Below are 144,179 nucleotides of genomic sequence, written 5' to 3'. Positions count from 1 at the left end.
TGGCAGAAATAAAGCTGTGAGGATGGGGTGTGAGTCGTGCTTGGGTAGCTCAGTTGGTAGAGAACTTGCCTGCGAAAGGCAAAGGTCCCGAGTTCGAGTCTCGGTCCGGCACACAGTTTTAATCAGCCAGGAAGTTTCATATCAGCGCACACTCCGCTGTAGAGTGAAAATTTCATTCTAGAAACATGTTGATTATTGAACTATGATCCAAAAACAAAAATATGGCAGAGCCATGTTTTAAAGGAATTTTTGTAATCCTGGTCTTGAACGGAAGACAGACTAAACCCACGGTAGGACTAATGAAAGGCCATGGGAGCTTTAAGAAATAAGTACACACAGTGGGTATAGAGAAAGATGATCTGTAGGTGTAGTTCGCGTGGTGAGGGTGATAAAACTGCACCACATCTAATCTTCCAGTACAAAGCATTGGAGATCAAAAGACAGAATATTCAAGTCATGAAGGAATTATGTCTAATAAAGAACTAGTGAATGGCCTCCTAATATTGCTGAGGGTACTGATTAGCTTTACTAGAATCATAGGCACTGAAACTGCACAATAAACTCTGTTTCATTGTGGTCAGTAGTGGGCTGGGGCAACTGTTGTTTTTATCTCCCTGTTCAAATGAAATTAATTGTGTCAAGTATATGGCTTTCTAGCTTGTTGATCAGTGCCAATAGCAGAGTTTTGTATATAACCTAGCGATGAAACTTGGGTATATGGTTTTCTTGTGCCGCTGAGTTTTGTAAGCCCTTATATCATAATGTCATTTATGATATTGTGCACCTCCAGGCATTTGCTCCCTACTAATTTATGAGTGAATGATGATGAAATTTAGATTGTTCTATTCCAGAAGTAATGATGAATCAAACTGCCTCTGTCACAAAATTGCACCTCTCCAGTTCACAGTTCACATGGGGAAAAATTTGTCTGCTCTTCATGAGAATTGCCGTGGCGATGTCTACCACATGCAGCATTGTATGTACGAAGTTGTCTGAGGTGGCACCATAGTCTCTCTAAATTAACCTGCTCCAAAAGGATTTTGTAGGTTAGGCCCATATCCATTGTCTTACTAAAAGTTTTGTTTAACCTCTTACTAGGCATGCACTTTGTCTTCGTAGTGCTCGTACATACTTCCTTTTTGTGGGCCTTCACATTAAACATATCAGTTGCTGTACTGTGGAAATCCTTTAGGTGTGCGCAATGTCACAATATCAATAGCTTCTAGAACTACTAGAGACCATTTTAATGACCTAGTAAAAAACAGTTCCTGGAGATGACTGATATCATTGATGGCTTGATGGAAAAGTGGCTTAGATTAGATTAGATTAGATTAATACTAGTTCCATGGATCATGAATACGATATTTCGTAATGATGTGGAACGAGTCAAATTTTGCAATACATGACATAATTAAGTTAATTTAACAACATACTTAAGTTAATATAATAACTTTTTTATTTTTTTGTGTTTTTTTTAATTTTATTTTTTTGTTTTTTTTTCTTAATTTATATCTAAAAATTCCTCTATGGAGTAGAAGGAGTTGTCATTCAGAAATTCTTTTAATTTCTTCTTAAATACTTGTTGGTTATCTGCCAGACTTTTGATACTATTTGGTAAGTGACCAAAGACTTTAGTGGCAGTATAATTCACCCCTTTCTGTGCCAAAGTTAGATTTAATCTTGAATAGTGAAGATCATCCTTTCTCCTAGTATTGTAGTTATGCACACTGCTATTACTTTTGAATTGGGTTTGGTTGTTAATAACAAATTTCATAAGAGAGTATATATACTGAGAAGCTACTGTGAATATCCCTAGATCCTTAAATAAATGTCTGCAGGATGATCTTGGGTGGACTCCAGCTATTATTCTGATTACACGCTTTTGTGCAATAAATACTTTATTCCTCGGCGATGAATTACCCCAAAATATGATACCATATGAAAGCAATGAATGAAAATAGGCGTAGTAAGCTAATTTATTAAGATGTTTATCACCAAAATTTGCAATGACCCTTATTGCATAAGTAGCTGAACTCAAACGTTTCAGCAGATCATCAATGTGTTTCTTCCAATTTAATCTCTCATCAATGGACACACCTAAAAATTTGGAATATTCTACCTTAGCTATATGCTTCTGATTAAGGTCTACATTTATTAATGGTGTCATACCATTTACTGTACAGAACTGTATGTACTGTGTCTTATCAAAATTCAGTGAGAGTCCATTTACAAGGAACCACTTAGTAATTTTCTGAAAGACATTATTGACAATTTCATCAGTTGATTCTTGTTTGTCAGGTGTGATTACTATACTTGTATCATCAGCAAAGAGAACTAACTTTGCCTCTTCATGAATATAGAATGGGAAGCCATTAATATATATTAAGAACAACAAAGGACTCAAGACTGACCCTTGTCGAACCCCATTCCTGATAGTTCCCCAGTTTGAGGAATGTGCTGATCTTTGCATATTATGAGAACTGCTTATTTCAACTTTCTGCACTCGTCCAGTTAGGTACGAATTGAACCATTTGTGCACTGTCCCACTCATGCCACAATATTTGAGCTTGTCTAGCAGAATTTCATGATTTACACAATCAAAAGCCTTTGAGAGATTACAAAAAATCCCAATGGGTGGTGTTCGGTTATTCAGATCATTCAAAATTTGATTGGTGAAAGCATATATGGCATTTTCTGTTGAAAAACCTTTCTGGAAACCAAACTGACATTTTGTTAGTACTTCATTTTTACAGATATTTGAAGCTACTCTTGAATACATTAATTTCTCAAAAATTTTGGATAAAGCTGTTAGAAGGGAGATTGGACGGTAATTGTTGACATCAGATCTATCCCCCTTTTTATGCAAAGGTATAACAATAGCATATTTCAGTCTATCAGGGAAAATGCCCTGTTCCAGAGAGCTATTACACAGGTGGCTGAGAATCTTACTTATCTGTTGAGAACAAGCTTTTAGTATTTTGCTGGAAATGCCATCAATTCCATGTGAGTTTTTGCTTTTAAGCAAGTTTATTATTTTCCTAATTTCAGAGGAAGAAGTGGGTGAGATTTCAATTGTATCAAATTGCATAGGTATGGCCTCTTCCATTAACAGCCTAGCATCTTCTAATGAACACCTGGATCCTACTATATCCACAACATTTAAAAAATGATTATTAAAAATATTTTCAACTTCTGACTTTTTGTTCGTAAAGTTTTCATTCAATTTGATGGTAATACTGTCTTCCTGTGCTCTTGGTTGACCTGTTTCTCTTTTAATAATATTCCAAACTGTTTTAATTTTATTATCAGAGTTGCTGATTTCAGACATGATACACATACTTCTGGATTTTTTAATAACTTTTCTTAGTATAACACAGTAGTTTTTATAATGTTTGATAGTTTCTGGGTCACTACTCTTTCTTGCTGTCAGATACATTTCCCTTTTCCGGTTACAAGATATTTTTATACCCTTAGTAAGCCATGGTTTGTTACAAGGTTTCTTACGAGTATATTTAACTATTTTCTTGGGGAAGCAGTTTTCAAATGCATTTACAAAAATGTCATGAAATAAATTATATTTTAAATTGGCATCAGGTTCATGGTACACCTCATCCCAGTCTAACTGCTGTAGTCTTTCCCTGAAATTTGCAATTGTTAAATCGTTGACTGAACGTACTACTTCGGAGGACTGTTTAGTATTGCTGAATGGAGTTATGTCATATATTGTAACTAGCTGTGCACCATGATCAGAAAGACCATTCTCAACAGGCTGAGCATTTATCTGGTTAAACTTATCTTGGTCTATAAAGAAGTTATCTATCAGTGAGCTGCTATCCTTTACCACCCGAGTAGGAAAATCAATAATGGGTGTCAAACTGAAAGAACCGAGTAATACTTCAAGGTCATTTTTCCTATTACCCTCTTTCAGAGAATCTACATTGAAGTCCCCACAAATAATAATTTGCTTCCCCCTGTCTGACAGATAGCACAACAAGGAGTCCAAATTTTTCAGAAATTGATGAAAATTTCCTGATGGGGCCTATATACATTACAATTATAAATGTGCCTTTATTTAATTTAAGCTCACAGGCACATGCTTCTGTATGTTTCTCTACACAAAACTTTTTTGTTTCTATACTTTTTGCACAACGATAACTTTTGACACATATGGCAACTCCTCCTTTCTCCATATTTTCTCTCATTACATGTGCAGAGAGCTTATATCCACTTACATTTACCTTATCCATATCAGTAACAATGTGGTGCTCAGACAGGCATAGTATATCTATTTCATCCTCAGCTTCTAAATCTTCTAAACAAACCAGAAGCTCATCTATTTTATTCTTTAAACTCCCAATATTTTAATGAAATATACTTACATTATTTTTAATTATACTTTTATGAGAACCTTTCCTTATTCTAACATTTGCAGTACTCTCCTGTCTGAGTTTCTCATTGTGCTTAGGCCTAGTTCCTATACCAGTGGTCACATGGTGTTCAGAGAGGCAGATCATGTCAACTGGGTTGGGTGACTTTAATTCACCAATGCAATTACCTAGGACTGAGATACAACTTGGTGGAGATAAAATTTCTGGTGATTGGTGAAAATTTATAATTGACAGCTGTGATTGGTGATCCAATGTGCTAGAATTGTGCTGTTTAATTTCTTTCCTAAACTGAAGATTTGTTTCAATCCTGACCTCTCGTAGAACTTGACATCTTTCTGTCTTACCTATCCTAAAAAAGGTGCTGCTCCAACACCTGTAACCACTGGTATTTTACCATTCATGGCAGTGCCTACCCCCCTTAAATTTCCTGCTATTACCCCAGCCAGTTTCCCCTTTCCTTTCCTGTTGAGATGTAGGCCGTGCCTGGTATAGTCCCACCTACTGAGAGAATCAACAGGAACCACACCAATATGAGCCCCCGCACCCGACCCAAGCAGCCGTTCCAACTCCAAATTAACTCTCCCAACAGAAGAGTTCAAATGAGGCCGGTCATGGCGTCTCAGGACAGATACAAATTCAACATTGGTATGTCTCGATGCCTCCCACAATAACCACGGTGTCTTCCCTGGTAAATCCTTTACAGAGTGAACCTAAATCCTCTGTCACCTGATCCAGACTAGCACTTGGTTTGAAAAAATTTGTGACCTGGTATTCTGGTCTTAATTCCTCCTGCAGAAGTTGGCCTACACCTCTGGCATGAGAACTGCCTAACAACAAAACTTTCTTCCTTTTCGATGACTTTCCTACATTCTTTTTCAATTTCCTATTGAAAGTTTCCATGTCCTGTCTACACCTACCTCTGCTTGAGGCTCATCAGTTTCTAACTGAAGCAACAGGTCAAACTTATTTTTGACATTCACCACAAAACTGTCAGACTTAGTTCTAGGCCTGTTCCTTCTGTTACCTGTTGCCACTTCCCACCTCTCTTTGCCCTTCTCCCTCCTTAACCTGTCCAGATCTTCCCTAGCCTGATCTAGCTCAGCCTGAAGGGCAGCAATTTTCCCCTCCTGTTCCACTATCTTCCTATTTCTGCTGCAAATCCTACATAACCACTGATGAGCCTGATCCATTTCCCCGACACCCACGCCACTGCATCCATCACACCAAACCCTGGAATTAACAATTCTACGGCAAGTCAGGCACTTCTCACTCATGGCAAAAATAATACTTTAGCTAGGATAAATCAATTAAATTACCGAAAATCAAAAAAAGACGTTACAAGAATTAAGCCTATTCACAAATGTATATAAGCAAGTTTCTGATTTAAAATTCCGCTGTTTTTCTGAGATCTGTATTAAAACAATGAAGGTATACGCTATTTATTATATATTTCACTCGATGGAATGAAAAAAAGGACAATTAAACGAGATAATTTAAGTTTGATTCTCCAAAAACGTTACGAGAATTAAGCCTATAAACAAATGTATATAAGCAAGTTTCTGATATAAAGTTACGCTGTTTTTCTGAAATCTGTTTTAAAACAATAAAGTTATACGCTATTTACGGTAGTTTACTTATTTGGTACCGAGAAACTAGTTAAATTACCGTGAAACAATAAACAAACACGTTTACAAAATTTAAGTCTAAGCGCGACTTCGCGAAGTTACGATCTTTCCGTGTTTTCCGAAAAAATACGCAAAGAAAAGTCAAACCTTCAACGGCAAGACTAAACGATACACTAATGCACGTATTTAATTTGTTATCGGCGTTAAACTAAATTATATTCCTGTCTAAATCACTTAACTTTCTGGAAATAGTTTCTGGCGTCACTCACTCGGCGGCTATCTTGGATCTACATGAAACCCAGTGTTGGAAGAGCCCTCAAATACAGATTGTATCACTGGGGGCATTCCAAAACCCAGCTGCCAGCATTGACTTAGTAGGTAAGAGGCCACATCTGCAGCACAGTAGATGACATGAAGAAAGAAATTTATGGACATATATATATATACTGGAATTGGAAGGAAATCTCAAAAGTAGTTACACTAAGAAATTAATAGAAGTTTCTGTTTGAGAAACAGGAGGCTTCTGATGCAATGATTGAGTTCTAGTACTGAATGCAAGTGCCCCTTGTTTTGGGGGCTATTTTTAAACTTCATATTCACCTGTTCTCTGAACTCTTCGTTGGTGACATTGTCACAAACTTAGGCCTTGCAGAGCTCTCAGAGTAATTCTTCATATTAGGTATATGGGACAGAGTAGAGTACTATTGATGGACGCATTTTCCTTGGCAGTTTACACTAAATGTTATTTATGCTTGTGACCTTCCCATTTGCATACTTGCCGTCCACCTGCAGTTTAGTTGATGACTTCATTTGCAACTTTGTGCATTTATTCTATTTTGACGTGTTTTTCTCTTAAGATTACTCCGCCTTGTGATATGGTTGTGAAATATCTTTGCACATCCCGCTGGTATTTTTTAGAATGAGCATAATTTTATGTTTTAGAATACAAACAAGTCTTCAGATTGAGGACCTTGATAACAACTACTATCTATTGGTGCAAAAGATATCATGAGTATTTCTAGTTCCTTCTTCAGTTTAATGATAATGGTAATTCCTGGATGGGAAAATATGTAAAATAAGGGAAAGGCAATCATTTACCTGTGAAAGATTGGCATGCGCGCGCGCGCGCCCACACACACACACACACACACACACACACACAAAACCTCTGTGTGTGTGTGTGTGTGTGTGTGTGTGTGTGTGTGTGTGTGTTCCTCAATAGGTAAATGGTTGCCTTTCTCTTATTTTATGTTAGCCTCCTTTAGTTTGGCATTCTGTGGCTGTAAATGTTCAGTATGCGAAGTTCCAAGCTGTTATTCACAAGTTAACATTTCCAGCTAAAAAGCTTTTGCAGAGTAGTTTTATTACATTGGATGTGATCTCTCTCCTTTGAGTTCATTTTTTATTTATGACATAATACTGTCAACAAGATAACTTGCCCTTGCATGATATTTGTTCAAGAGTGCCACTAGACTGCCCACTGGGAGGAGTTGGGGTTTTGTTCCATCATATTGGTCACGTATTTATGAGCAGCTGTCCACAGCACTGCTACCTAAGATATTATCAGTAACACAGCTTGTCAATGATGCCAGGCAATAGAACAGCTGGTAGTAGCAATTCTAACACCCTTCATTGTCATCCAACCAAACCATGTTACCATTTGTTTGCTAGAGGGCTGAGAGCATTGTTTACTTGTCATTTACTGCTAAAGTTTTTTGGTTCAGTCATCAGGCTTGTCTGAAAAAGAAATGGGTCAATTGCATTTGGAGGCATGTTATTAGTGTTTCTTGTGGTTTGTTTACTCATGTTAAAGTTCTGTGAAGATGCTGAAGGAACTTAAAAGGGAATCCTTAGAAGAAAAGTGGAATTCTTGTCATGACTCATTAATAAATTTAGATATTATGTATCTCAGATGGATTTTAAAACAGCTGTACTGATCCTTCATATATCTCACATGCAACATATAAAGGAGTTTGTTGACTGCGTACAGAGACTTGTAGACGGTCACCATTGCCCCCCTTTTTCTACACTACTTCATGTACTAATGTAGTACACCACTGGGGCAGCACATGGCATACAAAGAATTTTTATCTAAGTGTAGAATGTTTCCAGAGATTTAAAGTAAGAAATTTTGTTACATATCCAAATGATAAAAGATGGATAACAATGACACTGAACTAATGTAAAATTTCAGATATTTCATATAGAGTAACATCTGTCATGACCGTTGTTTGTGAGACAAGAAAATTCTTATTTTTTCTGTGATGCTGATATTATTTAAGTTTGTTCATTATAGAGGGTGTCCCTGCAAGAATTGTCAATATTCATGTGTATGACATTAATGATTATTCATAGAAAAATGGCTTAGTAATAATGGACTCTGAAATGCATACCTCAAGAGCTATGAGCACTTTTTCAGTAGAAGAGATTTGTTTCACAATAGCAAAGATGTAGTGCTCATAGCTCTGAAGATATGCATTTTGGAGTCCACGATTACTCAATATTTTTGTGTCAAATGATCAGTCCTGTCATATCCCAGTTATTGACCATTCCTCCTAGGACAGCCTGTATGCAGCTGTAGTGCGTACTAAAATTATGTACTTTAAAAAATAAGACCAATTACTAACACGGACAATGGTGGCAGATCAGAGTAATGTGTTTATTTAATGAATATTGCAGAGGACTGCTTTCTTCAGCCTCTGAGACAAATTGGTCTAGCTAATTCAGTTGTAGGGCATAAATGGTTTTTCTAATGGAAAAATCAGTTACCTACCCCTCCACCCAATAACTGATGTCTCAGGGAGACATTTTGTGAATTCAGATTGCAAGAAAATTTACGTGAAAAATGTACAATTCAACTGACATTCCTGCACTGCATGTGTAACTAAGTTATCCTTCAATTTTGATTGATGTAATATGTTGGCTAGAAACATAATATTGAAATGCATATCATCATTCAGTGACTATAGTGTAGAGTACGGAGGAAAATTTTTGGATAGCAAATTGCTATCCTGTGGGGTGAAATCATAGTATGAGCTGTTTAATACAGTTATTTCGTAAATAGAAGTTCCACAGCTACACTTAAATTTTATTTTATTTATTATGCCAGGTTTCACCTCAACAGGTTGGCTGTATACAAGAACAAGCACTTGAGAGTGCATTTACAACATTGAAACTAGCTGCAAAAGAACAAAATATAAATAACTGCTTTCACCTCTGGCAATGTTTGTTAGTGTGAAAAATGCTAACTTTCACTCTGTATCATAATCCATGTTAAACTGTAGGTCCCTCTATAACTTTCTGGGAAAATAAGTTCAAAGATTAGAGGAAGGCAGCTGCATACGACCTGTAATAGGACTGTCTAGTAAAGCACTGTGGATTTAAAACCAACCCTTGGATTGAAGACACCTTTAAACAAATAAAATAAAAAAGTGTAGTTTTGCAACTTCTATATCCAAAACAAATAATTTATCATTTATGGACTTGCAAATTGAATTCTCCTTTAAAGATAATGGGGAAGATCATAGTTTACTATACCTTCCTCCAATTCATGACCAATATACTGTAAGTAACTGTCATTTAGGCGACTTCAATGAGTGTATTGTGTAATGCTTTTTAATCTACTATGTGCCTAAGCTACAGATGCTAGTGCTAAATGCCAAGCACCCTCAAAAGCTCAGCTATAAATGATGCTTCATGTTGCAAGAAAAATTCAAAAAAGAAATTACGGTTAACTCTGGACAGACTTCAGAAACCCTGTTCCATTAAGTTTTGGGTGTGCAGCCACAAGAAATCTCCTTCTTCTTCTAATATTTCGGCTGTATAACGTTCAGCCATCTTCAGAGTGAGCCGCAAGAGTGCCGCTCCAGTGCTCGCTTCGTCCCTTTATACTGTTGTTCCGCACGACATGTACCGAAGGAGATTTCTTGTGGCTGCACACTCGAAACTTAATGGAACAGTCTTTGCGCCACCAAAACCTGAAGATTCAGAAACCCTGTTCAGTATGATAGAGTGTTGCTTGTAACAGAGAAGGGGTTTTTTAGTTCCACAGTCTTGGTTGTGAGGATGGTTTGAGAACTGTGCTGAGGACTACCAAATCGCAACTGAATTGACCGCTTAGTCTCTCATCTAAATCTTCATCTGTCACAGGATCTCAGTTCTGAGAGGAAGATTGGGAAGTCAGAAAAAACTCTCACCATTAGACTAAGACAACTGCAATAAAACAGCTAGTTGGGAGCGCTGTATTTCATAGATCCAAAATCAAAAATTTTCTGTGTAGTCCACTTTTTGCTCATTTTTTTATTTTTTCCAGTGTCTTGATTCCTTCCTTGATGTGTAATCTGGAAGATCTACAAAATACTCATCTACAGCTGTAATAACCTCCTCACTGACATCAATGCATTCAAGCTAAAAAATATTTGACTGTCGAAATGTGGAAATCAGAGTGTGCCAAATCTGACAAAAAGGGATGATGTCATAATAATTTTCTTCTCAAACCCCTCAGTTATCCCATTTCAAAACATCTTTGTACAACTTCTTACCATGCAATTTTTCATCCAATTTGTTCATAGCTAATTCTTTAATTAAAATGTACCCCCCCCCCCCCCACTACTTTTTTAAATTTAACTTCTGATATGTGTGTGATATTTGGTATTAAGACACACTTTAACTGTCAATCACCTCATACTACATTGTGCACATTCTGAATGTTTTAATCTGTGATGGCAGTTTTGGGATGTCTTTTGTGTGGGTAGTGTATGACAGAAGTACAGCCATATTAGAATTATGTTGCCTATGCAAAAATATAGGGATCAATGGTTAGGAAAGGGTGTAAATGATTGAGTGACAGATACATTACATAAAACAGATTTATTAATACATTTCACAGCTCAGCAAATTACAATTCTGTGCGCCATAGAACAATTGCCTTTAACATCAAACATCTCATAAGAACAAATTGTTATGCCGAAACATGATAATTATTCAAACCAGCATTAGCTCAAGATTATTAAACTACTCTTAAAACAATTATTGATCCAACAGCAAAGAAGTTGTTCAATTGAATGCACTTTACAGTTACTTACAAGAGCATCAAATAAGTTGTCTGAAGTGAAAAAACACCAGAATATTCATAAGTCCCAATCTTTGGATAATGTAGTTGTACAGCTGCTACTTCTACTTAAGTAATGGTACCACAAAATAGATTTTAACACAGCAAAATATTACACTGGTTGTACTCGGAACACCACCCAGCAATGAGCATAATGGTATAGTGAGCAAATTCTGCCTACTTCATTTGGCAGCCAGATCAACATTCAGAATTATTATTGTCAACCAAAATTATCAAAAACACTTCCTTCCCTTTTTCAGTGCTTGTTCAATTTCCAGGTGCTGTTTGTCACGTGCAAGTATTTGTAAAACCAGTTTCCAAGTCGTTTTTACAGTATACAAAATATCTTGTAGTGTACCTGAAAATGCTGATTCTCCAACACCATTAAGGAAGACAATTTATAGAGACCTTACTCATTCACAAACAATGGTCAGTATATTCCACTATACATCGTGACGGCATCCAATAAGACAACACAGTGCCTTCTGCCTAGAGCCAAGTAAACAAGTTCTCTGCACTGGCAGTGCATATGTCGAGAGCTGCACTTGTTGCTTACTCGCCATCACAGTCCTGAGTCACTACTGATCTTCTACCTCTATGCTGGCACAGTTATAAGTCTCACTTAGTGAGAGAGGTCACCTCAGCATCCATAGAGAGTATAGCCAACATAACTATAGTGCCGAACACGGCACATGCCCGTAAAAAAAAACTTTGAATCTGAACTAAAAAATGAATTTTATGACATCATAGTACTCTAGTGTACTCATTTTCATAGCAGACTTACTGTTCAATAGTTAAAAAAAAAAAAAAAACTTGTGGACAAAACTACACTGCATGACAAAAAGGAGAAGCAGCCAGAAAGGATGGAGAAAATGAAATAAAACCACACGGGTTGAGGAGGGGGTGTGTGTGATGTTTTTATAGTGATTAAAAAACTGTGCCGAGTTTACAAAGAACTTTGCAGAATGAGCTCACTTATTAGTATGACATTGCACTTTCTCTGTTCTGGGTGAATGCACCAATTGATTTGGAAAGGACTTCAAAGGGATGGTGTTGACGTCCGAGTTTGTCCCACTCTTGTTCTATTGGGGACGGAGCTGGGGATCTCAACATCATGCAGACAGTCTTTATTATTCAGTCTTGAGTACTGTGTACAGCACAGGATTACCATCTGTCCCTTTCAGTTTGTATTCATCTACATCTACATCTACATTTATACTCCGCAAGCCACCCAACGGTGGCATTTATGCAACCCGGACTTTGTCATACTGAATACTGTACATTAGCCCCTCTTCACGGACCTTGGTAACACAATGATAGAAATTGTAAGGCTAGGAGACTCTAGAAATCATTTATGCAACTGTTAATTCAGTATTGTAAACAGAACAAATTTTAAAAAATCTTTACAACTGTGAACAGCGTCTACATTACAGTGGGAGGTGTACTGGAGGACTAAGAAAGCATGTTATACATCAACATCTACACTCCGATTGAGTACTTTGTGTACCACTGTTACTGCCCACACTGTTCCTCTTCCAGTAGAAAATGGGGTGTGAGAAGAATGATTATACCTTTATGGTCATTGTGTGACATACATAGAAGGAAACGGTATGTTGGTTGACTCCTCGAGAAATATAAGGTCTCAGAATATTGTCAGTAAACAGTATCATGACACACAATGCTTCTCATAAGATGTCTGTCACTGAAGTTATGTGAGCACCTCCATGAGGCTTTCAGGTTTGCTGAATGAACTGGTGATGAAATGTTCTGCTCTTCTGTGGATCTTCTCTATTTACTCAATCAATCTATCTATCTATCTATATAATCTGGTAAGGGCTACAGACTGTTCAGTAATACTTGACAACAGTTTGGTTGTGGGTTTTAAAGCTACCTCCATTGTGGGTGGATAACATTTCTTGCAGATTCTTCCAAAGAATTTGCCTAGCATCTTTCTTTTCTACAGTCCGTTTTCTGTTATTATTACACCGTCTATTGCTCCATATGCAGCCTTCCAAATATTTGATGTATTTGACTGCTTCCAGTTACTGTTCAGCAATCATTTAATCTCATCTATGTATGTGTAACACATTATATTTGTTTATGTTGAGTATAAACTACCAATCCCTGCACCAAGTGACACTCCTCTGCAGGTCTTCCTGCATTTTACTACAATTATGCAGTGTTGTGAGTTCTCTATATTCAACAGTATAACCTGCGAATAGCCTCTAGGAGCCCATTACATTATCCAAAAAGTCCTTAATGGTCCTACAACACTTCCTTGTAGACCTGAAAATTACTCCATTAAGACTGACATGCTATTTCCTAGGAACTCTTCAATTCAATCACAATACTGACCCAATATTCCATACAGTCATATTTTGTTCATTAAGTGACAGTGTAGTATTGTACAGAATGCCTTCCAGAGCAAATCAAATTTTAATCACATAATACATTGCTGTGCAAAACTTAAGGACGAAAGTAACTTTAGCATGATATCACTCCCAAGTATCATAGCTTGATGAAGCTTGGAGAATACATAGAAAGAACTGTTACAATATGGCACAGAGGATAACTGAAAGATATCCACAGTTAGATGTACACAAATGCCACTTTTATTCAAAGATAGTAATTACACTGAAGTCACCGTGATTCATGATGTTTCCCTAGACATTACAAAAGGCACTAATTGGTTCCTAACAGTGTACATGATCACCACAGATGGCAGTGCATACTGTCCGATGCTGACCACTATGGAGTACTTGTGGTAAAGTGTTCCATTCCTCCACCAGTACAGTTGATAAATGTTGGATGGTCGTGGTCGTGCTGCAGTATGTCTCCCCGACATGTCTCACATCTGCTCAATGGGATGTAAGTCATGGGAGGGAGTGGGGGGGGGGGATGGGCAGGCCAGTCCACTTGCCAAATATTGTCTTGTTTCAAGAACTACCCCACCTGTGCTGTTTGATGTATCACACATTGTCATCCAGAAAAATGAAGTTGTGGCTGAATGAGGCTAAGAAGCGTCCATGCATCAGCATGGTTTGAGAAAACATCATTTGTGTGAAACTCAGCTTGCCCTTTTATCGGATGATATACTGAGAACTATGGATGAAGGGCAATAGGCAGAGTCCATATTTCTGGATTTCCTTAAAGCATTTTACATGGTGCCCCAATGCAGACTGTTGGCAAAGGTATGAGCATATGGAATAAGTTCACAGATATGTGAGCAACTCAAAGACTTCTTAAATAATAGAACCCTGTATGTTGTCCTCGATGGCAAGTATTCATCAGAGACAAGGAGCAGCCCTGGAAAGTGTTATAGGACCGCTGTTGTTCTCTATATACGCACAAACAATTTGGCAGACAGGGAGGGCAGCAGTCTGCAGCTGTTTACTGATGATGCTGTGGTGTATGGTAAGGTTTTGGAGTTGAGTTACTGTAGGAAGATAAAAGACGACTTAGACAAAATTTCCAGTTGGTGTGATGAATGGCAGCTAGTCCTAAATGTGGAAAAATGTAAATTAATGTGGACGAGTAGGAAGAACAAGCCTGTAATGTTTGGATACAGTATTACCAGCATCCAGACTGACATAGTCATGCCATTTAAATATCTGGGTGTAATGTTGCAAAGTGATATGAGGTGGAATGAGCATGTGAAAACTGTGGTGGGGAAGGCAAATGGTTGGCTTCAGTTTATTGGGAGAATTTTAGGAAAGAAAGGAGACCACATATAGGATGCTGGTGTGACCCATTCTTGAGTACTGCTAGAGCTTTTGGGATCCATACCAGGTCGGATTGTAGGAAGACATTGAAGCAGTTCAGAGGAGAGCTGCTACATTTGTTACCAGTAGGTTTGAAAAAAATGTAAGCATTACGAAGATGCTTCGGGAACTCAAATGGGAATCTCTGAAGGGAAGGCAGCATTCTCTTTGGGAAACACTATTGAGAAAATTAAGAGAACCGGCATTTGAAGCTAACTGCCAAACAATTCTGCTGCCGCCAACATACATCACGTGTAAGGACCATGATGGTAAGATATGAGAAATTAAGGCTTATATGGAGGTGTACAGACAGTCATTTTTCCCTTGCTCTGTTTGCAAGTGGAACAGGAGGGGAAATGACAAGTAGTGGAACAGGGTACTCTCTCCATGCACCTTACGGTGGCTTGCGGAATATCTATGTAGATGTAGGTGTAGACTGCACCCCTGAGAAGATGCACAGGGGCAGGGGCACCGACATATAAAAAATGTCGGAAAGAGGGGGGGGGGGGGGCGCATACTGGGAGTCTTGCCACGGGAAATTTTCTAAATTTTCGATGAAAAATAGTGAGTTTTAAAGTTTTTTTAAAGCATTTGAGAGTCATATGATCAACATTAGAACCCTAAAAACTCGATTCTTGATAACTCGACACTCCGGAAAACTTGACAAGCCTGACACATTTTTTAGCTTTGAAAAAAGAAACAAAACATAAACACACACGGTATTTTTGTAAAAAGCTAATTTAATTTACAGTAATAATAATGCTTATAGACTATTACAGAGCAGTGAATATACAGCACTGAAAAGACTGAAATTATATTTAAATAAATCCTAAACTATCATTAAGAGAATAAAACATAAAATATTGCTGTCGCACAGTAATAGCACTTTGATTAATAAGTGAAATAGCTAATTTAAGCTTACTTTGAATAAGGCTCAGGGTTCATTAAATAAAAACGGCATCCCAAAGTTAATGCTTCAATACAGTTAATAAAGTTAATACAGTATTCATAATACTTTCAGTCAAAAAGTATGTAAATAGTGGGTTTTAATTGGGTCGTGCACCTTAAAAATATTTAAGTATTTGAAAGTAACTAATACAGTACTATAGTAACATAGCAATACAGTACGAAACTAGTACTAATATTTCGAAACTGAAAATTTAACATTATATATGTATTTAATTCTCTATTTTATAAAGCTTTTTAATATTACTCTAAATGCTATTATTAGGGCTAGAGTGTCTTTAGAAAGGTGCAAATGTCGACCGTCTGACTGGATTACTGAATATGAAGTTGTTGATGACTGGTTGGATATCCAATTCATCCAAAACATCTCGGTAGGCATGAAGAACAGCCAAGTTGTTCAATTGCTTCTATCCCAGCAGTGAGCTGGCTTCATTGTTTTCATACTTCTTTGGTATACTTCGATTCTGAGGAAGCAAAGGATCATCAACTTGTGAAGGTTTTTATTTTAAACACAATTCCCAAAAGTGTTCAAAACTATCACGCCTTCCATTCAATATACAAATCAAGCCCTCATATATTTTTTCCAGATCAGCAACACTTGGATGTAGGCATTGAATTTTTTCATTGACATCCTCTACTGGGTTCATTGCATGGCAATAAAGACATGAAAAGAAATAAGTCTTGAATTGTAACATTGACTCAAGGTAGTCTGTACATTTGTATGCAGCTTTCCTCTATGGTTAAATGATGATAGCGTCCTCTTGGTAAAATATTCCGGAGGTAAAATAGTCCCCCATTCAGATCTCCGGGTGGGGACTACTCAGGAGGATGTTTTTATCAGGAGAAAGAAAACTGACGTACTACGGATCGGAGTGTGGAATGTCAAATCCCTTAATTGGGCAGGTAGGTTAGAAAATTTTAAAAGGGAAATGGATAGGTTAAAGTTAGATATAGTGGGACTTAGTGAAGTTCGGTGGCAGGAGGAACAAGACTTCTGGTCAGGTGAATACAGGGTTATAAATACAAAATCAATTAGTGGTAATGTAGGAGTAGGTTTAATAATGAATAGGAAAATAGGAATGCGGGTAAGCTACTACAAACAGCGTAGTGAACACATTATTGTGGTCAAGATAGACACAAAGCCCACGCCTACCACAGTAGTACAAGTTTATATGCTAACTAGCTCTGCAGATGATGAAGAGAGTGATGAAATGTATGATGAGATAAAAGAAATTATTCAGATAGCGAAGGGAGACGAAAATTTAATAGTCATGGGTGACTGGAATTCAATCGTAGGAAAAGGGAGAGAAGGAAACACAGTAGGTGAATATGGATTGGGGGGAAGAAATGAAAGAGGAAGCCGCCTGGTAGAATTTTGCACAGAGCGTAGCTTAATCATAGCTAACACTTGGTTCAAGAATCATAAAAGAAGGTTGTATACATGGAAGAAGCCTGGAGATACAGACAGGTTTCAGATAGATTATATAATGGTAAGACAGAGATTCAGGAACCAGGTTTTAAATTGTAAGACTTTGCCAGGGGCAGATGTGGACTCTGACCACAATCTATTGGTTATGAACTGTAGATTAAAACTGAAGAAACTGCAAAAAGGTGGGAATTTGAGGAGATGGGACCTGGATAAACTGAAAGAACCAGAGGTTGTAGAGAGCTTCAGGGAGAGCATTAGGGAATGATTGGCAAAAATGGGGGAAAGAAATACAGTAGAAGAAGAATGGGTAGCTTTGAGAGATGAAATAGTGAAGGTAGCAGAGGATCAAGTAGGCAAAAAGATGAGGGCTAATAGAAATCCTTGGGTAACAGGAGATATATTGAATTTAATTGATGAAAGGAGAAAATACAAAATGCAGTAAATGAAGCAGGCAAAAAGGAATACAAAAGTCTCAAACATGAGATCGACAGGAAGTGCAAAATGCCTAAGCAGGGATGGCTGGAGGACAAATGTAAGGATGTGGAGGCTTATCTCACTAGGGGTAAGATAGATACTGCCTACAGAAAAATTAAAGAGACTTTTGGAGAAAACAGAGCCACTTGTATGAATATCAAGAGCTCAGATGGAAACCCAGTTCTAAGCAAAGAAGGGAAAGCAGAAAGTTGGAAGGAGTATGTAGAAGGTCTATACAAGGGTGATGTACTTGAGGACTATATTATGGAAATGGAAGAGGATGTAGATGAAAATGAAATGGGAGATATGATACTGCGTGAAGAGTTTGACAGAGCACTGAAAGACTTAAGTCGAAACAAGGCCCCAGGAGTAGACAACATTCCATTAGAACTACTGACGGCCTTGGGAGAGCCAGTCCTGACAAAACTCTACCATCTGGTGAGCAAGATGTATGAGACAGGTGAAATACCCTCAGACTTCAAGAAGAATATAATAATTCCAATCCCAAAGAAAGTAGGTGTTGACAGATGTGAAAATTACTGAACTATCAGTTTAATAAGTCACAACTGCAAAATAATAACCCGAATTCTTTACAGAAGAATGGAAAAACTAGTAGAAGCCGACCTCGGGGCAGATCAGTTTGGATTCCGTAGAAATGTTGGAACACGTGAGGCAATACTGACCCTACGGCTTATCTTAGAAGAAAGATTAAGGAAAGGCAAACCTATGTTTCTAGCATTTGTAGACTTAGAGAAAACTTTTGACAATGTTGACTGGAATACTCTCTTTCAAATTCTAAGGGAAGCAGTGGTAAAATACAGGGAGCGAAAGGCTATTTACAATTTGTACAGAAACCAGATGGCAGTTATAAGAGTTGAGGGGCAAGAAAGGGAAGCAGTGGTTGGGATGGGAGTGAAACAGGGTTATAGCTTATCCTCGGTGTTATTCAATCTGTATATTGAGCAAGCAGTGGAGGAAACAAAAGAAAAATTCGGAGTAGGTATTAAAATCCATGGAGAAGGAATAAAAACTTTAAGGTTCGCCGATGACATTGTAATTCTGCCAGAGACAGCAAAGGACTTGGAAGAGCAGTTGAACGGAATGGACAGTGTCTTGAAAGGAGGATATAAGATGAACATCAACAAAAGCAAAATGAGGATAATGGAATGTAGTCAAATTTAGTCGGGTGATGCTGAGGGAATTAGATTGGGAAATGAGACACTTAAAGTAGTAAAGGAGTTTTGCTATTTGGGGAGCAAAATAACTGATGATGGTCGAAATAGAGAGGATATAAAATGTAGACTGTCAATGGCAAGGAAAGCATTTCTGAAGAAGAGAAATTTGCTAACATCGAGCGTAGATTTAAGTGCCAGGAAGTCTTTTCTGAAAGTATTTGTATGGAGTGTAGCCACGTATGGAAATGAAACATGGACGATAAATAGTTTGGACAAGAAGAGAATAGAAGCTTTCGAAATGTGGTGCTACAGAAGAATGCTGAAGATTAGATGGGTAGATCACATAACTAATGAGGAGGTATTGAATAGAATTGGAGAGAAGAGAAATTTGTGGCACAACTTGACTAGAAGAAGGGATTGGTTGGTAGGGCATATTCTGAGGCATCAAGGGATCACCAATTTAGTATTGGAGGGCAGCGTGGAGGGTAAAAATTGCAGAGGGAGACCAAGAGATGAATACACTAAACAGATTCAGAAGGATGTAGGTTGCAGTAGATACTGGGAGATGAAGAACCTTGCACAGGATAGAGTAGTATGGAGAGCTGCATCAAACCAGTCTCAGGACTGAAGACCACAACATCAACAGATGTTCTTCAAAGTTTTTAAATATTCTCAAGATACTATAAGCTCGCATACTCCATCAAGTCGTGCAAAGGGGTCGTAGACCAGCTTGGTCATTGGCGCTCTCACAGCGTATGCTTCTGAAAAGTCCCATCCTTGTTGGATTTCCTTACGGTGGTTATTAAGTCCTTGGCTAAAGCCATAATATCCCTCATAGATGTAAGATGGCAGAAACTGTCTACAACTGCCAACAGCATCATAGCACTGTCCTCTTAAGTTACCCATTGACAAAACAAGACGAGCAAAAATGTCTTTTAAAATACTAAACAGAGTTTGTGATTCAGTGTTGGGGCTCTCGTATAAGCCAATAAAGGAATCATCGACAGTACGAATACGAAATGACACTTGTTCATGAATCGAAGAATCACTTGTTTCATCAACCATAATAGAAGAATGTTCAGTCTTCTTGTCTGAAGCCAATACCTTTCTCAACACAGACTTTCTTAGTAAATCAATGATCTCATTTTGAATATCGTGGGATGTCCACTTATACCCCAAACACCCTAACCAATTTTTAAACTCAGGTATGTCATTCTTTCGGAGTTCCAACAATTGAAAAAATTTGAGTTTATATCTTCATGCCCTCTAATTGCTAGTCCTTGTTGGCATAGAAATTGCACGGTAGTAAAAATAGACTCAAGAGCGAAATGGCCTTTCCTCATATCATTATCCAACTGTTCATTCTGCTGGGAGGCCACACTGTGCTTAGTGATAGAATTTAGTTTCAGAACACCTTCTTTATGCATAAACGTATTTTCATGAAGATGGAATTTTTCCAAAGCCTTTTTCCAGTTAGGAAATCCTATGGAAGTAAATGCATTTTCTTTTTTTGAAGAAAATTGTAATAGATTATTAGCATATGCCTCTTTGCAGGTTTTGCAAAAAACGTTTTCGATAGATGCTTCATATTCTAGCCATGTATATTTGATCAACCAAGACTTCTGCAATGGTCTTCCCTTACCGGATTGTCCAGGATTGGCTGTGAACAGTTACGCCTGAATACGACGAAGTGGTTGACACAATAATTGTTGGAGGTTAACTTGCAGTATCATCAACTTCCAAGTGCGCCCTTTTTGGTAACAAATTTATCCATTGCAAACTTAATTCACAATACACTAAGAGACTAAAATAAATGGATAAAATATAGTCATATAAAATAGTCCACTAGACACTAAAGTCAGAGCACTAAACACGTCTGCAGCATGCACTGAATGAAACTATACACACTGAATGACTGCGACAGCAGGGTGGGCTTTATATAGCCGCAGCGTCATAATGTCTCAAAGCGTCAAGGTGATGCGAGGCAGAGGGTTCCAGGTGCTTCTGTTCCAGTCCTTTTGATGTCGCCGAGGCCCCAGCACTGGCCCACCAGTGCCAGACTTTACCCGAAGGTTCGCGCACTAGGACAAATTCTAAGTGTTCCCGCAGCACCGTAAAACTATCATGATTCACACCACTCATTTTCAGTTAACCTGCATACTACTGTTATAATTATTTGTTTTAACTCATTACTGAATGTATTTTAAAAGGTAAATATTGTCAAACAAGGAAAATAAAAAATTCCAACATAATTTTGTGATTTTACAAAGCATAATATAACTAATAGCTTTCTTAAATTATTGGGGGAGAGGGGGAGCTCTGCCTCGCCAAACGAATTTTTGAGGGGGCTCGGGCCCCCCTCGGGCCCCATGGGATCGGCTCCTGTGCACAGGGGGAAGGAGTACAATATTACAATAATGTTGACTGGTGAGTGTACTGTGTTCAAAGATTTGGATGTCAGTATGCCCATTTAACATTAGACTTCCAACACCATAACACCTGCACCATCAAAGTGATCATGTTTGACAATACTGGATGTACCTCACATGATGAGAGGTGGGAGTGCAGAATGCACCCAGGAATATTGTCAGACAGGATTGTTTTGGTGGTCCAGATGTTATGGTTTGGGGGTGCATAATTTTGCGTTGGCATATCGACCTCCAAATCTTTGAAAATTGTAAAATCACTGATCAGTGTTATTATCACACTCTAATACTTCCCTGTGTACAACTTTTCAGGGGTGCATTCAGCCATGACTTAATGGAAGGCAATGTGCAACTGCATCAAACTGAGCAGGAGGAGGAGCTCTTGGAAAGAGAAGATATTTGGTGAATGGACTAGCCTGCCCATTCCCCCAACTTAAATCCCATCACACTTACATGGGATGCATTGGGGCAACACATTGCAGCATGTCCCCATGCATGAACAACCATCCAGCAGTTGTCAAGTGCACTGGTGGAGGAATGGAACATTCTACCACAAGAACTCCTTACTAACCTTAGGGCTAGCACAGGAGCACATGCATGCCATCAGTGGTGATCACACATCCTATTAAGAACAATGTCAAGTCTTTCGTAATGTCCAGGGGACCATCATGAATCGTGGTGACTTCAGGGTAATTATTGTCTTTGAATAAAAGTGTCATTTCTGTTTGTCACATTGCATATTTCAAGCAATGGAAAATCCAGGAAGGACAGTAACAATATGTGCAAAGGAAAGTTGCCACTCACCATATAATGGGGATGCTGAGTTGCAGATAGGCACAACAAAAAGCCTGTCACAAGTATAGTGTTTGGCCAGTAAGACCTTCGTCAAAATTACACGACGAACACACACATACACACTAATGCAAATTCAACTCACACACATGATTGCAGTCTCAGCTCCTGCTCGCAGTGTGGCCTCATTGCACATTTCTTTTATTTACCTTCTGTAGCAGTTCTATGTGTGGTCCAAGTTTCACCAAGCTATGTTACTTGGCAGTGACCCACCATGCTAAATTTACTTCGGTTGTTAAGTTTGGCACACCAGTGTATTTATAATGTTAAGTGCCAATGATGCAGCGACCATGCCAGAATTTGAAGATTTATCCATTCAAACTGCGGGAGAAAAAGAACTGCAAAATTGCATTCTTTTTGTCTCATACTTATTTGTTTTAATAGAAATTCAGACATTTTAAATTTCTGGTCAACTTATCAGATTTCAGCTATTTTGTACTTAAAACAATTGTAGAAACAGGTAATACACAGACAGTGGCCTACAAGACGGAGGTAGATCTCATTTATTGCCATTATTCACTTTAGTTTGTTTGGTTATGATGGTTGTATATGTGGCAGTGGAAACTGAGTACAATCATGAGGTTGTTGATAAAGACCATTTGTGCTACATTCACATATATTACCACCAAAAATATAGGGCACAGTAGTTACAGTGGAGTCATATGCTTTTTTTTTCGTTTCAGGTATTCCGTGACCACATTCTTTGCGTATCCTTTCAAAATGGAAATAATATAATGTCTCCATTAACACAATTGTTGATTGCAGAGGAAACAAAAGTAAAGAAGAAATGAGGTCATGCTTTTGTGTTGACACAACTTACACAAAAAGTAGGGAATTCCCATCAGTCATTTGAATGTTTCACAAGACCAACTGATAAAACTATATTCTTACAGTTCCTTTGGCTGTGCCACTCCAGATATGACTCCAATGAAAGGGTATCCATTGTGCTTGCTCTGATTGTAATGTGCTGGGTATACCAGCTGAATTTAGACCCTTAACTCCCGAAACCAACCAACCAACACCAGATGATGTTGATGCTCAAATTTAGGACTCATGCTGAGATAGCTCAACCCTTCCTTCTTCATGATAATTGCCATAACTTTTCGTTTTGTTTTTATCATCACACCTCACTGTATGTGACAATCAGGTGTACTATAGGTTGTCACATACAACCATTTTAACCGAGCGAGGTGTCGCAGTGGTTAGCACACTGGACTCGCATTCAGGAGGACGACGGTTCAATCCCATCTCCAGCCATCCTGATTTAGGTTTTCCGTGATTTCCCTAAATCGTTTCAGGCAAATGCCGGAATGGTTCCTTTGAAAGGGCACGGCCGATTTCCTTCCCAATCCTTCACTAACCTGAGCTTGCGCTCCGTCTCTAATGACCTCGTTGTCGACGGGACGTTAAACACTAACCACCACCACCACAACCATTTTATGTAGTCTGAATCACTACAAAAATCTAGCTAAATTTGTTTTTTATATTATATACAAAGACTGCCAATACTGTAATGCTATTATTGAAGTGTAAACCACTGGAAATAGCAGTTTGAGCACGAAATTCTCAGAATTAATTTTGACTCTTAAGATCTCAAGGTGATTCCATCAACTTCACTACTGTAATGCAATCTCTCAATTCTGTTCGCTTGAATGTGAATACTACCTCAGTACAGAAGCAAAAATCAGTAAAATGAGAGTGGCATGATAGGTTATGAGTGGTGGTTTGCCACAAATATGCAGAGAGCTGCCATACTTGCACACAATGTGCATGCCTAAAGAGCTTACCCACCTAAATGCAATGTTCAGACGAAAGGATATTCTAGCCAGCAGATTAACAAGGCACTGTCAGTTAGAGGTAAAAGCCAGGAAGTGGATAAAGAGGACAGCACGTTGGCAAAATCTTCAGCTTTTCTTCCCTTTGTTGGCAATATTCTATCCAAGTCAGCCAGAATCCTCCGGAAATTTCAGGTGAAAGTGATATTCTGCCCGCAGTCTAAAATTTCAGGTCATGTGGGATCAGCGAAGGAAGATTTATTACTGCATAGCGCTGGAATCTACAAAATACGTCACATAGGCCAGACCCTGCGGACTGCAGAAGAATGCTACACTCACCTTATGCAACCAACCTAGTCTGCTATTGCTGAACATTGTACCCCTGTCAGACATTCAATGGTGTATGATAAAACAATAATTTTGGTCACACCAACACGATTTTGGGACTCCACTATTAAAGAATCTCTTGAAATATGTGTGGCAGAAAATCTGATGAAGTATGATAGTGCCACCAGTTGGATAATGCATGGAATACCATTATTTCCACAGTTTACTCTAGATGAAGAAGACAGTATGCCAATGGTTGCAGCAAGTCACATCCCTCAGGAGAGTTGAATTTTCCAATTTCGCCATTGACAGTGTTGCCGGCTGGGTTGTGTGGTCAGCCTGCCAACACTATCTTGATGTGTGTGTGAATACACGCAACACACTAATAAACTGCAGGATGGGGGGAACCTTCATTCTTTGGTGGCTCATCTGAAGATGACTAGGAGGTTCCTAGTTGAAATACCATGGATTATATTTGATGAAAACTGAGAGCCAGTCCAAAACTTCCATGAATACAGTTTTGCCAATTGGGATCACTTGGAACTTATTCCAAACATTTGAGTGTGTAAATGTAACATTCTATCAGGAGAGTTACATTACATGCCTGGTTTAGTTTTTCTTGGAGAAATGGCATGCAGAATGTTATAATAAACAGTTCATGTAATAACCAAAGGGGTACTATACTATCTGCATGGGTAAAAAAGATACAGTAAGACACCTCTTCTTATTCTGAATGAATGCCATAACCATGTCATTTGAATCAGAAGACTGAATTAACCCTTTTTACAAATGATATAAGTACTTCTGTCACACCAAGAAAAGAAACATCAGTAGAGAAAATAGTATATCACTTTTCTGCTAAAGTCATTAACTAATATTTTTCAGATTGACCCACCTTAAAGTTTGAAAACTATAGCTCATATGATTTTGTACTGTCAAAAAATATGTCACCTTTGTTTCATATATTGTACCAGCATAAACAATAAACAGAATAGAAAGTGTGTGGACATATTTAAGGATGGAAACCTAAAGTGAAAAAGTGGCTTTGTCCTCAGGAATAATTGTCATCTTGAGGGCACAGAAAAAGTTAAGTTAACATACTGTCATTTGCAGGTGTTCTAAGGGATAAGATTTTATTAAATGTATGTATTAAAATCCATGGAGAAGAAATAAAAACTTTGAGGTTCGCCGATGACATTGCAATTCTGTCAGAGACAGCAAAGGACTTGGAAGAGCTGAACTGAATGGATAGTGTCTTGAAAGGAAGATATAAGATGAACATCAACAAAAGCAAAACGAGGATAATGGAATGTAGTCGAGTTAACTCGGGTGATGCTGAAGGAATTAGATTAGGAAATGAGACACTGAAAGTAGTAAAGGAGTTTTGCTATTTGCGGGGCAAAATAACTGATGATGGTCGAAGTAGAGAGGATATAAAATGCAGACTGGCAATGACAAGGAAAGCATTTCTGAAGAAGAGAAATTTGTTAACATCGAGTATAGATTTAAGTGCCAGGAAGTCGTTCTGAAGGTATTTGCCTGGAGTGTAGCCATGTATGGAAGTGAAACATGGACGATAAATAGTTTGGACAAGAAGAGAATAGAAGCTTTCTAAATGTGGTGCTACAGAAGAATGCTGAAGATTAGATGGGTAGATCATGATGATACAAACATTGCAATAAATAGCAAATCAAGTGTAGTCTTAGAAAGATCAGCTAATAAAATATTTGTGGACATTAATCACTGGTTCCTAGCCAATTCTTTGTCACTAAACTTTGAAAAAACACACTACATGCAGTTCAGAACTTGTAAGGGGTGTCCCACGAGCATATGTCTAACATACAATGACAAGAAGATAGAAGAAGTGGACATTGTTAAATTCTTGGGATTACAGCTTGATAACAAATTCAACTGGAAGGAGCACACCACAGAACTGCTGAAGCGTCTTAACAAATCTCTGTTTGCAATGTGAATTTTGTCAGACATAGGGGATATAAAAATGAAAAATCTGGCATATTATGTTTACTTTCATTCCATAATGTCATATGGGATTATTTTTTGGGGTAATTCATCAAGCCAAACTAAAGTTTTCTGGGCACAAAAACGTGCAGTAAGAGTTATATGTGGTGTGAACTCAAGAACATCCTGCAGAAGCCTGTTTAGGGAACTAGGGATACTAACTACTGCTTCCCAATATATTTATTCCTTAATGAAATTTGTGATTAAAAATGTATCACTTTTTCAAACCAACGGCTCAATTCATGGAATCAATACTAGAAATAAGAATAATCTTCACAAGGATTTAAAGTCACTTAGTCTTGTACAAAAAGGTGTGCATTACTCAGGAACACACATTTTCCATAACTTGCCAATGAAATTCAGTTTAAGAGAAGCCTAAAGTATATATAAAAATAAGTATTATAGTAGTTGTATTACATGTTTATTACCTTATAAATAAATAAAAAACTTTTTTGTTTTAAATTCAGTGCATTAGTATTTGTAAAATGACTTTCATATATTGTTCATTAAAAAATGACGATCATTCCACTTGGGACCTGTGGAACGGTACATTAGCTTATTTGTTTTAGTTGTAAATATTTGTCATGTATTGTTGTTTTTCTGACATGTTTCACATCCTGGAGGACCTCCTCACTGCGGATCAATTGGAATGAAAGTAAATCTAATCTAATCTAATCTAATGAGGAGGTATTGAATAGGATTGGGGAGAAGAGAAGTTTGTGGCACAACTTGACTAGAAGAAGGGATCGGGTGGTAGGACATGTTCTGAGGCATCAAGAGATCACCAATTTAGTATTGGAGGGCAGCGTGGAGGGTAAAAATCGTAGAGGGAGACCAAGAGATGAATACACTACGCAGATTCAGAATGATGTAGGTTGCAGTAGGTACTGGGAGATGAAGAAGCTTGCACAGTATAGAGTAGCATGGAGAGCTGCATCAAACCAGTCTCAGGACTGAAGACCACAACAACAACATGTATGTATGTATGGGATTCATATGTGAAGCAAGCATGTGTGAAAGCAGATAAAAATGTTAACTGCAGCTTTACAATACATTCATTCATTTGAAATTGGTTATTAGCAATTCATTTGATTTTGAGCATAACAGAGACATTTATAAATGAAACACTAGAAGAAAAATGATCTGCGTACCCTCATGTAGATCTGATTTTAGCACAGAAAGAAGAGAGACATACAACTGACAACTTATCCCCAGAATTAAAAATGCAAAAGGGAATATTAGGGTTCTAGTATACTGCTAAGAGATGGGATCATTTTTGGAGCTAAAATGGAGAACTGTATTCTGTATTATTCACCTGAGAGTATTTCAAAATGTTTATGCAAGGAACAGCATTTCGCACAGCCGATCATAGCACTAGGTGATGGTATAGCCAATGACCATGGGAACTGCTACAAGTTAAACAGATCAGGACCTGATGATACAAGCATTATTGTCATGCCAAGAAAAGACGCTTCACTAGAGAAAATGACTGATGAATTTCTAGAGGAGTTGATTTTGGTGAGAGATTGGGATCCCACGATGAGGGTCAGCCAGTAACGTCAGATTTTACAGATGATTCACAGCGTTCAAGAAATTGTATCGAATTTAGAGATTAGTTGGAGACAGTGAATTGAAATGAAGAAAAAGAGTGCACTGGAATTTAAAGTGAATTTAAGAATATTAAAAACTTGAGTTTTGGAGAAGTGTGTGCTGTAGCTGTTGGTGTCTGAAAGGGAGACACCAGAAACAGAGTATATTCAAAGCGAGAGTATAAAATCCTATGTTGTTGGAAACAGAATAGTCATGGCCAATATTAATTCTAAAGAGGAAAGGGAAATAAAAATTTGTAACTAGCAGAATTTCACATTGTGAATATTTTCTCTGCAGCACTTTGTTATTTTTAATTTTTGGGGGCTTTGAATTGGAAAAGATTTGAAAGCATTTCTTTTACCACTTCCTCCGTGAAAAGGGAGTGAAGACAGGTTGTGGCCTGTATGCCTTAAATAAAATGAGAGGTTTGATGAGAGACCACTGAAAAAAAAGGTCAGTTTTACCTGAGGCTCTATAAAGTCTCTTACCTTGTATCCCAGCTTAAAAGAAGAGATAAATGTAGGCCAGGGACAATTTTGAGGTGGGTGCCAAGATACTAGTACCAGATCAAGTGAATGTTTCAATAGAAAGAGGAATTGCATTGTAATTTGAATGTAAGCAAATTTTCATTCCATGAACAGTTCAGCTTGCGAGTATGTCGTGATGCATTCTGAAGTGCTGCCAGTCACTTGACTGCGAGCAACACATGCAGAGTGTGTAAAATTTCGGTGTCCTACTGAGAAAACGGTCATTTGCTGGAGTCAGTGCATAAGACATTGTTGGTGCTATATTCACAATGGCGTCTGGCTATGCTACTGTTATATTTACCAATGAATTACTCATTCATATTGCAGTGTTTCTGAATATCTCTCAAGAATTTGCATCCATAGAGTCATGCATACCTGTAAATAAAGATTTATACCATCTTTGTTATTTTTTAAGTAGTGACATTTTTTGTACTTAGTTCTGATTAAATGACTCAGTTTAGGCTTTAGAAAATATAACATACATGGAAGACATGAAACTGAAGCACTGAGCCATTTAGTTGGTGTATGTATGTGGGGGGTGGGGAGTAATTTAGTGAAAGGTAATGATCATATGATTCTTATGCTGCTTTTTTTGTTGCCTTTGCACTATAGTTTCTAGAGATAATCCTTCATTGATGATGGCGGTGAGCGAATATTTCTTTTTAAAAACTGTTCCTTCAAGTTTTGTTCATGGTTTATCATGCATCTGTTTTAGCATCCTCTGATTTCTAGTTCTATTATGTATGATTTTCAAGACATGGACAGTTTTACAGTATTGTGGTGTGTAGATTTTTGCCATCTTCCATAGCAGCTACTGTACTAATTTTAGTGGTAAATGTAGTGACTGATGATTCTGTAACGTGTTGAATACATATTTTTTTATTTTTATAATTCTATAGGAATGAAAGTGGATTATATATTCAAAATGTTTACAGAATCAACACTGATGATGTTTTACCAATAAAGTGAAATGTATCTGGTTAAAAACTTTTGTAATTTACATTTATAATACAATTAGGACATAAAAACAAAAGTAAGACTTATTTTTTATGCATTTTGGTAATGGGACATTGATGTTTAAGTCTGAAAACTTGATGCCTTGTGATGTCATTATTTTTCCAAACTACAAACATTTGCTACTTCTTTGATTTTTGTTTCATTTTCCTCGCTATGTTTGTAACTTTACACAGGTTTGTTGTTTCATTACCTACTCAGTTGTTTCATCCATCCAGTTGTTTCATCCACTCAGTCACACGGACACCTTCCTGTGCATTAATTGCCGACCACGGTTACAATTAAATTATTTACAGATAACACTCAATCTTGGACAGGTCGAGGGTATCGGTCATCCCCATTTCGACGGAACCTACACGAATGCGAGCTCAGAGTGCACTACTTCGCTCTTTATCAAGATAGTTGGCGCTCTGGTCAAGACACTGGACTCGCATCCATTAAGGAGGGAGTTGAAATTATAGGTTTTCAGAGGTTTGACCATATTTATTATGAAAATAGCGAGATGGTTGTATTGAAAATGGCACGGCCTTTTTCCTTCCCCATTCTTGTTCATTTCGAGCTTGTACTATGTCTCTGATAACCTCGTCTTCGTTGGAACGTTAAAGCCAACTCCCCCCCCCCTTTTTTTTTTTTTTTTTTTTTTTTAAATAAATGGGCAGATAGCGTTGCTGTCGCCACATCGATATTTATCCTAAGATGAGGAAACCGTGCCGTGTATGCCATTTGAGAAGTGACAGTAAATGTATAACGCTTTGCTTTTAATCTTCGTTTTCTGTCCGGCAATCAGCTAGTGTGCTACTACAACATATAGCGTGCAACCTGCACAACGGACTGGAACTGAACTCAACGAAGCATGCGCGTGGGAACACCTGCCCCCTACCCCAACGGTTTGTCTGGCATGTGGGCTCACATCGATCCAGATCACAGCAGCGTGGCTCTGCTGACGGAAACGTCACTCCGTATTAAGTTCTCGTTTTCCTTGCACCGTGTTAGTGGTTCGTAGAAAGGTAAACTACAACCATTTGAACAGCACTCAAGCACATCACTTAATTTTGTCTGGCAAGACACTTGTGGCACTATACTTAGCAACTGACTTTGGTTTTTTACGTGCATTAACTTATGTGTCCCTTCAAGAAAATTTCATTACTGTTTGAATCAAAATTTTTTAGCATTGCATATATTTCATGAAATTTTTATCTCTTTCCCGATCCGTCGATGTTTGAGAATGATATTTCGTGACTTTTTCATCTTCATTATCTCCAATTTCGCTGAAAAACTTCTGGCATTTCTTGCGCAGTTGATCGTCAAACTATTTTCTTCAAACTTTTGATGTTTCTAAATTTTAGAGTGTCTATTGCATTTAAGACAAAGTATGTAAAATTGAATGATATGACCTCATTGTCGAGCCGTTAATGGATACTAGGGTACCTATGTTACGCGATGACTTCTCGGCCTGTGAGAATGATCGAAAGATTTGTTTATTAGTTTTTTTATATAGCTTGCAGAATTTTCATGATCTTCTCATTTAGCAAGGTTCTGACAACAGCAGCGTTGTATTACTATTTTAAAAATGAATTAAGAATTTACTCTTCGTAAGTGGACTTATCCCATATCAATTGTACAACCTACTGTACTGACTTGATCCAAGGAGCCAATTAATAACAAAAGTACAATAAATAAATAAAGTGGCTTCCTTTTTATGTTAATTAAAGGGCTTTATTATTAAAATACAAAAAAAGTTATGCTTCTATCTGGAGGTACTGTGTACCTAATTCTCAAGATGTCATTCTGTCTTTCATCGCACGGATTGTATTTGCGAGAATGCAGCTAATTTTCCTGAGGATCTGAATTCATTTCTTAAGTCTTCAAGTTTTTAGCTGTCATCAAATACTGAGATGTAAACTATCTTGCCGAATACATATATTTTTCTGATTCGAATCGCCCTCTGCTAACCAATATCTAGGTTTAGTGCTTTCCCTATAGCTTTTTAAGCGAATAGTGAGATATTAACTTGTACAAAACCACCGGCATTTCGTAATAGAAACCGAGCTGCTGCCGCGCCTGTACGATATATTGTAAGGGGAGAGGGGGGCTAGACTTTGGGGTATGGGACATTTTTAATATTTTGGAAGACAAATGGCGACTTGTAAGCAGCCATTAAAAAGTTCCCATTCCGATCCTGTTAAAAGCCTGCATAATACCGACTTTTAAATCATTCGCTTGAAAGAAAGACGCCTGGCTACACTATATTTTACCTTTTCCTGAGAGCTGGGCGTGGTGGCGGTCCCCCTTTTCTCCAGGTATGGGCGTCCTTGGTTGCTATTACATCCTTAGTATTATTGCAGTCATAACGTCGAAAAGATCTTAAAAATAATACACATTGCGGACATTGGGCCGGTTTTCAATAGCTTATCCAGGATCTTCACAGGTGAGGGTGAGCAACTCGTGTGAGTTTCGCGGTAAATGACGAAACAGTTTACGGATTCACGACTCTGGATACACTTGCTACTAATCAATATTCAGACTGACACTAAATTGATACATGTGTCTTTGAAAGCGGGGCACAATGCAAGTTCAGTCTGCGAAGATTATTTCTAAAGGCGTGAGTTTTGTTGTCCTCCCCTACACCTCGTCGGATACGTTTTTTGCCGGTTTTTCTTTGGAGTATCCCTCTATTCTGTTCCACGATTCCCCCCTATAGACGCAGTTACTCGGAGATATGTCGTGACTTTGAGAAACAAGTACCGCATAACCTATTAACGACATAACCGTCCCCGTCAGTACATTATTTTTTTGCTACCTGCTCCTTGTGCTGTCTACCAGTTACATGTTTACAAATGTATATTTGCGCCTTATATTGTCAAAAACTGCAAACTCCTTGTCCCATGCTTAGCTTATAACTGACTTTGGTTTTTTACGTGCATTAACTTATGTGTCCCTTCAAGAAAATTTCATTACTGTTTGAATCAAAATTTTTTAGCATCGCATATATTTCATGAAATAAAGAATTGGCCAGGTGCGAGTAGGACTCGCGCACTGAAGGTTCCACATAGAGTTAAATATGTTTATAGACAGTTAATCCATTCCAGAAATCTGGGATCTCGACGATTTTTGCGTGTTATCGACGTTGCTACAGGCAACTCGGAGATATGTCGTGACTGTGAGAAACGAGTACCGCATAACCTATTAACGACATAACCGTTCCCGTCAGTACATTAAAGGATCCCAGAGATTCCTAGACTTTCGAGAATGTTTTAATTTCAAGTTTGAAGTCGGATAACAAATGACAAAAGAAATATTTTTGTTCTGATATAATTACAAATTAAGAATTTCGGATTTTTCTCATTACTTGAATGTGAAACCTTAATGTGAAACCTTTCTTCTTGCCAAATTTTATAATTCGAGACCAACGAGAAATACCCTATATGTATTGATGAGTGAGTTTGCTAGAGTCAAAGTATGTGACCTTTGACTACATTCACTAAGAAGCTTAACATTTTTACACCACCAAGGAACTATAGACCTCAGTATGTGACGTAAATTTCAACTTGATACGTTCACCTGTTTATGAGAAAAAGGGTTTTGAACAGTCGGATAGATAGCCTGATGGACAGACGGTCAACAAAGTGATCCTGTAAGGGTTCCGTTTTTACATGTTGAGACACTGAACCCTAAAAAAGACTACAGCGAGTAAAATGATGCAGTTCCTTTCCTGTGACGTCAGTGTTTTACTCTTTCAGTAACAGTATTGAAGGTGGAAGGGGAGGAAAGGCAAGGGAAGGGATTATTGATCTCAGCTGCATTGGGACATTAAGTGGAATCAGCGGCGACGAGTGAAAATGTGTGCCAGACCGGGTTTCGAAACTGGGATCTCCTGCTTACTAGGCAGGTACGAAAACCAGTGCGCCATCCGGAACACAGTGTTATGGCAACTGCGCGGCCTATCTCGGCACGCCTCACAGCCGACCCACATTTCCACCAGAGTGCCATCTATCCACAGTCCCTGTCCATTTCCTCCATGCTCGCTACCCAGAGATTACTGCAGGAGGTCGGACGCACTTGTGCATCCGCATATTATTGATTCGCCTAGATTGGCAATGGATCCACATTCTTCAGTGCCTTACGCACTGTATTACCCTACCAATATCTTCGTATACTTTATCTATCACGTCATCATGCATACCTAAATCATCGTTGTCGGTGTTGGTTTGGTCTCGATAACAACCCTGTACATTCTAACATCGCTGCATGTTGTGAACTAGGGTTCTTGATATTTTTAATAGTATCGAGAGTCCGATAGCAAAAGCTTGATCTCTGTGTAGCGGACATGGAGGAAATGAACAGGGGCTGTGGATAGGCGGCGCACGGTGGGAATGTGGGTCAGCCTCGAGGTGTGCCGAGACAGTCTGCGCAGTTGCGACAACTCTGTGTCCCAGATGGCGCAGTGGTTAACGCACCTGCCTTGTAAGCAGGACATCCCAGGTTCGAATCCTTGTCCGGTATACACATGCACTCGTCGCCGCTGATTCTGCATAATGTCTCGATGTGGCTTATATCAGTTATCCCTTCCTTTTCATTTCCTTTCTCCCCTCATCCCCCTCTCCACTTTCAATTTACATCTAATTTATCACAGATGCGGATTCTGCGTGGTGTCTGTTCTTTTGGGCACCACGCGTTCGTATAATTGCAGTAACAGTGGTTGCTGCACTTTTGTAATTTGCGCTTTTCCTGCGTCTGTCTAAGTGATTCTTAGTTACAGTAACTGCGTAGCCTCGAACTAGTTTAATACTGCGTGGACATTTTCACGTGTACTACAGACCTTTCCTAAGTGCCACTCCCATGGAGGTAACTGCAGCTGGCATACTGGTAGATGCATGTAAAGCGTCATCCATTGCTCCATCTGTGAACAGATTGGGAATAAGTTTTCATATATGGCACTGTAAAAAGTACTGTATGCCACACGCCCCTGTCGTTATTTCGAGATTATAGATATGTATCTGATCAGGACAGTCAGATGACTGAGTAGCGGAACTCTTTACATTTGAATTTTTTAAAAATCTTTGATTTAACGAAGCACAGCACAACCATAGTCCATTTTATAGTCCAACGAAGATAACATAATCCAACTTTGTAGACTTAAATTTCTGAAGTCCGTAAAATTCTAGTACTGCTGGATGCGAGGAAAGTAGTTCACTTTATTCACTGACGGTAAGAAAGCGCACCACGAAAATATAATTAATGTAGAGTAATGAAAATTTGGGAATACATTTAAGTAGATAAAATATTTAAGTGTTCAAAAATGTTCAAATGTGTGTGAAATCTTATGAGATTTAACTGCTAAGGTCATCAGTCCCTAAGCTTACACACTACTTAACCTAAATTATCATAAGGACAAACACATACACCCATGCCCGAGCGAGGACTCGAGCCTCCGCCGGGACCAGCCACACAGTCCATGACTGCAGCGCCAAAGACCGCTCGGCTAATCCCGCGCGGCGATATTTAAGTGATTAACATTGAAAAATCACTGGTTAATGCAAGCGTAGATAAGCCATTGCAAATGTCAAATGCTGTTACATCAATTGACCAGTGTAACTGACAGAATGTTGAATGCAAACGTGCATGCATTGTGTCGTACAGGTGCCGGATGTCAGTTATTGGGATGGAATTCTACGCTTGTTCGACTTGGTCGGTCAATACAGGGACGGTTAATGCTGTTTGTGGATGACGCTGGTGTTGTCGTCCGATGATGTCTCATATGTGCTCGATTGGGTTCAACTGGCTCTGAGCACTATGGGACTTAACATCTATGGTCATCCGTCCCCTAGAACTTAGAACTACTTAAACCGAACTAACCTAAGGACATCACACAACACCCAGTCATCACGAGGCAGAGAAAATCCCTGACCCCGCCGGGAATCGAACCCGGGCGCGGGAAGCGAGAACGCTACCGCACGACCACGAGCTGCGGACTGCTCGAATGGGGACAGATCTGGTGGTCGAGCAGGCCAAGGCAACATGTCGACACTCTGTAGAGCACGTTGGGTTACAACAGCCGTATGTAGGCGAGCGTTATCCTGCTGGAAGATATCTCTGGAATGCTTGTCATGAATGGAAGCACAACAGGTCGAATCACCAAAAAAAAAAAAAAAAAAAAAAAAAAGGTTCAAATGACTCTGAGCACTATGGGACTTAACATCTGAGGTCATCAGTCCCCTAGAACTTACAAGGGAACCTCCCCATCGCACCCCCCTCAGATTTAGTTATAAGTTGGCACAGTGGATAGGCCTTGAAAAAGTGAACACAGATCAATCGAGAAAACAGGAAGAAGTTGTGTGGAACTATGAAAAAAAAATTAGTAAAATATACAAACTCAGTAGTCCATGTGCAAGATACGTAACATCAAGAAGTCTGGGAGTCAAGGAGCGCCGTGGTCCCGTGGTTAGCGTGCGTAGCTGCGGAACGAGAGGTCCTTGGTTCAAGTCTTACCCCCAAGTGAAAATTTTACTTTATTTTCTCAAAGCTATGATCTGTCCGTTCGTTCATTGACGTCTCTGTTCACTGCAGTAAGTTTAGTGTCTGTGTTTTGCGACCGCACCGCAAAACCGTGCGATTAGTAGACGAAAGGACGTGCCTCTCCAATGGGAACTGAAAACATTTGATCGCAAGGTCGTAGGTCAACCGATTCCTCCACAGGAAAACACGTCTGATATATTCTATACAACACTGGTGACGGCATGTGCGTCACATGACAGGAATATGTTGTCGACCCACCTAACTTGTACATGGGTAAAAAGATTCTTCTACCTTGCCCGATTTAGATTTTCTTGTGGATGTGATAATCACTCGCAAAAAAGTGATGAAAACATAAGAGTTTGTCACATAAACTGAAAATAAAAAATTAAACTTTTCACTCGAGGGAAGACTTGAACCTAGGACCTTTCGTTCCGTAGCTGCTCTCGCTAACCACAGGACCACGGCGCTCCTAGACTGCTATTGTCCTTGATGTTGCCTATCTTCGCATGGACTACTCAGTTTGTATATTTTACTTTTAATTTTTTTCGTAGTTCCACACAACTTCTTCCTGTTTTCTCGATTGATCTGTGTTCAGTTTTTCAAGGCCTATCCACTGTGCCAACTTATAACTAAATCTGAGGGGGGTGCGATGGGGAGGTTCCCTTGTTAGAACTACTTAAACCTAGCTAACCTAAGGACATCACACACATCCATGCCCGAGGCAGGATTCGCACCTGCGACCGGAGCGGTCGCACGGTTTCAGACTGAAGCGCCTAGAACCGCTCGGCCACTCCAGTCGGCTGGTCGAATCACCAGATTGAGATACAAATTTGCAGTCAGGGTGCGCGGGATAACCACGAGAGTGCTCCTGCTGCCATACGAAATCGCACCCCAGACCGTAACTCCAGGTGTAGGCCCAGTGTGTCTAGTATGCGGACAGATTGGTTGCAGGCCCTCAACTGGCCTCCTTACCAACACACGGCCATCACTGGCAATGAGACAGAACCAGCTTTCATCAGAAAACACAACAGATCTCTACTTTGTCCTCCAATGAGCTTTCGCTTGACACCACTGAACTGCAAATGGCTGTCGCTTATGGTCAGTGGAATGCACTCTAGAGGGCGTCTAGGTCGGAGCTATCCTTGAAGTAAGAGTTCGTTGTGTCACTACGCAACCAACCGCTACGCAGATTGTTGCAGCAGCTGCAATACGATGCGCAAGAGCCATACGCCGAACGTGATGATCTTCCCTCTCGGTAGTGTCACGTGGTCGTCTGGAGCCCGATCTTCTTGCGGCCGTACGATCTCGAGACCACCGCTGCCAACTATCAAGTACAGTGGGTACTTTGCTGCAAAGTCTTTCTGCAATATCGCAAAAGGAACATCCAGCTTCTCCTAGCCCTGTTACACGACCCCATTCGAACTGATAATGGCTTTTTTGTCGTCTTTAAGTCATTCTGGACTAACATCAACTCATCACGTCGAATTTCAAAGCTAACTAACGCTCACGATCGTTGCATCGTGTATTTAAAGCGAACCTGATTTGCATCCTCATAGCGGCGCTTCTTGCGCCACTCTTACGCGATTGGCGAGAAAACTGAATAGACATCTTTCAAATGTAGAAACACGCGCGCCAACTTTCGTTTATGTCGTACTATTCCTTGGTATTGTGACTTCTTTCCGTCAGTGTATATTACTTACTGTTTAGTCTTCTAATCGCTTCCGGTATTACTAGTAAATATATTGAGTTCTAAGCGTTTAATGTAGCGAGGAAAGGGTTGAAGTATTTGTATGTTCTTTTGTTCCTTATGATGATTATAAGTGACGGTCCCCAGGAAAAACACTCTCGTAAGTGTCTACTTTGTTTAAGAGACATAGCCGTTCTTCGGCGAACGTGTTCTCGACTATATGTCGTGACTTGACACTCAGCGTAACTACAAACAGAAAGGGGCACTTTTACTCTCTGTACTTCTTCGTTACTAGATGCCAGACGACTTATTGTAGGTTGTTGATCGACTGACAACTTTCAGTACCAGAAATAGAATTCTCATTAGCATTTTGCTTTTGCACCAGTGGAGAGCAAGCGTTGATGCTGGCAGCTCAGATACAACTACGAAAACGAAGTGCGGTGAATGGTACGGAAACAATGGGGTTGGGTTGTTTAGGGAAGGAGACCAGACAGCGATGTCATCGGTCTCATCGGATTAGGGAAGGACGGGGAAGGAAGTCGGCCGTGCCCTTTGAAAGGAACCATCCCGGCATTTGCCTGGAGCGATTTAGGGACATCACGGAAAACCTAAATCAGGATGGCCGGACGCGGGATTGAACCGTCGTCCTCCCGACGGAAACAATGCCGCCACTTAAGGACAAGACACGGGGCTTATCATGAAGCGCCTTCGCCACTTTTGATGGAAACGGTGTTCTGTATCTTCTCTTATACGTAGTGTGCTATTATTCCGTTATTACCGATGTTAATGCATATGCTATTGCTATTATGTAATAGCTAATTTTCGTGTGATGGAGGATACCCAATATTATTTCTGACACGCTGCCTTGGATCATTAACTACGTAGAATACAATACTGATTTATCTTCTCAATTTCCGTTAATTTTTCAACATATCTCCGTAAAAGAAGTAAGCGGAAAGAGCAAACGCAGTTTCAGGTAGTAACTGATTCCTGACATAGCACCAATTATTGTGGCCGAGCATAGGAGGCATGACCGAATACTAGGTAACGTCTGATAAATACGTTAAACGTATCTCGATATGCGCGCAACTGCTGCCAGTACAGGCTTCTCATTCGTCTTCTGTCTGTAATCCTGCAGCATGAGGAAGCCAGTGCAGTAACATTGAAACCAATGTATAGGCACTGAAGAAATTGGAAGGCTAAAACGCGAACTATGACATAAGTTTCTGTTGGTTGTAGACGAAAACAGAAAGTCCCCTGGGTACGTATCGTGCATGAACTGCTCTATACTGTTGTTTTTCCAGTCGGAAACTACTCATTTAAAGACGCACAATTGTAAGAAATCCTACACACCAGCAGGAAAATAAATAAATAAGTAAATAGAAGAGCAAAATGCGTTGTGTTATGCGGCAAAGATATGAGATCTTTAAATGCTGTTTCTCGTGAAGATTTTAAAGAACTGGGCTAAGAAGGTCTAGATGTACATTTTAGCGAAATCAGCTCTTAAGATGCCATGCTACATTCCTCTTATACAAGCGGACATTTCAAAGAATAGGTTGATGCAATATGAAACAGAACAATGCCTGTCGGCCGGGGTGGCCGAGCGGTTCTAGGCGCTACAGTCTGGAACCGCGCGACTGCTGCGGTCGCAGGTTCGAATCCTGCCTCGGCCATGGATGTGTGTGATTTCCTTAGGTTAGTTAGGTTTAAGTAGTTCTAAGTTCTGGGGGACTGATGACCTCAGAAGTTAAGTCCCATACCGCTCAGAGCCATTTGAACCAAGAACAATGCCTTCTGTTATTAATAAAGTTATTAATAAATCATTTGCTACTCCCGCCGATATGTGGACTGATTCACACAACCAGGTGCATCGTTTGACGCTTTCAACATGTGACATTAATACGGATTAGTCTGTTGTGAATAATACTTTATTCCCGGACTTTAAGAAAATGGGACTAAATATTAAAAAAATATATAAGAGAGTATGGCGGACTGTAACATCTCGCCGGACATGTTGCATAATTTTGTTTTTTTTTTTTGTCAGAGACCAGGGTGTCAGTATACCAAAAGCATTAGAATATGAAGAAAGGTTCTTTGTGCTGCACCTAGCCACACTTTCGATTAAGGTAGCTTTTTGTTAAATGATGCCACAAAGATCGCAGGAACAATAAGTATCGAAAAATACGTTGTATGGTACACGAAAAAAAGTGGTCTCTGCTTATCTTCCAAACAAGAGGTCAGTATACGTCGAAACAGCTATCAGTCCATACACACTCAATATAACGAAGTTGCTGCTTTAATGACGGAAAATAATTCCGGTTAAAGTTTTATAACAATTAGTTTACAGGAACAATTGTGGATTTCCTGAAACCATTTAATGAGGGAACTGATGACCTAGAAGGCGAAAAAGAACCTACAATCTAGTTAGTTCTTCTTTGGTTTGACAACAAATCTGCTGTGTAACGAAAATGATTGTCAAATAGTGTGAGGTGTGTTACATTACTGCAGCTGCAAGTACTGTTTCATTATGATACTTAGAAAGGATAGATTTGCAATTAACTAGCGTAATTGATGTGTACTTGACAGATATGTATTTGTTAATATGAGATACAAGGGATTAAAAATCAAGCCCTTACTTTTGGACATAAGAAAGTCGTCATGACCTCTAACCATAAAATTGTTACGTTCTTTTGGTAGTCTTCCCGTGATATCTACATACTTGATACAAATGATAAGCAGGAAATTCTTAGGGGTGTGCGACGAAAGTGTGCTAGTTTTACGGCTACTACATGCAATCATTAACGTAATCGTTCTTGTACAATTAGTGCAAATTGTCTTATTGCCAAACGGAAATATTATAATTTGTATAATATTTTATCAATGTGAAATACATTTTCTCAGGCACACCTTCATGCAGTTCTGTATTACTTCTCTCTCTGTTGCTTATTAAGACAGAGCCGTCAAGTGTCAAGTCTCATCGCCTCCCAGGAGGAGAGATCGTTTCAATTACTGTAGAACAATGCGGGAATAATACCAAAATGTTAGAAGTAGTCACAATCAACCTACGATAGCCCGATACAAACAGTATTGCAAGGTGCTTAAAAAATGTTATTAAGAAGGCAAAGAGTATGTGGTACGCAAATAGAATAGCGAATTCATAGGATAAAAGTAAAACCATATGGTCAGTTGTGTAGGAAGTGTCAGGTCCACGATATAAAGTCGATTCGTAGTAGAAATATTTCTGTTACTGATAAATCAGATACATGTACAGTATTTATCAATCATTTGCTGAGCATTGCTGGTGAATTAAATAAAAATTTAGTTTCTATAGGGAATCATGCAAGCCGCGCGGTATTAGCCGATCGGTCTAAGGCGCTGCAGTCATGGACTGTGCGTCTGGTCCCGGCAGAGGTTCGAGTCATCCCTCGGGCATGGTTGTGTGTGTTTGTCCTTAGGATAATTTAGGTTAAGTAGTGTGTAAGCTTAGGGACTGATGACCTTAGCAGTTAAGTCCCATAAGATTTCACACACATTTGAACATTTGAATCATGTAACTCTCTTGGAAAATGCCTTTCCGAGATTGATGTCTGAAATACTTCTCTGTGATACTGACAAGGGGGAGATTGAGTCAATAATGAAATGATGGAAGACTAAGGATTCTCATGGATGTGATTGAGTCCCTAGCAGAATATTTAAGTACTGTGCTGCACATGTTAGCCCTGTACTTATTTGTAATTTTTCGTTTAAGAATGGTCGGTTTCCCATTCGGCTAGACATTATGTGCGAATGAGTTATTCATTCATCATGGAGTCTATCGGTGCAGAGCGTTCACAGTGTTGTTTATGGTTTATGAATCCAAATCCGCTACTACAGTTTAGAGAGAATTCAAGACTAAATATCGCAAGCCACCACCTCAAATATAAACTGTTATTAATTGGCACAATCGTTTTACCGAAAGTGTCTGTGTATCACATAGGACGCCGGGTCAGTGTCGGCCTGCAGTCTCTGATGGAGCAGTTGAACAAGTTCGGCAGTCTGTCCGGTAAGGTATCCACATCGAACATTTGTAAATAAAACCAGAAGATATACTGTAGCCGGCCTTTGTGGCCATGCGGTTCTAGGCACTTCAGTCTGGAACCGCGCGACCGCTACGGTCGCAGGTTCGAATCCTGCCTCGGGCATGGATGTGTTTGATGTCCTTAGGTTAGTTAGGTTTAAGTAGTTCTAAGTTCTAGGGGACTGATGACCTTAGCTCTTAAGTCCCATAGTGCTCAGAGCCATTTGAACCATTTGATATACTGTATTTATTGCTGTAAGCTATTTATTTGTTCACAATTAAAGGTTACTTTTGTGTAACTAATTTATAAAAACCCTGTAGTTCGGAAAAAATTCGAAATCCGGAAGGCTGGACGGGGATTTAGACCCCGTCCTCCCGGATACGATTCCAGCATCTTACCCCTTAGTTGCCTCGCTCGGTTTTAATCGCTCTAGGCGATTACGCAGATGCTTCCTTAAACAAGCGCTTGCTGTTTGTTTCCTTATCGTTGTCCTAATAAACTATTGTCCCCGATCAAGTGACAGCGATGTCGATATAGCAAAATGGTCAACGGAATATATCGGAACCAGAGAACAACGACGTGACAGCCAGCCCCAAAGTGGTTCTCAGATGGTTTCCCGCATCTACTCAAACAGCGTACGTTTCTGAGTTCACAACTTGCTTAGTTAACAGAAGTTACTCGTTAACCGTCTCCTTCAAGATAACGTATAACTCACCAGACGATGTCTTAATCACCCCCATAAAAGTCCACACTGGTTGCTTAGGAGGGTTTACGGCTCGCCTGCTGAAGGGGGGACCGAGCAGCTCGTGTCCAGCCCCCCACGTACTAGCTCCATGTCTGATGTCTGAACTCCGGACATGCGAATAACCGAGCATCACCGTCATCGCTGACGTCTCAGTTCACCTCGTCTCGCCGCGCTCTGCAAATCAAACGCCTCTCTCTGCCTTCGTTCCTCTTTCTTTCTTGTTTCTATCTTCCTTTCTCTCTCTTTCTCTCTCTCTCTGACACAAAAGTAACATTTCCAAGAAGTCTTACGTGCCATAGCTAGCTTCATACAGCATGTGGAAAATATGTGATATTCAGTACAAGCACAGAAAAAGATACTCATTTCCAAACAGGAGATTTGTTCTGCTTGTCAATAACAGGAATCTACATACCCATTAAATAAATACTATCCCTCAAATCTAAGAGACGACTGTCTCTATAAAACAAATATGAAGAACATTATATATTCACAGCCGCAACTATTCACACTTTTGCTGTGGTCGAGCGGTTCTAGGCGCTTCAGTCCGGAACCACGCGGCTGCTACGGTCGCAGGTTCGAATTCTGCCTCGGGCATGGATGTGTGTGATGTCCTTAGGTTAGTTAGGTTTAAGTAGTTCTAAGTCTAGGGGACTGATGACCTCAGATGTTAAGTACCATAGTGCTTAGAGCCATTTGAACCATTTATTCAAACTTTTCACTTGAAGTAAATTTATAGTTATTATTGATCAGCAGTAGATAACTAGCGCAGTTTGGATTTAACTGGTTCTCCCGATTTGTTAATAACATACCAGCTTCACTAAAGCATCTTGCACTAGGTGCCTTTGTTGCTGGGATATTTAACGTCTTGTAACTGCAGCCATGCGTGGTAGATCCTGTTCATGTCTGTTCCACCACTTTAATGCGTAATCTTCAACTCCAACGGGTACTAAAATGTAAAGATCTACATCATCTGCAGCGGCGGATTTGCCATTGCCCCAGTTTTTTTTATTTTATTTATTTTACACGTCTAGTTCTGTAGGACCAAATTGAGGAGCAAATCTCCAAGGCCATGGAAGGTGTCAGTACATGAAATTACAACGTAAAAGCAATAACATATAGAATAAAATATTTATGAACCCAAAAAAAGTCAAGCCATAAGTTGAAGTAAACGCAGTCAACAATATAACATAGGAATCAGCTTAATTTTTCAAGGAACTTCTCGGCAGAATAGAAGAGTGACCCATGAGGGAGCTCTTTAGTTTCGATTTGAAAGCGCATGGATTACTGCTAAGATTTTTGAATTCTTGTAATAGCTTGTTGAAAATGGATGCAGCAGTATACTGCACACCTTTCTGCACAAGAGTTAAGGAAGTGCGATCCAAATGCAGATTGGATTTCTGTCTAGTATTATCTGAGTGAAAGCTGCTAATTCTTGGGAATAAGCTGATATTGCCAACAAGAAACGACAGCAAAGAATATATTTATGAGAGGCCAATGTCAGAATACCCAGACTAGTGAAGAGGGGTCGACAACAGGTTAGCTAACTTACACCACTTATTGCCTGAACTGCCCGTTTCTGAACCAAACATATCGTTTGAGAATGGGAAACTGACAGTGTTAGGCGGAAACAGTACTTGAAGATATAAAGCATTCAGTGCTATATTAAACATTTCTGTCAGTTATTTACCCTTTTCACAATTAATGGTTACTTTTGTACAACTAATTTATAAACACCATGTATTTTAATGTGAGTGGTTGCCTTGAAAGGGCACGGACTGTTTTCTTTCCTAATCAGAGATTGTGGTCTGTCATTAATCACTTCGTCGTTAACAGGACGTTAACGCTAATTTTCCTCTCTAAGTGATTAGAAAAACAACGAAAACCTAGACCGGGAGAGCCGGCGTTAGCTTTGAAACTGGTTGCTTCTTAATAACATTCATTTCTTCACTGAACCACCTCCCGCGTCCGCCTGCTTAGCTGGGTGGTAAAGAGCTTGTCTCCCATGCGCTGGACCTGGGTTCGATTCCCAGCCGGGTTGGAGATTTTCTCCGCTCGTGGACTGGGTGTTGTGTTGTCATCAGCATTTCATCCTCATCATCGGCCGCAAGTCGCCCAATGTGGGGCCGATTGAAATAAGACTTGCACTTGGTGGTCGAACCCGAATGGAACATCCTGGCCAACAATGCTCATACGATCATTTCATTTCATTACCACCTCCCTCGGTAATTTCTGCTGGAGCACAGCACAGCGCAAACTCCCAAGGCGAGTACTACACAGACCAGTGAAGCGGTTCGCGGAGACTAAAATCTCATACAATTTATTCTGGCGGTCATTGCGATTTAATAACGCTAAATAACAGAATAACCACGCAGGGTGTGTGTATGTTTTTTTCTCCTAAGCGTAAAAATTTCGAACCCAAACGGTACCATCTTGATGCTATTTTGACACACATTGACATTTTGAGAAACATGGTTGTAATACAATTATAAACCTTATAATGGATCATCTTAGCTGTAGGAACCTTCAATTATAAAAGAACCAACCACCACGAAACGTGTTCCTGCAGCTTGCTGCCAAAGCAGGGATGTTTCTTTTAAATTTGTTGCTGCCTATCGATAACGAATTCATTACAGACAGCGCTCAAGTTCTGAGTGCACAAAGATGGGAAAGAAAATTTATCGTAATTTATTCGAAGAAACCGTTCTGGCTTTCACCATAAATGGTTTAGGGAAACTACGGAATCAATAAACCTGGATGGCAGGACGGTCAGTTCCCTGATGCGACTCCACTATTCTAATCACTGCGCCGCCTCGCTCGTACAGAACCTGCCAGTCGACAGGAAACCACAATCAGTGGGTAAAGCATCAGCCGCTGTGTTTCACTGTCGGTACCAATACACTCGCTGCATCCAGAAAAAATCAGTGTATTATTATTAAACCAACTTCCGGCCAAGTGCTGACGTCATGGTTTGTTAAATTTGTAAGTGACTTGCCTGTACTTGACCTGAATTTTAGAGAAAGAAAGCACAGAATGAAACCAATAAGGGCAGAGAAAAAGGGAAGAAAGGACACGCCACATATTCGCTTTAAAATTACAGAAACATACTTATTTTTTAATGAAATAACTCATATATTATCAGTTACAGACAAAGAACTCTAGAAAATCTAGTCACGCATTTTCAAAGGCATATCTGAACTGGAAGGGACTTGGCTGAGGGTACTTTTTTTTACCGCCCCATGCACTACATTTTCTTCCCGTTTCAATCATGGCAGTACGTGAGCTGACTGACTGCTTCATGTGTCTATGTTCGACCTGTAATTAATCGTATCTTTACGATTACTACGGAAAAGGTCCGTCCGTCAGCGCGTGCGTGCGTTTGTGCGTGCTCGTGTGTGTGTGTGTGTGTGTGTGTGTGTGTGTGTGTGTGTGTGTGTATGGCAAGAGGAGAGCCGCAGGGTCCCCTATAGACTGTTCAAAATTATCTTAGGATTGGCAGCTGCAAAGAAAGTAATGAGGTGGAACCAAGGTCGCCAACGTGAATGAGGAAAAACAAGATTTCGATGTTTCTCTGGTGGCCAGGACATTAGCATACAAGGTCGGTCGAGAAAAGTATTTGCACATTACGTACCAACACCAATAAACAAAATGTCTCTGTAAAGTAGATAGTAGAAAAAATTATTGCAGTTTAAATATACACACAAACATTATGTAAATGTTCTCAAGGAGAATATCTAGAAAGAAGACGAAAGATGGAAAATCACCAGAGCTGGTGAAACGTCCCCTTAGAAAAATTTATACAAGACTGTGCTTAACCTGACACACAATATTTTGTTAGCGCAACGCAATCTGACTTTCAAAATTCCCTACAAAAGAATGGCCCTGACTAACATTAAACTATACCTTTCACAAATCACTTACCTCACAAAAATCTTCGCTGCTCAAGCTACTGCAATACAGCGAGCGCCACTACTGCCAGCTAAATAAAAGATTCAAACTATGGAAGGCACTAACTACTGATAGGGATAGTTAGCAAATGAAAGATATTAATAGAGAACAAACAATGTATTTACCTTGATATCATCATATATAAATATAGCAGTTCACGACAAATTTCAAAACTCCGCCATCTCTCTCCCCACATCCACCACTGCTGGCGGCTCACCTCCAACTGCGCAACGCTACGCGCTGTTCACATCCAGCTGCCTAACACTACAATGGCGAGTATTACAACAATGCAAAGCAGCCACAGACTGCTACGTAACGTTGCCAATAAGAAAACATAAACAGCCTACTTACACTGGGTACTATGGGGAAACGTCATATGGATATGTAGATATTCAATTTAGATTAATTTGCTGCCAGTCTTATGATTATTATTGAAGAAAGAAATATTTGACGATGATGACTTTATTGATCGGTCTAAAATGAAAATGGCCTTTATTTCAGTTTTTGATAACTTCGGCGTCCACTATGGCAACTTGTTGTTGTTGTTGATGTTTTTAGCCGGCCGGTGTGGCCGTGCGGTTAAAGGCGCTTCAGTCTGGAACCGCGTGACCGCTACGGTCGCAGGTTCGAATCCTGCCTCGGGCATGGATGTGTGTGATGTCCTTAGGTTAGTTAGGTTTAATTAGTTCTAAGTTCTAGGCGACTGATGACCTCAGAAGTTAAGTCGCATAGTGCTCAGAGCCATTTGAACCATTTGATGTTTTTGTTGATGATGATAGTGGAACGAGAAGCTACTGTCATGGAGGGGCCGATATTTGAGGCAGACCCATTGAGTGAAAACTAGCGATTTGATGTGGCTTTGGACAGATGACACAACAAAAGGGACAACGGCATTATCTTCAGAGAGTCGGCACAATTGTTACTCCAGGAAAGTCTTTCCTCGGACTGTCTACTGCTTTTGAAGCTGAATAAGATATGACATTACCATGAGGAAATGAATCATCACACATTCACAAAGCGGTTCTCTAGAATCGCCAAAGCCACGCGACGGTAAACCACGTGAAAGAGGGAGGAGGATATTGATTGACTCCAGCGACGAAACGTTACACGAATTGAGAATTAAAAAGAACAAAAGGGTGGAGCTTCCAGAACTTATATGGTCTTCTTAAATCACAGTTTTCCCAATACAAAATCGACGAGCTGAAAAAAAAAATGGAAAAGCAGTCATGGCTGCTTCGGTGTCACGGCTGGCATCTCAACCCAGCAGAGTTGATCTGGGCCTGAAGGCTGCCGTCCCAAGAAAGAAAATACATTTATCCTGTCCCCAGTTGAAGAACTTAACGAGGAAGCTGTTAGGAAAATATGTCTAAAGAGAAGAAGAAAGCTGACTGTCATACACAATGCAACACAGAAAAAAAAAGCCGTGGGAGAGAGGAAGTGTCTTCGAAAAGCCACTTAGGAAGTTATCATATCGCTATACAACGACAGTAGTACTTCAGAAAAAACTGTGATACTGGTAGGAATAGTGTCAACGTAGTTCTACCGCTATTGGCACAGAAATTATGCTCATGTGAATACAGCAGTATGTATACTATGGTACGTGGTAACAATGCAAAATTATGTTCAAATGGCTCTGAGCACTATGGGACTCAACTGCTGTGGTCATAAGTCCCCTAGAATTTAGAACTACTTAAACCTAACTAACCTAAGGACGTCACACACATCCATGCCTGAGGCAGGATTCGAACCTGCGACCGTAGTGGTCGTGCGGTTCCAGACTGTAGCGCCTTTAACCGCTCGGCCACTCTGGCTGGCCAAAATTATGTGTGTGTGTGTGTGTGTGTGTGTGTGTGTGTGTGTGTGTGTGTGTGTGTGTGTGAAATCTTATGGGACTTAACTGCTAAGGTCATCAGTCCCTAAGCTTACACACTACTTAACCTAAATTATCCTAAGGACAAACACACACACCCATGCCCGAGGGAGGACTCGAACCTCCGCCGGGACCAGCCGCACAGTAGCAAAATTATAACTTGCTGCTTAACTGCTACAATACTGATGTAATGTTCTGTATAGAAATTCTTCCTTCAGTGAAGAGGGATATTTAAGATAAGTTTTCCCGTCTTGTTAATACACACATGTCTTAGTTTTAAATTTATTACTTTAGAAAAGTAAGATAATTAGAGTATCTAATGTCATTGAACAGGTACACTGCCAGTCAACCGTTTCTCTTTTCTTTTTACATAGCCTCTGCACAATTTAGAAGCATGTTTTGGATCATTGTCCTGCTGCAGAACAAGCCCGCAACCAATAAGTCTCTTTCCAGATGGAACTGCAGTGTTGATCACTATCCATTGATATCCTTCCTTCCTTTAATATTCCATTAATCCTTACTAGATCGCCTACTTTATCACCCTCAAAACATCCCCACAGCATGACTACCTCTCCGCCATGCATCGCCGTTGGCGTCACTGACTCTTCATAAGTTCTCCACGAAGTCGACGAACAAACATTCGACGACGGCTTCCAAATACTTCAAAGCTAGATTCTTCCGCGAATAACACCTTGGATCATCACTCAAGCTCCATTTTTTTATGTTACTGTACCCACTGCAATCTTGTCACCTTATTTCTTTTGCGTAAGAAAGGTTTTTTGGTCGCTATGCAGCCTTTTAAACTTTATTCACGACCAGGCAATTCACCTGTGGCGTCATTCTGCTCCACGACAATGCAAAGCCTCATACGGCCAACACAGTCTCGGCACTCCTGCAGAAATTCATATGGGAGGTTCTCGCCACGCTCTTTACAGTCCGGACCTCTCTCCCTGTGATTGTGCCATTTTCGGCCCCGTTAAAAAGGCTCTGAGGGGCAAACGATTCACCTCAGACGACGACGTCCAGCTGTATGTGCGGAACTGGTTAACATCGCAGCCCCGAGAGTTTTACGAGACAGCCATTCACCGCCTTGTGTCACAGTGGGACAAATGTCTCAACAGCCAGGGTCAATACTTCTAACATACAGATACTGGTTTCTGTAATTTTGCCTCCAGCTCGTTTCTTTTTGAACGCCCCTTTTGTTTCTACCCTTTCACACCGAATAGTCCTAGAGTTTCAGGGAATAGAATGAAACCTAACACGAAAGATTATGTTTCATGTGGCACGTAGCAACACTACTTCGCACCATCGCATAAACGCGCTATTGTGTCTGACCTGAAGCAATTTTTGGATATTTCCTGACATGTCTTTGTGAGATAATAAACACACTGTACTTATTTGTATGGATACCATCACAACAGTTCTCCACTGCAGATGTACAAGGGTTTCACAGATAAAGTACGGTTTCTCAGTATCCTGTCAATCAAGCAAAACCCATTGATGCCTATGACTAAACTTAATTGAACGTTCCATTTCATCTTACAACATATTGTTACAACAGGAAGTTACAAAAAAATGTTGCAAAGAATGATAACAAGAGACTCATAAAAGGAAAGATGATTAAAACTGGTTCAGACACCACTATGCTTTGCTAGGTATGGTCCCATTGGACTTGGTATGTCCCTACTTTCCTGTAATCTTTGAACTGACTTATCCAGTCCATTACAGGGAGACCTACCGTTTAACGTAGGCTGTGAATCACAGAGCAACTTGTTAGTTTTTCGCTTTAACAAACCATTATCAGAGGTGAAACAAATGGTAGGTCGCAGAAGAAACAATAGGACCAAATGACATTGAATTCTGGATCTTTGGATGGGTATCTCGACACTTACTCATTACGCAACGAAGCCACGCTAATTGGTCTTACAATGCCATTGGGAGAACAGATGCAACCAACTGCAGACTGTGGTGCACGTGGAAACAAGCGATGCCTAATAAGTGTAGAGTAGTAAGTACCTTCTGCCATAAACTTCACACTGGGTTGCGGAGTGTGAATGGAGATGTAGATATTTAATGGCATCTTCGATTAGGTCTACTCGCCCAGGAAAGTAATCCGTATCTGTTTTTACTCGGAAGAACCGCATCGTATGGTAAATAGACAATTTGGAGACAAAAATATTTTAGAAAACTTCAAACAATTATATTACTTTTAATCGGTCGAGAATCGCAGTTATCGATAAGAATGAGTGCAGGAAGGAAGATTAAGGTTCACTATTCCGTCGACAATGAGGTCATTAGAGACGGAGCACAGGATTGATTTGGAAAGGATGGGGAAGGAAACTGGCCGTACCCTTTCAAAGGAAACATCCCGGCATTTGCTGCAAGAGATTTAGAAAGATCAGGGACAACTTAAATCTGGATGTCCGGATTGAGATTTGGACCACCATCGTCCTGACTGCTGGTGCAGTGTCTTTCCATTTCGCCACCTCACTCGAGCTGCCTGCTTACGCTATTCTGCAGCGTACACTTGATGAGGAATTCAACTCTATGCTGAACAAAAGAGGGAAATGACAAGTAAAGACAAATAAACGATCAGTAATAATAATAATAATGTCGTGTGACAAGGGCCTCCCATCGGGTAGACCGTTCGCCTGGTGCAAGTCTTCCGATTTGACGCCACTTCGGCAACTTGCGCGTCGATGGGGATGAAATGATGACGATTAGGACAACACAACACCCAGTCCCTGCGTGGAGAAAATCTCCGACCCAGCCGGGGATCGAACCCGGGACCTTTGGATTGACAGTCTGTCGCGCTGACCACTCTTTTCTTTTATCTCATTTTGTTCGGTTTTGTTCGTTGCATCTGCTCGGAGCGGACGTCGTAAGACATCCGTTTAAGTTCGTTGTTGATCGAGTAACTCAGTTTTTTTTTATTACAGAGGGCAGCTAATCCTCTGACCGAACACGCTGAGCTACCGTGCCGGCTATTACTCAGCTACCGGGGGCGGACTAAACGATCAGTAATAAATCAGGCCAGCTATTTGTGACTAGCGCAGTCAGATGCCGTTTCAACCTGATTTTAGAGTGAGTATACATGATTATTTCTGCCAGTTATCGCTTCGTCAATATCTGATAATAGTAGTGTGTATAAACGAAGCTGTATTGTGGTTTGGGTTTCGCGTTAACCTGAAGGTGTCCCTCGAATTGGTCGGATTAGTCAGTTCATGGGTCGGAAAAAGGCAACATCACCATTGAGTGGGACCGTGGTGTTTAAACTAAGCTTAGTGTTGCGGATAGATAAACCTTTTTCAAGAGCGGGTGTAAAGAATGACAGCTGCGGTACCGAACTGAATGAGGACCTTTCCATTCTGTGGCGTCACCTGGACTACAATGGCTGTTTTGAAGATGTTATCTATTCGTCACTTAGCTCCTTTCGTTAAAAGCGTGGAGTAAACATATCACTGCAACGCAGCGATATTACAGGGTGTTACATAAAGGTACGGCGAAACTTTCAGGAAACATTCCTCACACACAAAGAAAGAAAATATGTTATGTGGACATGTGTCCGGAAACGCTTACTTTCCATGTTAGAGCTCATTTTATTACTTCTCTTCAGTCCGCAGCTCGTGGTAGTGCGGTAGCGTTCTTGCTTCCCACGCCCGGGTTCCCGGGTTCGATTCCCGGCCGGATCAGGGATTTTCTCTGCCTCGTGATGACTGGGTGTCGTGTGATGTCCTTAGGTTGGTTAGGTTTAAGTAGTTCTAAGTTCTAGGGGACTGATGACCATAGATGTTAAGTCCCACAGTGCTCAGAGCCATTTGAACCATTTTTTTGAACTTCTCTTCAAATCACATTAATCATGGAATGCAAATACACAGCAACAGAACGTACCAGTGTGACTTCAAACACTTTGTTGCAGGAAATGTTCAAAATGTACTCCGTTAGCGAGGATACATGCATCCACCCTCCGTCGCATGGAATCCCTGATGCGCTGATGCAGCCCTGGAGAATGGCGTATTGTATCACAGCCGTCCACAATACGAGCACGAAGAGTCTCTACATTTGGTACCGGGGTTGCGTAGACAAGAGCTTTCAAATGCCCCCATAAATGAAAGTCAAGAGGGTTGAGGTCAGGAGAGCGTGGAGTCCATGGAATTGGTCCGCCTCTACCAATCCATCGGTCACCGAATCTGTTGTTGAGAAGCGTACGAACACTTCGACTGAAATGTGCACGAGCTCCATCGTGCATGAACCACATGTTGTGTCGTACTTGTAAAGGCAAATTTTCTAACAGCACAGGTAGAGTATCCCGTCTGAAATCATGATAACGTGATCCATTGAGCGTAGGTGGAAGAACATGGGGCCCAATCAAGACATCATCAACAATGCCTGCCCAAACGTTCACAGAAAATCTGTGTTGATGACGTGATTGCACAATTGCGTGCGGATTCTCGTCAGCCTACACATGTTGATTGTGAAAATTTACAATTTGATCACGCTGGAATGAAGCTTCATCCGTAAAGAGAACATTTGCACTGAAATGAGGATTGACACATTGTTGGATGAACAATTCGCAGAAGTGTACCCGTGGAGGCCAATCAGCTGCTGATAGTGCCTGCACACGCTGTACATGGTACGGAAACAACTGGTTCTCCCGTAGCACTCTCCATACAGTGACGTGGTCAACGTTACCTTGTACAGCAGCAACTTCTCTGGCGCTGACATTATGGTTATCGTCAACCGCACGAAGAACTGCCTCGTCCATTACAGGTGTCCTCGTCGTCCTAGGTCTTTCCCAGTCGCGAGTCATAGGCTGGAATGTTCCGTGCTCCCTAAGACGCCGATCAATAGCTTCGAACGTCTTCCTGTTGGGACACCTTCGTTCTGGAAATCTGTCTCGATGCAAACGTACCGCGGCACGGCTATTGCCCCGTGCTAATCCATACATTAAACGGGCATCTGCCAACTCCGCATTTGTAAACATTGTACCGATTGCAAAACCACGTTCGTGATTAACACTAACCTGTTGATGCTAAGTACTGATGTGCTTGATGCTATTACAGTAGAGCAATGAGTCGCATGTCAACACAAGCACCGAAGTCAACATTACCTTTCTTCAATTGGGCCAACTGGCGGTGAATCGAGGAAGTACAGTACATACTGACGAAACTAAAATGAGCTCTGACATGGAAATTAAGCGTTTCCGAACACATGTCCACATAACATCTTTTCTTTATTTGTGTGTGAGGAATGTTTCCTGAGAGTTTGGCCGTACCTTATTGTAATACCCTGTATAGCATCTGTTATTTCCTGAAATAAATGCCTGTGCGTAATATGAGAGATTCAAGATCTTAATTCTGTTCTACGTACTGCCAAACCGGTTATCTGCCAAAAATTTTACATTCTTAGGAGACACCCTTCGTCAAACTTTTTAAAGAAAATTTGGCGACATGCAGTATGTAGCAGAAACACTCTTCTAAATGCTTTCTCTATGTCACATGTTATGCACCCAAGGGAGTGAAATTGCTGATATACGAATGATAAGTCAACGCTTTAGACGTTTTCCTGTCAGAGTAGATCCACGGAGAGAAATGAGTGACTTCAAACGGGACGAGATTTTAGACAGGACGCTGTGTGCTGCTTTCCAGAAGTCAAAGCAACGAATACGAGATCTAGCTTAAGGTGCGTATATACGCGCGAGCAAAGTGTTCGTGAGCTACTATAACCCGTTCGGCAAAACAAATGAAGCGTTGAATCTCGCCTGCTATGTGTCACATTGCACACGAGCGCCATAGTTGGCGAGAACTTTGCCCGCGAGCGCATACACACTTGCGAGCGCATTCACACTTTGAAAGTGCACAACAACGCCATCCCCGCTGTGGCTGAGCGCCCTGAAAACCGACGGCAAGTAGCTCCTGCTGAGCGGCTCACAAGCCACTCGCAGGCAACTTGCACACTATGAGAATTGAAATCATATCTGAAGCGAATTACGTCCAAGTTAGGGAAATAAAGCACACCAAATAAGGTCATGAATGTTGCGAGCTTCTTCTATGCTTTCATAAACATCTGGGTTCATCTTAATATTGAACAATTCTAATTGCGGGCCAAGTCTGGTTAAACAGGCTAAGGTCGTCATACTAATCTAATGAATTTTAGTTTTGTCACAGGCAACCGAAAAAAAAAATGTCGTTCGTTAGGCATCTGCCATGTTAGTACGCCACGTTGGTGCCCCATCACACACCGTGGCGTATCCCACTATTAAACCTGTTACAGAAGTTAGTCATTTGGCCTGCTTTGAATTGGTTTTCCCATTAAGTCAGGGGAACTTTTAATAAGGATACAAGGAGTTTTCTCAGAAGGAAGCATCTTACATACGGTTGCAACGTATTGGAAGAGGGAGAAGACCAATGGACCTGCATGTGTCTGAGGCAAGAACAAATCAAACCGTAGGCACAATGATGATTGGCTAAAATTCCTAAATGTTCAAGAAATTTCGAGTTTTATTTAGAACTCGATAAACTGGTTTTCATGGAGGGAAGAGGACAGGCAGGGAATAACAAACAGTTTTCTAAGCAGTTAACCGCTTAGTATGTGAACTTCATTTGGATAGGTGCACCAATTTTTAAGCTAGCAGCTTTACTGTAGTGATAGATCATAGCCGGCCGCTGTGTCCGAGCGATTCTAGGCGCTTCAGTCTGGAACCGCGCGACCTCTACGGTCGCAGGTTCGAATCCTTCCTCGGGCATGGATGTGCCTGATGTCCTTAGGTTAGTTAGGTTTAAGTAGTTCTAAGTTCTAGGGGACTGGTGACCTCAGATGTTAAGTCCCATAGTGCTCAGAACCATTTGAACCATTTTGACAGATCATAAACAGTTGCCACTTTCGAAATCGAATGTACAGTGATTGTACCCTAGTGAGTGTTATGGTTCATCGGTAGCAGCCTTGTTTTTGACACGCAAAATGGTTCAAACGGCTCTAAGCACTATGGGACTTAACGTCTGAGGTCATCAGTCCCCTAGACTTAGAACTACTTAAACCTAACTAACCCTAGGACATCACACTCATCCATGCCCGAGGCTGGATTCGAACCTGCGACCGTAGCAGCGGTGCGGTTCCGGGCTGAAGCGCCTAGAACTGCTCGGCCACAGGGGCCGGCTTTTGTCATGCATACTGAAAAGAAGTTCTTAGAAGGAGAGGTGTAAATGAAATGAGACTGCACACATTACGGAATTATGTTGTATTATTTCAGTGATTAGAAATTAAAATTAAATGAGCACAGTGCTGTCCATTGTCAATAGGATGCTGAATCTCTTTGGTCCTGAACACATGCACTGATTCCAGTGAGAAGGATCTCATGCAGCCGTTGTATAGGTAAATAGGCCTACAACTGTAGTAGCAAACTCTCGATATCACTGATATTGTTCCTGAACTCGACTAGACGGTCTAGCTGGCCCCACACACGTTCCATTGGAGGCAGATTGAGGCATCTTGTAGGCTAAGGGAGTTCCTCAACATCATGCAGGAAGTTCATAGAGAGAATTGTACATGCTATTGAAAGATGATACCAGGATATTGTCTCATGAGTGGTAACACAGGAGAACACAATATCAGAGAGTTACCGCTGTGATGTCAGAGTCCCCTGAATCACTACCAGAGGTTCAAAACATGGTTGAAATGGGTCTAAGCATCATGGGACTTAACATCTGAGGTCATCAGTGCCCTAGACCTAGAACTACTTAAACCTAACTAACCTAAGGACATCACATACATCTATGCCCGAGGCAGGATTCGAACCTGCGACCGTAGCAGCAGCGCGGTTCCGGACGGAAGCGCCTAGAACCGCTCTGCCACAGCGGCCGGCACTACCAGAGGTAACACGAAGTCATATTCAATGGCTCCCCACACCATGATAGTGGTGTAGGTCTGCAAAACATTGGCAGAACGTGTCCCCTCATTTCGAAGACGACATAACGGTCATCTGAGGTAGGATGGAGCCGAGATTCATCGCTGAAAATGATGCGACGCCACTCATCAGCAGGTTTTGCTTACAGTGTGCGGCACCACTTCAAAGGCAGCCGTGTTTCGTTTCGTATTCATGGCAGCCTATGCATGGGCCTGCCGCGCGGGATTAGCCAAGCGGTCTTAGGCGCTGCAGTCATGGACTGTGCGGCTGGTCCCGGCAGAGGTTCGAGTCCTCCCTCGGGCGTGGGTGTGTGTGTTTGTCCTTAGGATAATTTAGGTTAAGTAGTGTTGCAAGCTTAGGGACTGATGACCTTAGCAGTTAAGTCCCATAAGATTTCACACACATCTGAACATTTTTTGCATGGACCTGCGATTCGGCAGATCACCTTTTCCTAGTTTCTGACTAAAGATGTGAGTGACACGAGATGCTGGAGTAAAGAATGTGACAGCATCACACGTACATCTCACGCTGAACTTTTTCATTTGCGAGGACGAAATGTGCGAAATCTCTCCATCATGATCTTTAACCTTCTAGTCATTTAAAGCGCAACACCATAAAGGGGTTATCCAGAAAACGTCTAATCGGCGTTGGATTGTATTGCATACTTGTATAAGCAAATGAGTAGCATTTCAGTGCAACCGCACAACGTAGGTAGAAGTAACGCAATCTACGATTTGTATGTAAGGTGACGCAGCGTGTTTCTCATTCAGAAAACGTAAAAAATCGCAACACCATAAAGAGTTGTGCGACGTAAACGAAAGTTGGTAGGCGTCTGTAAGACGGTGTCTATTCAAATTTCGCGCCAGTCGCATAAGAGTAGCGCTAGTAGCGCCACGTTAAAAATGCAGATCAGGTTTGCTTTAAATATCCTGTGTAACGGTCGTAAGAGTTAATTTCCTTTGAGATTGGACGTGGTGAGTTGACGTTAGTCAAGAATGCCTTTAAGGCGACAAAGACGCCATTATCAACACCTCATTGAGTTCGAACGAGCCCGTGTAATATGGTTACGAGAAACTGGATGTTCCTTTTGCGATATTGCAGAAACACTTTGCAGAAATGTCTGATAGCAGGAGCACTCTCGTGACTGACCTACGCACTGTGACTCCAAATTTGTACGTCATTCTTTTCATTCGGCACTGCCATTCCTGAACAGCATTCCAGGGGGTTTTGTCCGACAAGATAACGCTCGCCCACAAAAAATGGTTCATATGGCTCTGAGCACCATGGGACTTAACGTCTGAGGTCATCAGTCCCCTAGAACTTAGAACTACTTAAACCTAACTAACCTAAGGACATCACACACATCCATGCCCGAGGCAGGATTTGAACCTGCGACCGTAGCGGTCGCGCGGTTCCAGACTGTAGCGCCTAGAACCGCTCGGCCACTCCGGCCGGCCGCTCGCCCACATATCGCTGTTGTAACGGAGTGTTGACATGTTGCCTTGGCCTCCTCGATCACCAGATCTTTCTCCAGTCGAGTGCGTATGGGAAATCATCGAACGACAACTCCAACGTCATCAACAAATAGCATTAACAGTCAGTGAAATGACCGACCAAGCGCAACAGACATTGAACTCCGTCCCACAAACTGACTGACATCCAGCACCTGTAAAACACAATGCATGTACATTTGCAAGTTTACATTCGTCATTCTGGCGCTTACACCGGTTATTAATGTACCAGCATTTCACATTTGCAAAGGCTTATCTCGCGCTTACATTAACCTGTGATCTTGCAATGTTAATCACTTAAATTTGTTACCTAGAAAAACATATTCCCGAAATTTCATTATTCTACATTAATTAGACTCTTGCTCATAAATTAAGGATAATGCTGATACATGGTGAAACAACGCTCTGGTGGGTGGTTTGCGGGTTTAAGTCACCTCGGGGTACGACCATGCGGTGCATTTGATCTGCGGTCGTCGCACGGTGGCGCTGGCAGCAGTCCACATATGCAGAGGTGTGTTGGTGCATGTCACAGTACGGTGCAGCGAGTAAGTGTGTAGACATTTTCAGACATGCTAATGGTGACTGTGTATTGAAAATGACTCAAAGAACACATATTGATGACGTTATGAGGGATAGAATACTAGAGCTTTTTTTTTTTTTTTTGTTTGTGGTTTTAGGGCGCAAAACTTCTATGGTCATTAGCGCCCATGAATACTAGAGCGAATGGAGGCTGGTCAAACACAGCACGTTGTAGCACAGGCCCTCCGTGTGCCACAAAGTATGATCTCAAGATTATGGCAACGATTCCAGTAGACAAGAAACGTGTCCAGGCGCTACAGTACGGGACGTCCACCGTGTACAACACCATAAGAAGACCGACATCTTACCATCAGTGCCACGGAGTACTGCAGGTTGCCTTGCTCGGGACCTTACCAGACACACAGTCTACAGACGACTGAACAGACATGGTTTATTCGCCCAGAGACCTGCAAGGTGCATTCCACTGACCTCTGATCGCAGGAGAGCCCGTAAAGTCTGGTGTCAAGAACACAGTACATGGTCATTGGAACAGTGGTCCCAGGTTATGTTCACGGACGAGCTCAGGTATAGTCTGAGCGGTGATTCTCGCCGGGTTTTCATCTGGCGTGAACCAGGAACCAGATACCAACCCCTTAATGCCGTTGGAAGGGACCTGTACGGACGTCGTGGTTTGATGGTGTGGGGTGGGATTATGATTGGTGCACGTACACCCCTGCATGTGTTTGACAGAGGAACTGTAACAGGTCAGGCGTATCGGGACGTCATTTTGCACCAGTATGTCCGCCTTTTCAGGAGTGCAGTGGGTCCCACTTTCCTCCTGATGGATGATAACGCACCGCCCCACTGAGATGTCATCGTGGAGGAGTAACTTGAAACAGAAGATATCAGGCGAATGGAGTGGCCTGCCTGTTCTCCAGACCTAAACCCCATCGAGCACGTCTGGGATGGTCTCGGCCGACGTATCGCTGCACGTCTTCAAACCCCTAGGACACTTCAGGAGCTTCGACAGGCACTGGTGCAAAATGCGACGCTATACCCCAGCAGCTGCTCGACTATCAGATCCAGAGTATGCCAACCCGTTGAGCGGCCTGTGTACGTGTGAATGGGGATCATATCCCATATTGATGTCGGGGAACATGCGCAGGAAACAGTGGCATTTTGTAGCACATGTGTTTCGGGACGGTTTCCTTAACTTATCACCATTACCGTGGACTTACAGATGTGTGTCGTGTTGTTCCCTATGTGCCTATGCTATTAGCCCCAGTTTTGTGCAATTATCCTTAATTTATGAGCATAAGTGTATATTTTGGTGTTGCGATTTTTTTCCGTTTCTCTTGGAGTTTCAGTAGGTGTTAGATTCTAAATTCAGAGGTTCAGCGTTTCTTCCCCAGGCCGTTCTAAGATTTATGCTGGCGCTTGATGTGGTTTTCATCGTCGACAGTGCTTTGTTAGAGTAGTGAATTGCACGACATTTCAATTTCAAGTTAAGCTGCACATCTCCTCTACCACCCGCTTCCCCACAAGCATCTCGAACAGAAGGATCTCTTCCATGCTAACCAGCAAAGGTCATGTGAAACCCAACTAGGACTTCTCTCGTATGGAATCTTGAAAGCCATGGATCGAGGCAGGAATGTAGATGCAGTATTTCTCGATTTCAAAGAAGCGTTTGACTCGATATCAAAAGGACGGCCGTATGGAGTATCAGACGAATTTTGTGACTGGACTGAGGATTTCTTGGTAGGGAGAATGCATCATGTTATCTTCGATGGAGAGTCATCGGCAGATGTAGGAGTAAGTTCGGGTGTATCGTGGGGAAGTGTACTGAGTTCCTTGCTGTTCATGTTATATGCGAGGGTCGTTCAGTAAGTAATGCCCCACAACCGTGGTGAACATCTATAAACGTTTGTGTGCAGTGTATGGCGATGCTGCAGTTGATGGGAGTGCAGTTGGGCGATGGGCAAAGAAAGTTACAGCCTCAGGAAATGCAGAAACAGAGCTCCATGATCAGACACGCTCGGGACGTCCTGTCACAGCCACTGCTCCACAAACGCTGAATCGTGCGGTACAAGCCTAAGGACATCACACACATCCATGCCCGAGGCAGGATTCGAACCTGCGACCGTAGCAGCAGCGCGATTCCGGACTGAAGCGCCTAGAATCGCTCGGCCACGGCGGCCGGCTACCAAAAGCTGCATAGCACACTATTCTCTTGGAGAATATGTCACTGTAGATGAAATGCTTGTCAAAATTCGAGGACGATGTAGTTTTCGAATGTACATTCCTTCCAAACCTGGCAAATATGGGATAAAAGTGTTCAATCTAGCCGATGCAAGAAAGGCGTACACGTCAAATTTGAAAGTTTATTTAGGTGAGCAGCAAGATGGACCGTAAATAATCGTGCAGCTGATGTCCTCAAAAGGTTGTGTAATCATATTTCCAAAACACCAAGGAACATAACGATGGATAACTGGTTTACGCGCTATGAACTGACCCTGTCACTTCTGAAAGACCATAAATTAACACTTTTAGGAACAGTAAGGAAGAACAAGACCGAAATTCCCCCAGAATTCGTGAACACAAGAGGTAGAAATCTTTTTACAAGTATCTCTGGCTTTCAGAAGACATGCACATTAGTGAGTTCTGTACCAAAGAAAAACAGGTGCCTACTTCTAATGAGTACTATGCACCATGACAACATAATAGATGCAACAACTGGAGATTTAATAAAGAATGGCTCTGAGCACTATGGGACTTAACATCTGAGGTCATCAGTCCCCTAGAATAAGAACTACTTAAACCTAACTAACCTAAGGACATCACACACATCCATGCCCGAGGCAGGATTCGAACCTGCGACCGTAGCGGTCGCGCGGTTCCAAACTGAAGCGCCTAGAACCGCTCTGCCACCACGGCCGGCGGAGATTTAATAGATCAGATGTGTGTCACCGATGATGTAGAAAGAACAACTAGAAGGTGGCCGTTGGCCTTATTCTTTTGCTTACTGAATGTGACATGCATAAATAGTCTCGTCATCTTCAGAGCTACCAACCAGGGGGAGACCAAGAGGAGAGACTTTCTGAAATCGCTTGGGAAGGCTTTTGTCAGAGGCCAATTACTACACAGGGCTGGCAGTCAGCATATCAACCGGCCTCTCAAAAGATCTGTCAACAGACTGGCGGGGGTCGAACAGCAAGACGATGGGAATGTGAACGAGAGCACGGCGCCTAAGAGAGGACGGTGCTATGGGTGTGAAGATAGCAAAACGCAATATATTTGTTACTGATGCTCTAAGTTTGTGTGTCTCAAAAAACACTCAAGTTTAATTTGTAAAGACAGCATGTAGTGGCCTGGTGTGGTAAAACGACATGTGGAAACAGTACGTTCAAAAGACATTGTGGAGACTGTCCGTTTACTTACGACGTTTTCGTAGATGTTTTCTACTCATCTGTTCATACCTGAGTTTAGTTTTGGTAGCTTTCATTGTTCTACTTTGTGCGCTATGAGACACGACGGTCACATTGTGTAACTATTTTTGTCCTGTACGGTATGTAACAGTTACACTGCTGGCCACCGTAAATGCAACACCCTGAAGGAAGCATCCGAATCAAATGACATTTACACCATGAGTTTGCAGCGATGAGATATGCAACTGATTAGAATTTCAGCGCAGACGCACATCACGCGCGCCTGTGGCGCCACCTCATAGCGCCATTTAAGGCTTGGCGATTTCGACGAGTGTACGTTCGGCACGTATGTTTACCTTGTGGTTGTTTCACAAGACGATCAGTTATGCCTCGTAGACAACAGCGAACATCTTTTGATCAAGTATCCGAGTTCGACAGAGGAAGGATAGTGGCTTACCGAGATTGTGGATTATCATACATAGAAATCGCTAGTCGTGTTGGACGAAACCAAACAACTGTAATGCGGATATGTGACCGTTGGATGCAGGAGGGTACGACGGACCGACGTGGTCGATCGCATTCACCTCGGTGCACCACTGCACGTGCTGATAGGCAAACTGTGCGCATGGCAGTGACGGATCGCTCAGTGACATCCCGAACCATAGCACAGCACATTGCGTCTGTAACGCATCATCCAGTGTCTGCGCGTACCATTCGACGCCGTTTACGGCAGAGTGGTCTGTCCGCAAGACGTCCATTGCTTCGTCTACCATTGACGCAGAATCACAGACGTCTCCGTCGCCAGTCGTGTGATGACAGACGGATGTGGACGGCAGAATGGAATGACGTTGTCTTTACTGACGAGGCACGCTTCTGTCTGCAGCACCACGATGGTCGGATTCGAGTGTGGAGACACCGTGGAGAGAGGATGCTGGAAAGCTGCATTATGCACCACCACACTGGTCTTGCACCGGGTATTATGGTATGGGGCGGTATTGGATATTACTCTCGCACGCCTCTAGTACGCATTGCCGGTACTTTAAATAGCCGGCGCTACATATCCGAGGTGCTGGAGCCAGTTGTCCTTCCTTACCTTCAGAGCTCGGCCACAGCCATATTTCAACAGGATAATGCGCGACCACACGTGGCACGCATTGTCCAAAGGTTCTTCGTCAATAACCAGATTGAATTGCTTCCCTGGCCGGCTCGCTCTCCGGATCTTTCACCGATAGAAAACATGTGGTCCATGGTTGCTCAACGAGTGACCCAGATTACATCCCCAGCTGCCACACCAGATGATCTTTGGCAACGTGTGGAAGCTGCTTGGGCTGCTGTACCCCAGGAACACATCCAACGTCTCTTTGACTCAATGCCGAGACGTGTGGCAGCGGTGATCTCCAACAATGGCGGCTACTCTGGCTACTGATTCTGGCAGGAACCACATGTCTCAGACGTCTGTAAACGTAATCATTTGATACTTGGTTAACATGTTATCTACAACATAAATTTTGTTGTGCTACCTCTTGTCTTTCTTGGTGTTGCATTTACGGTGGCCAGCAGTGTATAATCACTGTCTAATTTGATTACGTAGTAATAAAGGACAATAATTTACTCAGACCCAAAGTAAAACGTGTTTGTTTACTTCATCTAGACAACATACGTGAATGTGAAGCCCTTTTGTGCTCCCTATCCTTAACAAATCAGACTGATACGCAGGTCGCGTCTGTGAGACCCCTCGTAGCAACGGTGGTACAAACGAACACAGTAGCAACTCAGGGTTAAAAAATATAATGTTCAGTGGCTGCGTTCTTGCTTTAGTACTTTAGTTCCAGGTACGGAGACATCCGTTACAAACATGATAATGAGCCTAATTGAGATCAGCTTTGTAAAACTTACAGCAGCTGTCTATCTTCAAGTTTCGCCACTGCTGCCAGTGCGGCTGTAACCTCGAAATTCACATTTTCAGCAGATGTTGGAAATAGTATGACCTGTCCTTCCTCACTCTCCGTTATTGCTGTCGCTACGTGTAGGCTTTGATTCAATGATAAATATCCATCTCCTCTACAGTCCTATATTCCTATTTTAAGCAGGAAGTATTACTGAATAAGGAAAGCGATAAGTTGATGACTGCGGTAAGAGACTAAGCGAGTCGGTATAATGCTTTACATTCGAGTGACGACGAATCATATCGAACCCAAGACTATAGTATTCCCGGATGAGACGTATTATCCACGCACGAAAACTAGTGTCGGGACGTGACTTCGTAGACATGTAGTGCATTATTCGTTTCAAGACGACACTAAGGACACTTGAGACTTTTGGAACTATTTGCAGGAACGACATTGCAAGATCCTTCGTAACCCAAAGTATCGACAATATTTTTCCAATTATTTGTGGAGAGCGTTCCACGACCCTCCACGCAGCTGGATCAGCATGAGTAAGCGAAGCTAAAATTACAAGACAATGATAGAACACTACATGGTACAACGTGGGATCTACCCTGGTCATTGCGAGAAGTCATACCTGGACGATAAAGCAGATGTAGAGGTTCTTCGTGACCCCTCGCACTGTGTAGCAGTATTTGTCCTCTTTCCTCTTTTCGTGCCCAGTGCGAAAGGTTCTTGCAGTTTTTGTTTCCCATCCGCTGCAGGATGTAGTATCGGTTAATGGTGGTACGGCTTCCACCCTTAGGTTTTAAATAATGACTTCCTTAGCCTCACACTTTGTTCTCCTTCTTTTTGCTCTTTGCTGCACCTGTAAGTGTATTTTCAGTTATGTGCGTCCCCAATTGGACAAAACGAGTGTACGTATTAGTTTTAGTTACTTACTGCTTAAAAAAAGCAAATTAATGAATTAAATAAAATTACAAAAAAGTAAACAATAAAACCATAGCATCCCTTGTACCAAATCCACAGGGATGGGAGGGAGGAGACATTGTGGCCAGACCTCGGGTTGCGACCCCTGCCCACCTTGCCTCCGCCACCCCATACCCACGACCTGAACAATAAAAAAAAAAATTAAAAAAAAACTCGCAGTGGACTCGCATTCGGAGGGAGCTGGGTTCAAATCGTAGTCTGGCCATCCAGCACTAGCTTCTATGAATGGGATACTACGGATTCTCTTCTGTATGTTTAACTTATTTGTGTTCGGTCTCTAATAACCCCCATCCCCACTTTACACACACAAACTCACATTTAAATCTACATCTATGCTCTGCAAGCCGCAAACCCCCTTGTGATATGTGGCCGAGGGTACTTTTTGTAACACTGCCACTTTGTCCCTGTCCTCTTCCAGTCACGAATGGTCTGCAGGAAGAACGACTGTTGGTAAGCCCGTGTGGGCTCTCTAATCCTACCTTCACGATCCTTCAGCGAGTGATACATAGGAGGAAGAAATATATCGGGACTCTTCTAGGAGCGAAAGCTCTTGGAATTTTAATACTACGTTACAGTGTGATGCACAACGCCTATCTTTCAGCGTCTACCGCTGGAGTTTCGTGAGCATCTCCGTAACAATTTCGCGATTACTAAATAAACCTGTGATGAAACGTGCTGCTCTTCTTTGGATCTTCTCCATTTCCTCTATCAATCATATCTTGTACGGGTCCGACAATGACGAGCAATATTCAAGTATTGGTCGAACGATGGTTTTGTAAGCTAACTCCTACGTGGACGGAAAACACATCCTGAAGATTCTTCCAATGAATCTCAGTCTGGCATCTGCTTTACCTGTGATTAATCTTACGTCATCATTCCACTTTAAATCGGTCCCAGATATTTAATGGATGTGACTGCTTCTTGTGATTTTTCTGCAATCGTGTAACCATAAAATAAGGGGTCTTGCTGCCTAGTTATGCTCAGTACGCTACATTTGCTTATGTTGAGAGTCAAAGACCAATCTCTCCACGAAGCGTGGACCCTCTGCAGGTGTTTCTTCATTTTCCTACAATTTTTTAGCGTTGCGACTTCTCTGTATCTAACACCATCATCCGCGAAAAACCTCATAAACCTCCCGACGTGATCCACTAAGTCATTTATATACAATGTGTTTATTACAGGTACAAAAGTGAGGGGTGTAGCGGACAATGGAACAAGCAAACAGTCCTAATAGCCGGCCGAAGTGGCCGTGCGGTTCTAGGCGCTACAGTCTGAAACCGAGCGACCGCTCCGGTCGCAGGTTCGAATCCTGCCTCGGGCGTGGATGTGTGTGATGTCCTTAGGTTAGTTAGGTTTAATTAGTTCTAAGTTCTAGGCGACTGATGACCTCAGAAGTTAAGTCGCATAGTGCTAAGAGCCATTTTTGAAACAGTCCTAATAAACGTATGTGCTGAGGCCAATGGTTTCCCCAATATGAAGTATGCCCAAGTGTAGTCATGCCAATGCAGTAAGACTGTTTATGCCTTTAAGACTGTATTTCTTTCTAAACACCGCAAGTGAGGCGTGAATTGAAAAGTGATAAACTGCCTGCATTTGGTTTCATCATCGTTCTGGAATCGTAAGTACTGGAGAAAACTGTGTCGACAACAAGTGTATCAGACGTGGCTCGCCAATACTATGGCCACCCGGGTCCCCGACTAGAACTCGTTGGATTATTTGTGTGTAGGTATTTAAATGATTTGGTGTATTACAGCCCAGTTGACAGCGTCGCTGAACTCCAGAAGTTCATTGTAGATGGTTGTCAATGCTTTCGGGACACGACAGAGATTTTTGAACGTATGGGCATCGATGATGATACGCGCTAAAGCCTTGCCTTCACATTAACGGTGGCCGTATGAAACGCTTGTTGTAATACGTTTGTCCTCAAGAGCATACCTAAAGTAATCGGGAACTCTGTTTTAAGGTGTTCATGTACTCAGCCGTGAAACGTCACATAGGGCAACCATCGGTTTCTGGGATGTGTTTTAGGATTATGTGGTTTTTCGTTGTCCATTACCGCCCCCTTCGTTTATGTCTATTACAGAGAAACAACGTGCTTGCTATGAAAGTCAGTGGTCTTATAACATTCCTCATGGGTACGCCGTTAAGAAAGACATGCTGCATTCTTTTCGCTAGGAACTGTTCCATCTAATCACAAAGTTGATATGATATTCCGTGCGCTCGTATTTTATTCATTAAGCGACAGTGCGGAACTATACCGAACGCCTTCTGGAAGTAAAGGAGCACGACATCAAACGCTGTGGCGGTATGTACTACGTTTTAGGCCTCTTGGACGAACACTGAGACCTGTGTTTCGGACTATGGTTGTTTGCGAAATCCATGTTGATTACTACAGAGGAGATTTTCAGTCTCCAGAATGTCAATAATATGCGTGCATAAAACATGATCCAAAAACTGTACAATAGAACGCACGTGAGCGCGCGCACGCACACACACACACACACACACACACACACACACACACACACACACACAAACGAAAGCAAAAGAAAATAGGCACGGAGATGACGGGTCATGTAGACAGTACAAGGGCTAGAAATGTGTAAATATCTGAAACGGATGCAAGGAGGATTAGGGTTTCGAGTCCCATCGACTGCCGTTTCGTTCGAGATGTAGTGCAGCCTCGAACTGAGGAAGGAAATCTGTCGTGTCCTTTTAGTAGTAGCCATCCTGAGATATGCGCTAAGTGATTTTGAAGAATAGTGAAAAATCTTAATCTGGGTTGTCGGATGGGAATCTGAGATGCTATCTTTCTGAATACGTGAGCAGTGTTTTAACCACTGCGCCACATCAGTCTGAAATTAATGATAAGTAGTTGGAGATAGACTTTTGAGATCTTGTTCTTTTTTCTGGCCTTATTCCGTATCTTCATGCTGTCGACATATTATATTATGTATGCGGCAATATTAATCATATTAATGGTAAGGGTGGCCGGATGCCCTTCCTGTGGTCACGCCTCCCCCCCCCCCCCCCCCCCTCCGCCCACGTACCCTCGGTGAACCTCTGCCCCCACCAGCACCACCCAAGGGCGGAATTTATACTACCCAGCTGCCTGCACCTGTTGTTATCGCGTGTGAAAATGGTGGAAATGTGAGAATGTATCCGAAGTATTTGCTAATCGTGTATCTGAGACGGACGTGGGCATCAGCCACCAGCAGTTTTCACCTAGTCGGATGTTGGAAACCATCTAAAAACCACATCCAGGCTGGCTGGCATATGTATTTATTTCTCAAGTAAAGCCCTGCTGCCTGTTTGTTATATAGTAAATAGGACATTTCGTGATTTTACATGTTATTTCATACAAATTCAGTTTCATCACTAGTACATTTTTTGAGAATTTTACAAAAGCATAATACTAGAGAAAAAAGAAAATAGAAAAAAGTACAAATGTATAAATAAAATTTTGGTTAAATTTGTTGCTGACAAAATAATGATAAGAAATAAAATACAATAGGTTGTGGATGTAATTTAAGTTAAAATTAAAATTATGTTTAATGGAAGAAATAAGAGATGACAATAAATTTAACTTAAATATGACATCACGAATCTTCCCTTTATACACGACTGGCCATTGAAATTGCTACACCAAGAAGAAATGCAGATGATAAACGGGTATTCATTGGACAAATATATTATACTAGAACTGACATGTGATTACATTTTCACGCAATATGGGTGCATAGATCCTGAGAAAACTACCCAGAACAACCACCTCTGGCCGTAATAACGGCCTTGATACGCTTGGGCATTGAGTCAAACAGAGCTTGGATGGCGTGTACAGGTACAACTGCCAATGCAGCTTCAACACGATACCACAGTTCATCAAGAGTAGTGACTGCCGTATTGTGACGAGCCAGTTGCTCGGCCACCATTGACCAGACGTTTTAAATGGTGTGAGATCTGGAGAATGTGCTGGCCAGGGCAGCAGTCGAACATTATCTGTATCCAGAAAGGCCCGTACAGGACCTGCAACATGCGGTCGTGCATTATCCTGCTGAAATGTAGGGTTTCGCAGTGATCGAATGAAGGGTAGAGCCATGGGTCGTAACACATCTGAAATGTAGCGTCCATTGTTCAAAGTGCCGTCAATGCGAACAAGAGACGTGTAACCAATGGCACCCCATACCATCACGCCAGGTGATACGTCAGTATGGCGATGACGAATACACGCTTCCAATGTGCATTCACCGCGATGCCGCCAAACACGGATGCGACCATCATGATGCTGTAAACAGAACCTGAATTCATCCGAAAAAATGACGTTTTGCCATTCGTGCACCCAGGTTCGTCGTTAAGTACACCATCGCAGGCGCTCCTGTCTGTGATGCAGCGTCAAGGGTAACCGCAGCAATGTCGCGATACGATAAACCGCAGTCGCGATAGGCTGCAGTTCGAACTTTATCAAAGTCGGAAACGTGATGGTACGCATTTCTCCTCCTTACACGAGGCATCACAACAACGTTTCACCAGGCAACGCCTGTCAACTGCTGTTTGTGTATGAGAAATCGGTTGCAAACTCTCCTCTTGTCAGCACGTTGTAGGTGTCGCCACCTGGCGCTAACCTTGTGTGAATGCTCTGAAAAGCTAATAATTTCCGTATCACAGCATCTTCTTCTTGTCGGTTAAATTTCGCGCCTGTAGCACGTCATCTTCGTGGTGTAGCAATTTTAATGGCCAGTAGTGTACAAGTCATAGTCAATACTGAACGGGTTTCTGAGCTAAAGGACATACACTTAATAACACGACTTGACACAAAGTTAACTTAACACTTCCCGAAATTTGCTGCAACATAAACATTCATTGTCGAATGCGAACAGCTAATCGATGAAGAGTTAATTCCTGCAGAATTCGTCTGCAACGAAATCGTTCGTTTAGTTCGAAAATTACTTTGGGAAAAAAGGAGCTCTGAGAATATTTCCGCTGCTACCATCGCCTCCTGAGACTCAAAACGAAGTTTCAGTACAGTCATCTGTATTATCTTCATTTATGTTTGTATCAACCCCTGATTATGTATATTGCAGCAGGAACCAAACCACTTACTGGCAAAGAAGAGTGTAGTCAAAATAGTGTTGCTTTTTTGGCTGGGAGATTCTCATTGAAAAGTTTTGTGTCTTCGTACAAGTCGGCAGCTTTCTTTTTCTATGTGTGAGAAGTGTGTCTTAAGGGTAATGGCTTTAGTATGGACGACAGTGATGGGTGTATCAGTGTAAAGTGTAATGCAGTGCACTGACTAATAAGATACGAAAGAAAAAACTATGTCTACTTCCGAGTCTCCTGCTAGGAGTTACAACTGCATCTGGCGGATGGATTGAAAGTGATTCCACACGATGCCTTTTCTGTGTTCAATTTTGTACATGCGCATAAATTTTCAACAGTGCAACTGTGCATGCACAATCATATACAACCGTTCACTCGACGAAAGATCCGTACCCGAAGACTGTAAAGTTGCACAGGTCACGCCGATATTCAAGAAAGGTAATAGGAGTAGTCCACTTAATTACAGGCCCATATCATTAACGTCGATTGCAAGTTATGTGACTGGATTTGTGACTCCCTGTCAGAGACTTCACAGTTCGTGGTAATTGACAGAAAGTCATCAAGTGAAACAGAAGTGATTTCTGGCGTTCCCCAAGGTAATGTTATAGGCCCTTTGCTGTTCCCTATCTATATAAACGATTTGGGAGACAATCTGAGCAGCCGTGTTAGGTTGTTTGCAGATGATGCTGTCGTTTATCGACTAATAAAGTCATCAGAAGATCAAAACAAATTGCAAAACGATTTAGAGAAGATATATGAATGGTGGGAAAATTTGCAGTTGACCCTAAATAACGGAAAGTGTGAGGTCATCCACATGAGTGCTAAAAGGAATTCGTTAAACTTCGATTACACGATAAATCAGTCAAATCTAAAGGCGGTAAATTCAACTAAATACCTAGAAGTTACTATTACGAACTACTTAAATTAAAAGGAAGACATAGAAAATGGTGTGGGGAAGGCTAACCAAAGACTGCGTTTTGTTGTAAGGACACTTAGAAAATGTAACAGATCTATTAAGGAGACTGCCTACAATGCGCTTGTCCGTCCTCTTTTAGAATATTGCTGCGCGGTGTGGGATCCTTGCCAGATAGGACTGACGGAGTATATCGAAAAAGTTCAAAGAAGGGCAGCACGTTTTGTATTATCGCGAAATATGGGAGGCGAGTGCCACTGAAATGATACAAGATTTGGGCTGGACATCGTTAAAAGAAAGGCGTTTTTCTTTGCGACGGAATCTTCTCACGAAATTCCAAACACCAACTTTCTCCTCCGAATGCGAAAGTAATTTGTTGACACCGACCTATATAGGGAGAAACGATCACCACGATAAAATGAGGGAAATCAGAGCTCGTACGGAGAGATATAGGTGTTAGTTCTTTCCGCGCGCTAGACGAGATTGGAATAATAGAGAATTGTGAAGGTGGCTCAAAGAACCCTCTGCCAGGCACTTAAGTGTGATTTGAAAAGTACCCATGTAGATGTAGATGTAGATGCGTAATTTCCGGGAAATGACGCATTAGTTCCCGTCTTCGATGGAAATCTTTGAGCGTTTTAGCACACAGACTGCTGTGGTCCATGTGCGTTTGATCGTGTAGCGTGCTGAGGTTATTCTGTGAAGCGATTTGTATGGACTAATGTCTCTTGATTCCAAAGAAAGCACGCTTAAATTTATAGGTGATTACATACAATGAAAAGTCGTGGAATGCCGCTTCCACAGGTTATTCAAATAAAAACCTGAGATGTGATACCCTGAGCATCAAGTATTAGATAAAAGGTATTTTATCATATTGATGTAAAGAATAAGATACCGTAAGTTTCGAAGTAAGGAAACAGAGAAGAATAAGCTAGATATTTATGAAAAGTGTATATAAAAACTGTGGACGAATATTCATGCTATGGGGACTTAATAGTATAACAACTGAGGAACCTGACATCTGAGCAAAATAAACTAGAAATAGAAATAGAAATGTAGGACATCGATGAAGCAAAAAATACAAAATTTGAAAACGCAGCGTCCGTTCTAGTGGATTCTTGCGTCTATGAAATTCCCAAATTTCTCGAGTTCGAGGATGTTAATCTACATATCATCTTTCATGATTAAAACTGGATAAAAAACTTTTTATGAAATAAAATACAACTGACGCACTGAATGTTAATTAACCTTCTCATAACGACTAAGAATCATCCTTAAGTATTTCTCAGTTTCAGGAATAATCACTGAAATGCTTTCTTTCGAAATGCGAAATAAATAGTTCAAACCGGTATATAAGTGGCTAGTTACTAGCTAACAAAAAGTTATTGCGAGAATTTTTTAACATTTTTATGCAGAGACAGCAACTGATATTGTTTATATACGAATATACAGCCTACAGTTGCAGGTTAACTTTATCGTTTATCTAGGTTTCAACGTTAGTAATAACGTCTTCTTCAGAACATAAAATATTATTTAAATGTTTGCCTAAATCAAGCCATGTCCTAAGTCAACTTTATAAAACTTGATGCATAACCATATGTTTTGTCACTTCTATTAAACAAGCTGTAGCAAATTCACTTTAAGCCCGTTGTATGGGCCTCGTCGTGTGACTGAGTTTTAATGCACCGTGAAAGGGTTTAAAGACAATGCAGGATATTGGCGCACAGTCTGGCGATCGCCAGTTCTAAACCACCCCGTTTTGCAACTGCAAGCGCTGAAATCTATCGCCGTAAAGGTCGGAACAGGCTATATCGGGGCCTACAGCCATCACCCTAGCGTGATTAATCGACCTCGGTTACACTGGAAGTGCAGCTTGCGGCGGCGGGGGTGAGGAGACGATTGGTTGGTGGCTGATGGAGGCGGGGGAGGAAGGAGATTCACACGTATGCCACGAGGAAGATAACATAATTTATTCCTTGCACAAGCAATTTGAACTGCTTTGTCTACTTCTAGGTGAGAGTCGGGTCCTATGCTTTTGCTGATGGTGCCTTTCCTATTTGCGGTACCATGTTTTGCAAGGGATAAGGTATCTCATTCCTGCAGCCATTACTCAGCACAATAAAAAGTTACATGTATCAGACATAAACAAGTTTAGTAATGCCGTTATGAGTGAAACCATAGCTCATATTGAACTACAAGAACCATGTTCTTTGAAATGAAGTTAATATCGATCTGTGGGCAAACGGTGCATTGAATTTAATGGATCTATACGCTGGAAACACTCACACACACACGCACACACACACACACACACACACACACACACACACACACATATATATATATATATATATATATATATATATATATATATATATATACATACGCATTTTACAGAAAACCTTGAAAGAGTACACTGCTCTACCACAGATAGTCACCCCAACGAGAGCTTAACCAAGGGCCTAACCAGAGAGGAAAGAATGGAGTTTGCAGCAAAGGAAAGTAATGAGGAGACGAGCTCATCTCACGGATAAATATCTCACATTGGAACGGCGGCGTCGATGGAGACGGGCCGAGAACTAATGCATAACCGACCTTTTAACAACGAGGCGCTGGCAGCTTTAAGCATTGCGCAACAGAATTAAAAGGTCCTTTTTCAAAGCTCGTATTGTCTCCCATTGCGACACAGAAGTCTGAAATTTGGCTCAAAGGCGTATACAACCTTCCGCTGTAATACAATATTGTAGTACCTGTGTTGTTCCGTATTACGATGCAACGTTCCTTTGGACAGACATCATATCCATATAAGTATATTTTTTCGCATGTGTCGACGCCTTACTGTTTGAAGCGACGCCGAACCCGTGGGTCACGTCGCAGGGCGCCACGGTTTTGCACCATTACAAAGGAAAGTTGTAGGCATCTTTGATAGAAATTACGGGCTTTCGAAAAACTGCATCTTTAATTTTGCTGCTCACTATAGCTTTTCGATTCAATTTTTTCCCGGTGATCAGGTCTCCTACCGCCTGATGCCGATACGAACTTGAGCAGAGGTGACTTGAAGAATCCTCTCTTGACTCTTCGATGGGACGTTAAGCACTAATCGTCCTTCCTTCCTTTCTTTCTTTTTCACTGGCTCCTATCTTGCCCAAGCCAGAGGCAAGTACTTCACACAGTGGGCATGACGTGCCTACGGAGTGCTGAAAGGAATGAGCGTGCGTTGTGTTCTGTACCCTCGACGCCAGGCTGTCGGGAATGGCGAAAATTGTCACCTTTATGCCACGCCAAGATTGTGGAAGCAGCATCCCTGCCCTTATTTGCAACATATTACCGATTTAAATAAATGTGCCATCGATGTCGCACTTAATGGAACAAAAGTAGGTGCGGGGGACAGTTTAGTGAGGTGACTTGCTGTTCTGGCAATTTACGATTATTGCATTTAACTGGCCGATTAAAGATTGACCATTTTTAATTATTTCCCACGAATGGGTTTGCTACATGCCGCACATTCATTTCTGTAATTCGTATATTTACGCTGTGTGTTTTTAAAAAGAAAACGGCAGCTTCTGATTCTGGCGCTCGTTTGGGAAACGAGGTTCTACAAATCCAGTGATTCAACTTCTCTAAGTCCTGTATTCCGTCACGGAAAAAGCTCCCAGCATCTGCAGACTGTCACGTCATCTTGGTCTGAATAATACCTGCTCTTCAAGCTCAAAGCCAAGCTTTATGTTTGACAGCTTGGTGACAAACACCGACAGCACTCTGCTGCTTTTGAAAACGATCGCGTGCCGCATGAGAAGGAGTACTCCCTGGTCTTAGCAGCTGTCGTTCTCTGCACACCTTGTGACTTCACGTTTCCAGACAGATAGATCACGAGAGGCATATCACTGCAAGAAAGAGCAGATGATCAGTGAGATCCGCGCTGACAGCTAAACTGCGCATAACAAAGGGCATCGGGAACCGTTAGTTATAGTGTTTTCCACAATTCCTATTACAGGCTTCTAGAAGTTGTAGAGGGGACTGCCGGCCGGGGTGGCCGAGCGGTTCTAGGCGCTACAGTCTGGAACCGCGCGACCGCTACGGTCGCAGGTTCGAATCCTGCCTCGGGCATGGATGTATGTGATGTCCTTAGGTTAGTTAGGTTTAAGTAGTTCTAGGGGACTGATGACCTCAGAAGTTAAGTCCCATAGTGCTCAGAGCCATTTGAACCATTTGTAGAGGGGACTTAGTAGGTTAAATTTTGATGAGGAACCCATGCCCGGAAATGTACCGCTCGGATATAAAATTAGTTTGAAGATCGGATCATTTTCAAATCTCCCACTTTCCTTAACGCACACAAACTGAAAAGAGGGCGCCGTGGTCAATTCTTGCTGCAATTATAATATCACATACCCATTTCCGTTCGACAACAGCAACGGCTGCGACAAACTGGTACGTTTGTAAATAGGGGGTTAATGTGGTGCTCCATGGACGCGCCACACTCTCGACTCGTCACGTTGAAGAGAACCCACGACGAGTACTCGAAACATTGTCCATGCTCCATTAGAGCACAGAGGGCAGACCTCTTTGTCTCCGCTGAGTTGTACACTGAAGCGGGAGATTTGAAAGCGATCAGATCTTCAAACTTATTTTATATTCAAACGGTACGTTTCTGGACATGGATTCCTTATCAAACCATTGTCTACTAAGTATCCTCTACAACCCATAGAAGCCTGTAATAGGAATTGTGAACAACCCTGTATAGTAATCACGCTGACCTTCCTCAAACACGGAACGTTACGTTTGCCCAATAGATGACAGCAGAGATGAGCACCTAATGAAAAGCAATGTTTAGTATTTATGTTTACGTTACGAACAGATTAAGCAAAAACTGATCGTTTCAGTATGATTGACGTATTCCGAGAATACACACATAGATATCTGCAAATGACATAGGCGGTCATTATGAATGAACACAAACTCAGTCTTTTTCGTGGTCGGGAGGGGAGGGGAGGGGATTGGAACGGTGGCGGTTTTTATAGCCGAATACTGAACTTCCAGACTTCCCGAATCTTGACCCCTCGTGATGTATCGAATGTTCGGGTAACATTAGGGGTTGCAGCGGGATAACGTTCTCGACAAGCGCTGATATTTCGATAGGCGAACACTTCGCCATGTTAAAGATGCAAATCAATCGACAGAAAGTGTATCGGGCTACCCTGTACCACTAACGTTGCCAAGCGCAACAATTTACATGCCTACCCAGTGATGAAGATAAGGGATAAGGGCCAGAAAAATGGTGATGGTATTACTTATATTGTACAAACACCTATTTTCATCTTATCATGCACTACTTTCTTTTATGTGGGTGTTTCATGATTAATTCTCCGCTGTATTTCTTTTTTACCATTATTTTTACGTTTTTAATGCAATTAATGTATGAATATCAACAGCTCACATGGAAACCCAGTTTTAAGCAAAGAAGGAAAAGCAGAAAGGTGGAAGGAGTATATAGAGGGTCTATATAAGGGCGATGTACTTGAGGACAATATTATGGAAATGGAAGAGGATGTAGATGAAGATGAAATGGGAGATATGACACTGCCTGAAGAGTTTGACAGAGTACTGAAAGACCTAAGTCGAAACAAGGCCTCGGGAGTCGATAACATTCCATTAGAACTATTGACAGTCTTGGGAGAGCCAGCCCTGACAGAATTCTACCATCTGGTGAGCAAGATGTATGAGACAGGCGAAATATCCCCAGACTTCAAGAAGAATATAATAATTCCACTCCCAAAGAAATCAAGTGTTGACAGATGTGAAAATTACCGAACTATCAGTTTAATAAGTCACTGCTGCAAAATACTAACGCGAATTCTTTACAGACGAATGGAGAAACTGGTAGAAGCCGACCTCGGGGCAGATCAGTTTGGATTCCGTAGAAACACTGGAACACGTGAGGCAATACTGACCCTACGACTTATCTTGGAAGATAGATTAAGGAAAGGCAAATCTACGTTTCTAGCATTTGCAGACTTAGAGAAAGCTTTTGACAATGTTGACTGGAATACTCTCTTTCAAATTCTCAAGGTGGCAGGGGTAAAATACAGGGAGCGACAGGCTATTTACAATTTGTACAGAAACCAGATGGCAGTTATAAGAGTCGAGGGGCAAGAAAGGGAAGCAGTGGTTGGGAAGGGAGTGAAACAGGGTTATAGCCTCTCCCCAATGTTATTCAACCTGTATATTGAGCAAGCAGTAAAGGAAACAAAAGAAAACCTCGGAGTAGGAATTAAAATCCATGGAGAAGAAATAAAAACTTTGAGGTTCGCCGATGACATTGTAATACTGTCAGAGATAGAAAAGGACCTGGAAGAGCAGTTGAACGGAATGGACAGTGTCTTGAAAGGAGGATATAAGATGAACATAAACAAAAGCAAAACGAGGATAATGGAATGTAGTCGAATTAAGTCGGGTGATGCTGAGGGAATTAGATTAGGAAATGAGACACTTAAAGCAGTAGATGAGTTTTGCTATTTGGGGAGCAAAATAACTGAAGATGGTCGAAGTAGAGAGGATATAAAATGTAGACTGGCAATGGCAAGGAAAGCGTTCCTGAAGAAGAGAAATTTGTTAACATCGAGTATAGATTTAAGTGTGAGGAAGTCGTTTCTGAAAGTATTTGTATGGAGTGCGATAAATAGTTCAGACAAGAAGAGAATAGAAGCTTTCTAAATGTGGTGCTACAGAATAATGCTGAAGATAAGATGAGTAGATCACATAACTGATGAGTAGGTATTGAATAGAACTGGGGAGAGGCTAAATTTGTGGCACAACTTGACTAGAAGAAGGGATCGGTTGGCAGGACACATTCTGAGGCACCAAGGGATCACCAATTTAGTATTGGAGGGCAGCGTGCAGGGTAAAAATCGTAGAGGGAGACCAAGAGATGTATTCACTAATCAGATTCAGAAGGATGTTGGTTGCAGTAGGTACTGGGAGATGAAAAGGCTTACACAGGATACAGTAGCATGGAGAGCTGCAACAAACTAGTCTCTGGACTCAAGACCACAAGAACAACAACAATGCAAGTAAAACTTTGTTACATAAGCTCACTAGACAAAATACCAATGACCCACCTTAAAATTGCACAGTAGTCGCTTTGGAACGATGTGGGTGGTGTAGAACTGGTACAGGACGTCATGTGACGCTCCACTGCTGACGTAAGTGATGACAGTGAAATGATGTGTATGCGCCAGTAGGCTGTATGGAATCAACGCATTAAGGTGGATCAGCGTGGAGACATCACGGAATGGCTGGAAGGAACTATCGTGTTTGGACGTGCCCATGATCGCACAGTGAGTGAAGTTGTCCGAGTTGTTAGTGTATCGACGCAGACTGACTAACCTGTCTGCAAGTAATGGTGAACCACTCACAGTCATGTAACACGGTGTAAGAACAGTGATTCTAAAAGCATCCTTACTGACGGGAACCGAAGGCAAGTGTTATGTCTTGTCAACAACAGCCGGTTTCAAACCCGATAGTAATTGCTATAGTCAGGGAATGCAAGTCCATCTCAACCAATTTCCAAATGCTCATTGCAAAGACAACTGCACACAGTGGACTTTCGGAATTTGGAACCCCGCAAAGGTCTGCTGCTCAATCCAGCACACGGAGCTGCACATCTTTACTCAGCCAAGGAGCACAGAAACTGGGCAGTAGCTGATTCGATGTGTGTAGAGGGATCCGACGAGCTGCTGGTTAGCCTCTTTTTGAAATGATGCGAGGCTTCCAGTACAACAACGGCCCAATGAGGCGTTTAACTCCCTTTGTATGAATGCACTTCAGGCTGGAGGTGGTTATGTGATGTTTTGCGGGGTGTTTTCGTACGATGACCAGTGAACACTCATTCAGGTTACCATTAACATGAACCAGAACGTTTATTTCAACATTCTTGGTAAGCAAATGTTTCCCTTTCTTCAACATCTTCATCACGAGCACGCTGTGGGCAGACCCTTTTTTCCAAGATGGTAACAGCAATGTTTACAGGACGGCACGCAAACTTTCCTAGTATGACGAACACTTAGGTACCCTGTCATACCTCGACTGATTCGCTAAATCACCCCATCGTAATCCCATCTGACGCTATCTGGAACAGCGGGTGAAACATGGCAATCTACAGGGTTACCCAAAAGTCTGTTGGCATTTGAAAATGTGCTAATTCACGGAATATTGTAAATAGAGAGGTAAAACTTGACACACATGCCTGAAATGACATGGGGTTTTATTGAAACCAAAAACGCGTGCAAAAATCGGCCAACAGATGGCACTGGACAGCAACATGTCAGCAAAGCCGCAAGAGAATCGTTTATAAAACGAGCTGTAGTGAGAGAGGGAGTCAGATGTGCCAGCTGTCGCGGAATGTTGACTTTACCAGAAAAGGCTCTCTTAGTGAAGCTTTACTATCAGAATGGAGAATCAGCTACTGCAAGTTTATGATCCAGTCGCTATAAGCAGGGTATTCGAACGGGTAAAGGTCCTGTGACAAATGACGCTGTGAAGAAAATGATCACGGTGTCCGAGGCAACGGGTTGTTTAGACGATCGGCCACATAGTGAGTGACCAGACGCAAATGCTTCTGCTGCTCGAACGGTTCAGTTAGAAATGGAGATTTTAGCGGGTTCATCTCCGCATGGCGAAGTCACCGCTCGTGAAGTCGCACGTCGCACTGGCATTCCACGCATTATTGTTTGAAGAGCACTAAGATGTACCCTCCAGTGCTATCCGTACAAAATCCAGCGTCATTGCGCACTCTTAACCACCAGTTTTGAGACACAGAGATAATTTGTGGTGTGGGCACTTAGAAAAATGGGGCAAAATGAAGATTGGTTATCTAACGTGCTGTGGCCCGTCGAAGCCCGTTTCACACTCTGAGAGTCTGTCAACACCCACAACTGCAGAATTTGGGCTACCGAAAATCATAGAACTGTCGCGGAAATCCAATAGTATGACGAGAAAGACACGGTCAATGCAAGTTAGCCAATTGTTTCGTTGCTGTCTTCCTGTGCCCTCTGTCCCAGTTTCCGGATGTCTGTTCCATATTTTGTGATGTTTCGTCATTACAAACTGGAAGTCATAACGTTATTTTGTAAGAAAATGCTGTTGAAATGATCTTGGAAACTCTCTGTCCCTCGTATATCTGCTGACTCATTAGACATTTACAATTTTTACATGTTGTTTCTGTGGTGTCACCGCCAGACACCACACTTGCTAGGTGGTTGGAAACTCTCTGTCCCTCGTATATCTGCTGACTCATTAGACATTTACAATTTTTACATGTTGTTTCTGTGGTGTCACCGCCAGACACCACACTTGCTAGGTGGTAGCTTTAAATCGGCCGCGGTCCATTAGTACATGTCGGACCCGCGTGTCGCCACTGTCAGGGATCGCAGACCGAGCGCCACCACAAGGCAGGTCTCGAGAGACTGACGAGCACTCGCCCCAGTTGTACGGACGACGTAGCTAGCGACTACACTGACGAAGCCTCGCTCCTTTGCCGAGCAGATAGTTAGAATAGCCTTCAGCTAAGTCAATGGCTACGACCTAGCAAGGCGCCATTAGTAACATTGCATGTATCTATGGAGTCTCACTTATATCGTCAATAGCGATGTACCAAGGATGGATTAAAGTTAAGTATTCCAGAAGCTACGTGCTTTTCTTTATCGCATTCATTACGTATCCTGTTACAGACCTATCTCTTGCCTGCGTGAACTAAACGCGTGCCTTTCGGCTACTTCCGTGGCGTGGCTGTCTTGCTACGCCACAACAGTTTCACTTGCGCACTGTCGCAAACATGATGATCAGTACATACAGAAACTAGTTATTATAACAAAAATATTTTCACCGAGTAGCTGATGGAGTTTTTCAAAATGATATTCCTTAAATTTGTGAAAACTGCTGAACACTGTTCATACAAGATGTTTTGGATTATCTGGAGAATACTTTCAGACTCCAATAACCGACAGAACCACTCATTTCATTTGTGTGAATAATTAGTGTGGCGATTCAGACCGACTTTCGCAGGAACTTCATTCAGCTGAAAGGTCTGCCTATTTCAGAGAATTTTGAGTTTTGTGTGATATATACTATTTAGACATTGATGAGACAAGTGCTGCAAAATGCAATAACACTACATTTTTGTGCCGAAATAACTTCTCACTACTAAAGCGTAGTACATCTGAAGAAGTAAGTAGTTTATGATGAGATGGAACCAACAAAATGCGAAAACACTGGAAGGCCGTAAACGATCCTTAACCGTTCAACTGGATTTAGCCCTTGCGAAACTAATCGTCTGCCTCTTGATATTATCCAAAATGCACGCGATACGATAACGACTACACTGGCGTGCAAAACTTAACGACGAAAGTAACTTTCGCATTATGTATCACTGCCAAGAAATACAGCTCGATGAAACTTGGACCATACATACAAAGAAATACTACAGTATAGTACGGAGGGTAACTGAAAGAAATATGCAATGAGACGAACGGAAAAACACTTTTATTCAAAGATAATAATTACACTGAAGTCACTGTAATTCGTGATGGTCCCCCGTACGCAACAACCGCCGTGACATGGTTCTTAATAGGGTGTGCGAGTAGTAAAACAAGGGAGGCTCCACCCCACTCTCCATTTTTGCCAAATTTATTCAAGATGGCGGATCGAAGATGGTAGCAATAGATATGGCAACATCGCTATGACGTCATGGTGCAAAGTTCAAATTTTAGCAGGAAAATAGATCAATTGGGCTACCTCCACTAACCTAACCATCTCCCCTCTCCCTCCTCTCCTCCCTCCCCTCCGCCAGAAAATGGCGGGAAGTTCCAATTCTAGCAGGACAATGCAACACACCACAGATACCTACACTAACCCAAGAAAATGGTGGAAAAATAGCTCACTTGGTCTACCTACACTAACCTAAGTCATCCGACCGCCACCTCTTCCTAGGTTTTGGCAGGAAAAGGACTCAGCCTGTGCTGGATAGGATGGACATAAGTCTTTATTTTGCATGCAGAGTTTATTTAAACAATTTGAGGCAGTAGATCCATCCAGTTTGTTCACCATGAGGTCTGGAGTCCAACTGACCTTGTACACAGTACTGCCACCAGAGGGCGCCATTGTCCCTCCCATGAAGTAATGCAAGACGGCGGTCTGGAGGGGAAAAATTGTAGGAAAAGGACTCATTCTGTTCTGGGCTGCTGGAGAGATGAAGGAGTGTACTTTATTTATTTTTGGAACAATTTATTTAGATACGAATTTCATATAGTTTATTTATTACACTGATACAAAACACTCCCCCTGACATGCTTGAGGTCACAGTAAATAGTCTGCAGACCTACAAACTGCTCGTAAATAATGCAGTACACTGATGTGCATCCCAGGAGAACACTATCAATACTCCCAGCGCAGACACTTGTCATATTGGATCTTCTCAAACTTCCACAGAGTAGACACGCGACACACGCGGTCCCGAAGGCAGCTCAACACAAACTGGGTATTAGCTCAGTATTCACCCGTCCAAGGGGAGACACGAGACAAATCGACATAAGCCATAAGCTTTCTCGGACTCTCTGAACTGATGTACAAAGAATGGGCAAGCCCCATCTCGGAACAAAGGCGTTAGTGTTTCTTGCTCCGACCTGTTTGCTTGCTGCTACGCTTTCTACAGCCATCTCCAGACTCACAAGAATACTACGAACCAGACACACATTTATCAGTGTAACTACATATAAATATTAGGATTGCTGCCATAGTCTGACACCAAGCAATGTACTGGATATGTCTCCTCTTTACGACCATGGTTCTGGAACGAATCTCAGTATCTACAGTGCGCATAATTTTCCATGCAAAAAAAAAAAAATACTTTCATTCCCCTTATGGCTATCGATGTGCTGAATCTAACCTCCCTCACGATAGGACACGCAGTAGCGTCCACCAGACACTCGTACATGTACTGCGAAGACTATTGTACAAAGGCTAGGTTGGTTCCCCTAGGCACAAAGGCGTCACTGCCTCTGGTCCTGACCTATTTGCTTGCTTGCTTGCTTTCCACACGCATCTCCAGACTCTGGGATTTCAAGAACACATGTATTTTCACGTGGTTTGCCAGAATATCATGGCATTTTCGCGATACTTCTTGATATCAAGCACATAGCAGGATCCTACCGATCGCTCGTGCAACATGATTCCGAAGATAGAGGATGGAAATTATTTCTCTACAAACCCGAACCCTTAGCGAGGTGGAGCGTGCTGTAAACCATAGAGTAACTAGAAATTTATCCTGTCTGCCAAGACCTTTACGTGAAACCTCGAAAAAAATAGAAGAAACTGATATTTCCACTCGCGAATACCAGTGTTGATGATATAACAGATTCCATATCATCCTTATAATTCACAAACTCAGCTAAGGTGTTTCTCATGTCTAGAGAACCAGCAAATGTGTCTTCCATTCGTCTTTCACCTGCTAGATGCGCACACCACAATCGATGTTCTCTCAACTAAATAAAGATGGGAAATGTGAAGAAGCAGTCCACTGGACAATTTACGTGGGAGGGAATAATGGCCTAGTGCAAACACATGTCCATATTGAATTCTCTCAAATTTCCACGTGACCACGAAAGCTGTCCAACACATACTAAGTATTAGTTCGCTATTCGGCCGTCTAGAGGACGAGATGGATATGTCACCTGCATCCCTGCATCCCAACAGGCCTTTCCATTCGGACGGCTCCTGCCGTTAATGGGAAACGTGAATCATTCCCGCCACAGACCACCGTTGGCGCGCCACGCACCATTAGACAGAATTGTCCTAAGAAATCAGTCACATATGTATTTGATCGCTATACTTACAATTAAATGTTACGATTGCGGTATCAGTTGAACGACATTCGACAATGAGCCGAAGTATCAGAAATACACCCGGCTGACGGCTGCAGCCCTGGAAACAGAAATATCTGTACCATTCTTATGACTGGACATACTTTTCCCTCTGCTATCACAGTATTCCACGTCAAATCCATACCTTCCTTATGACCAGACATAGTCATTCCCTTTGCACATGGGGGAACACGCACGCACATACTTCATAAGTCTGATGCTCATGGTGAAACTATCACGCATCCCCCACTATTAAGTATAATGCTTCGCCAATAAATGATTGCTGACGATACGAAATAATACTGAGAGATAATCAGCGATGGGTGAACATGTCTTATAAGTTTTTCTTGAGAGTGGTACCACTGTGTCTTAGAAAGAGAGGCGTAATCGTCTTACAAACCGCCAGATGTTAAAAAACCCGATCGCAACAACTACTGTATGATACGGTCACAAGCGGTCTTGATTCTACAGGTGCACAGAAGTATCCATGTGAAAAGCTATACTGGCTTTATAAATTGAGGTTGGCATTACCTCTGAATGAAGTGGTTTTTACCAGACAAATACCGTGACACTGAATATAGACGGTGATCGCCGGAGTGTATAGTATCAGACCAAAAGTGCTGTTACACGTCGCCAACAGTGCAACCTCGCAATAAAACTACCGAATTTAGAAAGTGAAAGGAACGTGGTATGAAACCAGTATTTGAAACTCCAACACGCCACTGCTGCTAGATATTTCTCCAGTATTTGTAATGCATTCTGTCTCGATGCCATGTCAGAGGTTCGATGGTATATCGACTGGGTTATAGGCGATGGTTGTTTGAGAAGTGTCACAAAAAATAGATGATGTGCTGATTGAGGTCGTAAGAAATGTACACTAGCTTTTCAGATCACTAGTGTTATGCTATCCGCTAAAAATGCTCTCTGGAATTTGGAATCGAGTCTCTCCATTCAACCTCATACCTGCGTTGGATCCTGTGGAGAAGTCCTTTAATGATTACAGCCACTAGAGAATCATATTTCTGGCACTCTCATATCTCGAAAAGAGTCACCTTTCTCGAACCTATCTGCTACAGTAAAATTCTAACGTCGTTTTAAGTAGTCCCTCAGGACCCATTCACGTCTATCACCGCAACATGCTACTTTGTTATTCTGTACCATCCAACAGAGAAAAATTACAAACTATAAAAGCTCCACTAAGTTCATCCTGTAGAGAACTAGACAAGATTTTTACCGCGTCTCTCTCCTCCCATATATCGAAAATAAATACCGTCTACGTGCCGGCATCGAGCTCATGTGATGATACCATTCAATATACAGCTATTGATCCATTGCACGGACCAGTATAAAGATACATCGCCTGTACTGCAGGAGGATGACCGTGTCCCACAAACTATATTATAAGTCGAAGAGATCCTCCCTGTGACCCTGTGTCATTGTTTAAAACATTGTTTTTTTCTGCTGTAACACACTTTGTACACTGCCATACAGTTTGGTTTTTCTGCCACCACTTCGAGGTCTGTGTCAGGTTCTAAATTCACATTAACACGTTATGATGAATTGCTTCTCACAGAAAACTAGACGTCACATGGTATAAGTCATGTTGTTACTGCTGCTATAATAACACATCACACACAATGGATGATTTTAAATAAAAGACAGTTACAAAGTAAGGAAACTGGAAGAGTTTGGTGGCGTTGTGGAGAGTTCCTAAACTGCTGCCCGAAGGTGATTGACAACCTCTACATTTAAACTCCTCTGTCACAGTGACGAAATAGCTGATGGCTCTGCGTTCCGTTTCGACTGATTCCTCATATTGAAGTCATGTACGCGATCACTGTTTCGGTGCTAGTGACCCCCAGAAGGTGTTGCCCCTCCACTAAAACTCATTCTCCAACTCAAACAAGAGATGTCAGTCAATCATTGTGTGGTAACCAACAGTGTACCAGCGGACGGATGGGATAGAAAAGATACGTCGATGTACTGAAATAATAAGAATTACAGTTGATAGTGCAAACAATTTTAGCAATTTTACAGTAATTTCAACACCAACCAATGATGCAAAAGCATGTTTCCCAATTTCAGTGTCACAGCTAAACCGTCCCTTCCCTATTTTGCGAGTATTATTACGAATTTAGATAGATGACCGTGCAGTACGTCCATTCATTGTTAATTCTCGAACATATACATCATCAAAGTATACCAGACAGCGCTCTACAGATTTCTAGCACCTCAAGCATAGTGCTTAATTTGCGATCTGTCTCTATGCGGATGGGAGACACAGAGCATTCTCGCTGTCTTAGGTAAAATTAGAGACTGAAAGACCCCCTCGCACTGTCTTTGACCAACGCGCCCTGCAGCACTGTTACCGATTTAATCTGCAGCCGACCAGAAGTAGACCGCTACATTCCACATTCCGTGAATGAATGGATCTTGCCGAGTCCTCGCCCATCCAAGTGCACAGGATTTCTTCAGATGCGCCCACGGCGAGGAGGTTAGCGCTCCATATCAGTGTATAGTAACAGATTTGAAAGTGTTGTGATGTAATAACAGACGGTTAAGAAGAACAAGAAACTTAATGTGTTCCTACACCATAATACGCAGAACGTCAAAACGGTCACGTTCTACCATGCTGGACGTACTCTCATATGGTGAGAAGTGGGAACACGCAATGAATGCACCCAGGAACCTACTGTAGCAGCTCTTTCTATGTTTGGTCCAAGTTTCACTGAGCTATGTTACTTAACAGTGACACATCATGCGAAAGTTACTTTCATTCTTAAGTTTTGCACAATAGTATAGATGAATCTCATATCGTGAGATGTTTATGGAGCCATTCTGTAATAATTTCTTAGTAATAAGGTCAATTGTCTGCATAAATGTACAGAACTGTTATGGGATGCTTTAGGCGAACAAACAAGTGCACTTGGTAGGTCAGCAGGGTCCTGTATCTTACGCTTATTGTGGCTGATGGCAGAATCAACATCGATCGAAATTCATCGCAAGGCAGACGGTGAACGAGCTAAACCCCCTCGACAGTCTCAGGAGTTGGTTGGCGTAACTTTCCCTGCCAAATGGACATTTTCGCTAGGATTCTTCCACACCATGCACTGGAATGGTGGATCCAGGTCTGATTCCCGGTGACGAGCCGAGTGAAGTGCAGATCTACCTCTCTCTTACGAATTTCCAGAAAAATACTGGCTGAATCCATCCTATGCTGCTTGTGGATCTCACTCAGAAAACGTGGCATCCATCTTGCATAGATTTTGCAGTGGTGCAGATAGTCTGTCAGGGTCTTTGTGATGGCTGAGTGTCAAATTGCCGCCGGCCGCGGTGGTCTTGCGGTTAAGGCGCTCAGTCCGGAACCGGGTGACTGCTACGGTCGCAGGTTCGAATCCTGCCTGGAGCATGGATGTGTGTGATGTCCTTAGGTTAGTTAGGTTTAAGTAGTTCTTAGTTCTAGGGGACTGATGACCACAGAAGTTAAGTCCCATAGTGCTCAGAGTCATTTGAACCATTTTTTTGTCAAATTGCAGCCCCAGAAGGTAGCCGCTTCAGGATGTTGTAAACTGTAGCGCAACGCTATTCCTCCACAATATTGCAAGTGCAATAATGGCATCATCACACCTCACTGCAGTGAGCCTCCCTGTTCACTGTTCGTCATGCGCATCTTCATGTCTCCCACAAACTGTACACGCTAACGTCGAACCATTCTAATGCTCAAACAGCCGTCCCCATAAACAGAGGTTAACTCCCGATGGATATCAACAGCGGATAGTTGTTCTCCTGCGAAAAAAGCGAATGACAGAGCGCAACTCACAAGTGGACACACTTCGTAGTGGTAACGCCACGCTAGCTGGCAGCGTACTGGGATGAAACTGTGGTATACATCGCAAGCTGGTGTGAGCACCTTGTATGCGGTTTATTTTACAGGCACAACACGCTTTCCCAGAACCCTTCTAACATATCCAAGTCTTCCATTCGTCTTCCCTAAAACTGGCTTTATGTAGTCTTCCCATTTTATATCACTTGGTAGTATTAGCCCTAAATAATTGCGCGATGTGACGTGCTCAAGATATTCACCACTAATCATGTAATCAGATAATATACGGTTCTTTCGCTTTGTTATAAGCACTATTTTACATACATCCACGTCTAAAGAGAGCTGCCATTCATTACACAAAGCGGATATTTTTTCCAAGTCCTTATGCAATTCCTTACCATCATCCAAAGACGATACTTCCCAGTACTCAATTGCATCGCCAGTGATCAATCTTTTACCGTAATGCTGCTGACAATATCTGAAAAGTAATTCATTTATACTGAAAATATGAGAGGTCCTTTCAAGCTTCCCTGGTGAAAACCCGATGTTACTTTCCTTTCTGCGGAACATTCGTTGTCCAGTATAACGTACTAGGTTGTATTAGTCAAACATTGCTCGAGTCAGTCATATATTTGCTAAGGTGCTCCGTATGGTTTCATCTCGTTAGTAGTTGTCGAAATAGAGGAAATCCCTTAATCGTTATAATTTTCAGTTTTGAAACTATTCAATTGTGCCTGTGATATTTTACCTCTACATTAAGTGCTTTATGTGGTATGAATCTCCTGTCTGTGTGTCTAAGCGTTCATATTTTCTTGATTTCATCTTATTTTAATTCAAAATATACAGGATTGAATTTCTTAAAATTTAAAGGCACTTTTTATGGTTTTTTGTTTCAGGTGGACAATCTACGTTTGGCGAGTAGCCTTAAAAAACGATTTATTAATTCGCTGACTATAAACAACCAGAGGACTTAAGGATTCTAATAACTACTGCTTGCCCGTATCGACTGAGACTCGACAAAGAAGTAACAGCATTGCAAATAACATTTTAATTCTGCTATGTTGATTGAAGTAAGTAGAGTCAGACAGAATTCATTATAACCGAACAAAATTCTGTATTGCATCTTTCTCTATTACGAAATTTTGAAATATTTCTAACTTTTATGCTGCAGAAAAATCTTTAGTTGGCTATGGGTCTGTGGGAAAAGTTGACGACGCTGTTTGGAAAAAAGAAAGAGGTGAATGTTCTCGTCGTTGGACTGAACAATAGCGGCAAGTCAACCGTAATCAACCATTTCAAGAATGAAGAAGACAGAGCCATGGAAATTGTACCTACAGTGGGATTCAACATAGAGAAATTTCAAAGTATGTCGTTTTTGAGTTAGTTTGCCACAGAAAATAAATGTTTGTAATCCTCTTGTCAGAATACACAAACAAGTTGAGAAGTGGTTCTTTTGCTTACGAGTTCTGTAAATTTGGCGTTTATAAAACGATAAATAATTTAAGGTTGCGAGATAAGTGATACCTGTTTACCATCATCTGTAAACTACATGATATTACAACCGGTTAATTTGTCAATGTGTTGATGATTTCCAGGACATTACAAAACACAACACTGCCTTAAGGTACATTCTAGGTAATTAGTATCAACACAGATTTTATTTGCAACACCGATTACTCACACTGAACTGGTAAGAGTCAAAAATCTGTAGAAATACAGCATATTTTGATTTTGAGATCGCCAAGTTTTTCAGTCACACACCAGTTAAAAGTGTGAGCAGCCACAAATCCATGTTTTAGCATTTATGTTTCAAATTGCGGGGAATACTGATGTGTGTTTCCTAAGGGACCAAACTGCTGAGGTCATCGGTCCCTAGACTTACAAACTACTTAAACTAACTTACGCTAAGAACAACACACACACACACACATGCCCGAGGGAGGACTCGAACCTCCGGCGAGAGGGGCCGCGGAATCTGTGACATAGCGCCTCTAACCGCGCGGCGGAAAACATATGTGTGACTAGGTCTCCCTGTCAGCTAACAGGAGATCTGCAGAGGATCAAATAGATAAAATGACATGGCCTAGTAGAAATTCTTGGATAAAATAAGAGATACTGAATTTAATTAATGAAAGGAGAAAATATAAAAATGGAGCCAAATGAAACGGATGAAAGGGAATACAAACGTTTAAAAAATGAGACTGACAGGAAGTGCAAAATGGCTAAGCAGGAATGGATAGAGCACAAATGTAAGGATTTAGAAGCATATTTCACTAGGGGAAAAGTAGATATTGCCTACAGGAAAATTAAAGAAGCCTTTGGGGAAAAAAGAGAAGAAGCTGCAAGAATATCAAGAGCTCAGATCGGAAACCAGTACTAACAAAACAAGGGAAAGCTGAAATGTGGAAGGAGTACATAGAGGGGCTACACAAGGGAAATCAAATAGAAGGTAAGATCATAGAAAGGGGGGGCCTATACAAGGGAAATCAACTAGAAGGTAAGATCATAGAAAGGAGAATGAACATAGATGAAGATGAGATGGGAGATATGATACTGCGAGAAGAATTTGATAGATTATATGAAAGATTAAGTCGAAACAAGGCGCCGGGAGTAGACGGTATTCCGTCAGAACTACTGATAGCCTTGCTGATAGTTGCTGAAAGGTGTAAAAATTACCGAACTATCAGTTTAATAAGACATGTTTGCAAAATACTAAGACGAACTGTTTGCAGAAGAATGGAAAAACTGATAGAAGCCGACCTCGGGGAAGATCAGTTTGGATTAAAGAGAAATTTAAGAACACGCGAGGCATTCTGATGCTACGACTTACATTAGAAGATAGGTTAAGGAAAGGCAAACCTGCGTTTATAGCATTTGTAGACTTAAAAAAGTTTTTGATGAGCGAAAATTTGTTTACAACTTGTACAGAAACCAGACGGCAACTGCAAGAGCCGCTGGGCATGACAGGGAAGCAATGGTTGGGAAGGGAGTGAGACAGGATTGTAGCCTATCACCGACGTTATTCAAGTTGTGCATTGAACAAGCAGTAAAGGAACCAAAAGGAAAAATTTGGAGTAGGAATTAAAGTTCAGGGAGAAGAAATAAAAACCAAGGTCTGCCGATAACATTGTAATTCTGTCAGAGAGAGCAAAGGAAAAGCAGTTGATCCGAATGAACATTGTCTTGAAAGAAAGATATAAGATGAAAATCAATAAAAGCAGAACAAGCATAAGGCAAATTAAATCAAGTGAAGCTGAGAGTAATACATTAGGAAACGAGACACTTAAAGCAGTAAATGTGTTTTGTTATTTGGAAAACAAAATAAGCGACAAAGGCCGACGTAGAGAGGATGTAAAAGTAGACTGCCAATGGCAAGAAAAGCATTTATGAACAAGAGAAATTTGTTAACATCGAATGTAGTTTTAAGCGTTAATAAGTCTTTTCTGAAAGTATTTGTCTGGAATATGGCCATGTATGGAAGTGAAATATGGATGCTAAACAGTTTAGACAAAAAGAGAATAGAAGCTTTCGAAATGTGGTGCTACAGAAGAATGTTGAAGATTAGATGTGTAGATCGCGTAACTAATGAAGAGGTAGTGAATAGAGATGGGGAGACAAGAAATTTGTGGCACTCCTTGACCAAAAGATAGGCAGAGTTGGTAGGACGCATTCTGAGATGTCAAAAGATCACCAAGTTAGCAAGGTCGGAAGCGTGGAGGGTAAAAATTGTAGAGGGAGGCCAAGAGATGAATACAGTTAGCATATTCAGAAGGATGTGTGTTGCAGTAGTTATTCAGAGATGAAGAGACTCGCAGGATAGAGTAGCATGGACAGCCGCATCAGACCAGTTGAAGACCACAACAACAACAAACGAAATATGTTCAGTTAGTAGTGTCCGCTTTGAAAGAAGGATCCATTTGAGTCCACACACGACTAAGATCGTCCCTTCCAGTGTCCAAATAATTTCCGCATGGCGCGTTCTGTGAGGGAGGGTAGGAGCTCACTCTTATTTACCTTCCATCGAGCGTAAGAATATCTGTAATAAATTTAGAGACCACTCCCACTAAGTTAACTGTTTTCATTAAACTTCTCACAGCATAAGAACACTGTTCGCGTACTAATCCATCATGACAAATACACTACTGGCCATTAAAATTGCAACACCAAAAGGAAATGCAAATGATAAACGGGTATTAATTGGACAAATATAGTATACTAGAACTGACATGTGATTACATTTTCACGCAACTTGGGTGCATACATCCTGAGAAATCAGTATCCAGAACAACGACCTCTGGCCGTAATAACGGCCATGATACGCCTGGGCATTCAGTCAAACAGAGCTTGGATGGCGTGTACAGGTACAGCTGCCCATGCAGCTTCAACGCGATACCACATTTCATCAAGAGTAGTGACTGCCGTATTGTGACGAGCCAGTTGCTCGGCCACCATTCACCAGACGTTTTCAATTGGTGAGAGATCTGGAGAATTTGCAGGCCAGGGCAGCAGTCGAACATTTTCTGTATCCAGAAAGGCCCGTACAGGACCTCCAACACGCGGTCGTGCATTATCCTGCTGAAATGTAGGGTTTCGCAGGGATCGGATGAAGGGTAGAGCCACGGGTCGTAACACATCTGAAATGTAACGTCCACTGTTCAAAGTGCCGTCAATGCGAACAAGAGGTGACCGAGACGTGCAACCAATGGCACCCCATACCATCACGCCGGGTGATACGCCAGTATGGCGATGACGAATACACGCTTTGAATGTGCGGTCACCGCGATGTCGCCAAACACGGATGCGACCATCATGATGCTGTAAACAGAACCTGGATTCATCCGAAAAAATGACGTTTTGCCATTCGTGCACCCAGGTTCGTCGTTGAGTACACCATCGCAGGCGCTCCTGTCTGTGATGCAGCGTCAAGGGTAACCGTAGCCATGGTCTCCGAGCTGATACTCCATGCTGGTGCAAACGTCGTCGAACTGTTCGTGCAGGTAGTTGTTGTCTTGCAGATGTCCCCATCTGTTGACTCAGGTATCGAGACGTGACTGCACGATCCGTTACAGCCATGCGGATAAGATGCCTGTCATCTCGACTGCCAGTGATACGAGGCCGTTGGGATCCAGCACGCGTTCCGTATTACCCTCCTGAACCCACCGATTCCATATTCTGCTAACAGTCATTGGATCTCGACCAACGCGAGCAGCAATGTCGCGATACGATAAACCGCAATCGCGATAGGCTACAATCCGACCTTTATCAAAGTCGGAAACGTGATGAGAAGCATTTCCCCTCCTTACACGAGGCATCACAACAACGTTTCACCAGGCAACGCCGGTCAACTGCTGTTTGTGTATGAGAAATCGGTTGGAAACTTTACTCATGTCAGCAAAATGGTTCAAATGGCTCTGAGCACCACGGGACTCAACTGCTGAGGTCGTAAGTCCCCTAGAACTTAGAACTACTTAAACCTAACTAACCTAAGGACAACACACACATCCATGCCCGAGGCAGGATTCGAACCTGCGACCGTAGCGGTCGCGCGGTTCCAGACTGTAGCGCCAGAACCGCTCGGCCACCAACGGCCGGCTCATGTCAGCACATTGTAGGTGTCGCCACCGGCGCCAACCTTGTGAGAATGCTCTGAAAAGCTAATCATATGCATATCACAGCATCTTCTTCCTGTCGGTTAAATTTCGCCTCTGTAGCACGTCCTCTTCGTGGTGTAGCAATTTTAATGGTCAGTAGTGTAGTTCCTTAATATTGTGAGCAATCGCATTTCTTTATCGTCAGAGTATAAGTACACACTATCTGATCAAAAATATCAGGACTCCCCTATGTAATGCGGAACTGACCTCACATGTTACGAGAGGCGTGCCCGCCAGAATAAAAAAAGGAAGAAAGGGGTATTGTGCTATCAGTAGAGAAGCATTAAACAACAGAATCTGTCTTTCAAGAGAGCTCAGTGAGTTCGAACGTGGACCAGTCATTGAGTTTCACCTGAGTAAGAAATCCATGAGGGACATTTCAACCCTTCTATTGCTGCCCAAGTCGACTTTGGAGATGTGACTGTTAAGTGGAAACGCGAAGGAACAACCACAGCTAGATCAAGACCAGACAGACCTAATGTACTGACAGACAGGAACCGTCGAGCACTGTGGAGAGTGGTTATAAAAAGTCGCATGAAATCAACGGTGGGAATCGTTCTGAGTTCTATCGTGGTAGCTAGCACAATGACTGTGCGTAGGGAGCTAAAAAGAATGGGGTACTACGTTCGACCAGCTTCTCATAAGCCACACAGTTCTGTAATCAGTGCTAACGGACGCTTGTGGTGGTGTAAAGAGCGACGCTACCGCCCAGTGTGTTTGGAAACAAGTGATTTGGGGTGATGAATCACGCTGTATCCTATGGAAGGCAGGCGAAATTGTCTGGGCTTGTCGAAGGCCTGGACAACTTCACCTGCTACTACGTGTAGCGCTAACAGTGAAGTACGGGACATGGGGTGTTACGTTATAGGGATGTTTTTCTTGTTTAGGGTGTGGACACATTATCGCACTTAAGAAAATACTAAATGCTGAAGAATACGAGCAAATTTTACAACACTGTGTACTGCAAACAGTAGAGGAACATATCTGAGACGATGACTGATTGTGTGACAGTAACACTGCACCCTATTTCCGATAAAAACATGAAATGGACTGGCCTGCCCAGAGTCCCTATCTGACTCAAATGGAATACCTTTGGGATGAATTAGAACATTGACTTCACTCGAAATTCCTGCGTCAACATCACTCCCATCTCTAGTTTTGTCTCTTGAGGAAGAACGGGCAGCCATTCCCCGACAGACATTCAGACACCTCATTAAAAGTGTCCCCAGCAGAGTTCAAGCAGTCATAAAGGTAGGTGGTGGACACATTCCATATTAATGTGAAGTGTCGGCAGAAGTGCCAACACCGTGTTGTTTGAGGAAGCCGAAATGCACGCTATAAGCTCACGCAGGCTGGCGTGAGGTCTGAAACAGGATACGTAATGAATGCTATAAAGAAAAGTACGTGGCTGCTGGAATACTTAACTTTAATCCACAATTGGTTAACATTGGTCTTGTTGATACAGTATTATCATCTCAATATAACTTGGTGATGGCGCCTTGCTAGGTCGTAGCAATTGACTTAGCTGAAGGCTATGCTAACTATCGTCTCGGCAAATGAGAGCGTAATTCTCAGTGAACCTTTCCTAGCAACGTCGGCTGTACAACTGGGGCGAGTGCTAGTAAGTCTCTCTAGACCTGCCGTGTGGTGGCGCTCGGTCTGCAATCACTGATAGTGGCGACACGCGGGTCCGACGTATGCTAATGGACCGCGGCCGATTTAAAAGCTACCACCTAGCAAGTGTGGTGTCTGGCGGTGACACCACATAATGTCCACTAATAAGTGTCCAGATATTTTTGGTCAGATAATGTATTTTGAAACCCCGAAGTCATGACATGTACAGCAACACGTCATTCGTTTATCTGTTGTCGAATTATCGGAATCTGAAATAAGATTTGAGAAAAAAAATGTAGCGTATGAAAAGTTGTAAATACTTGGTACCATAATGCATTTAATTCACTGCCTCAGTACGTTTACTTAAAGAAGTTTCAAGTCTTCTGTAAATACAAGCCAAAGGAAGAGTGATTCGAAAGAAAGGGAAACCGCCCAAAGTCGAATCTACGTACAATATTAACCCCAACACTACCGACAAAATTTCGGAAGTTGTTCAGGGATATTTTCTGAGTATATTGGCCTAAGGAACAAGGAGTCTCCGTTGTTTTGTTACTTAGTAAACGCTTTTCGTTTGATTTCTTACGATCTTGTATCTTTGTATCTGTATAGCACTGAAAATATCTGCACAACAGTGCAAATGTTGACTGTCTCCACTGTGTGTTGTATTTGGAAACAAACTTGTTCAATTCACTCACGATACTTGCTCTTGACAACAGTAACGTCCATTTTACTCTGCGTTCATTACTGCTCGAGTATGTCTCGAGTTTGTTTTTCTGGCGAGTTACTTGTGCCAAAAACAATTACGAACAGCAGTACGGTTAGATTTACTTAGAAGGGTTGTGAAAGTTGCAGAAGCAAAGGTACTGTGACCTGCTGTCGATGCGGGAAATGTTCAGCATAGCGTCGTTATGCCGCTCTTCCGTTTAAACCTATCCATACTGCTGCGTGTATCGCTCTTAACGTATAACTAACACTGCCAGGAAAACAAACCCGAGACAAAACCGAACAGAAGTAAATACAAGTTTGAGGATTAAGAGTAAAACAATACACTGCTCATGCCGTCGACATTTGCACTGTAGTGCAGATATTTTTAGTGCAATAAACCGAGATGAGAAATCAAATAAAATGAATTACTTTGTAACGAGCCACTGGATACCACTGGTCCTTGTATCAAAATGCTCAGAAAACATTTTTGAACCATTTCCGAAATTTTCTCGGTGGGGTTAACTTTGTACTGTATCTATGTTTCAGCTTTAGCACTGCCAGATCGCTAACATTTTTCTCAAACTATCCAGTTTTAGAGGCAAAATACTGTGTTGTCAGTATATTTGCAGAAATTAAATAAATGTCTAGCTCTTCAGTAGTCCTAGGCAGGATCTTATCCCCTGTCCCCTTCGGTATGCATGGTAAGAATTAAGGTGTAGAGACAGGCCTTACTCGATGTGTAAGTGTTGCGCAATAGCGCATAGACCATTGTGCTCACTGAATTCGCACTATAGTATTATGTTTTTATTGTTATGGATGATTTCAGAAATGAACGAAAGCAAGAAGTAACAATATCTCAGCAGTCTCTTCGAGACTTGGATAGCTTCTCAAGAATGGCGCCAAGGAGGAAAGAGATTTACTCCAAGACATAGGCGCAGAATCTGATCATAGGGCAAAGTTTATTACTATACTTCATCACCCTTCTGCCCAAACTGTTGTGATGAAACTTTTTTCATCTCTAGGATTCGAAATGGCGCCCTGGGACTCTGATCTAGTAGATGGCCAAAATTGCCCTTCAGACGCCTTTTAACGTTATGATTCACAGGCACAACTGGTACACTAAATATTCTGTCTCACTCCCTTCTCAACTGTTGCTTAACTTTCATGTCCTTCGGCTCTTATAGCTGCTGTCTAGTTTCTGTACAAGTTGCAAATAACCTTTCGCTTCTTATATTTTACACCTGTTACATTCAGGATTTCAAGACTTGTATTCTACTCAACATTGTGAAAAACTTGCTCTAAATCTACGAATGCTATAGATGTAGGATTGCTTTCCTTCAGTCTTTGCTTTAAGACAAGTCGAAGGTCAGTACTGCCTCGCGTGTTCCTGCATGTCTCCGGAACCCAAACTGAACTTCCCCTAGGTTGGCTTCAACGGCTTTTTCCATTCTTCTGTAAATAATTCGTCACAGCATTTTGTGTACATGACTTATTAAACTGATGTTTTGGGTCATATTCATACTTACCAGCATCTGCCTTCTTCGGGATTCGGATTATTACATTCTTCTTGACGTTTGAGGGTATTTCGCCTGTCTCATATGTCTTGCACACCAGGTGGAATAGTTTTGTCGTGGTTGGCTCTCCCGAGGTCCTCAGTATTTCTGAGGGTATGTCATTTACTTCGGGAGCTTTCTTTCGACTTTCGACTGAGGTCTTTTGGTGCTAAGTCAAATTCTTCTCGTAGTACCGTGTCTCCCATCTCATCTTCACCTACTTCATCTTCTCTTTCTATTATACTATCTTCAAGTCTGTTTCCCTTATATATATCTATACATTTCCCCCACCTTTCAACTTCCCCTTTTTTGCTTAGTACTGGTTTGTCATCTGAGCTCCTGATATTCATGCAGCTTCTTCTGTTTTCTTCAAAGATTTCTTTAGTTTTCCTAAAGGCAGCATCTAATTCCCCGCTAATTATCTATGCTTCTACGTTTTTGCTTTTCTCGTCCAGTCGTTCCTGCTTTGCCGTTTTGTACTTCCTGTCAGTCTCATTGTCTTAACATCTATATTTCCTTTTGACTCGATTTGCTGGGTTTTTATATTTCCTCCTTTCGTCAGTTAGCTTCAACATCTTGTGCGTTATCCAAGATTTCTACTGGGCTTTGCCTTTTTTTGCCTATCTGATTCTCTGCTGTCTCCGCTATTTCAACTTTCACAGTTAGGAATTCGTCTTCTATTGTATTCCTTTCCCTTGTTTCAATCAATCGTTGTCTAAACTTCTTCTAGAAATTTCAGTTACCTCTAATTCTTTCAGTCTGCCCATGTCTCACCTGCTCAATGTCCTACCTTTTTGCAATCTCATCTGTTTTTAATCTGCAATTAATAACCAATAAATTATTGTCGGTGTTCATATCTGTTCCTGAAAATGTTTTGCAGTTTCCATTGTGGATTAGAAGCCTCTGTCTTCCCATTACGTAATCTGTTTCAAACTCGGCTCTGTCTTCAGGTATCTGCCACGTGTACAATCTTCCTTCATGATCTTAAAGCAAGTATTAGTCATGATTAAATCATGCTCTATGCAAAATTCTGTACGGTGGTTTCCTCTTTCATTCGTTTCCCCTATTCCATGTTCTCTTACTATTTTTCTTTCTCTTCCTCGAATCAGAAAGACATTTTCGCTTCTCTTAACTAGCTGAATAATTTATGTTATCTGATCATACACTATTTCAATTTCTTCGTCATCTGCGGAGCTAGTTGCCACATAAACTTGTGGTATTGTTATGAGTGTTGTCTTGGTGTCTGTCTTGGCGAAGATAACGCGTTCACTATCTTATTCACAGACACTTGCTTGCATTCCTATTTTCTTATTCATTATTAGATCCACTCCTTCATTACCCCTATTTGGTTTGGTATTTATATCCTTTCAGTGACCTGATCAGGAGTCCCGCTCTTTCTGCCATCGCACTTCACTAATTCCCACAATGTCTGTCTACAGTCTGTCCATTTCTGTTTTGAAATTGTTTTGTCAATCTAAACGGTTAAGGAATATAACATTCCACGTCCTACGAGTAGAGTGCTGTTTTGTTTTTCCTGACTACATCATCGTGCTGAGTACTTTCCGCCTGGAGATCCAAATGATGGACTATCTTACCTCCGTAATATTTTGCACAAGAGGATACCGTCATTAATTTACGATATAGTAGAGTTGCATGGCCTAGGGAATTATAACAATTCTAATTTCATTCTGCTTTTAGCCGTTTGCAGTACCAGCATAAGAAGGCCCTGTTGGCTACTGTTCCAAGGCCATATCAGACGATTATCCAGACTTTTGCACTGCAACTACTGAAAAGGCTGCTGTCCCTCTTCAGGAGCCACATGTTTCCTGGCCTCTCCACAGATACCGCTCTGTTGTTTTTGCACCTACGGCAAACAATCTCTATCGCTGAGGCACACAAGCCACCCCATCTCGACGAGGCCCTTGATTCATGAGATACCCGGCTCAGCTGCATTATGCAAATGATCTCTCGTATAACTACATAGGTTTTCTCGCTGTCATAATTTATGGTATTCTTTTCATGTTTGCGGCAGGATTCTAAGATCACCTTGCAACAATATTTCAGGATTCACTTCACCATCATCAATCTAAACAAGTGTACGTTAGTTCGTTGAGGAAGATTAGGATTCTGTTAAAGATAGTATGAGGCTGAGATGGTCTAGTGTCACTACAGGAAAGCTTATGTAGGCCAGACTGTTCACACTCTCCACGACAGGCCTGTGGAACATGACCGCCACACTAGGTTGCAACAACCGGAATAATACGACGCGACGGGGCATTGCTTGATCGAAGGACACTGCGTGAAATATGAGGAGATACAGGTAGCTGTTGCTGATCGAGGGACACTGCGTGAAATATGAGGAGATACAGGTAGCTGTTGCTACATTCCGCCATTGGGACTGTGACCTTAAAGAAGCAATTAAAATTAGTTATAATCGTATTAACAGAACAAGGGCTTCAACTTGAGCAAGACATGAAACCCTGTATTAATCTGATTAAAAATAAAATTTACTTCGGCTCAGCTGCGAGATAATTTTGATAAAAATTTTCGATAACGATAAGTCGTTCTTATCTACTGTTATCATGTGGAGGCACTGCATGTTTTTCACGGTTCGCGCGGCTCCCCCCGTCGGAGGGTCGAGTCCTCCTTCGGGCATGGGTGTGTGTGTTGTCCTTAGCATTAGTTAGTTACAGTTAGATTAAGTTAGTGCGAAATCCTAGGGACCGATGACCTCAGCAGTTTGGTCCCATAGTCCTTACCACAAATTTCCATTGCATGTTTTTCATTACGTTGGGGCAACATTAATAGGTTCAGCATGCTATATAAGGTGCCCTCTTTGGCGTTGGCATCGTTTCGGCAGGACACTGAAGAGACGGCCAGGTGGATACCTGAAATATTATGTCAAGTTGATATTAGGACCCGATAGCAAGGCTCAGAAGAAAATTATAATGCGACTAACACCATCCTGTCCTGAGCAATTTTATTCCTCCACCACTCTGGACGAAAAACACACTGATCTCAGAGTACAACCAAAAAATCAGCAAACTGTGCCAGTTGATCCTTGGTCCCGCCCCCCCCTCCCCCGCCACCCGCCCACCTTCTGTACACCAGTATAGTGTAGATTCGAATGCTGGCCTCAGTTTGTCTTCTGGAAACAGGAGAGTGCGTCAGATGATAATCAAAAATGGTTCAAATGGCTCTGAGCACTATGGGACTTAACATTTGAGGTCATCAGTCACCTAGAACATAAAACTACTCAAACCTAACTAACCTAAGGACATCACATACATCCATGCCCGAAGCAGGATTCGAACCTGCGACCGTAGCGATCACGCGGCTCCAGACTGAAGCGCCTAGAATCGCTCGGCCACACCGGCCGGCAGATGATAATCTATCTAAAACAACTTGGAGAAAGGGGAAAGGATATGGAATGTACCGTAGTTCTGTGCTGATGTTGAGTGAGACAGAATGTCCAAAACTGATGGTAGTGCTTACAGCGAAATGATCTCCATATTGTTGTAAGAGTTGTCATCCGAGAATTTTGTAGGAAGGGGATGATTTCTTCACGACAATTTTTAGAACTCGCCGGTGGTTGCAAAGCATAAATAATTTTGATTTTTTATAATGATTTAATGCTATAGTTATCTTTGCATACTAAGATGTGCTCACTACAGCAGTGGACAGAGAGGGCAATATCGTGATTTCTAAGATAAGTTCTAGAATTACTACAACGATGTGATCCTCATGGTGGACAGTAGCACTTTGTTGGTGTTTGTGGAGAGCTGTAGTTGTGCTTTTTATACATTTAATTGGAGGTAAAAGACATTTTATAATGCAATAATGCACTGTAATTAGCCTAAAGAAGTCGACCATGCCACAAGTGACAGACAATCATGCCATATTCGGGTAATTTCCTGTATATTTATTATGTCAATACACTTCGTATCCCACTAAAGTATAAGGCATTTTCCATGTTGCTTGTAATACAATAGCCGGCCGCGGTGGCCGAGTGGTTCTAGGCGCTTCAGTCCGGAACCACGCGGCTGCTACGGTCGCAGGTTAGAATCCTGCCTCGGGCATGGATGTGTGTGATGTCCTTAGGTTAGTTAGGTTTAAGTACACTACTGGCCATTAAAATTGCTACACCACGAAGATGACGTGCTACAGACGCGAAATTCAACCGACAGGAAGAAGATGCTGTGATATGCATATGATTAGCTTTTCAGAGCACTCACACAAGGTGGGCGCCGGTGGCGACACCTAAAACGTGCTGACATGAGGAAAGTTTCCAACCTATTTCTCATACACAAACAGCAGTTGACCAACGTTGCCTGGTGAAACGTTGTTGTGATGTCTCTTGTAAGGAGGAGAAATGCGTACCATCACGTTTAAGACTTTGATAAAGGTCGGATTGTAGCCAATCGCGATTGCGGTTTATCGTATCGCGACATTGCTGCTCGCGTTGGTCGAGATCCAATGACTGTTAGCAGAATATGGAATCGGTGGGTTCAGGAGGGTAATACGGAACGCCTGCTGGATCCCAACGGCCTAGTACCACTGGCAGTCGAGATGACAGACATCTTATCCGCATGGCTGTAACGGATCGTGCAGCCACGTCTCAATCCCTGAGTCAACAGGTGGGGACGTTTGCAAGACAACAACCATCTGCACGAACAGTTCGACGACGTTTGCAGCAGCATGGACTATCAGCTCGGAGACCATGACTGCGGTTACCCTTGACGCTGCATCACAGACAGGAGCGCCTGCGATGGTGTACTCAACGACGAACCTGGGTGCACGAATGGCAAAACGTCATTTTTTCGGATGAATCCAGATTCTGTTTACAGCATCATGATGATCGCATCCGTGTTTGGCGACATCGCGGTGAACGCACATTGGAAGCGTGTATTCGTCATCGCCATACTGGCTTATCACCCGGCGCGATGGTATGGGGTGCCATTGGTTACACGTCTCGGTCACCTCTTGTTCGCATTGACGGCACTTTGAACAGTGTATGTTACATTTCAGATGTGTTACGACCCGTGGCTGTACCCTCCATTCGATCCCTGCGTAACCCTACATTTCAGCAGGATAATGCACGACCGCATGTTGCAGGTGCTGTACGCGCCTTTCTGGGTACAGAAAATGTTCGACTGCTGCCCTGACCTGCAAATTCTCCAGATCTCTCACCAATTGAAAACGTCTGGTGAATGGTGGCCGAGCAACTGGCTCGTCACAATACGGCAGTCACTACTCTTGATGAACTGTGGTATCGTGTTGAAGCTGCATGGGCAGCTGTACCTGTACACGCCATCCAAGCTCTGTCTGACTGAATGCCCAGGCGTATCAAGGCCGTTTTTACGGCCAGAGGTGGTTGTTCTGGATACTGATTTCTCAAGATCTATGCACCCAAGTTGCGTGAAAATGTAGTCACATGTCAGTTCTAGTATAATATATTTGTCCAATGAATGCCCGTTTATCATTTGCATTTCTTCTTGATGTAGCAATTTTAATGGCCAGTAGTGTAGTTCTAAGTCTAGGGGACTGATGACCTCAGATGTTAAGTCCCACAGTGCTCAGAACCATTTTTATAATACAAACACCAGCCAAATCTTTGAAATTATTGCTGATTTTATTTAGAGATTTTATCATCAATCTGGACCAGCAAGAAGTATTGTTCTAAATATTGTATTATTTCAGCGACGTTACGCGACTTTAGTGGTTGTCCCTGCAAGTCGTTGTTGTTGCAGACCAGAACGTGGCCTTCACGGCAGTGGACATGTCGGGGCACGGCCGGTACCGCGACCTGTGGGAGCACTACTACAAGGACTGCCACGGCGTCATCTTCGTGGTGGACAGCAGCGACCGGCTGCGGCTGGTGGTGGTGCGCGAGGAGCTGGACCTGCTGCTGCAGCACCCGGACGTCGTGGGCCGCCGCCTGCCCATCCTCTTCTTCGCCAACAAGACTGACGTGCGCGAGGCCCTCTCCAGCGTCAAGATCGCCATCGCCCTCGGTCTCGAGCGCATCCTGGACAAGCCGTGGCACATCTGTGCCAGCAACGCCCTCACCGGCGAGGGGCTGCAGGAGGGCGTCGAGTGGCTGACGAAGCAGGTCAGGGAGGTGGTCGAGAGCAAGTCGTGAACGAAGGTTCCACTGTCACAGTCTTCACATTCCGTCCAGTCAAAGTCTGATTATTAAATGTAAAATCGCTTCAATAAAGCAAACTCTAAAATAAAACACGGTGCTCATTCATATGACCACTCTACACAAACAATTACATCCCCTTCCCTTATACAGATGTGGAATACTGTTATTCCACGTATGTGTCGTAAATTTCGTGATACTTAATATGCAGGCCACAGTTGTGTCAATTCTTTCCACTGTTATCTGACGAACAGAGTAGGCGATTTCGGCGATATTATCTTTGTCGCAGTTGAGCGCCCCACAAACCAAACATCATCATCATCATCATGTTTGAATCATTTGTAAGCTTAGTTCTCCGTCGCTGACATAGAAGACCGCAAATCTTCTTTCCTTTCCGTCTGGGCAAGCTGTGCAGTGACTAGAGTACATGTAAAGCTCACTGGGACAAGATAAATGCTAGCTACAATGAAGTCGATAATTCGATTGTAATACTGGCATTTTAATTTGATATCCTCCACAACTGACAAAATTTACAAAAAAAATGTGAATTTCTTCGTCCACCCACACACTCCTGAGAATGGCACATTAACAATTAACAATTACGCGCCCCTGTTACCGGCAGCTGCGTTGATAAATACTCGGCACCTCGCAAGGATAACTACCAGATCAAGAATATTAGGTAAGTTGTTGTAAGTGGTTAAGCGATGGTGAAAATCTCGCTTCTGAGCACACAAAGAGCTCTAACCGCAGAACTCTGCACGGAACACGCGGTGGTGCAGTGCTGGGATACAGACCTTACATCTCCCTTCGAAGACGATGGCCAAGACGCCGTCTGCAAGTCCGTACCGCTCGATGGCTGAAGGCGAAGTCCACTCTCTCCACAATTCTCCCGTCTCCCACGCGTACTAAAACGCGGTGGAAGAATACTCAGTTTCGGCCAATGTCGAACGCTCCATCATCGCCGAAATCCCTCCAACGGCATTTCTGAGATCTACCCAATGATCGAGTAGGCCATAACGCCCCTAGGCAAACGAAATTCCCGTCTTTGCCACGTGTTGCCCAGCACAGGTGGCTCCGGATGCCGGCCTACTCACAAAAGCGCCGTATTGCCCCGCTACCTGCCGCCCACGGCGGCCCGGCGAGCTACTGCCAGCTGCAGACTTTGTATTCCACAACTCGCAATTTCCGACACTTTTCACCAAGGCTTTGCAGACATGCAGCGAATACTGCTCGAGAGTGCTTCATATTTATCATAATTCAATAGAGTCATGGTCTGATGCCCTTGCCAGTCCCTTTATTATTAACACTAATGTTGGTAAGCTAACGTGTAAGTGCTCATGTCCTGGCACCTTACACATTTCCTTGTTGCTTCAGGTAACACCATATGTGTGATTAGCCCTCGGATGCATAACACGAGTCTTTAGAACCTGGAACCTCTCATTTGTTAAACAGTTTTAAAAGTAGTTTGTTTTACTTTGTTTTCTGTGTAGTCCTTCGACACGCACCACCCAGTACCCGCGTGCATTAAAGCCCTCCTTCCAGGAAGGGGAGGAGAGCGGCACCGGATCGAGTCCGTCTGGCAGATTACTGACGAGGGTCGGCGTGCCGACGAGCCCGGATGTGGCTTTTAGGTGGTTTCCCACATCCAAGTAAGTGAACACTGGGCTTGTATCTAAGTCCCACCTCACTTACACGTTTCGCAAATATTTAGAAAATTTTCCCTGACTTTCACATTAATAACACTACACACAGATCTGGGAGGGAAGGGGGGTGGGTAACGGAGACGTGACAGGAAGGGCATCTGGCCATTATTATTGAATTACCACAGAGAGGCAAGGAGCTCTGACACGTCCGGTAACTGAGAACAAATGCACTCATACACTCAGAGCCACCCCATTTTATGCGAGGACTTGGCCCGTTAAATAGAGAGGCTTTCGGAGCTCAAGAACAATTTCTATCACGCTGCCATTCTGTCTGTGTTGCTAGAATCAAAGAGACTGACTGTCTGTTGAGTCTCAGTGAAACCACGACAAGCTGATCGGTGATGTTCAGCGAGCTGCTTGCTTGCTGGCTTCAACACCGAAATGCAGCCAAACTTATACACACCACAGCCATGGTCTACTGACGCTGCTTACTGCGTCATCGCGGACGAGAAGACTGGTGAGTGCCAAGCCTATTCCACTACTGAGTCATCAAGAATGATATGCAGGCTGCCATCTTCGCACTGACCAGGCAAGGCGAAGCTGTGCAGCCTGCTGGCTGACTCATATCATCTGCTGCAGTCTTGGTCGATCCTTAGTGGTTGAGCAAGGCCTAATCTTCATGACAACCAACATCACGGAACACAGTTGGCAGTCTCCACCCGAGTGCACGACGGACTGTCTTTGAGAGCACCGAGGTGGGAGCTGTGCTGAGTCACCATGGAATGTCTGGGCTGGCAGCACCTTCATCGCTCTGCCACCGTCACTGGCACTCTGATCTACAGCAGTGACATCACGATTTGCTGACTAGGTGTCAGCACTCTTTCACGGTATGTGTGCTTTCACCCGGCTACCGACTGCAGCTCTGAAGACACTCGTACCCGTATACACTTTGCACAATAAATAAATGCTATTATAGAAACCGTTGTATCACTGACGCCTGTGTGGATTTACGGGAGCTCTCACCCTCGCCCTAAGCTCGACCATCTGATCACAACATGCCACTAGCCCGCGGGTCGCAACACAGTGACGGTTCATAATGGATCTGAATCCCTGCGGTCCCAGGTGAACCAAGTAGTGAAGAAACAGACGAGACAGGCAAAAAAGCCGGTCGGGGTGGCCGAGCGGTTCTAGGTGCTACAGTCCGGAACCGCGCGACCGTTAAGGTCGCAGGTTCGAATCCTGCCTCGGGCATGGATGTGTGTGGTGTCCTTAGGTTAGTTAGGTTTAATTAGTTCTAAGTTCTAGCGGACTGATGACCTTAGAAGTTAAGTCCCATAGTGCTCAGAGCCATTTGAACCATTTGAGGCAAAAGATATGCTGATTTCCTTGCCGGTCGTATTGGAATTCTGTCGAGTAAACCACCGCCTCCATTCAGCAAAATTCGAGTACATAACACGAAATTTCCACCTGATCTGTGAGTAGTAAGAGATCCCATGAACATCTCTCTTAATGATGCATGGCGTTACTTTATCTCATAAAGAATGTTAGAAAATAGGGTCAGCCGGCCCGGGTGGCCGAGCGGTTCTAGGCGCTACAGTCTGGAACCGCGCGACCGCTACGGTCGCAGGTTCGAATCCTGCCTCGGGCATGGATGTGTGTGATGTCCTTAGGTTAGTTATGTTTAAGTAGTTCTAAGTTATAGGGGACTGATGACCTCAGAAGTTAAGTCCCATAGTGCTCAGAGACATTTGAACCATTTGAAAATAGGGTCATTGCTAACAGTAAGAACAGCTTTAACATAATGTAATGAATGGATTACTGATTATTGCTGATGTTGGTAGAAACTGAAAATGTGGCAGGCAGAGAGCCATTTCACGATAGCTTTACCATTACTAGTTACTAGGCCACATTTTCTATTTACAGATTTGGAGATGTCAGAAGAGCTTTGTGATTCGATGACAAACGGACCAGAGAGGTCAAGAACAACACACAAATTCACCAAATTTGGAAAATTTTCATAGGAAACTACCAACAAAGGTTGCATGCTGATTAAATTTTAGCTATAGATGAACAACATGTCCCCTTCTGAGACGATTGCAGGTATATTCAGTAAATTTCCAGTAAACCAGACAAATACCTCCCTTTTCTTTTCCAGAGCTCTCATGACCGAGTGTTTGAGTCTTTTTAGTAAAAGACATTCCCGAAAAAATGTGCTACTTTAGTGAACTAGTACATTGCTAACTTTTTAAATTTTATTTACTTTTATTCGCTTGGAAAATTCTTTGAATCACTTAATATCAGTAGTATAGCTGTGGGGTTTCTGGCCCACTGACCGAGTTCAGGGGGCCTTCGCTTAGTGGCGCTGCAGTCTGTTGCTACTAAAGTGAGTTGAGGAAGCCTCAATTGGTCAGTACTGCAGTCGGAGGCTATTTTGCTCTGCTAATGATGCTGTCATGGAAAGTATTCAAAAGAACTGAACCGTGTATGCTATTGTCACAGCGTTGTTTCCAAGTCTGAAATGACTGGATTATTGATCAAAAATGTGTAAAGATATTGCCAATACTGGTTTACCTTTTAGTATTTACATGTCTGAAATGTCTATTATTTATCAAAAAATATGCAAGCTTTGTCAGTAACACTCACACAAACACTCTCTCTCTTTCATAAATGACGATTTTATGCTTCACTAAAAAAGTTTATGTCAAATGTGGTATCCAAAATTGTGCCTCATCAGTAGATTTCATCTCTCTCTCTCACACACACGAACACACACACACACACACACACACACACACACACACACACAAACACACACACACACACACAAACACACGCACGCACACGCGCGCGCGCTTACACACCCGTGTACGAAAACATCAAAAATATATTGACAACTCTGTTGTAGCTTACAGTTCAAATGGTTCAAATGGCTCTGAGCACTATGGGACTCAACATCTGTGCTCATCAGTCCCCTAGAACTTAGAACTACTTAAACCTAACTGACCTAAGGACATCACACACATCCATGCCCGAGGCAGGATTCGAACCTGCGACCGTAGCAGTCGCGCGGTTCCGGACTGCGCGCCTAGAACCGGTAGCTTACAGTATTTGCATGTCTAAAATGTCTGTATTATAAGGGTGGTTATGATTAAACTTTCCCTATTTAACTCGTTATAACACGGAAACTAATTACCGTACGAAGACCAAACTTAGTAGTATTAATTTCAAGGACATGGGGAAGAGAAATAATTCAGAATCAATTCAGTTGAAACAATTTTAATACGCTGCTACGGTACATCATACCATTACACACCGGTGCCATTACTGTTACAAGGGGGCTCAATACGGCGCCCATCAGAGTCCAAAAGAGTCTGAAAGCGCAGGATTGCATTCTGCACAGCAGAACGAAGCATGTCCGTAGGTGTGCTGGCTACCTCTCTTGATATGTTGCGCTTTAGATCAGCACATGTGTGAATATTCCCCTGGTAAACACTGTCCTTCAGGTAGCCCCACAACCAGATACAGGGGGTGAGAACAGGTGATCGTGCCGGCCAAGAATTTGGAAACGATCAGCTGATAATTCGATCGTTTCCAAATGTGTTTCGGAGGAGCGGGTGAACTTCACGAGCGATGTGCGGTGGCACCTTATCTTGCATGAAAACTGTTCAGTTCAACGTGTCTCTCCCCTGTAGGGCGGGTGTGACATGCTGGCAGAGCATAACCTGTTCAAAAAACAATGGGCAATTGTGAACGTAGCCGTGAAGCCACATCATACGGTGACATGTTCACCATACAGAGGAACTTCATGCACAGTGACTGGAGCTGAAGATCCCCACACTCGACAATTCTGTGTGTTCACCTCTCCCGTCAGAGAAAAATGAGATTCGTTTGTCCTTAGTATGGTCCAGGGCCAGCCCTCGTGAACTTCAGTCCTTGCGAGAAAGTGGAGGGCGAAGTCAACACGTCGTCGTGCGTCCTGTGCTGCAAGCTGCTGTATGATATGGATCTTGTACGAATGCCATTTGAGAATGGTTCGAAGCACGTTCCATACAGTGGACCACGGGATATTCAACTCTCGTGACATAGCACGTGCACTGCCTGACGATCAGGAATTCCGCGCAGCGTTGTCTGCCGTAGCAACAGCGATTTCATCAACCACCTGTGCTGCAACTGGTCGTCAGCCTCTTCCCGGAGCGACGCCCAGTTCTCCAGCTGATTCGAACTTCTTCATCATGCTCTGCACAGCAGGTGGAGAAAGAGGGCCCTTTCGTAGTCCGTTCAGCAGGCGACATTCTCGAAGTGCAGCTGCAACATTACTGTTATTTTGATAACAGAGCTTCACCAATAATGCTCTGCTCCTTTTGTCCAAGCTCATGCTGACACGTCAACAAGTGCACTGCGACTGTTCAGGTGTGTGAGACTATGAATCATGATGACTGATCATGGCACCTAGTGCCCATAGTTGGAAATAGAAGGTGACGCATGGAACTCATGCACCCCATACTCTGGACATTAAAGTTACCAAGTTTGGTACTTGTACAGTAATTAGTTTCAGTGTTATAACGTTTTAAATAGGCCGGTATTATTTATTAAAAATACGTAAGCTCTATCAGCAAACCACACACACACACACACACACACACACACACACACACACACACACATACATACATACATACATACATACAAAACACACACAGTGAAAATGTCTGTGTTATTTATCAAAACACATGTGGCACTACTGGCCTAACTTACATATTTTACATTTTAAATTGCATTTGGCGATGACTAAACTTTAATCTTTATAGCACACTTGGTACAAGGAACAACAGAGTCACAAATTAAATATTTTCACATCTAAATTGTTTGTGTTACTGTCATGTACAGCCAGCCGAAGTAGCCGAGCGGTTCTAGGCGCTACGGTCGCAGGTTCGAATCCTGCCTCGGGCATGGATGTGTGTGATGTCCTTAGGTTAGTTAGGTTTAAGTATTTCTAAGTTTTAGGGGACTGATGACCTCAGAAGTTAAGTCCCATAGTGCTCAGAGCCATTTGAACATTTGTTATGTACAGTACTAAATATATGTTAGCTAAAATAATATGTTAAGCAGGCAAGACGGTGATAGTTGGCAGTTACAAAGAAACAAATGAGCCTTCAGAACTCAAACTGACACCAGAAGCTGACAGTCTGTGTGTGCCGTAACCTGACAGTTGGTGCCAACTACTGCCAGAGTCAAATTATTGTGTAACTTACAGGTTAGGATACGGTTGGCACCTAAAATATGACTGTGGACTCTCAAGTGGTTCAAATGGCTCTGAGCAGTATGGGACTTAACATCTGAGGTCATCACTCCCCTAGACTTAGAACTACTTCAACCTAAGGACATCACACACATCCATGCCCGAGGCAGGATTCGAACCTGCGACCGTAGCAGCAGCGAGGTTCCTGACTGAAGCGCCTGGAACCGCTCAGCCACCGCGGCCGGCCGTGGACTCTCAAATTAAGTGCCAGAATTCTATTCCAACAGTAAATTACCTTTTTTATTGTTCTGTACAGTACGAAACACGTGTGACTAAAATAACACGCTAAGCAAATAGTGCACTAATAGATGACACTTCTCATTAGGCCTAAGTGACGCTATGTCACAGATGGTGCAAAACTAACTTTCATCACCTTACCAAGCACCAGTTTGGCGGGGAAGAAGGTACTGCATCATGTTCTATGCTAAAAGAATACACTGCTTAAAAGAATTAGGGGAAGGTGATTTGGGCTTCTGCCATACTCCACTGAGCAATAGTTGAGGACACAGTATGTTAACAAGTTATACTTTTATTTTTCACCAATTAAGTACACATCAAAACACCATAACATCCTCGATCGTTTACATAAAAAGAGCTGAAGTGTCCGACATGTGTCGAAAACAAAGTGGAAACCATCATTCATCCAGTCATCCTGGGTGTTCTTATTCGTCACTGAGAACTTAAATAACGAGAATGCCTTCCGTGAGCCTTTATTGCTGCATGACACCTACGTGGCATGTTCTGTGTAAGTCTACGAAAGTCAGCCTGTGCTCTCCGTTCCCATTTTTTAACGGGAGCCCATGAGAGGTCTTGGGGAGTCTGTGGTGGAACAGGACGACCACTAATACATGTCGCACATAAGCACTATGGGGTTTATGTCGGGAATCACAGCCAAGCATTTCATTACTTCAGTGTCCAGGCTTCGCAAGATATCCCTATTGACGCCCGCCACATAGGCCCCGGCATTCGAAGGAATTCAGGTCCAACACAGTATGCAGTAGCCACCGCGTGGTCCAATATGATCTGTTCGATGTTCTGCCTGGCGATAAGATGCCCATAAACAATGGCAAGATCCGTATGGCTGTTGACACTGATGCGTCCCCACAACATCACAGAACCGTGTAAATCCGTCGACTGGCAGGTACCGCTCACCACAGGTCTCCACACACGAACCGGCCATCACCTTGCGTAGGAGGATATCTGGACTCGTCTGTGAATAACACGTTTCGCCAGTGAAGAAGTTGCAAGTTGACATGGAAACGGCAGAACTGAAGACGAGCTGCAAGATGTTATCGTGTCAAACTGGGTATACTAATAGGACGTCTGGACTGCAATGTCCCTTCTCGCAACCTGTTCAGTACCGTCTGATCGGACACAACAGCTCCAGTGGCACTTCTGAGCTCGTCTTGAAGTGCTCTGGCGGTATCCGTACGATTGTGCAATGCAGAGACGGTCAGATATCGGTCTCCACATGGTTTTTAGTGTCTCGTTGATCTTGTACAACTCGCCTTGTGTACTGACTTGTTTTCCTGTAGCGTGCCCACAACCTATGGATCACCACGGATAGTTATTGGCGTCTGCAGAAACACGAGCGATACTCCACAATTTTTCGATCATATAGACAGCCCTTGCACTTGCACTGCATTAAGACGTCGCATTGCTTTTATGAGTGAGTAAAACGTCCACAAATGACAACTGGCATCTGTGTACCTCACTAGAAAACTCTGGGACACTGGTACTCTCTTCCTTCTGAGGGGTCAGCTGAGAATGTAATGCATAATATAGGCAGTAGATGGTGAATAATTTTAATTGTTGCCTGTATTGAAAGCCAAGATCTCAAGCCATACAATAAGACCACAGGTAACGCCTGTATCGAAATGGATTTAACATAATGGGCGTTGGTACACGTGTTCCTCCCACTTCTTTTGAACGTTATTGGTTAGGTAATATAGCTTTTTTATTAATTTCAGTCTGTAACCTTATATTCTACTGGTCTCCAAAACGAACTTTTACAAATTTACAAATTGAAACGTTGGTACACAGGTGCTCCAAGAAGTTTGAAGACTGTATCTCCAGAATCAGCCAGTAAATAATACTATTATCTATAGCCTGTTTAGTCATCGACGTCACATTTTACGACTCGTTAGTGCAGTAAAGAATGCTAAAAATCCATACGCAAGTATAGCTTCCAAAAGCACCAAATACGACATATTAGCTTCATAACCACTTGTATGAACAAGATGGCTACTCGGTTCCTTATCTCAAAGACAATGATGGATGTGGCTCCACACAAAGGAGAGTTAGATCTACGAAATTCGACCTTTGCACCAAAGTAAGATCATCTGTACTATTTATCAAAATATGTAAACATGTAACAATACAAAACATACATGGCACTAGTGACTAACTTACAGGTTAAATTGCACTTTTCATCAACAATATTTCATTCTTTGTATCATAATTTACAGAAATTAAAAAATTATCTGTATTATTTATCACACATTGTCAAGTTACGGCACATAAACTGTCAGTCACTTCAGACATTTTACACCTAGAGATAACATTGTGACCTTTGACATAAATGTTGTATGTGTGTGTGCTACTGATGAAGTTTACTTATGTGAACGAAAAGTATGAAGTCATCCACATGAGCAATAAAAGGAATCCGCTAAGTTTTGGTTACACAATAAATCACACAAATCTAAATAAAGGCTGTAAGACCAGCCAAATATTTAGGGATTACAGTTACGAATAGCTTAAATTGGAACGATCACACAGACTATGCTGTGAGGAAAGCAAACCAAAGACTGCGATTTATTGGCAGAACTCTTAGAAAATGCAACATGTCTACTAAAGAGACTGCTTAAATTACGCTTGTCCGCCCTCTTCAGGAGTATTGCTGTGTGGCTTGGGATTCGTATCAAACAGGATTGACGGAGGACATCGAAAAAGTTCAAAGAAGGGCAGCTAGTTTTGTATTATCGCGAAATAGGAGAGAGATGGCCACGGATATGATACGCGAATTGTGGTGGCAATCATTAAAACAAAGATTTTAATTTACCAGATATAGACTGGGAGACTCAAACGTTTATAGCGAGTGGCAGGGACAAAGAATCCAGTGAAAGTTTTTTGACTGCATTGTGTGAAAACTACCTTGAGCAGTTAAACAGCGAACTGACTCGTGGCGATAACATATTAGACCTTCTGGTGACAAACAGACCCGACCTATTTGAAACAGTTAACGCAGAACAGGGAATCAGCGATCATAAGGCGGTTACTACACCGATGATTTCAGCCGTAAATAGAAATATTAAAAAAGGTAGGAAAATTTTAATGTTTAGGAAAAGTGACAACAACCGGCTTCCAGAGTACTTGACGGCTCAACACAAAAGTTTTGTCTCAAGTACAGATAGTGTTGAGTATCAGTGGACAAAGTTCAAAACCCTCGTACAATATGCATTTGATGAGTATGTGCCAAGCAAGATCGTAAGAGATGGAAAAGAGCCTTCGTGGTACAACAACCGAGTTAGAAAACTGCTACGGAAGCAGAGGGAACTTCACAGGAAACATAAACATAGGCAAAGCCTTGCAGACAAACAAAAATTACACGAAGCGAAATGTAGTGTGAGGAGGGCTATGCGAGTGGCGTTCAATGAATTCGAAAGTAGCCGGCCGGTGTGGCGTGCGGTTAAAGGCGCTTCAGTCTGGAACCGCGTGACCGCTACGGTCGCAGGTTCGAATCCTGCCTCGGGCATGTATGTGTGTGATGTCCTTAGGTTGGTTAGGTTTAAGTAGTTCTAAGTTCTAGGGGACTGATGACCACAGCAGTTAAGTCCCATAGTGCTCAGAGCCATCACCATCAATTCGAAAGTAAAGTTCTATGTACTTACTTGGCAGAAAATCCTACGAAATTTTGGTCATATGTAAAAGCGGTAGGTGGATCAAAACAAAATGTCCAGACACTCTGTGACCAAAATGGCACTGAAACAGAGGATGACAGACTAAAAGTCGAAATACTAAATGTCTTTTTCCAAAGCTGTTTCACAGAGGAAGACTGCACTGTAGTTTCTTCTCTAGATTGCCGCACAGATGACAAAATGGTAGATATTGTAATAGATGACAGAGGGATAGAAAAACAATTAAAATCGCTCAAAAGAGGAAAGGCCGAAGGACCTGATGGGATACCAGTTCGATTTTACACAGAATACGCGAAGGAACTTGCCCCCCTTCTTGCAGCGGTGTACCATAGGTCTCTAGAAGAGAGTAGCGTTCCAAAAGATTGGAAAAGGGCACAGGTCATCCCCGTTTTCAAGAAGGGTCGTCGAACAGATGTGTAGAACTATAGACCTATATCTCTAACGTCGATCAGTTGTAGAATTTTGGAACACGTATTATGTTCGAGTATAATGACTTTTCTGGAGAATCTGTAGGAATCAGCATGGGTCTCGAAAAAGACGATCGTGTGAAACTCAGCTCGCGCTATTCGTCCACGAGACTCAGAGGGCCACAGACATGGGTTCCCATGTAGATGCCGTGTTTCTAGACTTCCGCAAGACGTTTGATACACTTCCCCACAGTCGTTTAATGAACAAAGTAAGAGCATATGGACTATCAGACCAATTGTGTGATTGGATTGAAGAGTTCCTAGATAACAGAACGGAGCATGTCATTCTCAATGGAGAGAAGTCTCCCGAAGTAAGAGTGATTTCAGGTGCGCCGCAGAGCAGTGTCGTAGGGCCGTTGCTATTCACAGTCTATATAAATGACCTTGTGGATAACATTGGAAGTTCACTGAGGCTTTTTGCAGATGATGCTGTAGTGTATCGAGAGGTTGTAACAATGGAAAATTGTACTGAAATGCAAGAGGATCTGCAACGAATTGACGCATGGTGCAGGGAATGGCAATTGAATCTCAATGTAGACAAGTGTAATGTGCTGCGAATGCATAGAAAGAAAGACACTTTATCATTCAGCTACAATATAGCAGATCAGCAACTGGAAGCAGTTAATTCCATAAATTATCTGGGAGTAGGCATTAGGAGTGATTTAAAATGGAATGACCATATAAAATTAATCGTCGGTAAAGCAGATGCCAGACTGAGATTCATTGGAAGAATCCTAAGGAAATGCAGTCCGAATACAAAGGAAGTAGGTTACGGTACACCTGTTCGCCCACTGTTTGAATACTGCTCACTGGTGTGGGATCCGTACCAGACAGGGTTGATAGAAGAGATAGAGAAGATCCAACGGAGAGCAGCGCGCTTCGTTACACGATCATTTAGTAATAGCGAAAGCGTTACGGAGATGATAGATAAACTCCAGTGGAAGACTCTGCAAGAGAGACGCTCAGTAGCTCGGTACGGGCTTTTGTTGAAGTTTCGAGAACATACCTTCACCGAGGAGTCAAGCAGTATATTGCTCCCTCCTACGTATATCTCGCGAAGAAAAAAAAATGGCTCTGAGCACTATGGGACTTAACCACTGTGGTCATCAGTCCCCTAGAACTTAGAACTACTTAAACCTAACTAACGTAAGGACATCACACACATCCATGCCCGAGGCAGGATTCGAACCTGCGACCGTAGCAGTCGCGCGGTTCCGGACTGCGCGCCTAGAACCGCTAGACCACCGCGGCCGGCATCTCGCGAAGAGACCATGTGGATAAAATGAGAGAGATTAGAGCCTACACAGAGGCATACCGACAATCTTTCTTTCCACGAACAATACGAGACTGGAATAGAAGGGAGAACAGATAGACGTACTCAAAGTACCCTCCGCCACACACCGTCAGGTGGCTTGCGGAGTATGGATCTAGATGTAGATGTAATTGTGGATTGTAGAGTAGTCATGTAGATGTAGATTTAGCTGTAGATGTTTTTGATAAATAAAACAGACATTTAAGACGTGAAAATACTGTAAGTTACACCAGCACTGTCAACATCTTTATATCCTTTTGTTAAATAGTACAGACATAGACATCCGGGATATAGAAATAACACTGTGATAATTGACATAAACATTGTGACTGTGTGTTGCTGATGAAGGTTGTGTATTTTTGATAAGTAATCCAGACATTTTAGATATGGAAATATTGTAAGTCACATCAATATGGTCAATATCTTTACACATTTTTGATAAATAATTCATATCATTTGGATACTTTTGAATATGGCCCTAATTTGCACAATTCAGATTATTTGGATACTTTTGCACATGGCACCAGTTTCCACAATTCATGTTGTCCAGCTACTTTGGAGCATGGCTAAGATGGTGGCTCTGAGATTGTATACAAATTAGCTGGATTTTATGAGATAAACTGGATGTACCATGATTTATTGCGGCTAAGAGCCATTCTTTTAGTTCTGAACCAAGAGTTACTTATCTGCAGAACATTATTTGTTACATCATTAAGTTTGAGTTCTGAACCTGTTAGGCAGTTGTATACGAAAGTGTGAAGCATTAGTTTACGAGACTGTCTGTCCTACAGCTGATACTGCATCTATGGTTTTCCCAGCCGATATACTGTTTGTTTAGGTTACCATCTACCACTGCTGTATCGTTAATGTGTTTCCGTGTTATCAAATTTAGGCTACCTTTGAAAGACTCTATGAGCATTGTATCTGAATCTATTGTATGTTAGAAACATCAGTTTTCTAATCTACATCCACCGGACCCAGTTACTCTTTTACATCTCAGATTGCAGTCGGATACATTTTCAACGTTGCTAGCCCAACATCTCTGCTTATAATTATAAACACTCTATGAAGAAGTACGGGTTGGGTAGGGTGGCAAAGCCTGTCTAGTGCCATTACGTAGGAAGGAATACGGATGTTGGGTGGTGTTATTAGTTGTAAAGCCGCGAAGTGGTAAAATAGTGCAAGGGTCTTCTCTTCCGGAGGAGTAATAAATCCTAACATAGCTGGTATTTCTTTTCGTGCTTTATGTAGACCGGCCAGAAACAGTATCGGTGGCAACAGGGTTGGGGTTAATTTAATTAACGCACACCGTGGTGTATAGATTCCTGTAAGCTTTGCAGAGGAACATTTTGATGGCTTAATTCCGCCTGTTGCGCTCTTGGCACACAGTTATTAACATACCGCTCTACATCTTGTCTACACGTACATCACCAGTAATGTTCAGCTACTCTTTGCTTTGTGGTTCTACATCCTCGATTATCAGATAAAACATCATCGCGTACCTGATTTAACGCTTCTCCTTGCAAGGCGACAGGAACCTCCACACAACTCCAACCTTTGTCATATTGATAATAGGCCTACACCGTCGTATAATATGGGCTGTGGTTGCATCGAAAATAGTTTGCAATCCTTATCGATGACTTATGCCAGTCCACAATAGCAAGACCTACTGTCTGTACTACTCCAATGTTCCCGCTAAGGCTGTCAGCATTGCCATTTTTCTTACCCGGTTGGTGGAAATCAAACTCTCTCAGTTTCAACACCGAATGTGTAAGCCTACTCCACAGATCCATTAACCCCAACAACCACTTCAGTGCCGGAAGTATGTCATGCGGTATATAAGACTCAACATGTCCTTTTCTGTGGTAGAATAGTTCGTTCTGTTTTGTTCGATTATCATGACATGTAAATGACCGGACATACCTTATCTTCTACATCTTGAATTAGTACAAGCCAATACATCTAGCGTCAGATGACGACACGAACTTCTTTTCATAATTGAGAAATACTAATACTGGACTAGTTGTCAGATAATCCTTCAATTTTTCAAATGCGTTTTGACACTCTGATGCCCGTTGAAACTTATACCTTACTTTAAAAAGTGCGCAAAAGGTTGTGCTATTTCTGCAAATTCTGGGACAAATTTCCTGTAATATTTCCCTGATTCTAAAAATGATCGTAATTCATTGCCTGTCTGAGGTGTTGGAAGACGCTTTATAGAGTTCGCCAAACTATGAACTATTCATACTCTGTCTTGGCTGGATGTATGCCCCAAGTAATTTACTTCTTGTAGCACAAAATTAACTTCCCTTTGTTGAGGGTTAGATATGCTGCTTGTTATATCTTAAAAACCTCCATCAACCATTGTGCAAGCACTTCCCTACCTTCACAAACATAATAATATTGTCTAGACATTTCATAAAATATTTTTACTTTAATCCCCTCAAAACCCTGCCCAACAAATTTTGGAATGTGGCTTGTGCACTTTTCAAATCAAAATGGTATCTGACCAGAATGCAGGCATTTTCCGACCCGAAGGAACCGTAATCCAGTTTCTAGGCTATCCTCTGGTACTACTTCCAATTGACGACAGACATTCCGTAGATCTATAAAGGAAAATACCTGCATTGTCCACGGTTTCGCTTATATTCGGCATTGGATACGAATTTGTAATCATACGATTATTGAAGTATCTGTAGTTGCAGCAGAATCTTCTTCGTTCTCTCCTAGCTTTTCTTCGGTGCACGGGTGCACCCCATGAGCTGGTACTCTCCTCAATGATTCTATAGCGTAACTATTGGTTAATAAACTCCTCCATCAATGGTTGCAGGTGATGGGTCACACCGTGTGGCTTATAGTGCAGTGCTGACTTGCTTCCAGCTGGGTTTTTGTGTTGCGTCACCATTGTCGCTGGTGACAACCAATGAGGATTAAACGGTTCCTCAGATACTAAAGTAATTTCTTCATCACTACTCTTTCCATTTCTTTTAAATGCTTCAGCTTCTCACATAATGGAGTTACACTCGTTACTTGCCTGTGGCTCGGAGTTCCAATCCGTCCTGTGTAGATAATTTCCATCTATAACATCTAAATTGACGACCAAGTACCCTTTAGATAAATCCAAGATTTCAGTTCGAAAATTATCAATACCTACTTTCCTGTATGCATATAATACTCCTGCACATAAAACACTGTGCCTTATCTAACTCATCGTTTTTTCCTAATGGTTTAAGCACACACATGTTTACAGGCAGTTCTGTTCCTACACTCATCTATAGCAGTTACCCTGTACTTTGTAGTATCATATAACGCGAATGGATCCTTGGTGATCTTGCACATAGTTCTACCTAATTCATCTTTCATGAGAGACGAGTCGTCACTGGCAACAGTTTTCCCCATGTGGAGCAGTGTTCCACCACGTGTCGTCCAAAGTCAATTTTAGCATGATGCTTATACAGGAAATCTAGCACCATCGTCGTGCAGTACCAATCACGTATACAGGGCAAAAATTCCATATTTTCCTGGAACTGCTTTTCTCCCACCTTAAAAGTTAACATGGCGGAACCTAGTAAATGCACGTCATTACCACCAACTCCACATAATCTTGACCGTGGGGGATTTACCCGCCATTTTCTCATAATTTAAAACTTTTCACTGACATGTGCGCACCTGTATCTAACAAAAAACTTCTGTTCCCTGTCCTCCACAACGCCAATTAAGCAATTTTCCGCCTCTGCATACGTTTCTGCAGCATTAAAATTTACTTGGAGCGGTGCCCACTGGACGTGGGTCTCCCGCTCCGTTTACAAGTCTTCACGTCCGCCATCAAACGTAATTTGGCCACTTGCAGCAACTACTCTTCTGTCTAACATCCTAGCTTTGCGGCTACCAACGGGTTATCTACAAATTCTAATATACACTCCTGGAAATGGAAAAAAGAACACATTGACACCGGTGTGTCAGACCCACCATACTTGCTCCGGACACTGCGAGAGGGCTGTACAAGCAATGATCACACGCACGGCACAGCGGACACACCAGGAACCGCGGTGTCGGCCGTCGAATGGCGCTAGCTGCGCAGCATTTGTGCACCGCCGCCGTCAGTGTCAGCCAGTTTGCCGTGGCATACGGAGCTCCATCGCAGTCTTTAACACTGGTAGCATGCCGCGACAGCGTGGACGTGAACCGTATGTGCAGTTGACGGACTTTGAGCGAGGGTGTATAGTGGGCATGCGGGAGGCCGGGTGAACGTACCGCCGAATTGCTCAACACGTGGGGCGTGAGGTCTCCACAGTACATCGATGTTGTCGCCAGTGGTCGGCGGAAGGTGCACGTGCCCGTCGACCTGGGACCGGACCGCAGCGACAGCGACGCACGGATGCACGCCAAGACAGTAGGATCCTACGCAGTGCCGTAGGGGACCGCACCGCCACTTCCCAGCAAATTAGGGACACTGTTGCTCCTGGGGTATCGGCGAGGACCATTCGCAACCGTCTCCATGAAGGTGGGCTACGGTGCCGCACACCGTTAGGCCGTCTTCCGCTCACGCCCCAACATCGTGGAGCCCGCCTCCAGTGGTGTCGCGACAGGCGTGAATGGAGGGACGAATGGAGACGTGTCGTCTTCAGCGATGAGAGTCGCTTCTGCCTTGGTGCCAATGATGGTCGTATGCGTGTTTGGCGCCGTGCAGGTGAGCGCCACAATCAGGACTGCATACGACCGAGGCACACAGGGCCAACACCCGGCATCATGGTGTGGGGAGCGATCTCCTACACTGGCCGTACACCACTGGTGATCGTCGAGGGGACACTGAATAGTGCACGGTACATCCAAACCGTCATCGAACCCATCGTTCTACCATTCCTAAACCGGCAAGGGAACTTGCTGTTCCAACAGGACAATGCACGTCCGCATGTATCCCGTGCCACCCAACGTGCTCTAGAAGGTGTAAGTCAACTACCCTGGCCAGCAAGATCTCCGGATCTGTCCCCCATTGAGCATGTTTGGGACTGGATGAAGCGTCGTCTCACGCGGTCTGCACGTCCAGCACGAACGCTGGTCCAACTAAGGCGCCAGGTGGAAATGGCATGGCAAGCCGTTCCACAGGACTACATACAGCATCTCTACGATCGTCTCCATGGGAGAATAGCAGCCTGCATTGCTGCGAAAGGTGGATATACACTGTACTAGTGTCGACATTGTGCATGCTCTGTTGCCTGTGTCTATGTGCCTGTGGTTCTGTCAGTGTGATCATGTGATGTATCTGACCCCAGGAATGTGTCAATAAAGTTTCCCCTTCCTGGGACAATGAATTCACGGTGTTCTTATTTCAATTTCCAGGAGTGTATCTTCTCCTGTCTTGTCCGAAAAAGGATCGCCTAGCCGTAGATCAATCAAGAACGGGAACAGCTAAAGCAGACGAGACTATGACGTCTCTTACAGCATATAACTGCTTATGCAGGTCTGTATTATCCATTCTCAGTTGAGTTACCTGATCTAATAAAGACTGAACCGCTTCCTGACTGGTAAACACCAGTGCTTTTGACCCAGTCATCGCGAAGCCTTTATCTAACTTCCAAGGACATATAACAGGAAAGACACAATGGGATTAACGCAAGGACTCTTAATTGTAGCACTATCGTAACACAACTTAATTTTTTCCGCTTAAACATTAGCCATGTGCACTCGTCACGCTGCCTGGCGTAATATCCGTATTTTCTGAATGTGAAGCTTGTCACCGAGGATGATTCCATACAGGGGGGACTACGACCTAAAAAACTGCACTGAGTAGATATAACGGGATGCTATTTCTTTTAAACACCTCCAGATATCTGCCCTAATTTTTTTTTACACTCTTCACTTTCAAATGAGTCTGCCAATCCAATCAGCCTGCCATTGCACAATAGTTGAGGAAACGACAATCGGGAAAGGCACTTTTTCTTCATTCACCCCATTGTGCTGATGATGTACGCCGGCCAACGATGTTGCTCTATATCTCTAGTCACACTGACGCCAGTTATAATGGGATCACTATGGTTCAAGCGTTATTGACCCCACAGCAGGTGACAATGACATTGTAGTATCGTAAACAGAGCAGAAGGTACGAAAAACCAGTTCCTCAGTTGTTGCGGAATCACAAAGGCAATGAAAATAAATCATAATTTATTTAGCAGAATTCATAGAGCTGAAGTAGACAGTGCTCCAGTTGCTCGTGTTAAGCTTGGGCTGCGGTTCTTGCTTGACTCAGCACGTGGAAGCAGGAGACGGACGCCAGTGCAATGATGCCGGGCCAGACAGGTGGTCATGAAAGAAGCAAAGTCTGTGTCTCGGCGGGCGTAGAGCTGCGTCAGGCCTGCAGATAGCAGGCACGCGTTAGAAGCACACTCTGGTTGAAGATGCCTGCTCACTCAACACTTTCATTTCTTCACAGTATATTTTCCCTTTTTCTGAATTACATTGCTTATACACTACTGGCCATTAAAATTGCTACACCACGAAGATGACGTGCTACAGAGGCGAAATTTAACCGACAGGAAGAAGATGCTGTGTTATGCAAATGATTAGCTTTTCAGAGCATTCACACAAGGTTGGGGCCGGTGGCGACAACTCCAACGTGCTGACATGTGGAAAGTTTCCAACCGATTTCTCATACACAAACAGCAGATGACCGGCGTTGCCTGGTGAAACGTTGTTGTGATGCCTCGTGGAAGGAGAAGAAATGCGTACCATCACGTTTCAGACTTTGATAAAGGTCGGATTGTAGCCTATCGCGATTGCGGTTTATCGTATCGCGACAATGCTCCTCGCGTTGGTCGAGATCCAGTGACCGTCAGCAGAATATGGAATCGGTGGGTTCAGGAGGGTAATACGGAACGCCGTGCTGGATCCAAACGGTCTCGTATCACTAGCAGTCGAGATGACAGGCATCTTATCCGCATGGCTGTAACGGATCGTGCAGCCACGCCTCGATCCCTGAGTCAACAGATGGGGACGTTTGCAAGACAACAACCATCTGCTCGAATAGTTCGACGACGTTTGCAGCAGCATGGAGTATCAGCTCGGAGACCATGGCTGCGATTACCCTTGACGCTGCATCACAGACAGGAGCGCCTGCGATGGTGTACTCAACGACGAACCTGGGTGCACGAATGGCAAAACGTTATTTTTTCGGTTGAACCCAGGTTCTGTTAACAGCACCATGATGGTCGCATCCGTGTTTGGTGACATCGCGGTGAATGGACATTTGATGCGTGTATTCGTCATCGCCATACTGGCGTATCACCTGGCGTGATGGTATGGGGTGCCATTCGTTACACGTCTCGGTCACCTCTTGTTCGCATTGACGGCACTTTGAACAGTGGACGTTGCATTTCAGATGTGTTACGGTCCGTGGCTTTACCCCTCATTCGATCCCTGCGAAACCCTACATTTCAGCAGGATAATGCACGACCGCATGTTGCAAGTCCTGTACGGGCCCTTCTGGATACAGAAAATGTTCGACTGCTGCCCTGGCCAGCACATTCTCCAGATCTCTGCCGGCCGGAGTGACCGTTCGGTCCTAGGCGCTACAGTCTGGAGCCGAGCGACCGCTACGGTCGCAGGTTCGAATCCTGCCTCGGGCATGGATGTGTGTGATGTCCTTAGGTTAGTTAGGTTTAATTAGTTCTAAGTTCTAGGCGACTGATGACCTCAGACGTTAAGTCGCATAGTGCTCAGAGCCATCTCCAGATCTCTCCGCAATTGAAAACGTCTGGTCAATGGTGGCTGAGCAACTGGCTCGTTACAGTACGCCAGTCACTACTCTTGATGAACTGTGGAATCGTGTTGAAGCTGCAGGGGCAGCTGTACCTGTACACGCCATCCAAGTTCTGTTTGACTCATTGCCCAGGCGTATCAAGGCCGTTATTACGGCCAGAGTTGGTTTTTCTGGGTACTGATTTCTTAGGATCTATTCACCCAAATTGCCTGAAAATGTAATCTCATGTCAGTTCTAGTATAATATATTTGTCCAATGAATACCCGTTTATCATCTGCATTTCTTCTTGGTGTAGCAATTTTAATGACCAGTAGTGTACTTGCTATAATCTATGCGAACTTATTCCAACCAGTTTTATCTATTGACACAATATCTTTAGCAACCTCTTTGCTTAATCACTGCAACAAACTTACGTCTTTGGCGAGTCGTTTTGCTCTTGGCCAATAGTATTCTTTCATGGGTGTAGGAGTTCTCGATGGAGAGTAGTTCGCCATTATTTTTGGTCATTTCTTGTTCCAGTTTGTTGTGGTAAAATCGAACAGGTACTTTGCGCTGTTCTGACGTCGGGAAGAAAATTGTCTTTGGCGGAGGTCCAGGCCATTGAGCAGACATTGCAATGCTTAAGGAATTAGGTGAGACCAACTCAATTTATTTACTGTGACGAAGGTTAGTTTTTTGTGGCGAGGTTAATTTGGGAATATTTGCTGGTATTACTCAGCACTTAGGTACCCGATCGCGTGTTTCCGTGTAGTGTAATACGCTCATGTTCAGAAAAACACAGAACACCTTGAACGACTAGAGATAGGACGTTCATATTCACAGAACATGTACGTTAGTATGTTCGGCAGAAATGATAAGCATTTAAACCATGTCGGCCGGCGGGTTCAACGTCAGCATCGATATCGTGGCGCAACACCACCTACTGGTAAAATGAACCTGCGGCTCTCGCTGTCACTATAAACCGAAGGTAATGGATCAGTATGATATGAGCAGACGTGCAGGATGCCTCAACCGTACCGTCAAAGTAGTGAGTTTGAAAGAGGGCGCATTATTGGTATAAGAGAATGTGATGCATCCATCCGGGAAGTTGCTGCTACTGTGAGACGAAGTGTTTCGGCAGTGCAAGGGGTGTGTGCAGAATGGTTCGCAGAAGGCCGTAGAACATAACGAGATGGGTCAGGTCGCACCACCCAGACCAATCCCCGAGATGATCGCACCTCATCCGAATAGCATTGGAGGACACATCTGCGTCCTCGTCGACTCTGGCGCAATAGTTGAGCAGTGCAACAAATTGTACAGTATCAGGGCTGACAGTCCGTCGCCGTTTGTTACGGCATGGGTTAAGTGCGCGTCGTTCACTTCTCCGCCTACCTTTGACGAATGTGCAGAAACAAGCTAGACGACAATGGCTTGTGAAACGACGTCTCTGGGGACAGGACTGGCATCAGATAGTCTTTTCGTACGAATCCAGATTCTGATTGTTTGAAAATGATAGCCACATTTTGGTTCGCCGCAGACAGGGGGAGCAGCAACACAGTGAATGCATTTGCACAAGACATACTGCGCCAACTCTAGGCCTTATGATGTGGGTTACTATTGGGTACAATACAAGTGGTGCGTGTCCAGGGCATTGTGACCAGTTTGACCTACGTGAACGTCATCCTGAGACGACACCCCAGACGACATTTTTCAGCAAGATAATGCACGACCACATGTTGCTGGATGTCAGCTTTTTGTCCTGGCGCGCCAAATCACCAGACTTGTCGCCAATCGAAAATGTGTGGGATATGGTGAAGCGACAGGTACAGCGCTGTGACCGAGTGCCAACCACCATAGATGAACTTTGGAACGAGGTGAATGCAGCTTGGATGTCTACACCACAGGACACCATCCGCGCTTTATACGCGTCGATGCCATCACGCATGGAACAAGTTATTAGGGCCCCTGGCGGACCCTGTGTCTACTTGGCAACAGGACATGCTGCACCAAGATAACTGAAATGCTAACCATTTCTGCAGAACGCACTAATAAACATGTCCTGTGAATATAAACGTCCTATCTCTAGTCGTTCAAGGTGTTACGTTTTTTTCTGATCATGAATACAGGTGCTCATAGGTTGCTATTACGAACTGTTTGGAAACTGGTTATTGCATTACATAATGCTTTACTTCACTTTGTACTATTATGAATTCAAAGGCGTTAACCTCTCTTATGTGTAAAGATTAGTTTTTAAAAAAAAATCATACAATGCTTCTCTGGTTTGTAAAGTTATATCTAGGGTTTTAAAGTGTTTCTCTTGTATTTAAGATCAATATATTGCTTGTTAATCTCACTCGCCAGAACCATATCATTCTTTGTATTTAATCTGCTTTAAAGTTCCATGCTGGGTGGCCACCATATTTTTGTCTTAAATAACTTAAATACCTCAGTCACAGTCATTGTGTTGAATAGCCACTCAACTACAAAGGTGGCACTGAGAATTATAAATAATAATAGAATTTCTGCCGGCCGAAGTGGCCGTGCGGTTAAAGGCGCTGCAGTCTGGAACCGCAAGACCGCTACGGTCGCAGGTTCGAATCCTGCCTCGGGCATGGATGTTTGTGATGTCCTTAGGTTAGTTACGTTTAACTAGTTCTAAGTTCTAGGGGACTAATGACCTCAGCAGTTGAGTCCCATAGTGCTCAGAGCCATTTGAACCATTTGAATAGAATTTCTCTGGAGCTAATTAGGCTTCAGGTGCTGATAAAAGCTTGGTCAAGATGTACTGGACTGCTGTTATGAGACATCATATGTTGTCTCAGTTAACTACTGAAATGAAAGGTAGGAAGGGAGTTCGGACTTCTACATGATCTTTCTACTAAATAACTATTCTCTGCATTCTGTAGTTATGTGTGTACAAGCGGGGAAACGGTACCATTGCACAGCAGGACTCCATTAGTGGAAAGCTAACACATATTCAAAGTAAACTTTTACATTTACAAACCAGGATCCTTATGTGGTACCTACAAAATGTTAGATATACAGGCCCCCAGTTCTTTTCATTGCACATAATTTATGAAAGCGTGTTTTGTGTGACTATTTTCTACTAACGAGGGTGAGCTGAAAAGTATTTCCGCCGAATTTTTTATGTGAAAACGTTTAAAGCTGTTTAAATAAAACAAATTTTATTAATATTCTACATCTTTATTCTTCATGTCTACATTTTTATTTTTCAACATAGTCACCCTGGTGACAAATACGTTTCTCCCAATGAGAGATTAGTTTGTTGATACCGTCACTATAGAATGTTTGATTTGTTGACGGAGCCACAACCTCACCTCTGATTGCACCACTTCAGTACCAAGGTAAGTCCTCGTAGGTGTTCTTTGTTTAGGAAACAGGTGAAAATCGGATTGGGCCAAGTCGGGACTGTATGGAGGTAATCGATTGCAGTGAACCCAAGGCGTCATAGTGCTGCAGATGTTGCAGCGCTCGTATGTGGTCTGGCATTGTCATGCTGAAAGAGAGTATGCTCCGTGTGTGAACGAATTCTTCGAATTCGCGCTTTCAATTTTCTGAAAGTTTCGCAGTACCTTGTAGAATCTATGGTGGTCCTTTCAGGCATGCATTCCAAATCTACCATACGATCAACATTCTAAAGTCACTTCGTCCACCTATCCTAATATCTTTTGGGTATGAGCAAATTCTAGTACTCGTCTTCTGACATAAAGTATCTAAATTTGGATAAAATGAAGAAGTCACTGAATTAATTGTACTTAGCCTTTTGGTGATGAATTTTTAACGGTAGCCTCCCAGAATTCTTGCGCAAGCTTGTAAAAGTCGGTTCTGGTAGTAGTATTAAGTTAATGTTTGCCTTTAAATAAATATTTTTGACCATGATTTCATTTTCCACCAGATGGTTTAATTTAGAGTCTGATGCACTTTGACAACTGATTACAATATTCACATATATTAGTGATGACAACAGTTTATAGAGGGGCCCTTTAACACACATCCACTTTCGTGCATCGCTGACTGCCAAGTGCGTCGTCTGCATTGATACGTCGTACAACCTCCAGGTTCATGCTGGAGTTGTTATTCTGGTTTTCATTTACACGCTTTTGAGGCAGGTTAATGTCATTTTAAAAACTAGAAAAATGTGAAACATACAGGTTGGGAATAACATGTACGGTAACTATCGGTAATTATTTATGGGAATACGAGGTTTATATTGCGTTGACGATGGTATACTTAATTTCATTTGGACGTGTTTCCCACTCTGATTGTCAAATAGGTGTTTTGCAGTTCAAAAATCAAATGGCTCTGAGCACTATGGGACTAAACTTCTGAGGTCATCAGTCCCCTAGAACTTAGAACTACTTAAACCTAACTAACCTAAGGACATCACACACATCCATGCCCGAGACAGGATTCGAACCTGCGACCGTAGCAGTCGCGCGGTTCCGGACTGAACGCCTAGAACCGCACGGGCACCGTGGTCGGCGGTGTTTTGCAGTTTTGTGTTTTCTACGAATAGGTTAAATCTGTTTTATGTTCCCTATCAAGATTTACAAATAATTATAGCATTTTTTATGTGAACAGTCTTGGAATCAACTATGATTTTAGATCAAAATTACGACGCAATTTTCATATTTCGAAATTCGCTACTTCGACTTTCGGATAGAACTGAAACTAGATGGTTTTAATGAGTCTACCCATGCTATATCTACAATTTTATAGCGTCCCAGAGCACAGTGAGTATGACTTTGTCTGCAGATAGCGTGGTCTTGAACTTTTTTGGCGTCGGTGATACTTGGTGGCGGAAATCCCTTTGTGCTCTCTTGTTTTCGGGATCAAAATGGTGAACCCAGCTTTTATCACCTGTCACAGTGTTGTTATGGAACCCGTAACCCTCAAATTGGAACGCAAAAGAAATCGTTAACAGATGTCCAATCTTCTCCGTTTCATTCGAGCACCCACCGTACCTGTATACGCTCTCGTGATATGCCGCACTTATCTGACAGCTATGTCTGTGTTATCGGACGATTTTCTCTGATGAGTACATCAGTCCGATTTCGATGAGTCTCATCGGTTGCCGTACGTGGTCGTCCACTCAGCTCTTTCACACACGTTGAGGTGAACACCGCCATTTCCTTCATTACGAGCACGAACAATCAAACATCGCTCAGTACTCATTTCGATACAATCATCACGGTACTCAGCTTTCATTCTTCTATGGATTTCAATTGGAGGCATGTTTTCTGCCGTTAGAAACCGCTTTACACCATGCTGTTTCTCACGCACGGACATAGTTACCTTACACATCGCTATATTACACGCCACAATTCGAAGTTCATCAGCGGCAGAGGGTTGCAACTTGCGTCGGCGAAGCGGGAAAGTAAGTAAGCGAATAATATGCACGCATGTAATACCTCGACCGACACTGCGGACAGAATAAAAAATTCGATGGCTTTACTTTTCAGGACGCCTTCGTATTTCACGAGTCAGATAGCGTTACTAAGTTAATTCTCTTGAGCATTAGAAATATACACTCACTGTATCATCAAAATATTCAAGGCACATTTGTCAGTACTTATGAAAGAAGTCTACCCTTTTTCAATATTTAAACACAGTTTTCATGGTGCAGGCCGGCCACAACACTGCAGATGCAACGACCAGCCAACAGACAGCAGGGAACACCCAAGTGTGGACTGCGAACCAAGGATCCCCAAAAGGCTCTCTGGAGACAGTTTATTTCAGCCAGCTGTAGGCCCGAAGCTGGAAGACAACAGTTCAGTCCTCAGCAGCGCGGCAGCCCCATAACTAGGCGTGGCCCTTAGACCCACATATAGTGCAGGCAGCGTCTAGTAGTAGTTGGGGCTTGATGACGCACTTCAGGTAGACGACTGGCGCGGATTACGAGGTGAGGCTAGAAAAAAACCGGACTGATACTGGAAAAAACATTTATTTACAATTATTTACAATTTCATGTTATCTCCTTCAATGTACTCTCCTCCTCGGTCTCTACACCGCTCCATACGAATTTTCCACTGTTCATAGCAATGCTGCAGATCATTTTCGGTAAGTCCATACATTACTTCCGTCGCTTTTTCTTTTACTGCTTCAACAGTCTCAGGTCTAGTTCCTTTCAAAGCTGACTTGACTTTAGGGAAAAGAAAAAAGTCACAGGGGGCCAAATCAGGTGAGTAGGGTGGATGATCTAAGATGGGAATGTTGTGTTTTGCCAAAAACGTCTTCACTGACAACGCACTGTGAGCTGGGGCATTGTCTTGGTGAAGGATCCATGACTTTTTTCTCCACAAATCGTTCCGTTTTCTCCGTACTCGCTCACGTAGGGTAGCCAGGACGCTAATGTAGTAATGCTGATTCACTGTTTGTCCCTCTGGTACCCAATCAATGTGCACAATCCCTTTGATGTCAAAAAAAAAAAAACAATCATCATTGCCTTGAATTTCGATTTTGACATTCGCGCTTTTTTTGTCGTGGAGAATCAGGAGTTTTCCAATCCATCGATTGGCGTTTAGTTTCGGGATCGTAAGTGAAAAACCACGATTCATCGCAAGTAATAACATTTTGTAAGAAGGTGGGATCACTTTCAATGTTTTCCAGGATGTCAGAACAAATCATTCTTCGGCGTTCCTTCTGTTCAATTGTGAGACACTTTGGAACCATTTTTGAACACACTTTGTTCATGTTGAAACTTTCATGAAGAATCTGCCTAACACTCTCCTTGTCAACTCCTGTTAACTCAGACACTGCTCTGATTGTTAAAAGGCGATCTTGTCGAACAAGTTTACCGATTTTTTCAATGTTTGCATCAGTTTTTGCTGACAATGGTCTGCCAGTGCGAGTGTCATCACTGGTGTCTTCGCGGCCATCTTTAAATCGTTTAAACCACTCAAACACTTGTGTTCGCGATAAACAATCATCGCCGTACACTTGTTGTAACATTACAAACGTTTCACTTGCAGATTTTCCTAGTTTGAAACAAAATTTGATGTTAACACGCTGTTCTTTCTGTACACTCAACATTTTCCGACGCACAGACAAAACGTCAACTACTTAAAACAGACGCCACGGGCAGACTGAGTGCAGGTGGCAGATGAAACTCGAGCAGTAGGCGGAGCGAGAGTCACGTGACAGGCCACGCGACTCTCAGCCTCATTGCATTCGTTTTATTGTTTCACCAGTACTAGTCCGGTTTTTTTCTAGCCACACCTCGTAGTTTTCAGTGTAGCCAGTGGTTGATGACAGATAGTGCATACCTGAGGCAGGTGGAGTATTTATCGCCACTTGATCCAGATCTGTAATTGGAAATTGGAAATTTGTGGTTAGGTCTTATGAAACCAAACTGCGGAGGTCATCGTTCCCTAAGCTTACGCACTACTTAATCTAACGTCAACTAATTTACGCTAAAGACAACACACACACCCTGCCCGAGGGAGGACTCGAACCCCCGACGGCGGAAGCCCAGATCTGTTATAATAGGACATCACTTTTTGTTACGTAGACCACAGAACTGGTGCAGCACCAGGCTCCAGCAGGGTGTAGTCCAGGTAACCACTACGGCAGCGCAGCCTTCGAATTCAGCCTGTAACGCTTCCGCCCTACTCGGACGTACGTTAGCTCTATAAAGCCTGTACTGCAATAAGTTCACGGGCTTCACCTTATAAACAAGGATTTTAGTACATTAGTTGACCGCGTGTACCTAATAGAAGCAAGATCGGACTTATACTCAGTCAATAACTACAGTGATGCAGTCAAGCAAATGTAAAGTATAATTACTCTTTCGCATGGACAAGAAGTACACACAGTAGATGTCACCTATAATTAATAATTCGGTCGCCAGCCTACTTAGGCAATGAGTGAGTTTTTCCTTGTACAAGTGGGTGCATGTACAAGCATAGTAACTCGTAGTAATGATGCGTTATATGGCAAAGTTTGGAACCGGAAAAATCCACTGAACTAAAGTTTTCTCCCTTTGTACTAATTTGGATGAACTACATTTACACAACGCCACACAGCAATGATTACTACGAACTACATTTTGTGTATTGATCAGACTGAAATCGGGCATAGATTGCCCTAGCATCGACAATCTCGAAAGTACGCACACAATATCACTATTAATGATGGAAAAACACTAATACACTTAGGATTAATATAGACTTAGCTTTACTGGTCAAATCTGATCAACACATTTCAAGGTTTGAAAGAATGGACAAGAGAAGGGGGGGGGGGGCCCTGGAACTGTTATGGTCGTTATACTGAAACTATTAAGTACTGAAGGCAAATTAACACTCAAAATTATCAATCTATGGATAAGTACTCTTTTGTCTTACTTCTGAATAATTTAACTGTCATTATTTCTGTCTCAAATTACTTAAATAACATCGCTAACTCAATCCATGAAAACTCTCTTCCAATTTAGTCACACTTTTGTTCTTTCTCAATATTTGCAATAACACATAGAAATTTTAGGCTCCTTTATGGCATAGATTAATCTGCTGATCATTTTCATTAGCATCAACATTAAACTTTCAGTTTAGGATACTCGGGTTGCACAATACGAGGTAAGGATCCTGTCTAGGTCAGTGATCAGGATAAGTCATGGCTAAAGCAATTCTGGTAAAAGTCACGTTATTATTGAACAGTTAGAAACAGTTTCGACACTGGTCCACACAGATACACTTCTAAAGATGAAATAAATGTTTGACCTGTGCAAGTCGGTGCGGCGGATGGCGGGCAGCGAGATAGCGAGAAGCACGGCACACATGCAAGCACGGCTAAGGCTCTCACGGCAGCGGCACTTTCCTTCTTCTTAGCGTCGTTATCTTTCCAACTTTGTGCCTCAGAATATAGCCATGCCAAGTAGTCGTCGGAATCGGTTCATCCGAGGCTCAATGGAATCCACTTTTCCTGGGTAGCCTCCTCGGTACAGTACGTGTACTTCCGACTGTTGCTCGCCTCCGACTGTTATAATGTGCCCGTTGTGCCGAACCGCGCCAGTGTGCGTTTTCCCGCCTCGCCTGCCTCCACCTTTTCCCGCTCCCCTACAGGTAGGGTATTCACCACAAGTTTTCTACTACACATATCCTAATGCATTACCTACGTATGGACCAAGTGTAGAAATTACAATTTTCACATCTTACAATAGTTTTAACATTAAATACACTTCCCTTTGATTACCACATTATTTGAAATCTAACATAAATAATAATATTCGTTTGAAAAGTTGCTCACAGTCTCTTTAACCTAACAATACGAACCAAAAAAAAAAAAAGTTCAAAACATTGTTTACATTAATTTATCTAAATTCATAAAGAAAAAAATTATTATATATACAGTTGTCGTTACACATGCCCCTGTTTCCAGAAAATTTTCTTAAGTCCAAATTTTATGGGAACACTAAATCTTACAATTATACAGTGGTTCTGAATCTTTACTTAAATGTCCAAAAAGATTTACACTACATATTTCCTTTTACTCACTGTATATAGGTTTACACTTTTTTAACACATCAAGAATAATTACTTGTCATTTACTCAAGTCCCTTTTGCACAGTCCAACTTCCCATCATAACATCACTAAAATAGCAATTTGATCATTTTTTCTAAATTTCTCAAAGAAATAATTTAAAATTCTGGAATACAAACATTTAACTACAAAAACAATTGCATATTTTGTATACACTATAAGATAATTTATCGCTGCATGCTTTGAATAGCAGTCCATTTTCTTACTTACTAAACAAAACACACACACATATATTCAGAAAATTAACTACACATATTTGCTGCCTATTATGCGGATTTGGGCAGTCCTTTTTACTTCATATTGTCACATCTCCTGGATCACATTTACAATTTTCCATCGATTATTTATCTGCCCTCATTGGTATTTGGCAGTCCTTCATATTATGGTTCATACACTGCCCATTTTCATTTTTGACAGTCCCATCTTTTATCTGGCTGATAGCATTTATCCTTTCTTTTGAGTCCTTTTCTCCATACATTTTTACAGTTACAGTACAATTGGTAATCTGAAACTCACATAACAACATTAGCACACTTTCAAGGGTATACAGACATTTACAAAGATTAGATACATTTAGAATAACTTGGGTTCAGCATAAGATACAGCACATTTACTCGTTCCTAGGAACATACAGTTTCAGGTCCACAATATTTCTTACATCTAAAGGTCTTTTGGATTTTGGGTAAATCAGGTAGTAAGCATTGTCGTGTGGAATATTCTGTATTATATATGGTCCATTATAAATATATTTAAATTTTGAAATTTCATGGTTTAGTTCACTAGACTTTTCGTGGGTTTTTAAAAGAACATAATCTCCAATTTTAAATTTTGAAACTTTTAAATTTTTATTGTGTCTTTTAGATCTAGATTCAGCTTTTTGCTTTGCCCTTTTTATCACCAACTCTTTCTTTTGATCCAATCCCAAACTTATACAAGGTGGAAACTCTAGTTTTTCTTCAATTAAACTTTTACTACTTCTGCCTAACAAAACTTCTTCCGGTGGAAATCCTGTAGTTTCATGATGTAATGTGTTCATGACATTCTCAAATTCCGATATAAACCTGCCCCGGACTCTAAATCATGCCCCTTCCTCTTTTTTCCGCAACGCACCTTGGTCGACTGTGACATCGTCCCAAGATACGTTCCTGACCTGTGAACCATTTATATCTGGCGGCTTTTTCAGTTTCTGGAGTTCAAAGTCTTTGCTTACTTGAACTCTTTGCAAAATAAACACTGAGTCGTCCGGTGGCTCTTTCTTTCTTTGCTCGGTCTCAACGTCTGGATTTTGTTTTGAAACTTCGTCATCATTAGTTACAATACCGCAATTAACTGCATCCCTATTATTTTCACTGATTTTCTCATGCCCTCTTTCAGTAAAAGTATATTCATTTTCCTTTACACCTGAAAATTCATCTTCACTAGAGTCATCACTACTCTCTTCCTCTACATCAGATTCACTTAAGTACGCTACTTTTGCACAATAGGGAGAGTTAGAATATTCAATTGTGTTTGCATTTGCGTACCTTCCATCATCTGGACTATCGTCGGAATCCGACCATTCCGGATCGCTTTCAGGTTCTAACATAAAAGCTTTTCTGAGACAGGCACTAAGTTCTTCATCTGTATTGTCGTCAGGCTTGGATTTCAATTCAATCTCCTCTTTTGGCAAAACGGCCTCATCCTCAGCTTTATTCACATCCACTGTGACTTCATATTCGGTGTAATTCTCGTGGACTTTAATTACTTTCAGGTAATCATCTGCCCCTTCTCCACGGTGCCTCTCGGTAGCAGCTTGTACTATTGGCGGACTGTTAGCAGAAGTTATTTCTTCGTCAATGCTGAGGATTTCATCCTTCAAATCCTTCCTATCATTAACCTTCCTCCTATCGGCAGCACGCGTACTTTGCGCGGCGCTATTTATTCTCCCCTCTTCAAATTTGGGCCACGTCACTTTATGGACGTCCCTACTATTTCTCTTTCCACCAACTAATTTCTTCGCCTCATACTCCCTTTTAAAATCCTCCCACTCACATTGCTTTAGGCCCTTGTACAGATCATCGATCTGCACACGCCAATCAGTTACTTCTGCTAATTCATCCTCGCCTTTTATCTCATTGCAAACACTGCTAACCGCACCTCTCTGTGTATTCACAGTTTCATTTATTGTTTCCTTTGCCACGGAATTATCACTCGTAAAATTTTCATTAGCTCTGACGGCTATGTTCGTATCTACTGCTGTCGTATTGCTAGCGGCTTCTTTCCGAACAGATGTTCTGCTAGGCTGGGCCGTTGCCCTCTGATGCTCCACTCGCCTGTTAACATGTAGCGCTCTGTGCGGCAGAGATGACTCATTCTGGCACCTGACGCTTGTTTCGCCACAACACTTTGCGGCGTTCCATGTCCGTCCCTAGCCTGTCTCATTACATTACGGTCGGTCCGGTATCTTTTCTTAAATCGGGGCCGGTATGTATTGTCCGCTTCCGTTTGGCCCGCAACGTTCGCGGAAATTAGTTTCCCGCGTCGTTATTATTTTGCGCGGTATACCCTCTACCGCGACCTGAATTATTTCCTCTGCCTCTTCCTCTGCCTCTTCCTCTCTGTATTATATTGACGCGAAATCCATCGCCGTCATTTCTTTCGTCATTGTTTTGGTTATTACGGTTACCAAAATTTCGATAATTGGCACGACTTTCGCGCCAATGATCTTCGTCTTCGACTCTTTCGATAAATGCTTGGAAGCTGCGATGATTGCTTCCCACATACCTCTTTGAATCTTCTGGAAGCTTTTTATATAGCTCCCAGATAATTTCTGAATCTGATCTGCGGCCTCTTAAATGCGTCAGTTTCCGGTACCAATACTCGCAGAAATCTTTCAAAGAATTCCTGCCCCTATTATCATGCTGTTTGGCCATGATAAACTCGCGCCATAAATGGTCCTGCTTTTGTTCAGACCAATATTCTTCCGTAAATCTTTGCCTAAATTCTTCGAACGTCATTCGTTCGGTATTTAAATTTATTCCCCAGCGCTTAGCATCACCTGCTAAGGCGCTAATTACAACATTTATCTTTTCCTGATCAGACAAGTGCTCAGGAAATATTCTCTCGCAATTTTTGATAAAATCTAACGGATGCCACCCGTTATGTTTCTTGGCTGGATCGAAGCGTTCCTCGCCTTCTAACAGCTTCGTAATTGGTGTGCCATTACAGACAACACCAGGCCTATCTTTAATTTTGCTCTCCAGATCGAAAATTCTGCCTTGAATTTTCGTAGTATTTTGTTCACAATTTTGAACACATCCGGATACTTTTTTACTTAAATCCCTTTCAGTGTCTAAAACTACCTTTTTCAATTGCGATATCCCGTGTTGACATTCGTTTACGATCTCAGTTTTAAGACCGAAGACTTTTTCGTCTACCTTAGTTTCAACCAGAGGTTCTACTTTCTCTTGGATGTTGAGAATTTCAACATCGAATCTACTATTAATGTTTCCAATTTCCTCCTGCATAGTATCCATATTTTTGTTAATGGTATCAATTTCAAGTTTCAGTGTATTTACCACAGAACTTAAATTACCCACTTTTTGTTCTACCTGTTCTATTTGTTTACTAATTTTAATTCCCTGTCCTTCGACCTGTGCTTTAATTTGACCCACCTGTGTTTTGAGTTGCTCGTCAACGTGTGTTTTAAGCTGCTCATTCTGTGTTTTGAGCTGCTCGTCAACGTGCGTTTTAAGCTGCTCGTTCTGTATTTTGAGCTGATGGCTCTGTGTTTTAAGCTGCTCGTCAGCGTGTGTTTTAAGCTGACTAACCTGACTACCGACTTGTTTTTGAAGCTGATCATTCTGTGTTTTGATCTGCTCACTCTGTCCTGAAATTTGTTTGGTTAATTGTTCAAATAAATCGTTTATGCTTAAAATTTTCACACTGTTTTGTCCTACGGAATCGGTGTATTCCGATCCTACTTCAAAAGTTTCTTTCGGTTCTTTCTTTATCTGTGGAGAATCAAACATGTCAGTGGATTCATTCACATACCCACTATCATCTACAAAGTCACCCTCTGCTTCCTGTTTTGTCCCTTGCTGTGTCCGAGGCGATCTCAACCTTTCAATCTGTTCATTGACATGTTCGTGGTATTGTATGTATGCCAACTGTCTTTCGCTAACGCCATCTGTTATCTGGCCGCATAAACTCCGGCTACTGCCAGCCGCATTCTCCATTTCACTTGGCGCATCTACCCTGCCTACGTTCCTGTCCATATTGAATGCCAACTATACCACACTATTATACTTGACTCACACTGCAGTTTATTTTACTGACTCTTATTGCAATTCGTGCCACTGAACATCCACTGTTCGGTATTTACATTAATTTGTAACCGACAACAGATGGATGTCCTGTCACCGGGAAGCCACTTGTAACGCTTCCGCCCTACTCGGACGTACGTTAGCTCTATAAAGCCTGTACTGCAATAAGTTCACGGGCTTCACCTTATAAACAAGGATTTTAGTACATTAGTTGACCGCGTGTACCTAATAGAAGCAAGATCGGACTTATACTCAGTCAATAACTACAGTGATGCAGTCAAGCAAATGTAAAGTATAATTACTCTTTCGCATGGACAAGAAGTACACACAGTAGATGTCACCTATAATTAATAATTCGTTCGCCAGCCTACTTAGGCAATGAGTGAGTTTTTCCTTGTACAAGTGGGTGCATGTACAAGCATAGTAACTCGTAGTAATGATGCGTTATATGGCAAAGTTTGGAACCGGAAAAATCCACTGAACTAAAGTTTTCTCCCTTTGTACTAATTTGGATGAACTACATTTACACAACACCACACAGCAATGATTACTACGAACTACATTTTGTGTATTGATCAGACTGAAATCGGGCATAGATTGCCCTAGCATCGACAATCTCGAAAGTACACACACAATATCACTATTAATGATGGAAAAACACTAATACACTTAGGATTAATATAGACTTAGCTTTACTGGTCAAATCTGATCAACACATTTCAAGGTTTGAAAGAATGGACAAGAGAAGGGGGGGGGGGGGCTGGAACTGTTATGGTCGTTATACTGAAACTATTAAGTACTGAAGGCAAATTAACACTCAAAATTATCAATCTATTGATAAGTACTCTTTTGTCTTACTTCTGAATAATTTAACTGTCATTATTTCTGTCTCAAATTACTTAAATAACATCGCTAACTCAATCCAACAAAAACTCTCTTCCAATTTAGTCACACTTTTGTTCTTTCTCAACATTTGCAATAACACATAGAAATTTTAGGCTCCTTTATGGCATAGATTAATCTGCTGATCATTTTCATTAGCATCAACATTAAACTTTCAGTTTAGGATACTCGGGTTGCACAATACGAGGTAAGGATCCTGTCTAGGTCAGTGATCAGGATAAGTCATGGCTAAAGCAATTCTGGTAAAAGTCACGTTATTATTGAACAGTTAGAAACAGTTTCGACACTGGTCCACACAGATACACTTCTAAAGCTGAAATAAATGTTTGACCTGTGCAAGTCGGTGCGGCGGTAGGCGGGCAGCGAGATAGCGAGAAGCACGGCACACATGCAAGCACGGCTAAGGCTCTCACGGCAGCGGCACTTTCCTTCTTCTTAGCGTCGTTATCTTTCCAACTTTGTGCCTCAGAATATAGCCATGCCAAGTAGTCGTCGGAATCGGTTCATCCGAGGCTCAATGGAATCCACTTTTCCTGGGTAGCCTCCCCGGTACAGTACGTGTACTTCCGACTGTTGCTCGCCTCCGACTGTTATACTGTGCCCGTTGTGCCGAACCGCGCCAGTGTGCGTTTTCCCGCCTCGCCTGCCTCCACCTTTTACCGCTCCCCTACAGGTAGGGTATTCACCACAGGTTTTCTACTACACATATCCTAATGCATTACCTACGTATGGACCAAGTGTATAAATTACAATTTTCACATCTTACAATAGTTTTAACATTAAATACACTTCCCTTTGATTACCACATTATTTGAAATCTAACATAAATAATAATATTCGTTTGAAAAGTTGCTCACAGTCTCTTTAACCTAACAATACGAACCAAAAAAAAAAAAGTTCAAAACATTGTTTAAATTAATTTATCTAAATTCATAAAGAAAAAAATTATTACATGTACAGTTGTCGTTACAAGCCCACGCACCATACTGCGTCGACAATGTTCCAACTGTGGCAGCAGGCAGCAGGGCCTGGAGTGTTGTAACCGATCTCACTTCAGTGCTGGAACAGAGACTTTTGTCATGTCAGCTCAGCACCTGTCCAGCTTCTGCGACGGAATGTGGTAGGCAACCTCCTGGTTCGCCTGGCCGCAGGTTACGGGCACCGATTTGGAAAGCTAGTGCCGTAACATCAGGTAATTTTCTAAATACACATGCCAAGGCAGGCAGCAAGACGCTGTCTCTTCTCTGATTAAAGTGTATACATGATAAAGCCCCGAAGTCAGACCTTGTACCGAATTCGAAGGCATCAATAAGAAACACGCAGTAGGTGGCGACAATAGTCATTAAATGTCTGATGATGGCTTTGTAATCTGAAAACCGGTTAACATAATAAATTAATACTGCAAAACAAAAGCAAAGTAGCGCCTTTCATTCATTAAACCAGTAGATGTTTAAATCCGGAGTTACGCATACAACATCATCCGAAATTGTGCTAAACACGTTCTCTGACAATTATTTCGAGCAATTAGTTCATGAACCCACTCGAATAGTAAACGGTTGTGAAAACACACTTGATCTCTTAGCAACAAATAATCCTGAGTTAATAACAAGCATCAGAACAGATACAGGGATTAGAGAACACAGGGGTCACGTAACGAGACTGAATATCGTAACTCCCAAATCCTCCAAAAATAAATGAAAAATGTATCTATTCAAAAAAGCAGATAAAAATTCGCTTGACGCCTTCATGAGAGACGATCTCCACTCATTCCTAATTAACAACGTGAGTGTGGATCAGATGTGGCTTGATATCGACAGCAATTGAGAGATTTGTATCATATAAATTAACAAACGACGGAGCTGATTCCCATTGGTACACACACACACAAAAAAATCAGGACACTATTGCAGACACAACGAAAAAAGAAAGTCAAATTTAAACGAAAGCAAAATCCCCAAGATTGGCTATCTTTTACAGAAGCTCGAAATTTAGCGCTGACTTCAGTGCGAGATGCTTCTAATAGTTTCCACAATGAAACCTTGTCTCGAAAATCCAAAGAGATCCTCGTCGTATGTAAAGTATGCTAGCCGCAAGACACAATCAATGCCCTCTTTGGGCTATAGCAATGGAAATACTATCGATGACAGTACTGCTAAAGCAGAGTTGCTAAACACAGCCTTCTGAAATTCCTTCACCAAATAAGACGAAGAATTCGAATCAAGAACAGCTGTCAACATGAGTAACTCAGAAGCAGATATCCTCAGTGTAGTGAAGCAACTTAAATCACTTAATAAAAGTAAGTCTTCCAGTCCAGACTGTATGCCAATTAGGTCCCTTTCAGAGTACGCTTATGCAATAGCTCCCTATTAACAATTATATACAACTGCTTTTTCCACATAAGATCCGTACCCAAAGACCTGAAACTTGTACAGGTCACAACAATATTCTAGAAAGACAATAGGAACAATTCACAGAATTACAGGCAGATATCATCATCGTCGCTATGCAGCAGGATTTAGGAACTTTATTATGTTTGAACATTATGAATTACCTCGAAGAGAATGATCTATTGACACATAGTCAACACGGATTTAGAAACCATCGTTCTTGTGAAACACAACTAGCTTTTTATACACAAGAAGTTTTGAGTGATATCGACAAGGGATTTCAAATTGATTTCGTATTTCTAGATTTCCAGAAGGCTTTCGACGTTTTACCTCTCATGCGGCTTATAATAAAATTGCGTGTTTATTGAATATCGTCTCAGTTGTGTGACTGGATTCGTGATTTCCTGTCAGAGAGGTCACAGTTTATAGTAATTGATGGAACGTTATCGAGTGAAACAGAAGTGATTCTGGCCTTCCACAAGGTAGTGTTATAGGCCCTCTGGTGTTCCTTATCTATATAAAAGATTTAGGAGACAATATGAGCAGCAGTCTTAGATTGCTTGCAAATGATGCTGCCGTTTACCGCCTAGAAACTCACGAGAAGATCAAAATCAATTGCAAAATGATTTAGAAAAGACATCTGTATGGTGCGAAAATTGGCAATTGACTCTAAATAATTCAAAGTGTGGGGTCATTCAGATGATGCTAAAAGGAATCCGTTGAACTTGTGTTACACGATATATCAATGAAATCTAAAGGCCGTATATTCAACCAAATACCTAGAAATTATAATTACGAACAACTTAAAGTGAAGAGAACACAGAGAAAATGTTGTCGGGAAGGTGAATCAAAGACTGTGTTTTATTGGCAGAACATTTAGAAGATGCAACACATTTACTAAAGACACTGCCCTACTACGTTTGTCCGTCCTCTTTTGCAGTACTGCGGCGCGGTGTGGGATCTTTGCCAGATAGGGTTATAGAAGTGCATCGAGAAAGTTCAAAGAAGGGCAGCACGTTTTGTGTTATCGAGTAATAGGGAATAGAGTGCCACGGACATGATACAGGATTTGTGGTGGACATCATGAAAGCAAAGGCGTTTTTTGCTGCGGCGAGATCTTTTCACGAAATTTCAATAACCATCTATCTCCTCCGAATGCGAAAATTATTTTGTTGGCGCCAACCTACATAGGGAGAAACGCTCATCATAATGAAATTAGGGGAATCAGAGCTTGTACGGAAAGATATAGGTATTCGCTTCTTCCACGCGCTCTTCGAGAGTGGAATAATAGAGAATTATTGTGAAGGTGGTTCGATGAACCCTCTGCCAGAATCTTAAAGCGTGGTTTGCAGAGTATCCATGCAGATATAGTTGTAGATAAAGAGTGGAGAACCTACATCGGATGTATGGGGCTGCCCTGTGGTGAGTTACTGTAGTCTATATCCATCCGTAGCAGCCACGCAGTGGTATTCCAAACAAACCATCCTGCACAGAATGGAGATGGTCACTGAAATCGAGGACCATTAGAGATGATATCAAGTGACGAATACACAACTTTCTGTGCTGTTTTCAGAGTATAAAATATGTTAATAAGCACTGTAATCATAATGTAGTATATGCTATGTATGATATCTATTAAGGCAGTTATATAAGTAAGTTCTTCCACAGCGATTTGGACCACACGTAGTAGCACACACCCATATTCCAGCCTTTTGAAAATCGCAGTGAGCTGTTTTTTCAAACTGTGCCGATTTTTATCAATATCGAGGCATTTCTCGCCACTCTTGCTTCTTGGACTCCCCTTCATCAGAAAAACTTCATTTCCCAAACCTTTAATCCCAGTAATTAGTACAGTGTGTGTGTTTTTTTTGAGGGTGTCTCCTTATGTTGAAAGTCAAGAAGGTACAAACAACTTTTTCAGTCACACTTGCAATTACTAACCGACTGTGGTGGCGCGGTGGTTACCACACTGGACTCTCATTCGGTGGAACAACAGGGCAAATTCCGTCCGAACATCCGGATTTAGGTTGCCCGTCACTTTCGTAACTGGCTTAAGGCAAATGCCGGGATGGTGCTTTTGAAAGGACACGGCAGATTTCCTTCCTCATCCTTCGCTAATACGAGCTTGTGCTCTATCTCTAATGACCTTGTTGTCGACTGGACGTTAAACATGAACCTTCATTCTTTTCTTTCTATTGCAAGTGTTCTGCACTTTCATAAACAGTAATGGTATTGGCTCCCAGATACTTGGCGAAAATCTCGAACTTCGGCTCCAGTAACACAGAAACTTTAAAGTGAACGCGCTGCCATTGATATACAACTAAAATCCTTCAGTATTTATGTGGTACGCGGGTGAGAGATCACCTACATTCTCGGTGAGATCATCCATCTCTCTGCTTGACAAACAGGAGATTAGCACATCGCACACGTCGTGATGTCACCTCCAGTTCAGGACAGACTTCCATGACGCAGCATCTGGCAGATTTTATCACGTTCGGTGATTAGATAAACAGTCCCTTTGTAGCTAAAGAGGCGATTACGTATCAGCTGAAGCTAATTCCTGTTATAAATGCAATCTCACGTGACGCTCGAAAAGAAAAAAAAAAAAAAACGCTTTCCATATTCCTAGCTTTAATTTTTAATTTTTTTCAAGTTCTGAGGCTTTCAGTCAACATTAGATGCCGAAAATAAAGACAATACACTACGGCGACAACAACAGTGTCCTTTTAACATAGGCAGACACACCCACACAGTCTCTCTCTCTCTCTCTCTCTCCCCTTCCTTCCCTCTCCCTCTCTCTCTCTCTCTCTCTCTCTCTCTCTCTCACACACACACACACACACTCACACACACAAAAAGTACACTCACGGAGGCCCTGGGATAAGCACCTAAAGTGGGCCGCCCCTCCTTTTCCTGCACTCTGACCCCTTCCACACCCTATTCCCAAGTCAACAAATGTCGGTCACACCTCCTCCCTCACAGACAGCAGTCCCGCCCCTCCCCCCTCCATACACACACGCTACATGACACCACCCCCCGGTCACCCTAATCTCAGATGAGTCAAAAGGTGAAACTGTCTAGTTTATTTTAAATACTTTGGTAAGAGAAATATAAACTTAACAATTTTCCCTGATCTATCCATATATGTAACAGCAGTTCGTTCCCGAATCAACGGAGGAGGACTGAAGCAGCAAATATGAGACACTTAAGACCATTGTCTGGTTACAGATTCATAGATGGGCAAAAGAATAGTGAAATTAGAAATGAACTAGGCGTCAGAAGCATACTTCAGAACGTAGAAGAGCGCAGAATCAAATGGCATGAACACATTCAAGGGGTGTCAGATTAATGAATATCTAAATTAAAATATGCTCCTCGAGGAAAAAAAAAGTATGGCGTCCTAAGAAGAGATAGACATGTTAGTTGCAATCTACTTAAATTGGAACAGGCAAAAATGCCTAAACCAAAACTGGATATGATGATGACAATGAGAATCTGTATTGCGCTTTTAAGACAATCTTTCCACTTTCAAAATAAAAAATAATTGAAATTTATCTGATTACTACACTGAATAATGTCACGATGGGCGAAATAATATCGAATACTGTAGTACAAGACCAAACAAGAATGAGTATACACGATGAAAATTATTTACACCAACAAGTCCACAGCTCGTGGTCGTGCGGTAGCATTCTCGCTTCCTGCGCTCGGGTTCCCGGGTTCGATTCC

At 42.2% G+C, this 144,179-nt stretch overlaps 1 protein-coding gene across 1 annotated transcript; it reads left to right on the top strand.

Annotated features, from left to right (window-relative positions):
- The first annotated feature begins 30,358 nt into the window (after window positions 1-30,358).
- On the top strand, window positions 30,359-102,969 carry LOC124556614 (ADP-ribosylation factor-like protein 6). Its single transcript, XM_047130580.1, has 4 exons — window positions 30,359-30,465; window positions 88,154-88,327; window positions 88,429-88,621; window positions 102,531-102,969. The coding sequence occupies exons 3-4, from the start codon at window positions 88,447-88,449 to the stop codon at window positions 102,920-102,922; spliced, it is 567 nt and encodes a 188-aa protein (XP_046986536.1). The 5' UTR covers window positions 30,359-30,465; window positions 88,154-88,327; window positions 88,429-88,446; the 3' UTR covers window positions 102,923-102,969.
- Window positions 102,970-144,179: the final 41,210 nt, after the last annotated feature.

This window comes from Schistocerca americana, chromosome X (genome assembly GCF_021461395.2).
Source record: "Schistocerca americana isolate TAMUIC-IGC-003095 chromosome X, iqSchAmer2.1, whole genome shotgun sequence".
Classification (NCBI taxonomy): Eukaryota; Metazoa; Arthropoda; class Insecta; order Orthoptera; family Acrididae; genus Schistocerca; species Schistocerca americana.
Note: the sequence above shows the minus strand (reverse complement) of the source record. Positions and strands in the feature narration are given on the sequence as shown.

Bases quoted from the DNA above. Each gene is read 5' to 3' on its own strand.
- LOC124556614 (XM_047130580.1), top strand. From the start codon at position 88,447: ATGGGTCTGTGGGAAAAGTTGACGACGCTGTTTGGAAAAAAGAAAGAG. The intron at 88,622-102,530 runs GTATGTCGTTTT...TTGTTGTTGCAG, and splicing joins CAACATAGAGAAATTTCAAA to ACCAGAACGTGGCCTTCACG.